This window comes from Argopecten irradians, chromosome 5, assembly GCF_041381155.1.
Source record: "Argopecten irradians isolate NY chromosome 5, Ai_NY, whole genome shotgun sequence".
In the NCBI taxonomy this organism is placed as follows: domain Eukaryota; kingdom Metazoa; phylum Mollusca; class Bivalvia; order Pectinida; family Pectinidae; genus Argopecten; species Argopecten irradians.
Window position 1 is genome coordinate 10,208,675 of NC_091138.1, and position 144,179 is coordinate 10,352,853.

A 144,179-nucleotide genomic window follows, 5' to 3' on the forward strand; every position below is an offset into this window, starting at 1 on the left:
TTGAATATAAAAGTAGCCTAATTAGCAAGTATCCCCTGCATATTATATGTGGGCATTGCAGATTTATGTATAAGAATATGTCTCTTGTCTAGCTTACCATATACAGTCCAACCTAGTTATTAGGAATTCTTGGGGACCATTGAAATCATTTCATATTATACAGGTTTCTTACTAAGTGGGTTAGCATTTGTACAACCAATACAGAAAACAAAACAAATATGAGACTTAAGTTAGGGATATACTATTATCTTTATATATATTATATAGGGATGATTTGAGTACATGTGTCAACACACGTCAGTGATCAATTATCACGATTAACGTGGATTTGTCACTTCTCAATATGTGGGTTTAACATAACACAAAATATATTCAGAGGACTCAAATATTGTTTCATATTTACACAGGTTTTCATATTAAGCGATTCCTGCTAAATGGGTAATGAAAAACAAGAGGCCCAGAGGGCCTGTATTGCTCACCTTATTTGTAATGCCAAACTATGTTCTAAATACAGGTTCAATGTTTCTTTTCTAAATGAATTTTTGAAAATATTTACCTCCCTTTCCCATAACATTCGCATAAAATGGGATTTTGTACTATCCAAGCGGGTTGGGCTCTATGTATTAAGAATGGTAACTCTTACAGAATGTATTAAATGTATTAATGTAATTAATTTAAATGTAACTCAAATTCCTTCAAAAATATTGGAAAATGCAACATCAAGAATTAAATTTATATGTATGATCCAGATTTTAACAGAGAAAAATTTGAATTTTTCCATTAACGGATGTGATTTAATGTTTCAAAGCAATAATCTAATTATAAAGTTTGATGGGTTGTTACCTATAACCTCTGACGGGTCACTGGCATGACTAATACCAATCCAGTTAAATGCTCTGATCCTAAATTGACATCCATCATCTGAGCACACAGGTGGGAAGGAAAAGCGAGCCTCGGTACTATTTGTTGTTGTCTGGTACACAGGTGCTGCCTCCCAAGAACGCTTCTCTACAAGGAATTTAATCATTTTGTTGGTATTAAATAACATCAACATAATCATGACAATGGTATGAGAAAGCAAATGCTTGTTGAAAATAAAATGAAATATATAAACTTGAATCAGTTCTCACATTACTGGTTCCAAAATCCTGTCATAAATAACAACTTACTTGTACTTTTAGCCTCCACACGATACCCAATGATATTGGAGTCCCCACGTGTACCTCCTATCCAATTGAGTTTGACTGTACCATCACTGGTCATTTCTACAGAGGGACGATAGGGACGGCCTGGAGAACCTGAAAAAGAAAAGATATTTTACAACTAATTGTAATGAACGTTATTTATATCATGTGTCAATGTACACTTTTTTAATCATCTATGAATAGAAACGGGTAACTATTTGTTTTTTAAAACATAGCTTATCAAGTTTTTCTTTTTTCTTCACATTTTCTTTTCACTGCTTACTACCTATCAATCACATTTGGTTAACTGAGATTGCCTTATAGTACACACAAGACATGAGCTGACTGTATGTATGGGCTCACCAAAACGAATGTTATGACACTAAGATGGTCGTAGTAGAAAAACAATACCTGGCTGTGGACCCATGGTCACCTTGCCAACCCTTTCTGGTCCAAATCCCACAGAAGTCCTCGCCTTTACACTGAAGAAATATGTACCATTCTCCTCTACCTTGTCGATGACTACATAATGTCTTGAGCCACTCACAGTCAACTTCACCAGTCGACTCTCTAAGAAATGAAATATATATCAACTTTTAATAGACTTTTAAGTTAAAAATGAAGATTATATAAGAATCACAAAATTTTTTGTTTATGGGGAGACATGAAAAATTGAAAAGGTAAACTTTTTATGGGTGGCAGGGTCAAATCAAGTTTTGTTGGTCACATGCTAGTTTTAAGTTCTTATACATATTAATTCTAAAAGTTATCACAGAATGATCATTACATGGATACGGGTCATTCATTATCAGCTTGAATTTTGTGAAACTGCGACCAGTTCTAATTTCAGAGCTAGTAGGTGGGTAGATCTTATTCTAGTTGCAATGCTAGTAGGAGGGAAGATCTTGTTCTAGTTGCAATGCTAGTAGGAGGGAAGATCTTGTTCTAGTTACAATGCCAGTAGGAGGGACTGGGTAGATCTTGTTCTAGTTACAATGCTAGTAGGAGAGTAGATCTTGTTCTAGTTACAATGCAGTAAGAGGGTAGATCTTGTTCTAGTTACAATGCTGGGGGGTGGGGTGGGGTTAGATCTTGTTCTAGTTACAATGCTGGGGGGTGCGGTGGGGTTAGATCTTGTTCTAGTTACAATACTAATAGGAGGGAAGATCTTGTTCTAGTTACAATGCAAGTAGGAGAGTAGATCTTGTTCTAGTTACACTGCCAGTAGGAGGGTAGATCTTGTTCTAGTTACAATGCTTAGTAGGAGGGAAGATCTTTGTTCTGTACAAGTGCTTGTACGTAGGAGGGAGGGTAGATCTTGTTCTAGTTACAATGCTGGGGGGTGGGGTGGGGTTAGATCTTGTTCTAGTTACAATGCTAATAGGAGGGAAGATCTTGTTCTAGTTACAATGCCAGTAGGAGGGAAGATCTTGTTCTAGTTAAAATGCTAGTAGGAGGGACTGGGTAGATCTTGTTCTAGTTACAATGCTGGGGGGGTTAGATCTTGTTCTAGTTACAATGCTAGTAGGAGGGTAGATCTTGTGCTAGTTACAATGCTAGCAGGAGGGAAGATCTTGTTCTTGTTACAATGCCAGAAGGAGGGACTGGGTAGATCTTGTTCTAGTTACAATGCTAGGGGGGTAGATCTTGTGCTAGTTACAATGCTAATAGGAGGGAAGATCTTGTTCTAGTTACAATGCTGGGGGGTGGGGTGGGGTTAGATCTTGTTCTAGTTACAATGGTAATAGGAGGGAAGATCTTGTTCTAGTTACAATGCCAGTAGGAGGGAAGATCTTGTTCTAGTTACAATGCTAGTAGGAGGGTAGATCTTGTTCTAGTTACAATGCTAGTAGAGGGAAGATCTTGTTCTTGTTACAATGCCAGTAGGAGGGATGGGAGATCTTGTTCTAGTTACAATGCTAGGGGGTAGATCTTGTTCTAGTTACAATGCTAATAGGAGGGAAGATCTTGTTCTAGTTACAATGCCAGTAGGAGAGTAGATCTTGTTCTAGTTACAATGCTAGTAGGAGGGTAGATCTTGTTCTAGTTACAATGCTAGTAGGGAGGGTAGATCTTGTTCTAGTTACAATGCTGGGGGGGGGGGTTAGATCTTGTTCTAGTTACAATGCTAGTAGGAGGGTAGATCTTGTTCTAGTTACAATGCTAGCAGGAGGGAAGATCTTGTTCTTGTTACAATGCCAGAAGGAGGGACTGGGTAGATCTTGTTCTAGTTACAATGCTAGGGGGGTTAGATCTTGTGCTAGTTACAATGCTAATAGGAGGGAAGATCTTGTTCTAGTTACAATGCCAGTAGGAGGGAAGATCTTGTTCTAGTTAAAATGCTAGTAGGAGGGACTGGGTAGATCTTGTTCTAGTTACAATGCTGGGGGGGTTAGATCTTGTTCTAGTTACAATGCTAATAGGAGGGAAGATCTTGTTCTAGTTACAATGCAGAAGGAGGAGGGAAATCTTGTTCTAGTTACAATGCTAGGGGGGTTAGATCTTGTTCTAGTTACAATGCTAATAGGGGGAAGATCTTGTTCTAGTTACAATGCTAGCAGGAGGGAAGATCTTGTTCTAGTTACACTGCCAGTAAGAGGGAAGATCTTGTTCTAGTTACAATGCTGGGGGGTAGATCTTGTTCTAGTTACAATGCTAATAGGAGGGAAGATCTTGTTCTAGTTACACTGCCAGTAGGAGGGAAGATCTTGTTCTAGTTACAATGCCAGGGGGGGTTAGATCTTGTTCTAGTTACAATGCTAATAAGGAGAAGATCTTGTTCTAGTTACAATGCTAGTAGGAGAGTACATCTTGTTCTAGTTACACTGCCAGTAAGAGGGAAGATCTTGTTCTAATTACAATGCTGGGGGGTAGATCTTGTTCTAGTTACAATGCTAATAGGAGGGAAGATCTTGTTCTAGTTACACTGCCAGTAGGAGGGAAGATCTTGTTCTAGTTGATCTTGTTCTAGTTACAATGCTAGTAGGAGGGTAGATCTTGTTCTAGTTACAATGCTAGTAGGTGGGAAGATCTTGTTCTAGTTACAATGCTAGTAGGAGTAGATCTTGTTCTAGTTACAATGCTAGTGGGAGAGAAGATCTTGTTCTAGTTACAATGCTAGTAGGAGGGTAGATCTTGTTCTAGTTACAATGCTAGTAGGAGGGAAGATCTTGTTCTAATTACAATGCTAGTAGAAGGGAAGATCTTGTTCTAGTTACAATGCTAGTAGGAGGGTAGATCTTGTTCTAGTTACAATGCTGGGGGGGGGGGGTTAGATCTTGTTCTAGTTACAATGCTAATAGGAGGGAAGATCTTGTTCTAGTTACACTGCCAGTAGGAGGGAAGATCTTGTTCTAGTTACAATGCCAGAAGGAGAGTAGATCTTGTTCTAGTTACAATGCTAGTAGGAGGGTAGATCTTGTTCTAGTTACAATGCTAGTAGGAGGGTAGATCTTGTGCTAGTTACAATGCTAGTAGGAGGGTAGATCTTGTGCTAGTTACAATGCTAGTAGGAGGGAAGATCTTGTTCTAGTTACAATGCTAGTAGGAGAGTAGATCTTGTGCTAGTTACAATGCTAGTAGGAGGGTAGATCTTGTTCTAGTTACAATGTTATAATGGGAGGATATCATACCACAGTACTGCAAATGAGAGTTATGCCTAAAGTCGTAAAATTGGTAAGAATATATATACCTTCACTAGAATGCTGAAGTGAGTAAGTTAACTCATAGCCAATGATGACGCCATTAGGTTCAGTTGGCGGTGCCCAGGAGACATTCAGAGAAGTCAGTGTGATGTTGGTGAATAATATGTATTCAGGAATCTCAGGGACTGAAAATAAAATTGTTACATAAATTAAACATCAATAAGATCATCAACATCAATCATTATCATATGCCAATAGTACAAAAGCTTGTTATTTTACTTGCGTCAATTTTGGACTTCCATCTCTTATCAGTTAAATCTATACATACATCCCTCCAGGGTGCGTCCGTAGAAGATGTTACTCTTCGGTCCCTCTCCTGCCAGATTGTAGGCCTGCACGGTTACAGAGTAGTTAGCAAAGATTTGTAGTCCCTGGAGTAAGGCCTGTTTCTCTCTCACAATTATCTGTACCCCTGTGCCAGAACCGTCTGCTGTCATCCAGTACTGAATCTAATTGGGAAATAAAATAGGTATCAATGGAAATCTGATAAAGAATATCTTAAATCTTAAGTTTTAAAACACCTCTCTTTAATGTATGGAATAATTTGAGAGTGCAAGGATAATTAAATTTTAAGTATAATAAGTAAGATTCCATTTGCAGCAGACCAACCTTGTAGCCTGATAAATCTCCATTCTGTTTGTCAGGAGGTGGTGGCTGCCAAGAGACCATCAGTTCTGTGGAGTTCTCAGCCTGGATTACAATATTGGTAGGAGCCGCAGCAGGTGCTGAATAAAATAAGATAAAATTATTATATTATTACTTGATATTCACATAAACTCAAGACTTAATACAATTCTCATTGGAAACATTAATAACATATATTTAGTTATAATAACAGAAATGACAACAAACAACAATGCATAAAGTTAATGTGTAATCTTTTTATCACAAACTGAGAGAAGCCCAAATTCAGGTATCTGCTTTCAATGAAGAAGTTGTTAAAACTGTTGACTTTAAGTAAGTCCAGATATAGTGAGAGACAATGGAAGCAGAACCACAGCACAAAACATTCATTTTATCTAATATTAACATGTGAAAAATTATATCACAATAAAAGTTACATTAAAGATGCTCCACGCCGATAGAGCATAAATGATATTAATCATTTGAACAATAATTGATGTTTAATCGTGTATGTGTATATATATGCCTAATTAACACAAAAAATAATATGAAATAATTTATTTCGCCTTTGGTGCATGCGCAATCAGTACTTCATTCCATATAGGATATAGTGTCACGGAATTTTTTCGGGATGCAATTAATTATTTTTCATATTTTTAACTTGAAATTAAATTAGAAGCTCAAACTTTTAAATGGTGGTAATGGTGTAAAGTAAGTAACTTTTGTAAATAGAGAAAAATACTAAATCGTCTGCTCCCGTTTTTTTTAAAGTGAAAAAATACCATTTGTCAGCGGTGGAGCATCTTTAAACACTGACTGCTCTATATAAACACTACATTTACGATATACCCGTTGTGCTAGGCTTTCCACATCTCCTTCCACTACCAATAGCTTGCCTAAGTTAGTTACCCAATTTACAGAAGATTAAAATAGTTAGAACCAAAATCTTACATACCTGCTTCCCCCACATATACAATAGTCGGAGTACTAGGTGGACCATTGCCTTTGCTGTTGAAAGCAATAATGCGGATCTCATAGTTAACACCTATCGTTAGCTGCTCCAGAATTTTGCTGTACTGACGAAAGTCCGCTGGGGTTTCCTGATAGCTGTTCATGTCCACCTGCTTATATTGGACAACATAACCTAGAAGGGCACCATTCCATGTCTGTGTTGGAGGTTGCTGAAAACAAAATGTTTGGATTTGTATTTATTCAATTCAGATTTATTGCCATTTATGGTGTTAAAGGTTTATTGATTGCACAAAATAATGAACAGTTTTCAAACAATTACTCTTGATAGAAAGAACATGTGAAACACTATGTGCCTTCCTCACCCTTTTTAGTTCTCGCAGGTGTGTTAAAATTGAGTTGATTACTTAACTCTCAGGCATAAAACAAGGTCACTTGACATACCTGCCACGAAACTCTCAGACATAAAACAAGGTCACTTGACATACCTGCCACGAAACTCTCAGGCATAAAACAAGGTCACTTGACATACCTGCCACGAAACTCTCAGGCATAAAACAAGGTCACTTGACATACCTGCCACGAAACTCTCAGGCATAAAACAAGGTCACTTGACATACCTGCCACGAAACTCTCAGGCATAAAACAAGGTCACTTGACATACCTGCCACGAAACTCTCAGGAATAAAACAAGGTCACTTGACATACCTGCCACGAAACTCTCAGGCATAAAACAAGGTCACTTGACATACCTGCCACGAAACTCTCAGGCATAAAACAAGGTCACTTGACATACCTGCCACGAAACTCTCAGGCATAAAACAAGGTCACTTGACATACCTGCCACGAAACTCTCAGGCATAAAACAAGGTCACTTGACATACCTGCCACGAAACTCTCAGGCATAAAACAAGGTCACTTGACATACCTGCCACGAAACTCTCACTGAAGTTGTTGTTAAAGGTACTACAACCAGATTCTGAGGAGCGCCTTCTGGTACTGAAAAATTCAACGACAATCCATGTATAATTCATAATAATTTTTAAATAGTTCGCAATTTTTAAACTTAATATAGCTAATCATTGATTTCAAAAATAAATTGCTTTCATCAATTGTTTGATTTTTATTTTTTTCTATAATACAGTAAAACACGGTTAGAATGAACCTCTGGGGACCAACAAAATCACTTTGTTATAAACATAGTTCGTTATATACATATTGCAGATATCGTATATGAGACATGAATGGGAATGAAAATTACTATGTTATAACCATAAATTCATTGTAAGTGTGTTCCCTTTACCCATGTTTTACTGCACTGTAAATCAGCCTAAACATTCCCTGGTCATTTCCTTCCAGAGGACTGGTGATGTTGAAAATAATTAACTTAAAACTTAAGGCAAACACTTACAAGCCTCCAAGGTCATAACTGGTGAGGATTCATCACTGAATGGACTCCTGCCTACATCATTAGTGGCAGCTACTTGGAACCAATACCGGGTGTTGGGATGTAGACTATAATATAGCAATGGTTAAAACATAAAATAACAAAGTTCTTCATGTGTAGACAAACAGTGAAGTTTTTTGGTATCTTACAAAAACCCTAAAAGCACATAGGTGTGTATGAATGAACATATCAACATATAAAAGTTACTTGCATAAAGATGACAGCATTTACTTTTTAAAATGAAGTTTCGCTCTCAATCTTTTCTAATTTTACCTTCATGCCCTTTTAAAATAAGTGTTAGACAAACATTGAAACATTGCTGAAAGGAATAAATATCATTAAATGCATCATTTTCTGACACACTGACATATTGAGAGGGGTAGATTCAATATCAATGAGTGGATATTATATTTTGAGGACCTACCCTGTAACCTTATAGGAGTTCAGTTCCGGGGGTACAGTTTCAGGTGTTGTACTCCAGTCACCGTTTTCACTACGGTACTGTATGGTATAATTCCTCAGGGGTCCATAGCCATCAAAAGCAGGCTGCCAGCTAATCACCACTGACCGCGGCCCAACTTCTGATGTTATTGACGGCAATGATGGGCGGTCAGGGATAGCTAAACATAAATAGAATGAAAAAAAGATGACAAAAAAGGTAAAAGAGATGTCTCAAAATGGTTTTTTCCAGTCTAAAAATTTTGTGTGTGTATGATTTCCTAATGTGCTAAAATGTTTCAAATATAATAGTGGCATACTACTTTGATAAACATTTCCTTATTAACAGTCATCTTCAATTTGCTTCTTTTTGTCATCACAATTACATCTTTATGTCTCCATTCTAAAAGTTTTAAAAAATCTATATTTCGTAATTTCACCAACTTACTGCGATTGATCATGGTGTAAACAAGAACTTCAGCAGGTGTTCCCCAGCCCAAGTGTGTGCGAGCAGTCACACTGAACACATAGTAGGTCTCCCGTTGGAGAGTGGCCACTGTGAACTCGTATTGTGTGGAAGGAAGTTCAGAGCTGTTGGTGATAGTGTTCATGTTTTTGATACGATAGGACACCATGTACCCACTGACAATACCGTTAGGTTCTAGTGGAGGACTCCATAGCACCTTGGCGGTAGTGTAGGTGACTTGGGGAAACCACACAAGCACAGGTGGGCCAGGTTCTGAAAGAGAGTTAAAAATGTCTTTATAGTTCTAATTGAGCAATTATCTATCCCAAATGACCTTGATAGATGTTTAAGATGTTAAAGAGCATAAAACTACACAATTATTGCAATTATCTGTATACAGTTCTTTTAATTAAGATATATACATTACCTATGATCATAATTCTATATGTTTATTAATATATTTTTGATTTATTACTGAAAAATCATTTTCATCTTAGTTTTGAGAAATTAGTAAATCTAAAACTTTTAATAAATATTCAGAAAATTTTAAAATAAATATTCAGTAATAAATTTCTCAGAATTATATAAAAAAAAAATCATGTTCATGTTAAAAATGAAAATGAACGTACTATCTTCAAATGTTTTGACAGTCCTGGGAGGTTTGCTGAGTACTCCGTCTCCCATACGTGTGTAAGCCAGCACCTGGACCTGATAGGACACAAACTTGCGTAGACCCTGGATTACGACACTGTAAGTCTGATTCCCTGGCACATCTTGCATTACAGGTAGGATGTTCTCAACAAATGATTCATACTGGACCTACAGATAAAACAGGCTATCAATTAGGAGACAATTCTGTAGATTTTATTTTTACATTTTTACAATATTGATAAATCACATGGGGTTAAAAGATACAGTTTAATATCATTTTGTGGTGATACAATGATGAAATATCAAGCTCTGCATATATATAATACTCAATAATAATTAAAGGATTATTAAGCTTTGTTGTATACTTATCTACGCTCAGACAAGAGAATTTCCACAATCTGTAATATTTTAGCATATAACTTTTTTTAGAATTTTCATTAATTAGAATAAACAATTTCAGCTATTAGTTTTTGATTCAGAAAAATATGACCATTACAACAAAACTAATGTAGGCAAGCAAAACAATGTTACTTTGCTTACATCTTTATGATTATCTTTTTTAGAAAAATTTCCATGATGTATTATTGTTATAAAATTTTAGTCCTGAATCTCCTAAAATAACTAAAAACAAAAAAATTGTCGATAAATAAATATGAAATATGTTCCACTAGTTAACAATATTAACAAAACTAATATTTTTACCTGATCATAAGAAATAAATAAGCTGCTTACCTTGTAACCAGAGATAAGCCCATTCTGGGCGAGAGCAGGAACGTCAGACCAGGAAACATTGATGGAGGTTGAGGAGGCTGGTATAGCTCTAACATTCTGTGGACCATCTGATGGTGCTGTAGAGAAAACGTAACGGAATGTCATCTTAACTTCAGCAGCAAATTAACAACACAGTTACTGTACAGTGTAACAGAACTTAGGTAACTCAAACCCTTACCGCTATGTAGAAAACAATACTAACTTACAGAATATTGTTGGGAATTGGTCTCAATTACTTACATATAACTATTTCTGATCACTAATAGTTTTTAATAGTTTTGAACTTGAATATTCAGATATGTTGTAAGCAGAGTTTAGAAATGGACATCCAATAATTTCAATATTACTTGGTAAGAATTATTTACCCTTCTAGGCACTGTGGGAGCCAAATAAATAAAAACATAAAAATGACAATAGCTCACTTGATTCCCTTGTGCGTTCTGTGGTGATTGGACTAAAACCACTACTACCAACATCATTATAGGCCTTCATCCTGACCTGGTACTCCATCCATTCCTCTAGACCATTCAGAAAGTGGTTGTCACGGTCCATATTAAGATCAATCTGTGCATATACTGAACTCTGTTTGAGCTTATAGAACAGTTGGTAGCCTCTAGGGGCCCCATTCCACTCACTCTTAGACAGTGGCTGTAAAAATAGAAGACACTTTACATCACCTGATATGTATCATTTTATATCCAACTTAATCTTTCAAATAAGAAAATAGACATTCAGCTATGGTGCCAAGGTACGGCAGTATATTTCATATTTTTCTCCATCATATGAATTCAATAAAGCTTTGATGGGCTCTAAAGCACAAAATGTGTTTTAAAGCAACTATAAGACAGTATGATTCAACCAACTGCCACAAATATAGGAATACTTTTCTGAAATCTTTTAGCCAAGACGAGTTCACAACTTACAGCCCAGCTGATCCTGAGAGCTGTGGCATTCTGTGCTCTGACAGTAACATTATCAGGTGGGACACTAGGGGCGGACTGTAGTGTCTGAAACTTGCGTGTCGGCTGACTGGGTAAACTAGGGCCGACAATGTTAACAGCAATCATTCGTAGGCGATACTCCGTGAAGGGCCGGAGATTAAGAACCGTGAGAGAGGTAGCTCCTGGATTAGAGATCCTGTATACTTCACCCCAGGTTGTGTTGTCATTCTGTTGTCCCTGTACAATCCAGGTGGTGATCGACGTCTTCCCATCATAGCCTGGTATAAATTGTAGCAGGACAGATGTTGCCTCTATGTTTGATACGCCAAGGTTGATTGGAGCAGTTGGTTGTTCTGTGTATCATCAAAATATTTTACCATAAACACATTCTACATACAATTATCTCAATCGAATAATGGGTAGTTACAATTTGTATTAATGATAATGATTAAATATGTGGCAAAGCAAAAGCATTCGGTTCACTGTAACTTATCACCCGAATAAGGCCAAGGACAGATCTAGCATATATATAGATATGATATGCATTCAAGTCAAGTCTTATAATTATCATATCAATTATAACATTATTTTTAAAATGACAACTTTGTTGTTTATGAAAATTTATTACATGGTATCAATGAACCATTTTACTATTAAACATGTATTAATAAGAAAGGCCAGTGATACCTATGTTGAAATTAGCTTACCTGGAGGAACACCAGACTGAATGTCTGCTGATCTTGGAGGACCATAACCTTTAGCTGTTTTGGCCCGGACACTTATAGTGTAGTTGGTACTCGGGGACAGTCCTCTTATCGTGTAATCATTAAATATCTTCTGTAGATCTATAAAGTCTGCTGTCTCTGTTGAGTTCCGTTTCACCCACTCAAGTTTATATTCTGGATTAACAGTAAGTGTATAATACTCATCAAAAACTTCAAAAATGTTTGTGGTGTAGGCAAAAAGTTAGATAATTGAAATATCTTCCTTCAAAGTATTTTGATGATTATTTAAATTAAACTAGATTTGATATCTATATTGATATACCACAGAATACTTTAACATCATGAAACATATCATTCCCTGAACCTTCTGATTTTGCAATTTGCTTACCTAGAAGGATACCATTGATCTCAGTAGGTGGAGTCCAAATCACTTTCAAAGAAATATCCAAAATGTTGGCAAATGAGAGACTTCCAACTTGGCCAGGAACTGGAAGATTAAGGAAATAATAATAAACAGAGTTTGAAAAAACATTTCTTTTAGATTAAAAATTATAACAGTGGATCCGTGATAATCCAGATGTTGATAATCTAGAAAACTTACAATCCAGATGGAAATAGCAAAAAACAGATTAGATTATGAACTGAATAAATAAATTCTAGGGAGTAGTCTGAAAAATTCTCAGTCTGGATGATATAGCTGGGGACATAAGTTTTCAGAATTTAGGAAACTGTGTTTTAACTGTACACACAAAAACTACTTTGAAGACATGTGAGGAATTAAAACCTTGAAATGAATGGTACATGAACGGAAATGGTGTTTTAACTGGGATTTACGGGAATATCACTGTTAAATTTGCAGTTATTTTTACTAAGAGATATATATATGATATATGCAACAATTCAATGTCTAGCACATGTCAAATTGTGGTAGGAAAACTCACCATCTTCCTCAGTCATCACGGCTACAATGGAGCTGAAGGGTCCATTTCCTTTACTGGTGTAGCATGTGACCTTTACAGTGTAGTTTGTGTATTTCTTCAGGTCGTGAATGTATGCGGTCTGTGTTCCGACAGGGTTGTTTGGGTCTGGCGCCACTCTAAGCCTTAAGCTTGGCTCAGCATCTGTCATACCCTGCATGAAAACTTTGTATCCAAGATTAACTCCATTGAAGTAGGCGGCATCTGGTGGAAGCCATGACACCTCCACTGATGTAGAATTCACAGTGGTGGCTCTCACGTCTCTGGGTGGGGCATCAGGTGTTCCTTCCATCGTTGCTACCCTGATGGAGGAGGTGTAAACCCCGACTCCCTGACTGTTAAATGCAGCTATCTGTATCTCATATTCCTGGAAGATAATCAGGTTTGTCAACTCATATGACGTTAGGGGCCAGATGGTGGCATTTCTCAGCTGGTATGAGGCACTGGGGTAATCTGCCAGTTTAAATCGGATGGTGTAGCCGAGGAGATCTCCGTTCCATTTGTCCTCATCTGGAGCCTGCCACTGCAGCATAATGGACGAGTTGGATCTCGCACTGCCAAAAAATCCTTTTGGAGGACCACTTGGAGCTGAAATTTTAGAGAAATAAAATGTTGGCAGATTTCTTAATCAAATCATGTAAACTTCTAAAAACAAATACTGGTAGGTTTCTTAAAGTTAGGAGATTCTGAAGTGTTTTATTGAATTTGTTTTAATATATAATTTTCATCTCATATTTTGAAATGTCTATTCCTGGACAAGCAAATTCAAAACCTTTTGACAACTTTGTGTTTAAACACATTATATTGCAAAAAGCATATTTTTGTTATTTAAAATGTTACTGCCAAAATGCAATATTTCGGTAAGTATTACACGAATAGTAAAAGATTACAAAGAAGTAGAAAATATACATACCTTGTTCTGGCATACTTATCGGTGGTACTGGTTTGGCCTGGCTCTTTGCACCCTCCCCCATACTGTTCACAGCACTGACACGGAACTGGTAGCTACGTGCAGGTCGCAGGCCAGACACAACATACCAGTTGTTGTCAGATGGAGCTGACTCTGGGTACGTGATCCAACCCTCTTCAGGACCGTCCTTTATACCTGAAGAAAAAATCATTTTAGTACATGAAGTCACAAGTTGTTCGAGATTTTGATAATTTTTGATATGCATCATCTTGTTTGTCATTTATTAATATTTATGAACAGTAATGTCCTAATAAGACAGATGAGAATAAGTCTGATATTTAATTCTAAAACATATGACTCAATAGACAAAACAATAGTTCTCCTGGACTTATTAAATTGTACAATATAATACAAATATCTACAAAAAAAGAAATATGAATTCTTAAAATGATTTGAAGCAATCAGTTATTCCATGTGTTACTTTTTGTATAATTAGCCAAATTTTGTTGGATCACACTTTAAACATGAATTAGATGGCAATATATTATATACCTTCTCCTGGCACATAGCGAACTTGTCTGTACTGTATTATAAATCTAATGATTGGTGCATAGCCATTAAATCCTGGCTGCCATGTCAGATTAACAGCCCTCAAATCTGATTGTAGCACCTCAACAGTCTGTAGCACTGGTTGGTGAGGGATTTCTAGAACATAAAATTGCATCAGAATGTCAGTATAAATGGACTTCTGAGTCATTGTATTGCTGGTGTGATATAAATATCTGATGGCAATATTATATTTCTATGAGATGATATGCATTGTAATGTGTTATTTAATAATTCCTTACTTGTAACTATTAAACCTCCATACTTCTACTAAAACCATTGTTTTAGTGATTTAATTGACAGATACTTATTTAATATTTTTGTATTGTACAGCTTAATATGACAAAATTCGTAATTAAGACCTTTTAAATTACTTTCTACATCCGAAGTTGGCTATTCTTAGTCTGTAATAAATGTAAAAATATTGCATTCACTTTTTAATTGCAGCAGCAGATTTTATTCCTTTATGCTGATTTTTATTCACTGTAAAAGTCTTATCAGTTTAAAGTTGTACTTGTAGTCAGTGGGATTCAGCTGTTTTTGAAAAATGACAAAATCTGTCTATTAGTAGTAATAAGCAGTGCTGTCATAATAAATTGTTTAGTGTAATAGTCTTCCCAAAATAAGCTTACCTAAGACAGAGAGATAAGCCCGGCGACTGTCATTGCCTCCCAGGGAGATGACCTCACACTGGTAGTAGCCTATGTCGATGTTATACACGCCCATGATCTGGAGAGTGCCAGCTCCACTGATACTGATCCGACTACTGTTACTCAACAGCTTCTTCTCGTTGGTGATGCGGTCAAACTTGTACCAGCTCAGCTGGACCTGTATATGTGGATCGTGCGAGACACTGCAGGGCATGACGGCATTCTCTCCCTTTCCCTTGGACACATTCTGTGGTGGAGCAGTGATCTGTGTTCTCACTGTCCATGACAAAATGGTAAAATTCAGCATTATTTTTTTTTATTTTGCATGACACTACTGACATTGAAATAACCAGATAGAACTATTAATAAAACCAAAGAATAAGCCAATTTTTAATAGCAAAATATACTTTATTATTCAAAGCTTTAATCTATATGAAAGAATTGATGCTTTTCATTTCCCACTTTTAATTCCAATTTTCTTTTTATTATTAAAAGTACAAATTTTGAAAATATGAAATGAGAAGTTTAAATATTCTCATTGAAGGTCTATGAGAGTATACATACCTAGAACAGCCAGATGAGCCTCAGCCTCCAGACTGCCTCGACTATTGGTGGCGTTACATCGGTACAGACCAGAATCTGAGGCTTGTGTTGTGGTGATTAACAGGTCTGATCCGTCCATGATCTGGAAACGTCCGCCTATCACTATAGACTGTGGAACTCCATCAACAACTAAACAGAAAACAGTAATTGTGTTATTTGCTTTTATTATTAAAATTTCACCTCAAACCAGAAATTAAAAACATGTCTGTTTAAGTCCAATAAGCAAGGTTAATTCATGACAACAAAGTTAAAAGTTAACAAATTGTCCATCACTTACAATTTCAATAAATTCATATATATCAGCTTTGATGCCTACTCACTTTTGACCCAATAGATAGATGGCTTTGGTGCACCTGTTGCCTGGCAGGAAAATCTAGCATCTGATCCTTCTACAACTGTCAGATTCACCGGAGGCAAAACTAACTCGGGTGGCAAGCCTGCAAATACAGTCATCATATTACATTGATTCTGGTGTCTAGAATGTTGTAATGATGAAATTTCAATGTTGGCACATTAACGATAGATGTCACTAATGAGGATACAGTTAGACATAAATAGTCAGTTAGCTGAGTTAGTCAAGTTTTAAACCCTCATAATATTGCTCTTTCCTCTAATCCATTCCCGACAAACAATAATGTCATATCAATTTCCTTCGTAAAGTATTGATCTTATAAACAGTCCTAGATATGTTTAGGCCAAACAAAATTAATTGTTAGTTTCTCAGGCCATTTTTTTAAAAAGTCAGTGCGGGCGGCGGGAATATTTTTTTTATTTCTCTGAAAACAAATGCGGCAGATAACATTTATTTTTTTTCTCACTTGAAGGACATGAAAATCAATGAAAACACGTGTAGAAAATGTAAATTCTTACTCAGTCTTTAAGAACAGCTTTTAAATATCTCAATCGTCACTATATCCAAAGAAAACCAGTTGAAAATACATAATCCTGGGAGGAAACATTCCGTTTTGAGCAAATGCTGACATCGGCAGCCATTTTTTACCGGAAATGAAAGGTGCATACTAAAATTGGAGCCAATTTCTGGGTGCATTTTCGAATGGATATTTCGGGCGAGTTCGAATGGAAATTTGGGGTGCATTCGATGCGGCGGTCCCGATTTTAATTTTTAAGTTATGGCGCATAAAAACGTTGGTGCAGGGGGTAAATGTTGATGCGGCGGGGCCTGAGAAACTAAGAATTAATTTTTTTTGGCCTTACTGTTTTTGTTTATGTTTACATGATTACTGTAAACTATTTGTTTTCGCGTATACAATATATCGTATCTTAATTCAACATATTCACTTACAGTTACACATAAATTTGTGGTCAGGGAAGGGCTCTTTATTTGACCAACAACCATGCATTTAATATATGTATGTCTTGTTTATTCTCAACATTTGAATTTGCATTTGAGTTCTCTCACACAAAATTACATTTCACAAAAATAAGATGGGGTACAATATTTTATAAGACCATGGTTATTCTAAGATTACATAAGACTCTTAAAACTCAAAATTGCTTAATTATGACATTAAAACAAATGTACATTATGATAAAACACTTACTGTTGACTTTGATCCAGGTAGATTTCACCATTTCTCCTGCTGCATTTTTAGCAAAGCATTGATATATCCCAGAATCCTCTAGATCTAAAGCCGTGATGACAATAGTTCCATCTGATTGTACTGTATGTCTGGTATAACACAAATTATTTGTCATTGATATTCCATTACTGGTGAATGATGAACAGGTTAAATTTATTTGTTTTCTAACTAGGGTTAGAATTGGCTGATAAACCCAATGAATCCAAACTGTTAACTTGCATGTCTGCAGCGCAGGATTTTATCAAGAAAGGCAATTACATCAATCATAACTGACTAAAAGAACATAACATGCTTGAGTGTGATACAAATTTAAAATACATTTTAAACTTGATAGCAATTCCACAATACATTAATGCTAACATTTCTATCTATAACCTAAGTTTAGTGACAGAAATCCTCAACTTACTTGTTGCTACCAAGGGAGGTAACTTCTACTCCATTGAAGTACCAGTGTATTGTGGGTGTGGGATCCCCAGTGGCTGTACATGGCACCCTCACAGTCTCAGCATAGTCTTTACTATAGTCACTCGAAATCTGGGCATCAATGAACGGCTTTTCTGTGGATGTCATACAACCAAAAACATTCATAATTCTACGTAAACAATATCAAGTCATTAAAACAAGGTTACATTGATGTCAGTCCTATCGAAAACGACCAATCAAAATTGCCCAATCAAGGAGCCGAAAAAACCACTTAGGCAGTTGAATATTTATGACAACAAGAGGCCCATGGGCCTTAACGGTCACCTGAGTTAGAATATATAATGAAACAAATAATGAAACAAATTAAAGACATATAAACACTATATGCTGGGCCTTGAAGTTGGTCAGTGATTTATAAATTTGACTTTTTAGACTATGAAGAGTATTTGCTTCCATCAAACCTGTGAACTTAGAGGTATTTTTGAAATTTTAATCAATTTGACCCTGTTTGGTTCTGCCCCTCTGGTCCCCCAGGGGGTCATCGAGGACAGATATGGATGTTAAAATGCTATATCTTCGGTTAATAATTCTAATCAAATTTGACTAATTTCCTACGAAAATTGGGCAAATAATGTTCACAAATATGTTTTTCCTATATAAACTAAAGTAAACTTGACCCCTCACCAGGGGGTAACGTGAGACCCCAAGATCATATAATTCACAGTTTTTATAAAACACCTGAAGACCTTTCCATCTATAATTATTTGATTCTACTATATCCAGAATTTTAGAAGATTTTTGAAGTTTTAGCCTATTTGACCCTTTTTTAGCCCCCCCCCCCCCCCCCCCCTGCCCCCAGGGGGTCGGCCGGGACCAATGTGGATATGATATTAAAATGCTATCTCAGGCTAATAATTCTAACCAAGTTTGACTCATTTCCTATGAAAATTGAGAAAAAATGTTCATTAATGTGTTTTTCCTATATAAACTATAGTAAACTTGACCCCCTCCCCAAGGGGAAACAGGAGACCCCAGGGTCATATAATTTACAATTTTTGTAAAGGACTTTAAGACCTTTCTATTTATGAAAAGTATTTGTTTCTACCATTTCCAGAATTTCAGAAGAAGATTTTTGAAGTTTTAGCCTATTTTACCCTTTTTTAGCACGCCCCTCTGCCCCCAGGGGGTCGGCCAGAACCAATGTGGATATGATATTAAAATGCTATCTCAGGCTAATAATTCTAACCAAGTTTGACTCGTTTCCAAAATAAAATTGAGCAAAAAATGCTCATAAATGTGTTTTCCCTATATAAACTATAGTAGACTTGACCCCCTCCCCAGGGGGAAACGTGAGACCCCAGGGTCATATAATTCACAATTTTTGTAAAGGACCTTAAGACCTTTCTATTTATGAAAAGTATTTGATTCTACCATATCCAGAATTTCAGAAGAAGATTTGTGAAGTTTTAGCCTATTTGACCCCTTTTGACCCCGCCTCTAAGGCCCCTGGGGGTCAGTTATAGAAAATTTGTTAATAGGATTAAATGGCCATCTCATACTGATAATTCTGACAACATTTGACTCATTTCCTATTACAAATGACCAAATAATGCGCAAAAATGTGTTTTCTCAATATAAAGTATAGTGAACTTAACCCCCTCCCCAGGTAAAGTATAGTGAACTTAACCCCCTCCCCAGGAGGAAACTAGAGACCCCAGGGTCATATAATTCACAATTTTTGTAGAGGACCTTAAGACATTTCTATCTGTGAAGAGTATTTGATTCTACCACATCTGTGAGTAGAGAAGAAGATTCTTGAAATTTTACTCAATTCTACCCCTTTTGGCCCCTCCCACAGCCCCCTGGGGGGTGGGGACCATATAATTCACAATTTTGATTGGCCTTATGCCTTAAAAGGTTTGTGCAAAATTTCATTGAAATTGCTTCAGCAGTTTTGGAGAAGAAGTCGAAAATGTAAATTGTTTACGGACATACGACGGGACGGACGACGCACGACGACGGACAAAAGGCGATTAGAATAGGTCACTTGAGACTTCGTCTCAGGTGACCTTAAAAGTGACTTACATATAGCAATTACTCCATTTAGTAAAGTGTCTTATATATGGTCAGAAAACCTCTCTCTCATTGAAAATTGCTGAAAACTCTTACCATATACTGTTAAATTAGCTTGAGCACTTTGCTTTGGATAAATGTTTCCATCAGGAGAGTTCTGCAATTCTGCCTCACACTCATAGATTCCTTCATCTACAGATGTTGGACTTCGTATCTGAAGCCTCCTGCGGTACCTCCCATCATCAAAGAAATATTTATTATTGTCTGCAATAATCTCTGTTCGTGTAGCTCCATCAACTCTGTACCATTTTGTTACCAAGGCACTGATAGGTCTGAAAAATAGATCCACAAATTAATTAATGTCAAGGACATTTTCCACCAAAAAATGTCAATATGTTCAATGTAAAATTTTTGTTTTAAAGTATAATTATTTATGTACATACACTCCACATTTAGGTATCATTATTCTATAAAGTGTTTCAAACTCTCTTTACATTGACAATTGTACAATTGCAATTAGTCCTCAAAAATGGAAATTGAAATACTAAGATCCATGGTGCCAGAAAGTGTCTTGATTTATCTATATTAATTAGTAATGAAGTAAATTTTAAAATTACCTCGCATTCACAACACATTCGAAGGATGCCACTGTGGTTAAAAAGTCTGCTACGACGGCCAGATCCTTCGGCGGCATTACTATTGTAGGGGCTTTTGCCACTGCATTGCTTGCTGCAATTTTTATATTTAATAATATGTTCAATCTTTTTCCCAAAATAAGAAAGTTGGTTAATGAGCTATATCTTTGAAATGAAAAGTGTGGAAAGCAAATGTACACCTTGGCACCTATGTAGATGTATGCAGATAATTCTTTTTATAGAAAGCTAAGAAATTAATTGGTCTCTGCTACTGTGCAGACTCCCAAGATCTGGAAAATATTGTGCTATATATATTGTGTTGATAGGTAATAACAGTGCTTGCACTTGGTGTTGCAGAAATGGGGTCCTTTTTAGATAAAGCGGGGTTCCTCTGTAAAATTAAAATACACTTTCAGAGAAAATGGATACTTTTCATTTTCTGTGCTTAAAAAGGATATGGGGATGGCATAAATGCAAAACCTAAACAATTTAACCTCAATACTCTCTAGCTTTTCATCACACAGTTCATCCAACAAACAGGTAATTTCAACATTAGCCAGACCCTATAAAACATTGATAATTACCTTGTACTTTTAGCGTAAATCTTCCACTTTGAGCACTATCACCAGACTGTCCATTCAAAGCTTCAGCATGATACACATTGTCATTGGACAAACTACCAATATCCAACAGAGCCAGATTGTTATCTAGGGAGACATAATGGTTAGGACCATTTACATCCATAAAGTTTTGATTGAGGTACCAATACATGGTGGGAGTAGGCACAGAGGCAATGTCTGGTAGCTGTAAGACCACAGCATCTCCAGCCTCAACAGGAATATCCTGGTCTGTTGTTGATGAAAAGACATCCATATCTGTAACAGAAATATCAGACTGTGTATATGTGTATTAATGCTAACATTTGAGTTCATTTACTGAAAAAATATTGTTCTATAAGGCTATGAGCCATTATTTAAAATTATGTATCATTTTTGAGACTTTCATTGAGAAAAATATTTTCATTGTCAAAGCAATTTTTTTTGTGTGATCTGTAGTGATAGTGATAATCAACGGATGGTGGAACTAACCGATTGTGCTCTACAGTTTCTAAAAGTAAAATTATAAATATAGTCCAATAATCTATATCATTTTCATGTTTAGTACAAGTATATACTGCTATTTCATTGTCCCTCAGTGCAGTCACCCATAATACAATTCCATCAGGTACTAGAAGGTATTTGCGAATTGGAATAAACGAAAATGTTCTTACAAGCAACAACAACTTGACAGCTTTCTGATAGTAAGGTGCCTAGATCGTTGTATGCCACACACTGATAAAACCCGGCGTCTTGTCGCTGTATGCTCTGGATTCGGAGCTGAGACACGTTTTTACCAGGAATGTCTGTCCCGTTTTTCCTCCATTGGTACTTGGGACTTGGGACACTGCTCGCTCTACATGTGATGAGCTTGAACCCTCCTGTACCAACAATACTACCACACTGGGGTGGGTTGGTAAAATATTTTGGTGGATATTGATCTGTAAGTATGAGAAAAAAACCAAAAACATGAATTCGCAGACTGAAAGTTAATCCTTTAAATTTATTTTGACACATATAAATGTAGGACTTTTTGTAAGTGTTGATGAAAAATGCAAATAAATGTGGACAGCTATCATATAAGCAGCTACCTCCATATCAAATTGAGAGGGACACGATAGAATGGGAAAGATATGGGATGGGTAATAAGGGGGTTTAAATTTTGAGATACCAAAAGACGAGAGGTGGCCCAGGTGGGTAAAGTACAATTTAACATTAATTAGTCCCACCTTCCGATGATACTGACATCATGAAACTCGCATCAAATGATAACGTCATAATCACTGGACGGTAAACTGTACTTTACCCAGTTTACCCATGTCGTTTTGGTATCTCAAACCCTCTGTATTGCCACACCACCACCCCTTTCAGCTTGTAAACATATATTCCGTCTTTGCATATTATTTAAGAATTGAACATCTTTCAGTTGGCATTCATATGGGTTTATATGTTTATATTTACATTTGGTTACAATTTTATGATGAAATCCCAAGGGATTTTGCATCTATGATCAGAATAAATCATTATCATCAATTACAAGGATGGAACCGTCATTTTAACAGCCATTTTCCGTCATCACGGGCACGATAATTGTGACGTCACAATGATCATGAAGTAAAAATAAGCAACTGTAGTTCATAGACTACATAAATGCAAACTGTGCTTGGTAAGATAAACATAGTGAGACTGCAGTGAAAATGTAAATATTATAGAATCAGCTCCCTTGTACGTGGGTAGGTATCAATTGCTATGTCATTATTTTGTGAGCGCAACTCACATCGTTTTCTCTGAAAAGCATGATGTTACGCTCACAAACACATGACATCACAATCAATACCTACCCGCAAGGGCAGATAAGTCTGTAATATGCAAATATGAAATAGAGAATACACAAGGTCAGTGTCTTTAAATAAAAGTTGTATTTTTTGGAAGGTTATGAAAAATAAAGTGGCGCGCCACTTTTTCTTTCTGTCTGAGCTGAAATTTTAAGACGTTTGCTGGAGAACAAAATGTTGAATTGTTATATAGAAACTATAATTATACCCAGTACATGAGTTAGTCAAATATTAATTAGTTTACCAGCGATGTATCCTCAGTGAGAAAAGAGAAATGGACCCTCCATAAAAAGTATTTTAGGCTCAAGAACATGTTATATTAAACTACAGTAGTAGAGGAAAAAAAATTCACTGCGACAAGTTTGAACCTAGGGGTCAGCCCTTGAGCTTGTGTTTTTTTTAACTCTTTTTCAACAACAGCCTGTGCCTTTTTGATTGGGAAAATATGATCGGCATATGGGGGAAATTGGGAAAATATGAAACATTACAAAATCACAGAAAAAACACACAAAATCAACAATTCAGTTTTATTATGATGTACCAGCCTTTGCTTTGACTTTACAAAGGTACAATACAGTACTGTATGGCTGCGAAATGAAAATTACAGACAATTTTGTTTTCGTAAAGATTTGTGAAAAATCACAGTCTGAAATGTCTCTAAATCTCAGGTTTGAGACTATTGTTTACATCAAATCGGTGTTATTTATCAACAATACATATTCAATCGTCTTTTAGACAGTAAATTTGTATAGAATTCACATGTCCCGTTTTCTTTTTTTCAGTCCTTTGAAGTCATCAACCAACTTCTCCAGATCTGTAGATTGAAGTTTTACTTCAGTGTGGCAGATCCTCATCACACCCTCCAGCTGCCGTTGTGAAAGTCGGTTTCTCTTTGGTGTCAGAATATTGTTCATCAGAGAGAAACCTCTTTCCACAACAGCAGTGGATGGTGGGATGAGCATTGCTAGCTCATATAGTTGCTTGACAGAGGGGAAACATTGTTGTAAAACTTGGTCCGTCATGAAGCGGTGTTGTATGTCTTGAAGTTTCAACTTCTCATTCTTCCTGCAAAGACAAAAATAAAAATGGACATCAGCACAATCTGTCAGTGTGTTAATAACTATTAAGAAAATCAGAGAATTATAATGATTGAATTTATCACTACTCAACTGCCAAGTGATCTATTTTTCCTAACTAATAGTTTGATATCATAGTTATCTAGCTAAAGTTTATCTCAATCTGAAATAAACTAGTAGGTAAACACAAAGATTCATTTTTTAAGTTAGTAATTTATTTAGAACACTTAACTTAAGGATTATTTTTAAATAAAATAACTGAATAAATTACTAGTCTATTAGTGCAATTGGCAGTAGATTACCAACAGGAAAATTGAAAACAAAAGGTATCAGATATGGACTACTCTACTAACCTGTTATTGAGCTCATTCCCAACACTGGACTGGTCAGCCTGTTGAACAGGAGATGGAGATTCTTCTACTAGTAATTCAGTTTGTTGTGTCGAATTTTTCAAATTCCAAAGGTCATTTATCCTTGTCAGACCCCTGGCATCTTTTTTGTTGAGCCGTTTGTTGTAATATTTTGAATTATGCGACATTTTCACCCTTGACTCGTACCTGCGTTCACAATCCTATAGACGCTTGACAAATACGTTTACAGATAATGCGATTCAAACTCAAGAGTGACCCTGAACGAAATACCGGAAGTAAAACGCATTGGCGATAACGATCAATCATCAGCGCGCTTTGCAGTCAGATAACAGTAAACACGGAAGTTCTACGATGTTTTCTGAATTTATTACGGCATCTTTTGAGACAAAAAACACTGGGACAAGACAACTGCTATCAATAAACGACAGACAACTCAATTGGGAAAATACGATTTTATTTTGGGAAAATACGATTTTATTTTGGGAAAATATGCTACTTTTGAGCTAGGGGAAACAGCCGAAGTTCGGCGGTAGATTCGGCCTAAAAAAAACACTGCACTAGCTCTGTTAGCCCGAGATGACACCAGACTTAGACATCATGACAGAAAGATGTCTGGTTTAGGGCCAGAGCGCATTGCTATATCAAAACTGTGAATTAGCCGACACCATTTGGTTTCGGGTCAGGTCATCTCTGAGTCAGACTGACCACTGAGAAGCACCACTAACCTTTGCCTTTTCAACAAATGAATATTATATCTACCCAAATATAGCAATCCGTTGAGATTAAAGGTGATTTGCATACTACGAGAAAATGGTGGCGACGACGCAGGAAATTTAAAGTTGCGTAAAAAGAAACTACTGTGTTGACACAATAGAACATGCATGCGTGATGAAATGGATGGCTATGAGTAAATAAATTATTCCACGTTTTGATATAGCACTGCGCTCTGGCCCTAAACCAGACATCTAACATTATCTGTCATAATATCTAAGTCTGGTGCCAGGGCCAGAGTATCTCGGGCTATTAAGCTCTGTAGGCTCTGCATGAACACTAGTTAGCCTACATGTATGATTGGATGTGTTAGACGGGTAAGTTTGATTCATGGTGGGGAAGGGAGGGGGCTCTTATTGATGTTCAATATTTTTTTCTTCTTCAGGTTAAAAAGTAGGATATGATGGTCTGTGAAATGTCCTTGACTGACCGATGAAGAGTAAGGTATAAACTAAAGGTAGGCGTATATGTACACGAAAAGTACTTATAATATCGAATCTAATTACTGCTTAATATTAGATTCAGAGTAACATTCCACATAAGGGTCATTAAAGCCGTAACAGTTAACCTACAGTAAACCTAACCATGCCGGTATCACATTCCATTGCAATGTAGAAGATAACGCGAAATTCGTGCCTTTGCAACTTTTTTGTATTATCTTACCTTGACAATTAACACAATACAGATGTTCTTGTATCACTCCTAACATAAATATAAGCATATGTAGCACTGAAACAGGACTGTTCCAGCCCTTGTTGATAAAATTTCTTCTCGCCGCTCTCGATCCCATTTTGAATAACGCGACATCAATGAGTTGGATTCACCTGTGGAATTTTGTATCCGACATGTCTTAATGTTAGATCTAGGCTAACTTAAAGTGTGAAATAATATGCACCAATAAAATGGCACTTCTATAAAGTTATCCGAAATGTGTGGTTTATCTTCAAAGTGATTCCGTTGTAGTGGATTCTAAAATCGGAAGTGACCAAACGCCATATTGGATGCAGACGGACTGTCCCAAAATGAAATTAGTTTTACACCTGGATGAAGTAATCCATTTTTATGACACAGATGTCTTCTGTAAATCCTTCCTGAATAACCGAGAATACGAAAAAGTTGTTTTTTGTTCACGAATACAGTCACAACATAGTATTTTCTTCACATCAACCTGTCGCATACAGGTACAAAGCTGTCGGACTAATTCCGTTCACGTGACGAAAACAAATGTTCTGATTGGCTGAAAGTAGAAAGTCGATGACACATCAATGTGTGGGTACCCATTGACACAGGTATTTCACACAGGTAAATTACAATCTCACACAGCGTTTGTGTGTCTTGTGTGGGAAAATGAAATAAAGACCACTCATGAGGGAGTGTTGTACGATACGATTGTAAAATAAATAAGTCATCCCGATGGAAATGTATAACTGGGTAAGACTAGTGGAGAGATCAACAGGTCACGTAACAGACGGATTATGATTAGGCCTATGACATAATCCGTCATTATGCCTTTAGCACTCTAGATAGCCTAAAATACCGACGTGAAATATACATAAAAATTACGATAACATTATTATTTATAAATAAACGTGTAATTCGGACAGACGTACGTTTGTTTCCTTACTTCTATCAATTAATGTAACAAATTAACACAGTTTTTTAAACAAGAAAATGTCGTGATCATCAGACCGTGACGTGTAACAGTTAGTCTACAACATATTGTATGTCTGGAGACTAATATAACTCACATCTGGCGAACGGTGTCATGCATTTGCATGTATGCGCCTTCAGGTGTACGTTAATCCATGCATGCATACCCGGTATGTCTACAGATAAAAAAATAGCTCTACATACATTAATTGTACACGTATACATGTTGAGGTGTGTATGCACACATTAATTTTACATATTTATAAAATAACACTAAGATTAAAGTTAAGATGTCATACAAATTTTGTATTTTACATGTACCTGTAAGTTGGTCAACATTATAAAGATACGAGGTGTGTGACAATGTCACATAATTTTTGTATCTTTATACTGTAAATTAGTCAATCCTCTTGCAGCTAACAGAATGTGTATTGCACGTACACATACATGTATTCATTAGTAGTTTGTTAAAGGCAAAAGTTACTTACAGTCGGTTAATAAAAGGCAAAAGTTACTTGCAGTCGGTTAATAAAAGGCAAAAGTTACTTACAGTCGGTTAATAAAAGGCAAAAGTTACTTACAGTCGGTTAATAAAAGGCGCAAAAGTTACTTACAGTCGGTTAATAAAAGCAAATTACTTACAGTCGGTTAATAAAAGGCAAAAAGTTACTTACAGTCGGTTAATAAAAGGCAAAATACTTACACTTAAAAGCAAGTTACTTAAGTCGGTTAATAAAAGGCAAAAGTTACTTACAGTCGGTTAATAAAAGGCAAAAGTTACTTACAGTCGGTTAAAAAAATTACACGGTTAATAAAGGCAAAAAAGTAAAAAGTTACTTACAGTCGGTTAATAAAAGGCAAAAGTTACTTACAGTCGGTTAATAAAAGCAAAAGTTACTTACAGTCGGTTAATAAAAGGCAAAAGTTACTTACAGTCGGTTAATAAAAGGCAAAAGTTACTTACAGTCGGTTAATAAAAGGCAAAAGTTACTTACAGTCGGTTAATAAAAGGCAAAAGTTACTTACAGTCGGTTAATAAAAGGCAAAAGTTACTTACAGTCGGTTAATAAAAGGCAAAAGTTACTTACAGTCGGTTAATAAAAGGCAAAAGTTACTTACAGTCGGTTAATAAAAGGCAAAAGTTACTTACAGTCGGTTAATAAAAGGCAAAAGTTACTTACAGTCGGTTAATAAAAGGCAAAAGTTACTTACAGTCGGTTAATAAAAGGCAAAAGTTACTTACAGTCGGTTAATAAAAGGCAAAAGTTACTTACAGTCGGTTAATAAAAGGCAAAAGTTACTTACAGTCGGTTAATAAAAGGCAAAAGTTACTTACAGTCGGTTAATAAAAGGCAAAAGTTACTTACAGTCGGTTAATAAAAGGCAAAAGTTACTTACAGTCGGTTAATAAAAGGCAAAAGTTACTTACAGTCGGTTAATAAAAGGCAAAAGTTACTTACAGTCGGTTAATAAAAGGCAAAAGTTACTTACAGTCGTTAATAAAAGGCAAAAGTTACTTACAGTCGGTTAATAAAAGGCAAAAGTTACTACAGTCGGTTAATAAAAGGCAAAAGTTACTTACAGTCGGTTAATAAAAGGCAAAAGTTACTTACAGTCGGTTAATAAAAGGCAAAAGTTACTTACAGTCGGTTAATAAAAGGCAAAAGTTACTTACAGTCGGTTAATAAAAGGCAAAAGTTACTTACAGTCGGTTAATAAAAGGCAAAAGTTACTTACAGTCGGTTAATAAAAGGCAAAAGTTACTTACAGTCGGTTAATAAAAGGCAAAAGTTACTTACAGTCGGTTAATAAAAGGCAAAAGTTACTTACAGTCGGTTAATAAAAGGCAAAAGTTACTTACAGTCGGTTAATAAAAGGCAAAAGTTACTTACAGTCGGTTAATAAAAGGCAAAAGTTACTTACAGTCGGTTAATAAAAGGCAAAAGTTACTTACAGTCGGTTAATAAAAGGCAAAAGTTACTTACAGTCGGTTAATAAAAGGCAAAAGTTACTTACAGTCGGTTAATAAAAGGCAAAAGTTACTTACAGTCGGTTAATAAAAGGCAAAAGTTACTTACAGTCGGTTAATAAAAGGCAAAAGTTACTTACAGTCGGTTAATAAAAGGCAAAAGTTACTTACAGTCGGTTAATAAAAGGCAAAAGTTACTTACAGTCGGTTAATAAAAGGCAAAAGTTACTTACAGTCGGTTAATAAAAGGCAAAAGTTACTTACAGTCGGTTAATAAAAGGCAAAAGTTACTTGCAGTCGGTTAATAAAAGGCAAAAAGTTTGCAGTCGGTTAATAAAAGGCAAAAGTTACTTACAGTCGGTTAATAAAAGGCAAAAGTTACTTACAGTCGGTTAATAAAAGGCAAAAGTTACTTACAGTCGGTTAATAAAAGGCAAAAGTTACTTACAGTCGGTTAATAAAAGGCAAAAGTTACTTACAGTCGGTTAATAAAAGGCAAAAGTTACTTACAGTCGGTTAATAAAAGGCAAAAGTTACTTACAGTCGGTTAATAAAAGGCAAAAGTTACTTACAGTCGGTTAATAAAAGGCAAATAACAAGTTACTTACAGTCGGTTAATAAAAGGCAAAAGTTACTTACAGTCGGTTATAAAAGGCAAAAGTTACTTACAGTCGGTTAATAAAAGGCAAAGTATTACTACAGTCGGTTAATAAAGGCAAAAGTTACTTAATAGTCGGTTAATAAAAGGCAAAAGTTACTTACAGTCGGTTAATAAAAGGCAAAAGTTACTTGCAGTCGGTTAATAAAAGGCAAAAGTTACTTCAGTCGGTTAATAAAAGGCAAAAGTTACTTACAGTCGGTTAATAAAAGGCAAAAGTTACTTACAGTCGGTTAATAAGAGGCAAAAGTTACTTACAGTCGGTTAATAAAAGGCAAAAGTTACTTACAGTCGGTTAATAAAAGGCAAAAGTTACTTATGTACAGTCGGTTAATAAAAGGCAAAAGTTACTTGCAGTCGGTTAATAAAAGTGAATATATACATTATATGTGTCCCTTAAAATAAAATTTAAAAACTTTTTACACTTTTGATGCATTTCAGGTATTACAACAGTAACTGCTCCTAATTATTTTCAGATTTGATATTTGTATCAAATAAGTACTGTGATATACTTGTTAGTAATTATAATGGGGGAGTATTCATTATAGACGGAATGTTGCTAAGTTATAATGCTAATACTGTTGCTGACGGCGACAACTACGATGATAGTTCCGAATATTACTGACGAAATACCATTTGACCCCAAACGGGAGACACTATAGTCACCGGTAGGGGACTAATAGGGGCTTATATACAAATGATGAGAACTTGAAAATGCTTTTAAAATTCTTGCTCTTGATAAAAGTAGCATAGTATCACTCGACATATCGAAGTTTTGAAAAGTTCATATGAGGTTGAACTCCCCTATATATGCGATTGGATTTTTAAATGGACGAACTAAGATGAAGGCGAGATAACTCAAACGTGAGGACAATAAAAGGATTTTGTGACGCTCATGGCACTTCAAAGGAAACAAAGAAATGAGATAGGCCTGTTAGACACTGGTCATTGTGTGTGTGTAAGGGTTATACCTATTATACTGGACGACAGGTGTAGCTCACAGGTGTAAAATGTTTGACATGATTTTGTAAATATTGACGTTCCATGTGACGTCATTTTATATACCGGAATAAAATGTTCATTGTATCAGTATAAATACCTACTTTGAATTAAATGCCATAAAAGTATTTGGACGATAACATTCCAACTATTCGATTGATTTTAATCCTTGAGTTAAAATAACATTAAACAACAATTTGTTGTTCTAGACCAGAGTAAGTAATTTCATAATATATTTTAGATTGATTCGATTATTTGAGCCCATTTTACCTGAGTTTGTTCACATATTTTTAAGCAAAATAAATCAAGTAAATAGACTAATTATATAAAGCGAAAATTTTATTTGAAAACAGTTGTAAATTTTGGGGAAAAAAAGTTTTATATCCACATTGATTTCGCTATCCTCGACTACGCAAAATGAAACAAAATTTTGTGCCACTTGAGAGATATCGAAAGCGTACAGCACGGATAATTATGTATGAGTGCACGTGGCTATCTGGATGTGGACAGTGAAAATGATAACTTCATATAGACTTTTTAATAATTCTGACATAATCTTTATATTCAAACAGAAACTTCGTAAATGAAGTTTTTTTTTTCAATGGCATGGGGAATCGTACTTAATTTCTCACGTACATATACGTTAGTATACGTATGTAAAAGAATGAGTATTTATTATAAATTCTTTAATTCTTAGTGTACCGTCAGTTTTATTCCACGTTTCTCAAACGGTAATTTAGGAGTTAGTATCGCGAGAACGAATCGACCACTTGCAGTGAGTCGATAAACCTGCGCTTTAAAAGCCCATAAATCTTGAACAGCCTGTATAAGTGTGTCTAGGAGCAAGATCGTACACATACACAGCGTATGTACATGTCGCAGTACACTATTTATGGGTTGTAAATACTCCTAAACACATTGCCTTAGGATAAACATTTGTATACTGTCCTGAGCCCGGACCAGCGGATTAAAGTTTTATTGTAAATCCTTTTAAACTACCGTTGTTTTTTTTAAATTTAGTACTGCATTGAATATGTATTAGCAGATTTTTTTTCACGATGAATTTTTAACATTATAAGTAAACGTCGACTCACAAAGTGTTGTCCATTTTATCTTCCTTGGCTTACATGCAAGTTATTTTTATGAAGTTTTAAACGTTTTGCGTTACATCATAAATAATCTATTTGTGTGATGAGTGATTGACTCAATAACTATAGATAATTTAGTTTCAAAGGAATGCATGAAATACATTTTGAATGCATGAAATACATTTTGAATGCATAAAATACATTGCACAACGTGCATTTTATGCATAACAGAACATTTTGATTATCAAAGCCGGTGGGCGACTAGATATAGACGAGTTATTTCCCTTTAGTAGACTTTCCCCGTCATGATGCTGCTAGTTCTACTAAATAGATGCACTAAGGATACCTGATCAGAATTGGGTGCAATTATTCTACTGATCCCCGAAAAGTTCGAACGATTACTCAGATAAATATGATAAAGATATAATGAGGACACATTTGAAAGAGAAAAGCGAGAAAATATTTAGATATTAAAGATGCTCCACCGCTGACAAATGGTATTTTCTCTCTCTCAGAAACAGGAGAGGACGATTTAGTATTTTTCTTCGGTTGCAAAAGTTAGCTACTTTACATCATTACCACCGTTGAAAAGTTTGAGCTTCTTATTTTACTTCAAGATAAAAATATTAGAAATAATTAATTGCATCCCGAAAAAAATCCCTGGCACTATGTCCTATAAGGAATGATTGCGCATGCACCAACAGTAAAATAAATTATTTTATATTATTTTTTTGTATGTTAAGTAGACATAAATATACCTGATTAAACACCAATTAACATTCAAATGATGGGTATCGTTTATGCCCTGTCAGTGGTGGAGCATCTTTAAGAATAATTTTTGGCAGTCACGGATATGACACGAGGCCTAACTTACTCACTTACCGGAAAATATATACCTGTCTGGGATAAGTCTCGTTCAACAGGTTCAATTAATTACTTGAAATGTTAACAATGGTACGATTAACAATCCGTTTTTTATGTTTTAAAAATAAATTTAAAAAGAAATAATAATAATAATAATAAGAATTAAAAATATGAGTAAAGAGTTAGCGCGATTGTTCAGACCTAGGTCCTCGATCCCAACAGACGTCTAGGATAATTTGAGTTATTTCCCTTTATTTGAAAAAGTTTGATCGAAATACATTTTTCTCTATCAAAAACAGGAACAGACGCATTAGTATTTTTTCTTCAGTTACAAAAGTTACTTACTTTACACCATTACCACCATTGAAAAGTTTGAGCTTCTAATTTTACTTTTAGATAAAAATATTAAAAAATATGTCCGAATAAAATGTCCAATATGGAATGAAATACTGATTGCGTAAGCACCAAAAGCAAAATAAATTAATTAAAATTATTTTTTATGTTAATTAGACGTATATACGTGATTAAAAACCAACCATTGTTCAAATGATGAGTATCGTTTATGCTCTGTCGGCTCTGTCTGGAGCATCTTTAAGCGCCATCAAATTAAAACTTCTACATGGACAGTATTAGGAATATCAGAAATTGAAAGATTAAAGCTAGACTTTATAAAACTAAATGGATGTAACATAAACATTTGTCAAGCGGGGTCGTCGATGACCAAGCTGGTTCCTACTCTTCCGGATCGTCTGGTTCAGATCAAGGCGTCATATACAGGTGTCATACTTTCGTATGACTTCAGTATCGGAATGTTACTCTTCTCTAGGAAACGAGGGGGGGAATTGAATCAATAGAAGTTTCCCAACAAGTGACTGCTGTTTATCATGTTTATTAAACTCAAGTTTGTTAATTTATAAATATTGAAAAGACACGAGCTTAGCGAGTGTCATTTCACTTTGAAAATTAACAAACTAGAAACCTGCTATATGATTAATGCATTGATGAACAGTAATCTGAAGTTGAAAGCCAAATGGAATCAAGGGAAACATACAAATAAAATGTCCTCTGCGATTCTGGCATGTTTCTTCAGAAGCGGTTCGTTGTATTTTATTCCATCTAATGTAATTTTATCCTAGAAGGATGTCCGGACGTATTACCACAGGTCATCCATCTGTGGGTCGCAAGTTCGAATCCCATGTTGGACAGTTGCTAGGTAGGCCTACTGGCCGGTGTTGGATGGTTTTTCTCCGGTTACTCCGGCTTTCCTCTACCAACAAACTTGGCACGTCCGTAAATGACCCTGACTGTTAATATGACATTACACTAATAAAACCAAATCCTAAACTATTGGCCTATAGCTGCTGCCGGATAACGTCATTCAGTCCCGCCAAAATGTGACGTCACATACACGGGATCGACGTCATTTTCACGATCTCGAATCACCTTTTTCTTAGCGTATGGTAAAGGTATGTATTGTAGTTAACTCTGTTGCAAATCTATTGTTTTGTATTGTAGTTGACATTGACATTGTTACGATATTTATCGCATGAACACTATATCGGTTACACACTTAGAGAAGAGGGTTGTAAGGTAGAGTTAAGAATGTAAAAAGTGGAGAGCCTGTGACTGGTCACTTTTTCTTCCTGACAAGAGTCAATATGTAAAAGGCGGAAGGTCAGTCGATCCTTCGCACGTGCGAAATTTCGGAAATACCACTGTTTTCCGTCAGTGACGAATAAACCTACAGTATCTGTGGTAGATGTATTCCAACAACCCTAAGGTTGGTTCTGGGATAAAACGAATATATAACATATAAGCTGTGATTTGGCAAGGGTTCAGAAAGACAAAAAAGAAAAGCTGTCGACGACACACTTTATTCTTTATGACCCGATCCAAACATACAGCTTTTTGAAGGCACTGACCATGTATCTTACAACATTCTTTGAAAAAACTTTTAAAATGCTAACAATGTGTCTTCCAAACAAGGATTGGCCTCGGAAGTAGGTCGGTCGAATATCGGCGCACATACTATTTTATAATACAACTGTTTTTGTCAGTGCCGAAAATAAAGCAAAATTACACTTTGTATGTGGTAGTAGGTGTATTACATTTTATGCTGCTTGCAAAATAAACAGAGGGTATTCCTCGTTTCAACCGGATATAAACTTGTTACAGGATTTTGCGCAATAGGCTACCATGATGACGCGTTCATTTAAAAAAGGTTTTGATTTAAAACAAAATCGCAACAACAAAACATAACGGCTAATAGTATTAATTGGTGTAATTTCTGGTCCCAGACTAACGAGCCATCTTCTATTGTTGGCTTTGCCAGTGTCTTACGTGTTCTGGTGCTGCGTCGGAGGAATCCAATATGCCGTTCTTTAATAGGCCTACAACATTCAGTCTGTTTAGTCATGTGACTTTCATCACCACGTGACTTTATTTAGGGCACATTTGAAGCAAAATGGCGGCATATGCAATTATTGTACACGTGTGGAAAGTTATATATTATGACAGAAAACTTAAAATTAATTATCAAAGCATATTGTATCAAATATAATTTAAATATGCACGAAAATTGAATTTAGACACTTCACAAGGAAATGACATGTAAATTACGGCATCAAATGGAGTTGTCGCCTAGCAGTTGGAAATCAACGTATCTGACGTCTTACTCACAAATATTTCATAACTTACCTGGGTACTTTTTTTTCCAAAAATCAATAACAAATAGAAAACACAAAATATAACAATTTATCTTAGTTCCTTTATCGAGCAAGTATTATCGAAAATGACCTTTACTCGGACATTGGTATACTCTGCCTATAAGTGTCACCGCCATGACGGAAAAAATGTGCCCGAAAGTTTTCGAGGTCACATGACCAAATCAACGTTTTCTACCTCCTATCCAAAAGATTTCCTTGTATCCCGGAATCGGCGTTGACTCGAAAGCAAACATGTTCACATGTCTGTTCCAATTAGGTCTCTGCAGACTGTAACTACAATTGTACTAACTGGATTCTGTTTTCTCTAGAACATGACAGTGAAAGTGTAATTGGTCTGATCTGGTATCCTCTTCTGAATAATGCTCAACACCACGCATTTGTCTGCGTTGAAAACCATCTGCCAGTCCTTTGCCCAACGCAATAAATATAGCAGGTCCTGCGTCTGCCTTCAAACTGATACCTCCATAGGAGGAGACCGTCATCTCCGAAAGGTTTACTTTGGAACCTATATCTCTGGAAAGTGTTTGATGCAGCTAGAAACAACACAGGTCCAAGAACGGTGGTGCTGTTGTTGACGTATGACCGTAGAGAAGTACTTGCTGTGTTCGGTTCCTAAGGACGTCTTGTAGCCATCCAGTATCATGCCTCATATTAGGTTTAGCAAAGTCTAACATGACAATGTCTTTATGTCCTTTTTCATCTGTAGAGCTGGCGATGTAATGACAAGATGAGTCTCACACGATTGTCTGGATTAGAATCCATGTGGAGAGCCAAACAGTAAGACATTATTTTTCAAAGTAGTCCAGCCTCTGGCTATGGACGAGATGCTTACAGGGTAACGATGATAGTGATACTGTCAGATAGTTGGATGCTTTCTGTTTCTCACCCTTCTTGCAAAATATGAACGATAGACGCATCTGGAGTGGTATTACTGTTTAGGGACCTCTGCTAAAGGAATGTCAGGATCAGGGAAATGTGGATGGCATGGCATGGTCATTCAGTAATCGAACTGGTATGGCATTTGATCCTGATACATTGTGAATATTGATGGTTTGAAGCAGTTTACAGGCTCCATTTTCGCTCAACGTGAACTCTTGCATGCACGAGGGCTGGGCCCCTTCTCTGGTGTTGATGTAATGTCCTTTTTGGTGAATACCTATTTGAATTATCCAGTATTGTTGGATTGTTCTCTATGTCGCTTAAGAGTAACTGATCTGCTTTCCTAAGTGGTTGTTCTGCCTTCCATTTAGACAGAACCAGAAGCGCTTTGAATTGGCCTGAGCAATTCCTGTGATTACCTCATTTAATATGTATCACGTGCTTTCCTCGACTTCCTCGTTCACAATGGTGTAGTAAAGCATTGTCTTATTATCTAGGTACAGGAACTTCCTTTCTACGTCTGTTTTGTCTGCTCTATCCCATGTATATTTCTACCTGTCTTTAAAACACTGTGCCATGGATATTTCTTATGTTCTCTTTTCCCCAGTGGTGGTAAGGATTTACATTTGTGAACCAATGTAGATTAGAATGTACAGATAAGGTCGAGGGCCTTATCTTCTCGTGTAGGAAAGTCAACGACGTGTACCAGTTCAAAGTCTTTGTTGACTCCTTACACCACCCAACTATTCTCCGTGATGACCTCTCAATATCAGAGAAAGGTTGATGTCCCCTCCATAAAATAATTTATAGTTTTTTCTTCCTGATTGGATGGTGACAATATCATTGATAAGGTCACGTATACAGTCCTTGACTCCTCTTTGGTATATCTTTGATGTATGGGCTAGTAGTTTTGTATGTTCAAAATAAGAGACCTTGTTTTTGATGCATTGAAATTTGATAATCACAATGTGTAGGTTTTTATGAAGTGAATTTCTAATAGTTGTTTAGGTGATACCTCTGATATTGGAGAGTCAATAAAATGAATTGAGAGATGTGATGACAAATCTGCCTTGGTTTATCGGGATGTTGACAGGTATGACTATGTATTTGATGTAGATAGTAACAATAATAACATTTATCCAGGTTAAGTAGCAAATAGACATACATGTGGCGGTTTGGTTGGACATAAAATATCCTTACATAGATACATCACAAACGTACAGTTAGATAGTTCACCGTTAAGTTTCAAATAATGTAATTCTTTACCTAGGAGAAGCCATCAAAGCCAAAAAGACTCATTTCCAATGGGGTCCAAATATAATAAGTTTATGAATAAATATAAAATGAACTTATCACACATTTATAACATAGTTCATAAAATGTTTTATATGACAGTGAACAATTAAAAAATGCTTTGCCTTTTCTCTATAGGATATTAGATAGATTAAAACCGCACATTTTCACTTCGATCTGATCTTTAGACACTTTCTGAGAATGTTTATTATTTTCTCGTTCTATAATGTCAAGGAGATTATTCCAGTCTTTTGTTGCACTAAAAAAGAAAGTGAGGGATTCTGGGCCTTTGATCGGACTTAACCCAAGTCCACATTTGTATAGTTGGTCCGCATTTATCCCGACACAATACCACAATCACCCCTTCTCTGGGTTGCGAATCTCATTTGGAGCAGTTGCCAGATTATGATCACTGGTCGGGTCTTTAATTGGACGTTAAACTTATAAAACCAAACCAAATTATAGCTGGGAATATCACATTTTGTGTAAATCCATGGGACTGGTGTGTTAGAAAATGATCGAATAAATTTATGCCGATATGCTCATACATTAATTATGAAACAATCACATGCTACTGATTTCTGGTTAATTGCATATACTGCATCTATATTTGGTGGGGCCAAGGTTGATTTCAATACCAGCTGTAATGAGTAGTATGAAAGGCGCTTGAATGTTCATTATTGGTGTGTGAAATAATCAGCATTTTTGTTTCCAGTAATAAAAGATGTTATGGTTTATAGTAGATGGGACAAAGGTTATCATTGCGAGAGCCAACTGACCTCCAGACACAAATGTGGATTAACACAACAAGTACATTACTGATGTTGGACATCGTGAAACGTCATGGCATTTGGAATCAATTAATTGAGTTCAATATGATCTGTCATGGATATCATATTATCATCAGCTCTACAGTCTGGATATTTAGAGGGGTCAATGTAGGCAACTATACAAATGTCATTCGCTTTGACCAAATCAATTTTTGTCCACATTCGATATTGTGAAAACGGACTGTTGCTATTTCTCATATGTTCTCTCGCAAATGGCAATTTCATAATGAAAATGTGTTACCGAGGCATTTCTGATGAAAGGTTCACTCAAATGCACTTTTATCGATAATATGGCATTACACCTCTACAATTGCTTTTTTGTCAAAATGTAATATTGTCAAAGCAAAAACGATGATCGTGGTTTTTTTTATCAAAGATAACATCCAACAAATTGGTATATGCTTAAAGTGATAAACAGTAAAATACATTTTACGTTGACATCACGTTCTAGAGAATAAGAACACACGCACCTCTATCTAAAATCAGAGGCCCGTGTCAGATCCTCATCCGTGTCAACACGCTGCTGTTCACATACAAATCGACTATAAGATACATGATATTGTCGAACTTAAGCACCAGAAAAGATACTCCATATGAAACTTCAAAACAAGAATAAAATATAATGATCTCACTACAAGGAATCCCAAGTACATCCTTGCTATTTGCACCGAAGGAGTAGTACTAGTATAGTATTCTGGTCCCTACGCCACCATATTTCATTTTTTCATTTCAGAATATTTTATTGTCTGATGTTAAAGACAATCGGAATTGGGCGATAAGCAACATGCCTATACACGCCCTCTCCTTATTTACGCCACCTTAGTAATTAATACTATGATTTGTGTTAGTAGTTGCATCTACATATCAACGACGTGTTTTGTTAGTGGTATGAACATAAGGAAATAGCTACTAAAGTTATCTATAAGATATACTTTTGTATATAAAGAGACTCTATTCGTGAGCAGTGTAGCGTTGTTATCATGAGAAGATAACCATTGACAGAGCAGGTAGATAAATCGGAATATGTAAATCTAAAAACATCAAGTACGAATCACAGCACCACGTCAGGACACAGGTCTGGGCCTAATTAATCCTAATGGGGTGGTAAACCCGATAAAGAAAACGATATCAACAAAGTATATAAATGTACCCTAACTAGGTCAGACTGGGTACTGATGTGAAAGCTTATAGGCAAATGAGAAACTAGATTCAAATAAATCAGAGATATTTGCATAAATCATGAATTATATCGTACACATAATATCTAAAACACAAATATGCAGATATATAATTATGCATGCATTCATAATGATACTGGATCGATACCAATGGTCGCGCAGTATGATGGACCCGCACGACTAAGTATTAATTTTCAGCATCAGGTGTTCCATATTTTCTTTGCTTGGTCATTTTAATCTCAGAAACAAAATAATTTTTTCAGTCATTTCGATTAGTTTCCTGTATGTTTTTGTTTGTATTGTTGTAGAACAATATGATAACGAGTTATCCCAACAAAGATTAAAAGTATTGGAAATTACCGTATATAAGCAGTGGCTTGGAAATAAGAATTAGTGATCCCCTAAAGCTAACATATCTTTTCGCAGCAGAACCACAATAAACTGAAGCATTATCTTACATGATGCATTATGTTGTTATATGGTCCTATTTCCTTTCCATGGATTGGTGTGCAAACGCTACAAAAGACGGTTTTTTAATGCAGTAAGTTTGTATGGTAAGGCATGCAATTAGAAACAAACAAAAACAGCAGTATTTTAAAGATAAATTTAGTTAAAGTTGACAAATCTACCAGCGAGCAGAAAGCCATTGTGTATTGATGGTGGTGGCTATATACCTAGCACTGTGACATATCAAGTGTATCAGTCCATATCGAGGAGAGGAATACAGAAGGATGGACTTCATTACAATGTATAGGACAGTATTCATCTGGTACATTTAAGTCTTGCTCAGTGTCAACAAGACAAAATATACATAAGAATCGGCAAGGAGTTACATCATATTACCTCACCACGGCCGCAGAATTCGGCGTACAAATCTACATTGTTTGCGGTGAGTGTCATTATTACAATTTCCTTTTTATTTTTTTCTGAATTGGTTATCTTTAGGGTTTTACTTATTGTGCAATTCAGGAATTCGTTCATTTACAAAAGCATTTCATGTTCATTTGATGGTTTACTACTCCTAGTTTTTATATTCAAAGTAAAGGATACCGACTTATCAGCAGAAGTAACTATAACTAGTGCACAGTTGTATAACATCTTATTACATCACCAATACAGTCATCCGGTGATGAATCCGAAAAACGTTTGTATAATGACGTCTAGTATAAATGATTGGAATAGTAGAATATACAAATGCATGGAACATTTTACCCTAAATCAGAATCAGAATGCAGTTGCATTAATGTTTTGCTGAAATATATTTTAAACCAAAATTATTATTAAGGATGGAATGAAATCCTATAAATTCAAAAATCTTCCTTAATTATCAATCAATGATTTTTCAAATCATCAACGTATCCGCGGTTAAGATGACCTGACATATCACCGTAAGCCCTCAACCTCTGGGTCATTTAAAATGCAATATTAGGAAGTTGCCGATGGTAGGTGGTTATCTCCGAGTATTCCGGCATTTATCCACTGTCTAAACCTGGCACGTTCAAAAATGTCCGCGGCTGTTTATATGACGTTATACTAATGAAATCAATTGACCATCAATGCGTCCATTGTATGAAAGCCCCAACTTTTATATTGTGATAAAATAGCCGATGCATATATGTTTGACACTGCTTTTATTTCGAACTAGAGTCTGATTACATGCTGCCGACACAAAAATAGAGTTCTGAGTTCCCTTGGTATAAGCTAAAACACTTCACGGCGGCTGTGTCATAAACAATTCACTGCCGTTTTTTTACGCCAGAGAATCTCGTATCGAGGTGTTTTACGAACAAAGGCTTTAAGCTATATGACCTGAATGAAGAATAGGCGGTACATAGATGGGGTATTCATTCTAATATTTTTTTACTTCTGCATTTTTAAACAATAGTACAAAGCATTGAGATCAGTCCAGTTGTTACTACCGATGGTAAACTATAGATTACGCTTGATAGACATTTTGTTTTCTTTTCAACCAGTTGATATGAGTTAAAAGCGGGAGTCATTGTTTTTGTTTTGTTTTGTTTCGCATTATCATTCAGAGACGTTATCCTATTTGTAAGAGAGGTAGTGATGTTCGTCACCTTATAATGCGGGCATGTAACCGTCTTCATAATATTCTGTCGTAATATATACGTCACTGATTGAATAGTTAACAACACGGTGTTATCTCACTATGTACGAAAAGCGTGAAAGTCATATAAAGACATGCCGTGTTGTTGCCTCTGCCAATCCTGTCAAAGCCAATCTACCTTCACCATCTCTATGATTAAGTGCTTAGCAGGTTTATACTCTAAACAGACTTGGTACTAGACGAAAAAGATGTTTAACAGTCGACTCATGTTTTGGAGAGAGATACGTTTTCTCTATATGCGACGACAAAGTTGTATGTTTTAACCTGTTACATGTCCTTTTGTCGCTACACATGTTGTTTTTGATTGAATGACCTAGGCCGGGTTAAGTCGCGGATTTGTAAGACAGTCGAAAGGCTTTTCTGCAGTGTTCATTTCTATTCCTTGACACAGTTATCCAGTGCGATGATAATAATTTTTAAACATAGCGTATTTGCCTGCTATGCATAGAATTTAAAGTTTACGTCAAATACTAGTTTCCAGGAGGTTTTTATCACCCGGAAAAGTCTTTCCAGCTCAGCGAATTTAATTTCTAAATTTGGTATAATAAACTCTGAATATCAGTCTTTGGGTTTTGATATAAGTGAACATGGTATCAAGAGGGTTAAAAAGCAAATAAGGACATTGATAGAGGGGGTATAAGTAATGGTATAATTGGTTGTAACTGAATAGGTCCATAATACAATGAACCAGAGCAGAACGAAGCCGTGTTGACAGAAGACACCCATCATTCCTCGTGTAAACTTATTTACATTTCAAAACAGACTTCGCTATTAAAGAGACGATGTTTAAGAATAAGTCAAGTCTAGCTATGTAAATCATGGAGAGCCACTAAAATGTTCTCGCGGTTAAAAACGCGATAAGGTTGACATTTAGTGCTGAAAGCACCTCAAGACAGCATATCACAATTTAGACACACTTGTACCGTACCTGGTTATTGCATAACCATTAATAGAGAAAAAGTTATCGAAGGTCCGACCCTCCCATTGATACTAATTTCATATTTCACCTTATTTACGCACTCAATCTCAAATATTCACTCTTGGTAATTAAATTGTTCTTATGCCCTTTGAACTTTCATAACCAACAGGCCTACATTAGATACATCGCGACTACACATTATACAGAGCATATCGAAAGGAGATTCAGCTATCACAACGAGACACCATCTACATCAATCTTGGAATAAACATGCGAAAAGACTTCTCAAAAATGCAAGTGTCCCACAGGTAGACTATCCTTACATAATTGCATTTCACATATTCGAAATGCACATAATTTCTAGTCTGTGTGTTTCAAATTTAAATACATTACCATGTACGATCGGTCGATAAGAAGCTGTTAAATTTATCGAATTTCCGTAATTTTATATTGACAGTTTTTTGGCAAAATTACTTAATTATCAATAGGGTGGATGGTTGGCAAATTGGCGGACATTGACTAGGTGATTAGAACATCAGTTTACTAGTTAAAGAAGTACAAAAGTATATAGATATACCTATGATAAGTGTATGTATTGGGCTTATTATGGCGATAAAATTGAAATATCAGCCTGCATATATACATGTATATGCTATACGTACATACATAACACACTTATCATATTGATTAAATATTTTAAATGTAATTCAAGACAGCTTGAATTAAACATCCTTCATCTATACGTCGATCTAAGAATTAAAAATCAAAACATACAACACTCCTTGGGGATAAATGACAAAAAAGTTTAGCACCCACCTTGGTTTTGTGACTAACTGCTGACCATGTATTGTATATTGTATTAATATACTACTTTTTGGACTGTATTCCTTTACATTGCTATAACTGCCATCTTAAAATTTCAAACCTATCCGAAAGATAACACTTGGTCAGGATCATTCTAGCTCAACCGTATTTGTAGAACTTTGTAGAAATATTTCTTGTGCTTGCGCAAACCTTTTACAAAACGATAGCCATATCAGCCAAGGAAACGCTTGTCCCAACGCCGATAAAAACACATTATGGGCTGCCATTACTTTAACTCCTTACTATTAGTTTTATGTCAATCACACCAATCTCCAGAGGAACTAGAGAAGTTTAAAACAAATTTTTGTTGTTCAAAATAGCTGCTGTGGAAACCATTTTGGATTGCGGACCAACTTGAAATAAAAACACTTAGTCCGACAGGACAACATAAAAATTACTAGAGGGAACTTGGAACCAGCGAACGGACATCGCACAATCTAAGCTATAAATTATCCTGGCCCTTGAGTCAAATGACCAAATATTATAAGACTCTTTCATATGTGGATATGAAGGGTAGAATATCCCTATCCTTCATATCCACTTATGAAAGAGTATTTTTCTTTCATACCTCGACGTTTTATTGCAATTTTACAACCATAATATCACGCCATTTTGAAATGAATTTGAAGAAATCCACGACTGGAAGTTAATTTTCCATACATAAAAATTACGTGATATTTTCAACACAAGTCATATTTTTGTGAAAAAAAAATGTTTAAATTTTTACCGAGGAAATATATATTTTGTTGACGCCGTGACGTCACGATACTTTATTGCATGGGTAGCCATGCAATACAGCCTCAGGCGACATGAGTGTATTGCCCTGGACCAGCCAGTATTACACCTAGGTATGAAGTATGAAAGGAAATATATATTATATAAATAAATCACATCTTTTTTTTTTCACAAATTTGACTGGTTTTACTATAAAAGATGCAAACAACGGAATTTTTGTTGAAAATATCACGTAATTTTTGTGTGAAAAATTGACTTTCAGCCGTGGATTTCTTCGAATTTATTTCAAAATGGCGGGATATTATAGTTGTAAAATTGCAATAAAACGTCGAGGTATGAAAGAAAAATACTCTTTAATAAGTGGATATGAAGGATAGGGATATTCTACCCTCGGGATCACAAAATGTTGCAAAACCCTCGGCAAGCCTCGGGTTTTACTACATTTTGTGACCCTCGAGTAGAATATCCCTATCCTTCATATCCACATATGAAATAGTCTTATAATATATATATATTGGTTAGAAAAATACCATACACCATTATATATATATATTTGTATTTTCATTTTTTTGGACGCCATCAATTTCAATACGCTGACTTCATACTTACCATGTTACACATGAGTAATAAAGATTATAACACTTTTTAATAATCTTTATATACGAAAGTTCACCATCTGTTTATATAGTTCAGTTGGTTCATTTGTCCATAGACCATATTAGCTAATCGATAATTGGTTTGGGGAATAGCCTTCTCACAACAGCCGATGTATTGCATTACATGATCTATATAGCCCATTAATCAGTAGAATATTGTAATACACATGTAAAATATTTTATTGTGGAGAGTTTCACGCACGTAATGGACACTGCGGATATTATCTTCCGATAGGAAGTATCAATATTACACGTCTGATCTTTATTAACTGATTTTATAACGACTTCTGTATATACACACCGTGTAAATTGAATATTTCTGTATCGTATTCTAAATATGCTATGGTTGTTATTATTCCACAGCTTGTGATGGAATTTGAAATTAATGGCATAAAGCTGCTGCTTTAGCATAAATTATAGATACTATTCAATTTTAATATCTTTAGTAAAGGCGGGACGATTGCGTATAGGCATCAGATGACAGAAGCATTTTCTGCGTATGTACATTAATTACGTGCAAATAATGCATTTGGAACCTTTAAAGAGTTGGCAAGGATATATAAAGATTGATTATTTGAAAAATTAAAACTAAGATAACAAACAAAAATTAAATGTATTATGGCCACTGACATGGAATAGCATCAACATATTTGACACATGGTCTCGACGTTTTACTTAATAAATGTCATTTATATTACAGCGTGAACATATGCATGGGCCCCCGTTCTCTGATGTCACATGATATATGAGACAAGATGAAACCATACGAATGTGAGTTATTGATTATTATCTATACTTCAATGCATGGTGAAAAGCACGGTTTAAATTAATTGGATATTGCAAAATCATTCGTTGTTTTACAGGTTCCTTTGTGCATGTCTTTAAATAGTAATATTTGGTTAGAAATATACCATATAGCCGGTTTTTCCGCGGTTTTGGACATTGTTATGATACCAAAACTTTGATCCGCAAAATATTGCAAATTGTTAAATCAATTATATTCTGAAAGCCAAATCGTGAAAAAATTGAACGGCTAGAATAAACTTTTCTGGTCGTTGTATGAATGTCTGTTTGTCATCTATTAACAGCCAGGGTCGTCCAGGGACGGACTCCTCTTCATGAAACGTGTTAATGTCTGTATATTTACATCCATTGTGCTGTTGAATATTTGTCTAATTTCATTGTCCCGTATTACCGTTCGCACCATATTATATAATCGGGTTCATTTTGTGTGTTTTGATAAAGGGGCAGATCGCCTCGGAAATTTGACAATTGTTTTATCCACACGGTTGGAATTACTTCATTGTCCATGATCTCAAAAATTTGAAGTAATTCGTATCCTACAGACTTACGTTTGATGGGATCCCGTGTCGTCTGGAAAATCCTGTTGATATTACTTCTTTGACCCCTATTTATCTCCTATTAACAGCCAGGGTCGTCAAAGGACGGACTCCTCTTCATGCATTGTATTAATTGAATGTCTGTATGTCTTCCCAGGACGGCTTGCCCTTCATATATTGTGTCTGTATGAATATCTTGAAAATATTGAATATTTACGTCTTATCAACAGTCAGGGTCGTTCAAGGACAGCCTTTCCTTCATGCCTTGTGTTTGTATGAATATCTGTAAATTTAATATATTGTCCTATTAACAGCCAGGGTTGTACAGAGACGGCAATCCCTTCATGCATTGTGTTTGTATGAATGTTTGTATATTTACTTCGTCCTATTAACAGCCAGGGTCGTCTAGAGACGGCTTCATATGCATGCATTTACGTCCTATTAACAGCCAGGGTCGTCTAGAGACGGCTTCATATGCATGCATTTACGTCCTATTAAAAGCCAGGGTCGTCTAGAGACGGTCTCCCCTTCATGCATTGTGTTTGTATGAATGTCTGTATATTTACGTCCTATCAACAGCCAGGGTCGTCTAGAGACGGCTTCATATGCATGCATTTACGTCCTATTAAAAGCCAGGGTCGTCTAGAGACGGTCTCCCCTTCATGCATTGTGTTTGTATGAATGTCTGTATATTTACGTCCTAATAACAGCCAGGGTCGTCTAGAGACGGTCTCCCCTTCATGCATTGTGTTTGTATGAATGTTTGTATATTTACGTCCTAATAACAGCCAGGGTCGTCTACAGACGGTCTCCCCTTCATGCATTGTGTTTGTATGAATGTTTGTATATTTACGTCCTAATAACAGCCAGGGTCGTCTAGAGAGGTCTCCCCTTCATGCATTGTGTTTGTATGAATGTCTGTATATTTACGTCCTATTAACCGCCAGGGTCGTCTAGAGACGGTCTCCTCTTCATGCATTGTGTTTGTGTGAATGTCTGTATATTTACGTCCTATTAACAGCCAGGGTCGTCTAGAGACGGTCCCCCCTTCATGCATTGTGTTTGTGTGAATGTCTGTATATTTACGTCCTATTAACAGCCAGGGTCGTCTAGAGACGGTCTCCTCTTCATGCATTGTGTTTGTGTGAATGTCTGTATATTTACGTCCTATTAACAGCCAGGGTCGTCTAGAGACGGTCCTCCCTTCATGCATTGTGTTTGTGTGAATGTCTGTATATTTACGTCCTATTAACAGCCAGGGTCGTCTAGAGACGGTCTCCTCTTCATGCATTGTGTTTGTGTGAATGTCTGTATATTTTGGGAGGCTGTGGTACATGTATGTTGTGTTGTGTCAGCTCTCATTCCAATGATCTTACTTAACAATAACGACAGAGATACCGGATAGCTGACCCCACCCAGTCAAATCATACTAATAAAGTGCGAACAAGTCATCCCACTTTTATAGACCATGGTGAGATTTTCATAGGGTGGATTTTAACACTACACCAAAATCTTGTTAATAGCTAATCCCTCATTTGCAAAAGCGTTGGCCTCTTCGTTTTAAAAATAATCTTATCAAATATACTTCCTCGTGGTCTTTATTCATTTTTTAGATTTAATATGGTGGAAATAAACATTTATAATTTATTTGTACTGCTGTATAAAATTCCATTCTCGTGAAGGTAAAGTGATCATAGTCACACAGGTGTTTATTTACATGAATTCGAAATAACCAAACAGGCCGAAACACTCATCTCATTTGATCACACATACCTCGTTGTACTGGAAATGCATAAATTATCTTACAGCAGATACATTTTTACTATGAACAATCTAAGGATATTGTTCGTGCTTTTTTGTCGGTATGGTAGACACTTTTTTAAAGGTGTACAGTTTGATTTTCCTTATGATTGCAATCATATGAAGTATGAAGTAAAGGAGTACTTGAATCAGTATATCAGTTAAGACCTAGAATAGAAAAACAAAAAATAATATAACAAATAGAATATTCGTTGTTTCTTGATGATTAACAGTTATATTACGTTTCGTGATTTGTTTACTTTTATATTGTTCACTTCATTCGATGAAATATAACTGTCATTATTATACCTTACTTTCATTTAGAATGTTCTAATTGGATTTATCACATGACATTGCATAAGTTAGATATCTCCCCGGAAATTGACGTCGTCTGCATCGTTAACCAACAGTCCGACAATTATGCAACATTGTTGGGAAACATTTTTGAGTTCTTAAACCAGACTAATAACAAATAAATGGATTTATTAGAATTTTGTTCGGTATAATAAAATAATTATGTCCCTATGGCTATGACTTCACCCTCGAGAAAATAACTATTTCCAGGGAGACAATTCTCGATGTATCCCTCCACAGAGGGCTATAACGTATATTATTATACCTCACCGATGAGTCACAGTCGCTGATTTGTCGAGAGACGTCACGTGTGCGGGCGACAAAACATCGTGTATCCCGCTGAACGTCATGTTCAAAAATCATGTTTCCCCCATGCGAAACCTCTCTTACGTTTAGCAAGAGTTGTCGTTCGTGTAACGGAACTCTCCGAGGTATTCCAATAACAAAAAAAAAAAAAAATGGATGGCAGACGACGCTTCCGTCTGCCTTTGACCGACGAATTTAGTAATATTTTTATGATAAAAGATACAGATAACACAATTACACTCGATGTAATGTTTATATGATGTAACATGCTAAAGGGAATTGATTTGGGCTGAAAGATACGGTATGTTTATCTTATTAATGAACAATACCTGTAACATTAGCCCAACACGTCAACAGTGTTTTGGGCAAAAAACTTAAGTCTAGCCATTAAGTTGGACTTGTATTCTAGCGCGAGAAAAACTTTGTTCGGTATAATAAACAATTCAATGCCCTAGCGGTAGGGAGACATGACGCTTTGTTTACCCAAGACGCTCCACCGGTGACGAATCATAGTTATTCTCTATCAAAAACAGGAGCAGGCGATTTAGTATTTTTCTTCAGTTAAAGAAGTTTCTTACTTTACACCAATACCACCATTAAAAAGTTTGATCTTCTTTAATTTCCAGATAAAAATATAAAAAAAATATAGTTAATTGCCTTCAAAAAGAATCCACGGCACTATGCCCTTTATTATGGAATGGAGTACTGATTACGATTAAACGTAAGATATTGTTCAAAAGATGCGTTTCGTGACCAATGGGCAATATCCAACATATATAAGTACATTTGTATGTAAAATGAGATTCACAGTTTATATATATTATATCGACGACCAGCTGTTGTATAGACGTAAACTTCACAGGTGTACCGTTATCTTGTCAAAATGAGTAATAAACGCTATGAGATCAATATCTGCAGCAGGTGTACGTATGATATGTTCCTATAATAATGATCAACATGTGGTATTAAATTATAAATGATACTTCTAATTATTCTTTTGACCCTCTAAACGTCTGATCTCCCCTTAGTGAACTTCATTTCCAAACAAACGCTACAATGATATATTTTGAATCGTTTTCTAACGAAAAATGTATTAAAATAAGATATACAAAACTTTCTAGGACATTCTAATTATGCTAAGAACACAATGAATTCATAAACAAACACTTTAGGATAGATACACATAGTAAATTATTCGCTAGACATTGCTTATAACAAAAATATAAGCACTTTCAACGTGTCAAATGCGCCTACATATAACTCTTCTTGGATTTGTCCGTGATACGTACGGCAGTTCCTTTAATACTGATTTAGTGACTTTCACAAGATCTTGCTAAAAGATTAATGATTCCCGATATATTAGTAAGGCCGAGAGTCGTTATAAATCGATGGTAATTAGTTTGCTTTGATTTTATATTGCAAATCAATAGTTAAGGTTATAAATAAATTAAAGCTAAAACGGAAAACAATCGATTTGTTTATCGTTCTTTTTCTATTATAATAGCTTCTGCAGTATTCGTTAAGTAAGCATTGTTATCTGAGCCGGTGTTAATTTTCGTATGACTAGGACAAGGCATTGGAATGATGTCAACCAAGGAATCACAAAAATCCATAACATAAAAGCCAATATTTACCGAATAATAATGATCATATCATGACTTTACAACAGCAAGAAACGTAAGTTATCAACCTCCTGAAATATTGAATACATTGAGAAGAATTCAGACTACGTACTTACAGTACCATTATACGTATCCGCAGGAATTCTGAAAAAATAAATATTGATACATAATACAGACATAAGACTAAATAGAAGTCAAGATGGGCGGTAAGGTTTAGGAAACTTTTAATACAAAATCAAATATATACCGTATATATTGAACATATCGGAAGTGGTCCCATTTTGGTCCTACTCAGCAACAATCATTACTCCTATGACGACAAGTTTCAAATGGAGGCAAGCTCACAAGCGTCGACTTTCATCAATTGCTGTACCGAAGTCACAATAATTACAAATATTATTGATATAACTTAACTAAATCTACAAATACTAACACTATCGAGGTCAAATCTAACTTAAAATTACCTTTTAATCAGATAGTATTGTAACTTTAATGCTATTACCAGCTATTGAACGGCTTTACTGTCTCAACTTATGTTTAACTCTATCTACAACAAGAATGGTATCAAAAGCATATTAGTAAAATTATACAATAACATATTTATGTATATGATTATGCAGGATTCTTATTCTCATATTATTTTTATTTGAGATTTATGAAACGAGTCTCTTTGCGATCCTTTGAAATAAAAAAAAAAACAAAACTTCGAGACGAGTTTTATAAAAAAAATCATATGAACTGAATAGAAATTCAAGATATTTTTTCACTTAACAACAGCAACCTTAAACTCGGAGAATTTCAACGTCTTCCTCGTATCGCGATGCCACGTCAATTCCTTGATTCTGTCATGACTTCACGATGAATGGTTTATTGTCAAGCAAAATGACTAGTTATTTTGCAGATTATGTGATAAAATTTATATTGAATTGCTACATCGGGAAACAATGTGATTTCACAACAATTTCAAGTCACATATCTATATGATTTTGTTAATATTCCCTGTACCAAAAATAGTTAGTTATAATACAGGCCAACACTTTTATCTGTTATAGGGAAATGGCGTTACGCCATTTTGTTTTGCGACTGTGTATTGGTGTTTGGAGTATATTTCTGTGTAGACATGCCGAGTTCATTACAAGTGGATTTCGTGTCCGGAGAGGTAAGTGAAACTTTGATTCTTATTTTATCTATTAGAACATTCTTTTTGAAAGCAGGCTCTTGTTATTTAAACTACAATACCTAATATTATCAGAACTAAACTAACTTTCATTCTTAACACAGGTTTTGTCATCATATTTGCTTATATTTACAGCACAGAGAATAAATAATTGACTGGAAATATGTTGTCAGAATCCAAACCTCTATCTATTTCTTTGTTTGTAGGAGATGCATTGTCAGTCTAACGAAAGCATGATAACTGGAGGCTGTTGTGACACCTGTCTGGGACTCGGACCCACGCACTATAACTTACTTCATTCTTTTCTCTACTGGACGTATGTATTACCAACAGGGATATCTAATATTTGTAAGAGGAGAAATGGGTAATGCAAGGTCATGAAAGCTGTCGGAGAAATGTAGTTATCACAGGAAAGTTGCCAGCAATGGGCATTGACGTCTTCGCATACGGTTAAGGTTATTTAAGGATGGTCATCCCTGTATGAGACGTGTCGCGTGTGATATATGGGTCAGTGTTGGGAAACCGTGGTATGTCAAGATGTGTATTCTTGAAAAAGTGAAACTCTTTCCCATTTTACAATTCTATATCACCGAAGCACACAACCAAAGACAGCAAATAGCACATCCCAACTGGATATATTATACTGACAACGGGAAAACTATCTCCATTTTGGCTGATCCTTTACAACGCCAACACTTTTAAACCCTTATATCTTACATCTTTTATGTTAATGTGATGGACACAGGGGACAAACCTCTATCCACTTCTGGTTTAATCCTTAATCTTTATACTTCAAATAAACGCAAAAATGCCAATTTCTTCAGTCGATCATCACGTGTATGAACTTGAATGTAATACCCAATGCAATGTTGATGATATCGAGGTTATCGATATTCCATGAAATGACTGATTGTTTTGTTTTCCAGATCATCGGTGCTGTCACTTTTATCAGGATATGTAATAGATAGAATGGGAAATAGAGGTATGTGTTGCGATTGAAGGCTATTCTATATACTATTAGATTTAAAACATGCTACAGAAAACTTTTACCATTGATATATTTGCATAGAACGACTTTTGGTTTTAAATATTTTGCAGTTTTCTCTAAATCCATAACATTTATCTTAGATTACCATGTAATGACAAAAAAGTTGTCGGTTAGTAAATATATTTCCTGGACTTGGAAATAGTTGATGTAAAAACTAACGGCATGGTGAAACAATCAGTAAAATTGAGAATAGTACACAAACCAGGTTCTCCTGAACAGTGAGCGCCCTTCCCGTCATCGTCATGCAAATTTTGTAAAGTCATATGCATTCTATTGAAGTCGCAATCATAAACGACTATCAGTTGTCATAATGACACCAAAATATTAATTAATGAATTAATGTTAGAATTAGAAAAGACAAACTATTGTTTACACTAATTTATCTTGCTGTGTCATGTGTTTCAGTATCTGCTGTGTTGATAATCATTCTGACATCCCTAGGATCAAACCTATTTGCTATTGCTGGAACTGAGGTACTCCGGAATACCTCAGCTATGTTCCCGCTAATGATATTGGGAAGAATGCTTCTTGGATTTGGAGATGGTCCGATGAGAAGTGAGGCTTTATGTGACATTGAAAGTTAGATTATTAATACTGAAGTCATAATTCATAAATATATTACTGCAATTAAACATGTAACAAACAGGCAATATTTGCTTTTTAATTTAGATTTACACATTTATAATACAGCTTGCTTGAAGTTTTTTTCTCACTCGTTTCGTTTTTATTGGGCAAACTAGCTGAACGGATAGTGGTAGTGGGATACCATTTTAGGCAGTTCTATCACTGGTAGTGGGATACTATTTTAGGTAGATCTATCACTGTAGTGGATGCATTTAGTGTTCTATCAGTGTAGATACCATTTTAGGTAGTTCTATCAGTGATAGTCGGATACCATTTTAGGTAGTTCTATCAGTGATAGTGGGATACCATTTTAGGTAGTTCTATCAGTGGTAGTGGGATCCATTTTAGGTAGTTCTATCAGTGGTAGTGGGATACCATTTTATGTTCTATCAGTGGTAGTGGGATACCATTTAGGTTCTATCAGTGGTAGTGGGATACCATTTTAGGTAGTTCTATCAGTGGTAGTGGGATACCATTTTAGGTAGTTATCAGTGTAGTGGGATACCATTTTAGTTTTAGTGGTAGTGGATACCTTTAGTTCTATCAGTGGTAGTGGGATACCATTTTAGGTAGTTCTATCAGTGGTAGTGGGATACCATTTTAGGTAGTTCTATCAGTGGTAGTGGGATACCATTTTAGGTAGTTCTATCAGTGGTAGTGGGATACCATTTTAGGTAGTTCTATCAGTGGTAGTGGGATACCATTTTAGGTGTTCTATCAGTGGTAGTGGGATACCATTTTAGGTAGTTCTATCAGTGATAGTGGGATACCATTTTAGGTAGTTCTATCAGTGGTAGTGGGATACCATTTTAGGTAGTTCTATCAGTGGTAGTGGGATACCATTTTAGGTAGTTCTATCAGTGGTAGTGGGATACCATTTTAGGTAGTTCTATCAGTGGTAGTGGGATACCATTTTAGGTAGTTCTATCAGTGGTAGTGGGATACCATTTTAGGTAAGTCTATCAGTGGTAGTGGGATACCATTTTAGGTAGTTCTATCAGTGGTAGTGGGATACCATTTTAGGTAGTTCTATCAGTGATAGTGGGATACCATTTTAGGAGTTCTATCAGTGTAGTGGGATACCATTTTAGGTAGGTAGTTCTATCAGTGGTAGTGGGATACCATTTTGGTATTCTATCAGTGTAGTGGATCCATTTTAGGTGTTCTATCAGTGGTAGTGGGATACCATTTTTAGGTAGTAGTCTATCAGTGATAGTGGGATACCATTTTAGTGTTTATTAGTGGGATACCATTTTAGGTGTTCTATCAGTGATAGTGGGATACCATTTTAGGTGTTCTATCAGTGGTAGTGGGATACCATTTTAGGTGTTCTATCAGTGATAGTGGGATACCATTTTAGGTAGTTCTTCTGGGATACCAGTCAGTATATGTGGGATACCATTTTAGGTAGTTCTATCTATCAGTGAGTGGGATACCATTTTAGGTATTTATCAGTGTAGTGGGATACCATTTTAGGTAGTTCTATCAGTGGTAGTGGGATACCATTTTAGGTAGTTCTAATCAGTGATAGTGGGATACCATTTTAGGTAGTTCTATCAGTGATAGTGGGATACCATTTTAGGTAGTTCTATCAGTGGTAGTGGGATACCATTTTAGGTAGTTCTATCAGTGGTAGTGGGATACCATTTTAGTGGGTAGTCTATCTATCAGTGATAGTGGGATACCATTTTAGGTAGTTCTATCAGTGATAGTGGGATACCATTTTAGGTAGTTCTATCAGTGGTAGTGGGATACCATTTTAGGTAGTTCTATCAGTGGTAGTGGGATACCATTTTAGGTAGTTCTATCAGTGGTAGTGGGATACCATTTTAGGTAGTTCTATCAGTGGTAGTGGGATACCATTTTAGGTAAGTCTATCAGTGGTAGTGGGATACCATTTTAGGTAGTTCTATCAGTGGTAGTGGGATACCATTTTAGGTAGTTCTATCAGTGGTAGTGGGATACCATTTTAGGTAGTTCTATCAGTGGTAGTGGGATACCATTTTAGGGTTTATAGTTCTATCAGTGATCAGTGATAGTGGGATACCATTTTAGGTAGTTCTATCAGTGATAGTGGGATACCATTTTAGGTAGTTCTATCAGTTAGTTACCATTTTAGGTGTTCTATCAGTGTATGGGATACCATTTTAGGTATTCTATCAGTGTAGTGGGATAGTAGTCTTCAATTTAGGTAGTTCATCAGTGATAGTGGATAGTGGGATACCATTTTAGGTAGTTCTATCAGGTAGTGGGATACCATTTTAGGTAGTTCTATCAGTGATAGTGGGATACCATTTTAGGTAGTTCTATCAGTGTAGTGGGATACCATTTTAGGTAGTTCTATCAGTGTAGTGGGATACCATTTTAGGTAGTTCTATCAGTGTAGTGGGATACCATTTTAGTGTTCTATCAGTGGAGTGGATACCATTTTAGGTAGTTCTATCAGTGTAGTGGGATACCATTTTAGGTAGTTCTATCAGTGGTAGTGGGATCCATTTTAGGTAGTTCTATCATACCATTTTAGGTGTTCTAGTGGGATACCATTTATCAGTGGTAGTGGATACCATTTGTAGTCATTTTATTTTAGGTAGTTCTATCAGTTACCATTTATAGTCAGTGGTAGTGGGATACCATTTAGGTAGTTCTATCAGTGGTATGTGGATCCATTTTAGGTAGTTCTATCAGATGTATTAGTGGTAGGGATACCATTTTAGGTAGTCTATCATGGGTGGGTACCATTTAGGTAGTCTATCAGTGTAGTGGGATACCATTTTAGGTAGTTCTATCAGTGGTAGTGGGATACCATTTTAGGTAGTCTATACATGGTAGTGGGATACCATTTTAGGTAGTCTATCAGTGTAGTGGGATACCATTTTAGGTAAGTTCTATCAGTGGTAGTGGGATACCATTTTAGGTAGTTCTATCAGTGGTAGTGGGATACCATTTTAGGTAGTTCTATCAGTGGTAGTGGGATACCATTTTAGGTAGTTCTATCAGTGGTAGTGGGATACCATTTTAGGTAAGTCTATCACTGGTAGTGGGATGCCATTTTAGGTAGTTCTATCAGTGGTAGTGGGATACCATTTTAGGTAGTTCTATCAGTGGTAGTGGGATACCATTTTAGGTAGTTCTATCAGTGGTAGTGGGATACCATTTTAGTAGTCTATCAGGTGGGATACCATTTTAGTAGTCTATATGTTATCAGTGGTAGTGGGATACCATTTTAGGTAGTTCTATCAGTGATAGTGGGATACCATTTTAGGTGTTCTATCAGTGGTAGTGGGATACCATTTTAGGAAGTTCTATCAGTGGTAGTGGGATACCATTTTAGGTAGTTTATCAGTGGTAGTGGATACCATTTAAGTTCTATCAGTGGTAGTGGGATACCATTTTAGGTAAGTCTATCAGTGGTAGTGGGATACCATTTTAGGTAGTTCTATCAGTGATAGTGGGATACCATTTTAGGTAGTTCTATCAGTGGTAGTGGGATACCATTTTAGGATCGTTCGTGTTTGAATCTCTATCTGAATCTGACAGTCACAATGCTTGTCCTCACTGTCCCGTTTCTTTGTAGTCGTACAGGACCGTGTAGTCGCTCACTGGTTCGCCGAGGATTCTGTTCTAGCGGTCAGTTTGGTCATTCTAACACGTCGGGGTGGTACATTACTTAACTTCTTAGTGACAGCTAATATCGCCGTCCAGTTCGGCTTTGTGTGGTCTCTCTGGATTGGTAAGTAACACGAAATATTTATGTGGAAATACATACATGTAAAACATTGTCAACACTAATCTCCTAATAAGGAGGAAATAAAGATTGCCTGACTGCAATATGTATATATAGACCAATACATGATTTATATGTATTAAAGATGGAAAATTTAAGAAAACAATAGTTCACACTAGTCAAAATTCATTAAAATGAAGACATTCTATGAAAAAAGAATGAATAGGAATAAGTCCCTGTGATCAAAATATGATTTGTAACAGATATATAGCGAGAATTTGCCTAATCAGTGAACTTTTACTCTCTTGAACGATGTATGTGATAATCAAATTAAAACACCGAACTAAAAATGAAATTGGCAATTGGTTTGATAGAAAAGGGAGCTAACTCGTATGCTATTATATTACATACTTATATTTCTTACGTTAGTATGGTTTGGGATAAATTATTACAAGATAAACTGTTTACTTTTACTAATCGGTTTCCTATAACATTCGACACCCTAATTTGTTCTTTCCGCCGCAATTATGTGACATGCAAATCTCAAAATTGATAAAAGAATGAAACGTTACCCGTTATGGCTTTTGGAATCACTATAATATCTCGCTGAATAAAACCATGTCGTCCTCATGGCGTTTCACTCATAATTTTTATTTAATTCTAGGAGCAATAATCTGTTCCATGGGTATCCTCGCTGCATTCTGGATGGCTTATCTTGACGCTCGAGGAACCAAAAAACTAGACGCAGAGTCCCAAAAACAGATGGCTAGTAGACCTATTGTAAGTTACCATTGATTGAGGCACGTGAAGAAAACAAACTGTAAAATAAAAACCTCATAGCAAATCAAGAGAAACGGGCACATGTAGTTTACAATGTTAGTAAGAGGGAAATACAGTGTACTTCCTTTGCATGCAATATTACACCATAGCCAAAATGTCAACATAAGTTCATATGTTTCAGAAAATTACTGACATTACTAGTATACCCAAGACGTTTTGGATACACGTGTCCATGATTGGATTTCACTTCTGCTCATTCTTCTCTTTCGTAGCCAATGCATCGTAAGTATGGCGGGTAGTGATACGGTCTAGGTAAGAATACAATTATGTAAATCTATAAATAGTCTTCATTATGTTTTAGTTAAGTATTTTTAATTACAATAGAAATGTATGGAATTGCATGTGTGTAAGCTTTTAAAAGCCGTGGTCAAAGATCAATTATCTAAAAGAAATACAGAATTAAAATGAAATGTGTACTGCAACATGCAGTTTAACCTCTATCAAAAGACACAAAAATAGAAAGGAACACCTCATATCCTTATAAAGACTCAACTTGATAAATCGAAAAAGTAACATAAAAAACTAATGAAGATACGATACTTGACATACACTTTGGTCGTTTTATTGAAGATACGATACTTATCATACACTTTGGTCGTTTTATTTATTCTTCGTGGATTACTCGAATAGAATAATTTAATAGAGACTATGTTTTATCTGTGTCACCATCTGAATTTATGATAACACAAACATTACAGTCTTTCCAAATGTTATTCAGCATTTTTCCTATCAAATAAGATATTTATATTATACCAGTAGTTCAATTATGATGATTTACATTATGTAAATTGTGGATTAGTTAATTATTGTTTAGCTATTAAATATGTTTTATATGTGATGCCTATCCCCGTTCTCAGTTTTTTGTTTTGTTTTGTTTTGTATTCTATGCTGGTTTGCTATGGCTGTAAATTACCGATTAAAACTATTAAGAACCAAGTTTTTTTTATTATGGAGATATTTTTTTTCTTCAGACAGTACATTCAGCTGAGGCATGGCTACTCTAAAGTTATGGCGTCCTATGTGACCGGGGCGGCTTACATTGGGCCGGTGTTCCTAGCTCCTTTAGTCGCACTATTACTGGTATGTTTATCTGAACGTTTAACGTCTTCTCTTTTAGACGGGTCATCACAATGAAATAATGTTATAGTTTTTTTTTAAATTTATTTTTTATTCATTTTCAAAAGTTTTGTACATACAAATACTATACAACATATATGAATGATGTATATTGGAGTTAATTTAGTTAATACAAAAGTAGTCATGTATACTCATAATATACATCAATCAATGGACAACACATTTACACTAACAAACTCACTGATAATTTATAGAGGATACGTTCTCAAACATTGAAATTTTAAGGTAATATACATTGTAAAGTATCAGAGAGATGCAGGACACACATACATACATACAAGGTACCTCTGACAAACCTAGGTCTAATATTTATTTTAAGTTTTTATTGGTTTTTGTGTATGTTTTTAATGTTTTAAAATTTAAAATTGGAGCCAAAGTTGTATTTCTGTTGTGACCTGTTGTTTATTTTTTTTATGTTACTATTAATTATTAAAATTTTATGAGCTTTCAGTTTAAATTTGATGTGGTTTTTTAAACCAATTAGGCAAAGATCTGCTTCAAGACATTTACAGTTATAAATATATTGTTTTGTTAAAAGTAAGATTAAGTTGTCTAAATTAAAATGTGAATGTTTATTGTTAACTTTCTTGCCAAATATAAATTCCTGTTTACTGAATCTAAGTCCTAGATTTTTTGTAATAATTGCTATTCTCAGTTGTTCTACCAGCTTTGATGTTTTATCACAGTCCCATAGTATGTGTGTTATGGTTTCTGGAGAAGTTCTACAAAATATACATATGTTATTATCCGCTTTACCTTTTCTAGGTAAAAATATCTTCGTAGTCAGGATTCTATGATTTATTCTATATTGTAGCCACTGAAGTTTTGAACTTGTACATGTGTTAAAAGGGTGTTTATAAATCTTTTTCCAATCTTCTTCATTTAGATTAAAAGTTTGATTCCATTTATTTTGAGCTGTAGGTTATATATATATAGTATGCATTTTTTTTACAAATTTGAAAGATAGTTTATATAGTCTAATAAATTTCAGAGGAAAAGTTTGTGAATTTTTGAGTTTAGATAAAGGATTTGTTTGTGTAATGATAGAACACAGTCGTTTCCTCTGTGAACAAAATCGTGCGTTTATGATTCAGGTACGATCATCAGTACACATGGCATTTCAGTGTCAAATGAATTAAACAAACCATGCAGAAAATAAATTGTAATGTCGTTTCCTATTTTAGAAAAGGATAGATTGTAATGGTTTGGTAGCGACCTGCGCCACTGTGTTTAGTATACCCATTTATCTACTGTTGGCCTACTGTCCGTCTATACCACCGGCTGTACTGACAATAGCCATCGGCGCTGTATATACATTTGATGTTGTAAGTATTCATGTACTACCAATATATATCATTATTGTCAAATCTAGAATAACAGACGGATTATTATTTTGTAATTGTATTTATACTTCTTGATATTTGCTAAAATTGCGGTTTTACAGGTCTGCGTCAAAGTAGTTTCATGTTATGTACTTCAAATGTTTTAAACAATTCTATATAATTTTGCAGTTCATGACATAATGAATGAACATAAATAATCATTTAGTCGTTAATGCCATAGAAAGAAAGAGCGTATCATTTACTCATCTGCCATTGCAATAAAGTGCACAAGTAAACTAGTTTGTTATACTTTAAATGACAGATTATAATGTGGCAAGTGACAATCAATCTGCTACCTCCTGCTGTGTTTGGGACGGGTGCAGGTATAGGAGTATTTATAATGAGATTTTCCATTGGTCTCATGAATTTGGCAGTGGGAACAATAGTCGAGGATAAGAATGGGTAAGTATTTGTATGGATTTCTGAGCTTGTAATCAATTGGTCACCAGCTTGCGCGCAGCGTGTTTATCAGGCTGTTCCAAATGTAAATCAAATACATAAGAGTCATAGATATCATACCATAATCGAGATTATTAAGAGGGAATCCCACTTAATCTGAGTCGCTGAGTGCTGAATTAAACGACATTATTAGGAAATATATGTTCATGTGTATACCTTTTTCATTGCAATGAAAAGTTGAATTCATATACAAATGTATATTTACTTATATAGATGAATTGAAATGTTCACAAGGAACTTGATTAAATGTATTGAAAAAGCGACGAAGCGCCTTAATTAGTCTCGCTCATTATCGCCCAATTTCAATCACCTTTCGACACTGAGCATGTAACTGCAAACCACGTGATTTTGGCGAGAGACAAGTCTACTCCTAACGATTATATAAACTCCAGAATTATATTATGAACCTGTTTTCAGTATTACCTATGTCTTGACTACATACTTTCAATTTTAAAGTGTTTAAACTATTTTTCAGCCGTGATTATGAGCAACAGATACATGCATACCAAAATGCTCTTTTATTGATGACAGCTGTTTCAATCATGTCTGTTGCCTCTGGTATTTTGTTAAATATATTGGATATACGAAACGTAAGTCACGAATTAAACCAATAGTAATACCAAACATGTGTCAAATTTATTTAAATTAGTAATACTTTACTGATTTTTCATTTTGCTTTAATGATTGCAGTGTTTGTTAGAAGAAGAAAAATGATTTTTTCGTCATAATATCATTGATTTTTGTAATGATCAAATGTAGTATATAACAGACTAATCCTAAACCGAAAAGTTTTAGTATTGGCGTATTGTGGCTATGAAACGCAATGTGGGTGATTTTGATGCTGTGATTGCAGGATTTTGTATCAATTTGGTTCTATTTCTAGGGTGATGGAGTCAATAAACGATTTATTAAGATCAAAGAAGTGGAAATGTCTGACACTACAGAACTCGTCATGGCTGACAAACTAAATAAACAGTACACCAGTAACGGCATCGAGGACGGGAAATTTGAGGAACATTGATACGGATGTTGGCAAAACCTCCTTCACAAACAGTTACATTTAAAAATAGCTGCGCAAATCGTGTGATAATTTATGTACTACTGCTATTATTAGGCATTTTACGCTAAATCATCGAAACGAGATAAAGTAGAAGAACATCAATGGGATATTTGAGACACAATTTTTAAAGGGCAGCATATTTCATTATTGGCGTGTTTTTCAGCTCGCTCTAAACGAAAGGGAGGGAACTCGTGAAATCACCAACACTTAATCTAAAGGCTGCTGTTTAAGAAAGGAATGGATCATAACCTGCTGAATCTGCTACGACATACCTACATATTTCTTAAAACTTTTCAGAACCTGATAAAATTAAAACTTTTAAACTACACATCTTTCGTCTTCTAATTTTTCAAGCACATTAATTTTCAGGAGCGAGGAGGATATATTATCATAATGCAAAATTATATAAAAGCAGTAGAGATCATGTTTGAATGATTAGTACATGATTTGGCGTATAAAGGATAAACATGTAAAAAAAAAAGAAAAACAATCTAAATGTTTCAATAAGTTTACGTTTCGTTCATCATTAGTAAAAGTAATGTAAGTATGAGGCATTTTATACATAAATATTTACAAGTGGGCGCTGTAGCAGATGTAGGAACGAAAGAGTAGATTATCGACATAGAAATATTGTCTAACAAGTTCGATAAATTCTGAACACTTCCTGCCAGTTGCCTGTACAATTAACAACTTTGCGAAAGGATTGAACTTTTCCGTCAATGATAAAATGGAGTGATAGCAGGTACCATTAAAACTTGTTTTATTTTTTAAGAAAAAAGCAATATAATTAAGTCTATGTTTGGGATCATGATATGGAGTAAAGTTGAAATCACTCAAACCATTACCTATTGGCTGATTTGAGACATTTGAGAGAAGAAAGTATTCGAGTAAGTATCTATTACAAGATTTCAGTTTAAGTAATCGCACCAGATACAGAAAGAACGAATGGGATTTTGACATTCATTTTTAACACATTTGTACTGAAAATAATATTGTTTGGATAAAAGTCTTTTTAGACAAATATGAAGAGCAATAAATCCAGTTCGCATCATTTCATATGAATCTGAACTTCAAAAATATGTTGTAGGCCTGTCACTGTAAACTATCCTAGGCACGTTCTTAACAGAGAATAGTTCTTAAAGCTGACAATGCAAGTTAAAATTATTAAATGATTTTTTTTTAAATAAGTATACTCGAATTTCAAGAATCGTTTATGAGACATTCCCCGGTTGAAGACAGCCATTTTTGTTTTACATTCCGACGACTCACCGACCCCTATATAAAGCGCGTGAATAGACACACGTGCGCTCATTCATGTATATATACACCTAGCAGACCACAGTATATATCACCTACAAATAGGTAAACAAAACCCTCACCTGTAAAACTATATGGGACTTGTTTTAGCAAGAAAACATGTCAACTCTTCTAAGTTGTCATTTAGATGTTTCTCAAAATAAAATTTCAACGCAAATGAATAGAAATCCAAACAATAATCCGTCCACATATCTCCACGTATATCATCGTACCCGATGTACTCAACTGACCATATACACGTGATTATAGTACCTGACTCGAACGAGCGACAACTATCAAGGACACACGTGTCGATGTACATGTACGTGTAAAACCTAGTGTATATTGAAGTGTTTTATTAGTTCGTATTGGACATATGTTGGGGCAACCGTTCGCCCATTACTTCAATGAAATATTGTCAGGTGATTGCAGCGTTTATTTTCAATTTGACATTGTTATTTGCAATATCGGGGCATGTGTATCTGAGACAAGACATGTTTAGAATGACACACGTGTGTCAAGTGTCCCGTGCTTTATATAGGGGGTTGGCCAGTGAAGGTTACTAAGCAGAGTAAAAGAAAAATGGCTGCCACTTCCTTAGATACCGCACTGTCATAACTAGGGGATGTATCAGAAACAATTTTGGAAAAAAAATATTTCGTTATCTTTTTTTTTAATTTCAAATGCATTTTTTTAAATTGCATTGTCAGCTTTAACATTTCATTGCTTGTGAGAAAGGTAATGTTTGTACAAGGGGCAGACAGAGAGTGGTATAATGGATAATATTTTTACGTACCCCACCAGGTTTAGAGTAACTACTGCATTGGATCATCACTTAATTATGGAAACTTATACTTCAATTGATCAGCTTCGATCGCCTAGCTATCATCACGATGCCTTGTTTTTGCCTTGGGTGTGCTAGGCATGCTCGCCCCGCCAGTAAACCTTGCGCTGCAGTTGTTGCAGCGATTGGCAACACTTAACCTGTACCCCTGGCTAGTCAAATTAAAAGAAGTAATTGTCAATCCGCAAGGATAAATAGATCTCAATGTATCGTTTAAGGTGTAAGTTGTTTACATAATTATATATACATATTGCGGACCTAATTAAAGGCCCACTACCTATCTTAAACGAGTTTTTTTCTTATTTTTTTAAATGGAAATGTAAAACAGGATTGAAAATTTTTGTAGAGTCGCAAAAGTTATTAGCTTACACTCAAACACATCTTCTGAACAAGTAAATTAATAAATATCATTCATTTGGTTTTGTAACCTTATCTTTGGCCACCATTACACATTGTCCTATGTACTTGTTGATTAAGAAGAAAACTAGTTTTGTTTTGTTTCGGAAAGGTAGTTATTGCCTTTAAGGATGAGTATATATGGTAACATACTTCATGCAAACATATTTGTAACTTTCTAAACATTTCATCATTATAAAATAAAATCTTTAAAATTGTTTTGAAAGTTATTTGATAATCCCTTTTATGCTAATTAACGAATCTACTCTTATGATAATAAATGAATAGTATTCAGAATTTGAATTAGTTCTAACAAAACTTGTTACCTTCCGTAGTAAAATAGTTTGTACTGTAATTCTAATCAATAAATAGTATCATAAAAGGTTCTTAAGTGACAATAACGTGAAAAATAATGGCCTGAATGCATAATGCCCTATAAAAATTAAAAGCATTTGCATTAGGGTAACATCTGAGTGAACGAATTGTTAGTTGACAACATTTCTTTCATAATCAGTTTCGCTGGTCGATTTGTGGACAAGTGATAAATCTGCAGTCTGACCAAGATGAAATACAGGGGACCTTCACAATAGGTTTCAATGTTACCATACTCATACAACAACATGTTCAGAACACCACTTTGTATTTGATGAACACAATTTAGTTCATTGTATTTCATAACTTTTAAAATTGATATACATGTTGTAATTTTGTATAACATAAATATGTCTATATAGTGGCTATATAAGATGAAATTCATCAAATAGTTAAATAGTTTGACATCAAATTATTTAAAGAGTTTGAGTTTCATATAACATGATCACGAGCGTGCGATTTTATGTATCACATAACATTTATTAATAGAAAAGTAGGTGAAACTTTTATAAATTTCGTCGTTATATAAAACAGTAGACATTCAAATGTGACGTTTCCGTCTACCGAGTTAATCATGTTATGTCATATAAAACTTATGACGTAAATATTCATGTGACGTCATAATAGTGTTATTACACATCTAATTTAATTTCATATGTGAATATGTGGATTTCATACTCATTTCTATTGGTTAGATCTTTGGGGTTATATTTCCATAGACCGAAAGAATTATGATGTCATATAAAACGGTTTCGCGAGGAATTTTAAAAGCGGCACAGTCAGTGGCCAAACTGAATTATTGGATAAGATATCACTGCGCCACAACTCAATTTGTTTTATTTTAAAAGTAAGTTAAATCTTGGAAATTTATGTCTAATTAGTACCTGAGTGAGTTATATGAATTAAATTATAAGCATTAATGTTAATATCTTTTGGGATTATGAAGTCATAGACAAAAAACGGACGGACATTCTTTTTCGTAGACGCTTTCAATAAAAAATATTTAAATCTTATAGTTCACAATTGTAACTGTAACAGATGTTGAACTTTAAAATCTTGCTGCAATTGCTGGGAGCCTTTTACAATATATACGGTCATAATATAGATCAAATGTTTCGACGACAGCATCAAACATTTGGAAACACAATTTTTTATCAGATAAACTGCACGTAATTGTCCTATTCGTAATTAAAAAAACACCTTTGTCAATTGTAGCAAATATTTAAATGTAACTGATTTTTATCATCGAAGTCAATATTTTTCAATATTTGTACGCAGCATCTAATATTGAACCCGATATATTTTGTATTACAACATCGATAGATACGTACTGATAGTGCATCTATAAAACTCATAGTTTCATATGTACATGTATGTGGCATATACTCATTAATCATACTTAAGTCGACAACAAAATGTCCATATATAGTTACCAAACAGTTACATTTATAGAACACCATATATCCTTCATCAGACTGTATGAAATCAGGTCCACTTTGTTAGATCCAATATTTAGTCGTGTTTTACCATCTATGGAATGGTAGCTGTATGTGTAATTCTAACACCCTGACTGCTGTTGAAATAATGAAAATTAACAACATACATGTACATGGAAACGAAAATAAGAAAGGTACAATAAACAGTATTAATCAGACACATTATCTATTTCTTCAAGTAATAAGTAAATTAATGGGCACAGTTAAGCATATTCCTCTATATCCATATCATAAATTCCTCCAATTGGTCTAATATTATTAAGTGTTTTTTGTTTTAATTATCATATTATGATATTGTGTCCAAAAACAACACATGAAAACTTCCTTATTCTTCAATTAGTTATTATTCTAGGAAAGCGTGTGCTTTTCCTTTTCCATGGCGGTCCCTGAATACGGTAGATATATTCTTCTGTTTCCATTGATTTTGCATTCTCTACTCAGCTATTTTTCCCTGTCTATTTCGCATTTAGTTAGATCATTCCATGTCTGTACAGCGGAAGACTTATGATGGCCCTTCAGATTTTTAATGTTTCTGAAAACTGTTTTCTTCGTATCTGGGCAGTCTAGACACAAAAGAACCGGTCATTCGCCTCTGGTGTCGACTAACTTTCTTATTCCTTTTCACTGGTTGACTTTGATGTTATATATCTATAGTTACCTGTTAATACAAAAACTTATCAAATAAGTTATTTATTGAAATACACCTATGAACGAGATAACAAAGAGAGCACAACGATAAGTGTCATTTGGACACTAATCGGGTCTTCGGCGGCACCATTCTGTGGGACAGCACTATAGAAAGGTGACACAACAAGAATATACCACAGAATCTCAAAACTGACCTCCAAATACCGCATCACGTCGAACACAAGAGAGGCCGTCCTTAAATGAACATGACTGTTAACAGGACATCGGCCTAATACACCAAATGAAACTTAACTAAACTAACTTGTTTTGCTTTTGGGATGTGTGCGATCAGTAACGAGTTTACCGCAGCCTCTCAAAATATAGATATTCATACACCGCGACACATTGTACACATTATTCTGGCTGTCGACAGGACGTTTAATCTTATATACCAAGCACCTAACAAAGAGACAGCTGTCAAATGATTAGTTATATATATGTATAGCAAATCACTACTATCTGTTTTCATCATTTTACAACATATATGTCTACATTGTAATGAATAGCATATCCTTCCCCACAGCATCGCCTAACAGCATGTAGTTTTGATTAGAGGGATATGTTTAACCTACAAAATATGCTGATAAAACCATTCAATCTAATGTCGATTTACAATTTTGTTGTAGGACCAATTTTGATTAAATATGTGTTTTCACGTTTTCACAACATCAACAAATATATCACGTTATGTAGATGCAGTTGTGTAAAGAACCATGGACCAGTCACGCATGATCGATCTTGTCACCACAGAGAAGTGCCATGTCTAATGTATACAGAACACTTTTTTTATCACCAACGAAGTCCTCATGATCATGTAAACAGTGACAATTATCGCACAAATTCTTGAGATTCTTACATAGTATTTTACTTCACAACTGTATTTATAATAGCCAAATTCCATCATAGGCAGTGTTCCGGTCAATGCATATACATATTTCATGAGGATTTTATTGCAGAATTTCCATTGAAATATATAATTTGAAGAAAAAAAATAAAAACTTAAAACTTGTAAGTGATAACATCAACAAAACCACAACTGTGCACTGTCTAGACCAAGAAGGTAGCCAGATCTGCGGAAAGTTCGTCGTTTATTCTCTGCAATTGATAAGCCGAAGCCCAGATGGGTAGAACATTTTATGATGGTCTCTCCAACTTCGAATCATCGAGGATTTACAGTCATTTTCAGGAAATGTATCTAGGTGAAAAAATGTATTTGAATTGAAGAGTGAGAAAGATATTTGATTTCTTTCTCTGTCCGGCCTCTGTTGAACTCGCAGGTATGTGTTGTTGATTTGTGTTTTACGTGTATATGTACATTTAATTTGTTTTATTAACATTATATCAAATATACATACGTTTAAATTATACATAATTCTGTATTGGCAAATGAAGTATTTAATGGCCGTGTTATTTTTTTAGGCTATTTTGTCTGCACAATTAGGCATTATGCTTTTAATTTTCCATTGACTATAAATATATAAAGCTATGATTTACAATTATATTTGTGATGTATCAACAGATTTTTTAATTGGTTGCTGAAGTGATATTTCCCTCAACCTAAGACCTGTCGATACCAGCGGAACAAATGCACATGCGTACAACTGACTAGACGAATTGTTGGCTGGATTTCAACCGTAAGCATATATGGTTTAGAGCACACTGGGACTAGTGGACGCTAGAAGATTAGGTGAGTGATGTTGACAAGAATTTTGATTGATGTATTGTTTGTAATATCTATTCAAGTGTCAAGACTTAAAAATGACTAAGTAACTCACCCGATGTAATATATTTTAACGGATGCTCTATACTCTATGGATTTGGTTGTCTTGATGATACAAACATGAAACAATGATAAAGTTTTTTTTTATATTTTATGTTTAATTAAATGTTAATAAACACTTACATGTAACCTCTCTGGCGTCTGGTAATGTAAACTAATGTGATAGGCCGGGATCTGGGGGGGGGGGGGGGGGGGGGGGGTCCACGTGCATCCCCCCAACAACTTAACGAACCAATGTTTTTCTGCCATCTCGAATTTTAATGAAAATTGAAAAATAGTCATAACATTGACATTTTACAACCGAAGAAGACAAATGAGACATCAAAATGACCACAATAGAACAATAAATACTTATCAGGACCATGTAATCCAATATATGAAGTTATTTCTACGCAGGAAATAAAAAAAAATCGGATTTTAAGCTCAAATATGGTCATTTTAAAGCAATTTTTTCATATTTGTCTGGACGCAGCAAAAATGTTTGCCAACAGCAAACTATTATTTCTAATCAGTTATTTGACCTCTTATCAATCAGTAAAAATAACATCAACAAAAAAAAAACAATGTTAATATTGTATAAGCTCCGGTTGTGACGTCATCAAGATGGCCGCCATCTCGAATTTCACTAGCAATGGAAAGATAGTCATAACATTAACATTTTTCAACCGAAGTAGACAAATGAGGTATCAAAATGATCATAATAGAACAACAAATTCATATTGCGACCACGTAATTCAATATATGTAGTGATTACTAGGTAGGAAATAAAAAAATCGAATTTTAAGCTCAAAAATGATAATTTTTTTTAGCAAATTTTTCATACTTGGCTTGACGCAGCAAAAATGTTTACCAACAGCAAACTATTATTCGTAAACAGTTATTTGACCTCTTATCACTCAGTAAAACAGTTAAATATATAGAGATACAAAAAAGAATTATTGTTATACCATCATTAAGTTTACCAAACATCACCGGGTGCGTATACCGGGTATATGCTATTTTTCTAACTCCAAACCGCTGACACTACAGTTTTCTGGTGTATTATAAGTTCCTAAAATAAGTTTTACTATTGGCGATTTATAAGTAGAAAACATGAATGTAAAGTTGACAGAATATCTAGGTAGGACAAGTCACAGTTTCGTTTATTTCCTATGCATAGTATAAGCAAAATGTCAGATGGTTACCACAATGTCACATATTTCTTTCACTGGTTCTCAATTATAACCATTATCATTGTGCGTGCTTTCCCGCCTCACTGCACTATCCTCTGACGTGACTCGGCATGTCTGGTAGCTGGTACATGCAGTCCGAATCGGAGTAATCGAGATATCAGTATCCAATTCGAAAGCAAGAGCGTCGTCTTCGATGTCGATGAGCTGATGTGACACTACATTACCAGTAGTGTTCTAGCCTGTCATCTTTCATGACCCATCCATGGCCAGACATTATATCAGGAACAACAGGTTCAGGGATGTGGGATCTTCTTCAGATTCTAACATATCGTATCCAGGAAAAAGTTTTCTACAGTGCTCTCCAGACTTGGCAAAGAGAGGAACTTCACTGTAGACCTCATTTATGATCTCAAAGAATTCACCTGTGTCATCTATGGTCACTGAGGGTTCACAAGAATGAGGAATTGTGCTTCATACGAATTAAGGAGAAGCAACTCAACCCTTCGCAGAATGTGGCTCTGGTGTCTTTTCCATCCTACCGGAGAGGTCTGGACCGGAACATCATATACGATATGTGAATCACTAGGTTGAAAACAGGATGAGCTCCCACATCCGCGAACCCGATGTTCTTGATGTTACCTCTGGCCATGGACGGTTGACAAGTTAGAACTACGATGGTAAACCGGTAATATGATGTCACATCAGCTCATCGACACTCTGACGAGAAAGCACGCACATCGATAATGCTATGTGATACTGCAGTATCCATCTGACGTTTCCTTACATTATACACAGAAAAATAAAGTTAACAGTGGATGCGCTATTTCTAAAAGAAACAAATTTCGGAAAGTGTCGTGGTATTAACGGAAACAAATGCTTTCTTCAGTTTTAATTTGATGCCATATTAGTTGGCGTTGTGCTGTAAAAATTCATTTTGAGACGCTACTAGTCTAAAAACTTGGATATTAAGCCAACTTAAAATTCAAATGTGTTAAGATATGAATCGTCAATTGCCAATGTTATCTTCAGAAATTTCTAAGACATCCGGAAACTGTAGTGTCAGCGGTTTGGAAAAAACAGCAATCATATACCCTGTATACGCACCCGGTGATGTTTTGTAAACCAAATGATGGTATAACAATAATTCTCTTTTGCATTTCTATATGTTTTTGTTGTTGTTGTTTATACTTATTGATAAGAGGTCAAAAACTAATTACGTATAATAGTTTCTTGTTGGAAAACAATTATAGATGCGTCAAGCCAAATATGAAAAATTTGCTAAAATATTACCATTTTTGAGCTTAAAATCTTGTTTTTTTTTTCATTTACTGCGTACACATCACTATTTTACATAGGATTATTTGGTCATTATATGTATTTGTTGTTCGATTGTGGTAATTTTGATACCTCATTTGTCTACTTTGGTTGAAAAATGTCTCTGACTATCTTTATCTTTTCCGTGAAATTCGAGATAGCGGCCATCTTGATGACGTCATAACCGGAGCTTATACAATGTTTACATTGTTTTTTTTTGTTGGTGTTGTTTTTACTGATTGATAAGAGGTCAAATAACTGATTAGAAATACAAGTTTGCTGTTGGCAAACATTTTTGCTGCGTCAAGCCAAATATGAATTTTTTTCTTTAAAATGACCATTTTTGAGCTTAAAATCCGATTTTTCTTCATTTCCTGTGTAGAAATAACTACATATATTGGATTATATGGTCCTGATATGTATTTGTTGTTCTATTGTCTATCAGTCTTTAGTGAAATTCGAGATAGTGGGTCATAAGGCTTCAGAAAAACATTGGTTCGTTAAGATTTGGGGGGGGGGGGTGGTGTGCACGTGGACCTCACCCCTCTAGATCCCGGCCTATGACTAGCTGACTGAACTTACCAGTAGCCTTTTTAAACCGTTCATTTACTTTTCAGCTACGCGGTATGCCGAATGTTGAATAATTATATCCAACATGAGACCTAATGAATGCAAGTATTCTTAAATCCATAATTATTAAGCTGGGTTATTGTACTTCCATCAGCTTATTGTTTACTCAGATTTGTTTGTGAATGTCATTTGACTTCTGCTTTTAGTGATTTTTATGAGAATTGGTTCACTAGTAACTATTTAGCGTTTTTCCTTGATTTATTGGGTAATATCTACTATCTTACATCTATTATTTTTTTCCAAAAATAAAATGATCACCAGGAACAGTATCAATAATTAATTCATTGCAATCTACACAACTTAAATATTCAGGCATATAATATAAACACTCAATAACTATAAAAAATAAGACGAATTTAAAGATTATATTTTTAACGTCATTGATACGATAAATGCAATATATTTATTTAGAGTATGGTCCCATATTGCTAATTTGACAGACTAACAGTTGCTTGAAAATAGTTTATTACATATTCATTACAACAACTGCTGTAAAACTGATAAGTACTTGGTATATTTATTTCTAGTTTTCAGTTTAAAGTATGATGTGACCGGTTGTGCTGTTCTCTGTTCATGGTGGTTTGCTTCAATGAGAACACTATAAAAATGGGAAATACCCCATGACAAGCAGACAACACGTCGAATACCCCAACATTCTATAAAACATTCAGCCGATTTTTAAATATTGCTTTCTTCATTATCAATTTTGCGATAGCCTAACGATGATACAGATAATCTGTTGAAAGCACACTGTGAACTGTTTCAATTTGCTTAGTGTGGGGAATTTCTACCCAAAGGTTTGGCAGAAAATAAGAAATGAAGTGCGTTTTTTTAATTTTTCTAAAAAGGTGTGTAACTGGGTTATTTTATCTCCGGATAAGATATAGCACACATAACACTTACAATTAAAGAAGTTTCTAATGCAAAAGAAGCAAGGGTGCTACTAGGCAAACAATCTGAACGGATAGTAACAAGTAAGGGATAAATACCCCGTCTTCTAAGCTCATTGACAGGAGTGTGAAGTTATGTTATTTAGCTATATATAGAAAAGTAAGCTATATACTATCAACATTTCTGGAGGTGTAACGTATCGTCCATATGGAAACACCCATATTCGCACCCGATTCAACTATTACAAATATGAACGTCAATACTTGTGCATTGCTGAAACAATAATGCGTCACAATTTTAGTGGTTTCACTCACATTCATTCACATACCTAACGCTTAGGACTTTAAACCTAAAATCACAAACAAGCCCATACAGACATCTACAAACTGCATCACATTGCATAAATGGACACCCGTCCTTGAATTGTCTTGGCTAACAACAGTTTTTAATGGCACTGGCTATTAATGTGACGCTAAAATGTATATGTATGTGTAATAAATTGCATAATAAATAAGGAAAGCATTTGTATACGTTTTGATGTTCAACGGATATTTAATCGGAATACAGTATCCATGTCTCACGTGTGTTTCCTTCAGTGTCGTTATGTTAGAAATCCCCAATATTACTTCTAATAGTCAATATATATAAAAAGTAGTACCAAGACTGTATGTGTTTTTTAATGTTACAATGATAAAAAGAAAATACTATGTTATACATATCCTTTCTGTGCATGGATTTGAGGATAGACAGTTTGACATGAACTCTTAATAATTGTTAAAGTGTCCTTGCGTTACTGGTAGTGTATGCAGTGGTGTTCGTTTAAACGATGCGGTGATAATGGCTATGACGCTGTCATCTGGCCAAGAAAAACTATAAAACTGCTTAGCGCTCAGCAAAAAAAAAAAAAAAAAAAAAAAAAGAAGAAGTGTATTTGGTTTGCCTGTTCTCGGTATAACTCGACTGTTGGGATGTGGCGTATTCGGTGGCATGGTTCAATGAGATAACACTTTAAAAACGGAAACAAGGCACAACACGAATATAGCGCAGTCTCTCAGACCACGCACCTCACACGCAACACACATGAGATTCTGTCTTTCAATGAACCTGGCAATTAAAAGGAAGTTGATTTAATCAAACAATAATTAAATAAAATAATGTCAAGAGATGCATTTTATTTTTTGTGTTTTTCCAGTATGTATGGGTATTTTGATTACAGAGCATGAAGCACCTCTGTCAATTTTAGCTGCAGCATATTTCCACGTGACTATTTTTTTTCAAATGAAAAAATATCTTTTCAAATGACACCTATTTTCTTATTACCTTCCACAGGGAAATGGCGTTACGCCATTTTGTTCTGTGACTGTACCTTTGTTTTTGGGGCTTACTATTATGTCGACCTGCCAAGCTCCTTACAAGTGGATTTTGTATCTGGCGAAGTAAGTAGTACTATAACCCACCTATCGCTTTTTATGGCTGCTTTAAAATTGTTCAATCGTCAGGATGTCAAGTACTGTTGCAATCGTTGGTTACATTATGCTGATACCATACGTGATATAGACTAAACGCGATTTGATTAGTTGACAGTGTCTTTGACCGAGACGTTTGATCACGTGTTTATATGCAGTCTCTTATTGGTTGGCTCTTGCAGACCGATTCTCTTACACACTTATGTTGTTTTGTGTCTTCAGCAGCATGCTTCAGTGATATAGCACTATACACGGGACATAAGTTCCACTATACCAGAAGACACAACATGAACATACCGCATTCTCCCAAAACACGAACATCGCACTACACACATGTTACACACCACATACATGGGAGGCCCCGTCCTTACATGATCCTGGTTGTTAATAAGACTTTAATTAATCAAACAAACAAAAAACAAATGACTATGAATGCAATTACTGCCGTGAAGCAGTCGATAAAATATTTTAAAGGGTTTTGATCCCTACACACATTTGTACACGAATCTCGATGAAGGAATAGAATGATCTACTACTCCAATATTCCTGTGTAATTTGAGACATCTAAAAGCCCTCGTTTACATCCACTTATCCATGGTTGTATGTACGTTGTGGCGTCTTTTTCTATTCCTGCTTGCATCTACTAGTGCAAAATTTCCTTGTTATTCAAAGTATCTTTAAACCCTTGTTAACGTCCGTTATTTTGTTTGAAAGTATTTACCTGTTGTACTTTTCGTGTTTTGACATTTTAGGCCATGAGTTGTAATGCCAATTATAGCATGCTAACTAGTGCTTGCTGCGACACATGTCTCGGTTTGGGACCCGAACGATACAGCCTGCTCTACGCTTTTCTGTTTTGGACGTAAGTTATTTTAAGCGATAGTAACGGAGACCACAGTATATATGTTAATAATGGATTACGGGTCTCTTGGAAACTCCATATGCACCACACTGTTGGTCATGAGAAATGTTTCCTCGTGAGAGCTTGATCCTAGATACGTATTTGAAACACTTTTCTTAGAATTGTTATAATCATGTATCTTGCATATCCATGTACTGTAAATATGATAATGTTGTTGTCTTTAATTAGAACAGGGAAAGGAAAACAGTTTTCATTTTTTCCAGATCCGCCATTTTATCTCTCTTGTCCGGATGGGTGGTCGACAGAATTGGAAATCGCGGTATGTCAGTACGTTAAAATTTGTCATGTTAAAGAGCAAAGAATGGTTAGAGAAATCGTTTGGCAGCAGTGTTGTTAATTAATAGCAAACAACAATTATTCCAGTTAGACTGAACTAAAACTGTTTATGGAAAAAGTTTCACAGCGCATTCGTCCCTCGTCATTATAGTTGAAATATGATTTGTTCTAATAATAAATTATAGTATAATATAGAATATAAGTATAAATCGTAGGTAACGCAAAACAAATTCATAAACATTTAAACTCTACAAGGATTGACATCACATACGAAGGCCGTTGTATGTACAATCACAACTGTTGAGACTGCACATATAATCAGTTGTATAAACGCAAAAAACTGATACTTCTACTACTGTTATCGTTCATTTGTTTCAGTATCCGCAATAGCTTTTATCATCCTGACATCTGTAGGGTGCAATCTATTCGCTCTTGCTGTAACGCCACCCTTTCGAAACACATCTGTTATGTTTCCGTTAATGGTGACTGGGAGAATGCTGCTTGGATTTACAAATGGACCGTTGAGAAGTAGGTTACGTTATCATTGAAATTCATAGTATTTTAAGTTTTCATATGAAAATTGAATTTAAAAGCTTTCCTGAGTGCAGCATATCAATGAGCCTCAAAGCCATTGTCTTTGGAAGTGTATTATCAATGTTTCAGAACTGATTCAAAATACACTAAAATCTCGATAATAAGCCTGAATCGAAAATAGGCCGTTCTTACAATTAAGCCTTGTATACCTTACAATCAAATACATCTGGGAAATATGTCTGCTTTGAAACTAGGCCACACTTGAATGTCGGGCGCAGTGAAATTATTTTTTGACTAAGCCGACTTTTTTTTAGACGTGTGATCAATTTAAAATTGTCATATTTTTTGTGTTGTTGCTTTTATGTTATGTGATAAAGAAAACCGGTATCGTAAGTAAGCCTATCATTTCATGTCTGTACAGGATAAATGACTTCGGATATAAGACGGGCTTGAAAATAATGGCTTGTTATCGAAATTTTGAGTATTGATTTGATTAAGTATAGATTTAAAACGAAAACGTTCTGTAACACCTTTCTCTTTGATCGTTTTCATTTCTGGTAGCAAACATTTGCAAAAATGATATTTTCTAAAAAATGCTTATTTGCTTTTGTAAAATTGCTTTAAAGTTCATTTTAAATAGTTCTTTCTCCATGTTGCCTTGTAGTAGTCCAAGACCGACTGGTATCCTATTGGTTTGGTGGAGATTCCTTCGTAGCTATTAGTTTTATTACACTAACACGCAGGGGCGGAACATTTCTGAATTTCTTAATAACAGCCAACTTATCCGTTCATTTTAGCTTCACATGGGCGATTTGGTTTGGTGAGTATGAAAATAAAACATATGATTATTTATTTTAGGTTATCTTAAACACATAGAGGCTGTGCTAATAGGACGCCAAAGCTAATACGCCAAACCACATATATCCTTTACATTAATTAAATGTCACAGTCTTCTTATATAAAACACTTTAACCAATATTTCTTTAAGATAAACATAAACCCAAACCATCTGATTGTAGGAGCAACTTTGTGTTCGTCCGGTATCATCATAGCATCTGTGATGGTCTTATTGGATGTTCATGGTGTCAAAAAACTCGACGCTGAATCGCAACAACCCTCAAGGCGTGCTATTGTAAGTAGAATAAGCCTGTCGTAGATAAAAGACGAGTGGCATATCAAATTATTTACCGAGTTTGATAAAGAGGTATAGTCACTTTCCGCTTGCCACGACCTAGGCCGCGTACAGCTCTTTCTCGAGCTAAAATTACTCTACAGGTAAAATGTCACATGATGTATTATAAATTTTCCATGACTGAAATAGATTGCCACCACCAGTCTTTTTCATTTTTCGCATAATAAACGGCGAAATTATTCCCTACAACAGATGTGATCCCTGCGAAAATTAAATTGTATTAATTATCATAACCAATCCATATGGACTCTTTCCCTACATGTACCAAATTTGATGTGACACAATGTATGCAATTTACACGAGATATGAAATCAAAATGTGTATAGATTTTTATATGGACATTTATTCCAATTAATTTTTTCATCATCCGTATTTGTGATTTTTTTATTTGGTGTCATATGACAAAATAAAGGATATATGTTGCTTGTTAAAATAAAATAAAACATCTGACCAATTCGAACAATGAACTTTCAGAACTCGGTGCCACGTCTCAACCATCTGACATTCACGAACTTGTTTCTTTAATGTTCTGACAATAATTCAAAGACACATTTTTCTCATTTTTTGGCACGAGCAGAACGGAGGACCACTTGTCGGAAATGGGATTAAAGGTGTATTTTACAATGCTGAATAGATCATCAGCTATAGTAAATGTTGGCCCTATGATGTTATAAATGAATTTAAGTACGGGGAAACCCCAACCAAAAGTCACAAATCGCACGATGATGCAAATTTGGTCATTTAATGAATTATCTACTTTTTCCCAAAACAAAAAGAAAAGATCATATATTTTAGTTCTTTACCTCTTTCATATCCCATAGTCACGAGTATAAGATTCTATTTATGACATATCTTTAGAAATTTACAAAAAATATATATATAACACAGTAATAATCCAGCTCTTATCTGACGTTTCTGTCTACTTAAATCATGACCTCAAAACTACATGTGACGTCATGAAAGTGTTATTACACATGCGTCTTACAATATTTATAATATGGCTGGACGGACCATGTATTTGATAAATACAATGGAAATGTTAATTTATTTTCGACAAAATGAAATAGAATCATTAAAATCAAATGAATTAAAATCAGGCATCTAGTCACTACAGTGACAAAGGTAAGTCATGTGTTTACATTTGGTCGAAAATAAAGAAATGAAGATGAATAACAATACTGACAAAACATCTTTTATTGTGTAATACACATTAATTATGGTGTTACACCAATCTGGTAGAATTAAATAATGTAAAGAATATATATTGATGAATAATGGATCATAATATATATTTGAAATATAATAATTCGAAATAATGACCAAAGGTTAATATAATATATCATGCTTATTACTTTTGTCATAGAATATTACCGAAATCACTAACATCCCCAAGACATTTTGGATCCATGTAGCAATGATATCTTTCGAAACAAGTGCATTCACCAGTTTCGTTGCGTATGGCCCGTAAGTATATACATATCCCAATAGATTTAAACGTATAGACTATGAATTATCCATGTAATACGTCGGAAATGTATCAAATCAAACAACTCAAGAATGCTTGAGGATGTGATGAGGGAGTTTCGTAGTTCACTCATACATGTGTAAGATAATGTAAAGACTTGTTCTGGCTAAGAATTCAAAAATATCATTTTAGTTGCCAGGATGATAAAACCAATGCCTTTTGATGTATGTCATTACTGAATATGCATATAGTTGTATGATAGTCGTGCAATAGTTTGTTTAGATATTTGAATTACGGATACGATCAGGAGAAATATATTGTTACTACACTATGATAAACTTGTAATAAATAAATCTGTTACTTAGTGTATCTAACAAAAATATTAAACTCCAATATTAAATAATGGTTGCTACAGGGAATACATCCAGTTGAGATACGGTTATACGAAGGTGTTGGCTTCCTATGTGATCGGTGCTACATACATAGGACCCGTCTTTCTGGGACCATTCGTTGCTTTGACACTGGTAACTATTTCCAATAATATAAATTTACGTAAATTGCCTTGTAATCACATCCTTTCTACTTGTAATGGAATCTTGAAGTAATCACATATAGCCATATCTAATTCATATTATATATATTATTTTGTTGTAGAAAAAGATAGATTGTAATGGATTAGTGGCAACTGGCATCACCATCTTGTGTGTACCTGCATATCTATTACTGGCCTACTGTCTAACGATACCACCCGTGGTTATCACGTTGCTACTTGGTATTATCTACTCTTTTGATGTGGTAAGTATACATGGGTCCCACACTTTGTAGACACTTTTAAATATTTTATAAATAGTGTTTTGTAGAACTCGATACATTGATGTTAAATAGGCGGTTTTCCTTCACTATTGAATTGTCCAAAAATGTTTCATTATCAATTAGATTTTGAATGTTTAAATGTTTTCACGGTTTGTTAAGATAGTATTTTAATTTCGCAAGATGTTTGCCAAAACTGACGAATAAACACCGTACCTTATGAAGCACATATGCTGTATATTGCCAATAGGAACATGCAGTTTGCTTGTCGATCATAGTAAGGTCTCACGTCTTTAACACAAATATATGGCAAACACTCCTTGTCAAGATTCAATACAACCATTTATATATATACTACAGCATTATTCTGTCAAATGGGTAAATAATTCCATGACCTGATATTGGTCTATGATAATCACACTGTTTGTATTCCATTGTGTAGATTATTATGTGGAAGGTCACAATAGACATGATACCCCAGGCTGTTTTCGGCACTGCAGCAGGGGTAGCCATTTTTGTGTCACGGCTATTACTGGGCATAACGAACTTTGTCGTGGGCGCCATTGTAGAGAATACACGTCAGTAAGTATACCTTCAGTGAGTAAAAGTGTCTGGATTAAACATTTATCTTATCAAAATCGTTTGGTTGTTAGCGCAGGTGAATAAGAATGTCATGGATATTATATAAGCATTTAGCTAAATAAAATAATGCAAGCATTGCTTTATTTTAACAACTTCAAACGTTATGTCTTCCAGTTCTTTTTATTGCTTAACTATTATACTGCATTTTATGTTTTGATGTTTTTTTGTCTAGATATAATCACCAGAAAGACATTGCCGCTTACCAAAATGCCCTGTTGTGTTTGACAGCTCTCTCTGTCTTCTCCGTATCCTGTGGTATATTTCTAAATGTACTGGATATTCGCAACGTAAGATACACTACAACAATACATTCCCTCAATTTTCAAATTGTGATATTATTTGTGTAATTCATTTTGAAAGCGATACATTTAATCGTTAAGTATAACTTCTCAACACCGACGTCCTTGTCTAATCAACATCTCTCTGTATTCCGGCAGAATTGTATGGGAATTCCTTCTTAATGTATATCATTCAACCTGTTTAATTCTGAAACCTTGCTAAACCGTATAAATTACTGGTCCTGTTGAGATCCGGCTTAGTCAGGTTACACTGTATATGATCTTTGTTATCTATAGCTCTGGATATCATAAATTCAAACACATAGAAAATTCTTTTAATATCCCAGTGTAAGCATGCTGCATCATTTCAAATTTACCTATCAAATTAAAAACGGTTAATGAGATTATGATTCTGTATAGGGTGATGGTGTCAACAAACGTTTCGCCAAGAATACAGACACTGACGTAACAGATACAACAGAGTTGATTGCCAACGACAAGCTAAATAAGGAGTATAAATGTATCGCATCAAACGGTACATAGCCAGGCACAGACGAATCGGATAACCACCATATATGACCGAATTACAAGAACACAGATCACTCGCCCACACAACGCTTCACATTATATTAAGTAATAATCTGTACCGTTCTAAGTGCAATATATGCATATTCTTGATGATATAATGATATCGTTTTACGTCACATCCAGTCAGTAAGCCGCCATCTCGCTAAGTTGTTCACTTTAATACTTTGTAAAGGCGTAGCACTGTCCAAAACAATGGGCACGAAATGACAATAGAACTTTGACGTTTTGTGAAAATATTGAACCGTTACTATTTAAGAACAGTAAATCTCGAATCGTTTAAATTATATTTATTATTTATATCAGACAAACATGTACATGTATACCTGCATAGACTCGTAAAATACAACATATTGTCCTTAACCATTTATTATACAATTCAGATTATCGAATTCTACCTAATGCCACTTTGTTTGACCAACCCTTTTAAGTCAAACGTGTCGAGGCAAAAACACCACGCGGAAGAAATATAATTGGGCATGCTGTAGTGATGGAATTATCGCTAAAGATATAAAATGATTTTTTTTTATTAAAATAGCTCCAGCGTTTGCTTTAAGTTAAACGTCTTCCATATCTCACACGGTAAGAACATACATATTTTACGGAATGAAAAGGTATATTTATGACAACAGTTGTAAATTGTAAGTATAAACAAGAAAAGGTATGCAGAATGATTGTAAAACATCATGATTACATAAGTAACTTTACTTTATTACACACCGCTGTAAAATGTCGGTAATGTCCACTTATATTTGTACATTTTATGATATTATTTTATATAATTTTGTACTTAAGTGCATATAATAACTTGTCAATAAAGGTTCAAACTTTGATTCTAATCATTCTATGTCCTTTTCTGTTCCTCACAAACCGACGGACACGTCTCCTGCCTTCACGGCCAAACAGAAATCAACACCTAAATAAAATCAACAAACCAGACGTTCAAATTGATATAGTAAATGTTATAAACCGTAACCTTTTATACCAAGATTTGTTTATTTGCGTTATTGAATTAACGTCCAATTATCAATTAAGAACATGGTAAGGACGTGTTGTATCTTCTACGCAAATAAGACGCTATAACATAGACAAGTCTCCCACAAAGCATTTGTCAAATACGATGGACAACATTGTATAAATATTTATTCAATAATGATTAACAGGTAACTTTTGAGTAATGAGAGAAATACAATAAAATCGAGTCGTTTCGTTATCATACTATTAGGGATCATAGCAGTGATTAATAACGCTATTCAGACAATAGCAGATATACATGGTTTAATACTTTGATGTGCAAGTTTCACTATTTGAGCATTATTTGTACATGACGCGTTTTAGGTTTTACGTGCTCTCTGATTATGCAATGTTAAAATTTGTCATTGCAATTCATAGAACATTAGTAGCATTCACTTACAAATAAATCTAGATATGTATATGACAATTATAATCAACGCGAAGAAAATATAGATTTCTCAACCATAAATTAAGTATGTAATCGATAGGTAGCCCGCCGAGGCGTGTTGGTGTACAGCCACAGTACGGGTCCGGCTTGTCATGCACGGGCCGCAAACCATACTTATTATATTTTGTAACAAATTTTATTTTAAAGACTTTTTACCGTGAACGATTGGTATTCCCATATATATGTTTTCATTGATTACTTTCGTTACTTCCTTGAGTCTGACATATGTAGATTAAATAGACATAATGATGCGTCATGTAGCTGTGTATTAGAAGGAAGTAACGATTTTAAATGAAATATGACCTTATATTATATAGACCTACAGTCAGGAAAAGCGATATTGTATTCCGGAAGTAAACATTGTACGAGAGGACGAAACTAGATTGGTATTGTATATCATTCATAGATTTGAACTGAGTGTATCTACGTAGCTTAGATGTGTAGTCTTTTACATGGACATGAGGTATGTTTCAAAGTTTTTTTGGTATTTTTGTGACATATTCTAACTGTTCTATCATTAGATTTGCCTGTCACTCGCCCTGCAAAATTTTGACTTTTTTGTTTCACCATGATAATACACACATGTAATATAATATAGATGTTTGATAAACTAAAACCACAATAATCGTATATGTTACTTTGTGCTTTAAACAGCTCTCAGTGCCACTTTCTTGTTCCCTACGGTTTCATGAAATGTATCAAATTACAAATAAGATTTCCAATCAAAAGGTTTTTTTCTCATTACATATTCAAAGAAACGTCTCGCAGTCTAATACCATTATCTATATTGTTTATTGCAGATAAAATCAACGATAATAACGAATTATGAAACGAATAATTGAGGGGAGCAATTAACATTTAGATTGAAGAAAAAAACATTGATTTTCACCCACAGGATTGAACCACTGAAATATCGTAATGGACAACTTCGGTACTGATGGAGATTCCGATATATATCTACAAGGAATCAATATCTCGGCCTTCAATATGACAACACAATTATCATCAGGATCAAATACAACAGATTCGGCACCTTTCGCCGAACCGCGACCATTATATGGCTTCATCATATGGTTCTCGTTCGGCATTATTGGAAACTGCACTGCCGTTGCTATTCTTCTTCAGAACAGGAATAAACATAAATGGAAAGTATTTTACAAACTTGTACTGTTGTTGGCATTGTCAGACTTCACAGCACAGATGGTAACCCTTCCAATCATGTTTTCAGCATATCGAAACAGTAACATCTTAGAGAAAGAAAGACTCCTCTGTATCATTATGTCAACTACAACGATAGTGACGTCATTAATGTCGGTGTTATTCGTCTGTCTAATGTCAATAGATCGAGTGGTTGCAAGCTGGTGTCCTATTTTCTACAGAAACAAATTAACATCCTGCCATGTTGTCATTGCTGTAACACTAGTTATTGTCATGTCATTTTGCGTAGGAATTCTGCCGTTACTAGGAATAAACAAGCACCAAGTGCAAAGAGAGAGGACATGGTGTTTCGTTGATATCCAGCCAAAAGAAAAACATGATCGTGCTTTCCTAATACTAAGCGCATCCATTGGAATATCAGCTGTGCTTTCGATGCTGATCCTCAATGGAATGGTAATATACCGACTTTGTCAAAGATATAGGAAGGCACAACAACCGCAAAACCGCCGTATCTCCAGAATACCCAGAGTTAGTTCAGGTGTTAAAAACATTCAGAACATAGTATTCTTAATGATGATTATGACTATATTTATATCATCATGGATTCCTGTTATTGTAAGTAGTTTTCCCAAAATGTACCATATTAAGTCGGAACATAAAAGTAATTCATCCAAGCAGATACTCACCACAATCTTGTGTGTATGGCTTAAGCGATTGATAATCCGTAAGGCAGACAAAAACCATTTATTGTTAGAGTTAATACTGATAATCTAATGTATTTTTCATTGGTAGAAAGGTTTTAGAGTATACATGTAAAGAGTACATATTTATGTTGAGATATTTCTCTCTGAGAAATCCAGGCGTTAACTTACAAAATGGAGAAATTTGATTGTGAAATTAAGAGTTTTGCTATTTGCCTTTAATGTCATATCAAGCAATAAACCCGCCTGATGTTTGAACTGTAAAAACCTAGGTAGGGTATATTTCACGTTTAATGATAAATGCATGCTGGTGATGTTAAATCCCCATACAACCTGAAGCTAATTTAGTACCCCAGCAGTTTTTTTGAAAGCTGGCAGGGTTGTAGCCCTGGAGTCAGTTCTAACACTACCTAGCTGTTAGGTGATGGAAACATATGTTCAAGATATTCGAAATTACTAAAACTCGGTGATTCAAGATACTGAAACTAAGCTTATACAGTAGTAGATCTAACGCATTTTTGAACATTCTCATTGTAGATACGATTCCTATATAACGCTATAGATGGGTCCGAAGTTGACCATGAACTGGACACGAACGCCGTTGCAATGACGGTGATGCACCAAGTGCTTAATCCATGGATATACATCATCATGCAGGATTGTCTCTTTTCCCGGTGCCTTGAGTATGCACGGAAGCACAGCAAACGCGGAAGTATATTTCATAGGATTCTGGAGGATTCGGAAACAAAACGTATGGATACTGGTTTTGAATTTGATACAGAGCAGAGGGAAATTGCTTCTCGGAAATGACAAATATATTAATTAAATTATTATATTTCGTCATATTTGAGAAAGACCCAAAAAACAAGTGTGTGCGTGTGTGTGTGTGCGTGTGTGTGTGTGTGTGTGTGTGTGTGTGTGTGTGTGTGTGTGTGTGTGTGTGTGTGTGTGTGTGTGTGTGTGTGTGTGTGTGTGTGGTGTGTGTGTGTGTGTGTGTGTGTGTGTGTGTGTGTGTGTGTGTGTGTGTGTGGTGTGTGTGTGTGTGTGTGTGTGTGTGTGTGTGGTGTGTGTGTGTGTGTGATTCTCCTGTCTCATTTTCTTATTATTCTATATCACGTTCTACTTCATGACCTCACGGATAATTCAGTTTGACTGTTAGTACGGATAGATTACTGAGAATAAACTACTACTCAAAGTAAGTGTTACCTATGTGGTAATGTATTTCTATAGAGCTCGTTTCATCTAAGTGATGTGATCGTCCTACCCATAATCCTCCAAGACCAAACCATTTAGTGGAATTTATTTGCAATTAATGAAGCAGTATAATTGAAATGTAAATATTTATCTGAAAAAGAACCATGATAAAACACATAGGTTGACCTAAAGACGTTCGCAATCAAATGAGGTATTCAAAATTAAGGTTGAGGTTATCAAAATGGGATAAGACCTCCTCTGATACCGGTCGTAAGGCTGAATTTGGAGCTTATTTTACATAACAATCATACCTATTGCATCAAGGATGTACTCGATATTTGAAATTCACATATAATCACTAGATAACAGGTTTGGAAATTTGGGGACCATTTTTATGTAGTTTTTTTTGTGGATTGTTGTTCGTTTGTAGTTGGTCTATATAGCTGTAGTTGGTTCTGTAATAATAGTCAAGCCATCAATAAGGTTCAGAGGTTTTTTGGTAATGATGTTTAATAATTCAAAACATACAATCGAAATTAATAAATCATAATTTACATTGTAGTAGTTCGAATACAAGTTATTTTCTAAATAATAAACTGATTACAATATTGAATAAACAATTCTTTTGTTTTGGGGAAATACTTATAAAATGGGGGTAATAATGATTTTACGGTAGAGTACATAATATACGCTTTGCTTGAAAGGAGCCGACGGGAAAATTAACGATATTAAAATCATAATTATAAATAATTCAATAAATTGACCAACTACAGATTTTAGCAAAACAAGATAATTTCTTAATATGAAATAATCAAAGCAATAGCAATGAGCATGTAATGACATTACTTCCGAAGATGACAACATCACCGATGCTCTAAATTATAATAAAATACAGAAAGATTTATGAGTAAATATGGTTATTCTAAAGAAAATAATCTAGTTATGGCTAACAAATCCATGACTACAACATTAAATAATTTCATATTTACAACAAGTGTTAAAAGTAAATAGTACAAGACTAGAAGTCTCAAAATAACATGTCTGTTCAAGGAGATTTTTTATTTAAATCCTAATGATCTATATTCCTACAATAATCAACATATGCCGATATTATTATAATACAAAGATAAACCATTATAATTAATCTGTAAAGTTAATGTTACACAGCGTAATGTATAGAGACTTAGCTCAATAGGTTAAGACACAATATGGCGGTCTCCGCTTTGCGGAACCTTATCAAAGATGGTTAATTACAATTATATTATCGACTTCCATAATTAAGATAGATTTCTAGCATATAAGTAACTTTGGCCGATAATGAAATTAATCAACATCAATTCCAATTATTAACTTATTGTATTTATAAACTACATACCGAGTTTGAATCGATGAACAATTAACAATTTGAAGATACATAATTAATAAGTAATCATAATAGTAAAAATAGGTTACAAACAAATATATACAATAACACAGGTCTTACCTGTAATAATAGTCAAGCCATCAATAAGGTTCAGAGGTTTATTGGTATTGACCATTTAAGCCTCTACTCTTATATAGACACTGGATGGCTGATTGGCTACAGGTGATACTCATAAGCAAACCGGCTTTCTCGGCTAAATTTTTGGACAGCCGACACGAATACAATTGTGACCAGCCGTACGGTGCCAAAGGGTAAAAACATATTCTAGGACAATACGATAGCTTCCGCTATCACTTAAGTAATCTATCTATTACGTGTGATTTCCTTTGATTGACATTTTCAAGATGACCGAAACATCCGGAAGTTAATCTCCCTTTTGAATTCATACGTGCCGGTCAGAACGATTTATTAACTCCCAATATATTGCAGAATAATTGATAAGCCGACACATTTTTCTCATATCAATACTAAATGAAATGTGTTACAAACACTGATAAAAATGTATATAATATGCCTTTAGCTATAAAAGTATACTTTTGAAAGTTCAATGTATTTACAAATAATCATAAGTTTCATAAGGGTAAAATATTCCTTATGATACACAGGATGACAAAAACCTAGGGGGAATCGCGGACAGACATTTTCAATTAGAATGTACATTAATGGCAACCAGGATGTTTATAGAAATAGGTCAAAATATGAACCTCATTAATTAACTTATGATACAGGAAATAGCCAAGGACCCTGTTATATGTAGGATAGTCATTCGGGTATTCATTAAATGTAAATCAATGTTTACGGCTATTTCATACCTGTACCTGTTTTTATCATGATAGTATGTGTATTACATGTCTTTTATACTGTACAGGTCTACCTTTCGATCATCACATCCTACCCAGTGATACTGCAGAACACGTGGTGAATTGTGCCATTCACCAACTGTTTAAAACTGGAATTAAAAATGATCGATTGCCTTCATCTTATCATTGAATGTTACAATGAAAGTCAAAAGAGATTGTCGAGGAAAAAGAACTGAGGTAGTCAGCGCAAAAATGATAACTCGTGTATCATTATCACGTAATGAAATTCATAGTCTTTATCTTCAATAAGAAGCGTGTCTGTTGTTAGATATACAATTAGTCTGGTCATTTAATGTCCAAGTAAGATAACTCAATGTTCAGGAACTCATTAACAATGAGTAGATGTTGTTGTCGCGGTAAGGGAGGATGTGTCGGAAGAATAATACCTCTTTATTTGTTATCGATATGCTTATTACGGAAAACTAGAATCACGGTATCCAACATATTATAAAATAAACAAAAGAAAACATAAATAAATAAATTGAACTAATTTAATTCTCTCAACATAAGAGTCAGATATCCATTGCAAGAATTGTTGAGTGCTAAAACTTAGAGAGATTATCGTGATGTGAATGTAACGCAAAATGATTTAAATATATTTAGTCAGACAGAATGCTCACCAATATGTGTTAACTACATACCAACGAGTGTTGCATTCTCGGAATTGATCAAAAACAAAAACCAATATTATTTAAAGCAATGGTTACAATGGATACTGTTAAAACCCAGGAAATGGACGCTTGATTCATCTATTGAATACCAGGAAGCATTACTAAGGGCGACGAAACTGAGAAGTGCGCGTATTCATTTTTGTGATACTATACATATACGTATATATGTAGAGTATATTGTTAAGGCAAATACATGGTCATACCGACATACGAAAAATATTTAACCGAGGACTCACTCCGAAGAAGAAATTGTTTTGGTCAATATTACCACGTATTAACCGAAAATGAAATGGTATACATAAGATCTTAAAGATACTCCACCGCTGACGAATGATATTTTTTTCTATCAAAATCACGAGCAGAGGAATATGTATTTTTCTCCAGTTACAAAAGTTCCTTAAATTACACCATTACCACCAAAGAAAAGTTTGAGCGTCTAATTTTACTTCAAGATAAAAAATTTGAAAATAGTTAGTTGCATCCCGAAAAATTCCCTAGCACTAAGTCTTATATGGATTGAAGTACTGATTGTGCTTGCACTGAAGCAAAGTGAATTATCTTATATTATTTTTGTGTTAATTAGACATATATGCATATATATACACGATTAAACACCAACTATTTTTAAAATGATGAGTATCGTTTATGCTCTGTCGGCGGTGGAGCATCTTTAAATAAGGGTTTATTTTACATGAGATTTTATGAAATAAGTTCAGGAAGTTTTGGTGAGAAAAAGTTAAACCTTAGAGACGAGTTTCATAAAAGCTCATATGAAATGAATAGAAATGTGAGATACTTTTAACGACATAATAATGCAATGTCACGATATGTGTTCGAATCCTGACGTCATTGTCTACTGACGTCATAATTAATTTTCTGACATATAGGATCTTTAAAAATATGTGTTCGTTCCATACGAGATTTTAAGTTTTAAGGTTTTTTTTTGCTTTTGTGATCCTTAGCGAGCGAAAATTAAAACTTCGAGACGAGTTCCATAGAATCTCATTTTAAATAAACACAAAATTAAAATATTTTTTTTTATCAAATAATTAGAATACTCTACAAACATCTGACAACAGTCAGTAGACGCCTTATTTTGTCCAGACGTCTTAGAAATCCTGACGTCATTTTATAGTATCATTCTTGACGTCACAATCAATTCTCAGCCTATGAAAATAGCTCCAGGTCATATTAAAATAGTGACAAATGCAAAAATATTACAAAGGCGAAATCCCTGGATATCAGGCGGATTATGTGATAAAACAGTATATCATTTAGTTTAAACATATCACTTCATTATGTTTCATAATAAAAAAGTGACACAGATGGATTGTAAAAAAAACACTCGAATGGATGATATGTTGTGGTTAAGAAGGAAATATCATTATGTTGCCACAAAATGATGAACCTTGAAGATGTTAATCCGATGTTTGGGACTGCTTTTTTAAACTCACTTAGTCTCATTTTATCATATTTTGGTTCATTTCATTTCATTGTGTCGAAATGTTGCTACATCGTCATCAAAAATATATATTGTCTTATTTAAACAACAGTCAGTACTTAAACTTACCTATGGTTAAGATGTCCCGATATATTACCACAAGCCCTCCATCTCTGGAGTTGGTATTGGGCTTCTTATTTTAGAAATATTGAGTTAATATTCCTTTTGTGAACCGTATTGCCCAAATGTTGAGGTCTTTGGGGTGGTGTCCTGTGGCCATATTGTTTATTGTTATTAACATGTACGTCAAATATTACTGTTGATATTTGTCAAATACACTACACATTTAATATAGAAATTAAGGACCTTTGGTTCGGTCCATATAGTCCTTTCCCAAAACTAGGTTATTTATTAAATCTACCAGGGTGGTATAACACCATATGAACATCAACAAAGGCCCTGCAGGTATTTTAGGAAATTATCTTTTCTCTTCTTCCTAACTAACATCGTTTTCCCTAACGTCTCCATTGACACCGTCTCACTTTTGGCCTCCAATTGAACGCTCGCCCCTGTGAGGTAGGCGCGGGGTTAGTTCGCCCGTTGTCAGTATAATATGACTGAATAAGATGTGTTGCTTGATGTCTTCGGCGGTATGCTTCATTGATATAGAACTATAAAAAGGACAAGAGTTCCACTATACAAGAAGATACAACACGAATATAACGAATATACCACAGTCTCCCAAAACACGCACCTCGCACTTAGCTTATGCAAGACACCACATACTGTACATGGGAGGCCGACCTTACATGACTTTTAATAGGAAGTTCATTTAATCAAACGAACAAACAATCAAATAATTGATAATTAGTGAAGTATAAAAAACAATAAAAAATTACAATGATATTAAATCGTTTAAATCAGCGAGAAAGCTTAAAACATTTCACTGTATGCCCCACAGGTTGGTCCTTGTTTTGTATTGATATTTAGCTTAATATTCGTGAAATATATCATCAAAGAAGACTACAAACATAATTTGTAACAATGAAAAGTTCACAAACTTCAAACTGGGCGGTAAATTTGTTTTACTATTGTTTTTACCGAAATTATGCTAGGTGTCGCTGCTATGATGGCATTTGTTGATTTTCATTTTAGAAAAATTACATTTGGAATTAATCCGTCATAATTAGGATGAATAAAATAAAAGAATGGGCTGTTGTTACGTATCACGCCCCTCTAAGAGCATGTAAGTTTGGAATTTCATGTGATTTTCACGTGACGCGAAAAACATATTGGAGACAAACACGAATTAATGATTTATGGCTGTGTCAAACTACACTCAAGGAAGACGGAGTCCATATGGTGAAGGCTACTGATCGAAAGGCAAATACTGTAGGTGGACTCAGGGTAATATGTTTTCGACGGATGGACAACACGGTACCATAATAAATACTATAACAACATGATTCACCATTTTGGATTGGAGACAATATTGTGAATAAATGACATCTTTAACAGTAACAGTATAACGACACTTGAAGTTAGGAGGCTTAAAATGGAACCGTGTATAATTAACCGACTGCCTGTCGACTGAACTTCTTTTTGCGTGATTTAACGACACAGGTAGGTTTACTTGGTTAAGTTTTATTATGATAGTCCAGGGGTTGATATAACCACAATGAAAGTAACCCCTTGAGTATCGAGGACTGAAAAAGGATGTGCCGAGCCACTTTACGGAGAACAGTTCATGTTTTGCAGTTTTGTGACGCGTAAGGATTCTCACAATTTTAATTTAAGCAAGATGTTATTATTTTTAATAGCCGTTAGTTGTTGGTGTTATCGCCATTTGAAATTACAATATACTTTTTGGTTTACCAGAACAAATGTGAAATTGGAGAGAGAGATCTCTAAAGTAGCCTACCAAAACATACTCAACACATTACAACAATATCCTTAAAGGCGCACTACCTTACCGAAACGACTTTCAATTTTTTTAAATAGAAATGTAAAATGGGATGAACAGTTTTTGAAAGTCTCCAAAATTATTAGCTTACCGTTAACACTGTTTTTGAGAAACAATGCACGAACAGATAAAAGTATTCAAACAATAACTTAATTGTGTATATATATATGTCATTACATTATAATTGACAGGAAACAATTCCAACAGTATGTTACATCGGAAGTCAATCGATTGTTATCGAAAATAGGGAAGTTGCGAAGTATTTATTGATCATCCCAGTTCATGACTTTAATTGCAGTCAGACATTCTGATTTTCAGGTTGATTTAACCGATTGTTTTGGTGGCAGCAACGGAGGTAGGGTAAGATATGAACAAGTACATTATCAAATTAATGCTAAACTGATTTAAACTTTTGACAATCATTTTTGCGATCAAATAAGTACGTTTACAGTATAAGGAAACAGATTTATCAGTTTTAGAGCGTGCCATGATGGTCTCTTCTCTGTAGATACGTCAATTAAAACTGAGTTTCTTATTAATGTTGTTTACTATGCAATTGCAATTCTGACCGAATTGAAAGATATGAAAGAAATATATTATTTCTGTTTAATTTGTTTCCAACAGGACCTTTTGTCATCACGATTACCTGGTATAGAAGAATAAAAGGAGTTGTTTGGCGGCTATTAAATCGCCAAAAAGATCAGAAACAAGATACCACAGAATCGTGCTCTAGTCAGAGGAGGATCATTTATCATATAGAGAAACATCGACATAACAATGAATTCATCCATTATGAATGTAACTGAATACAACTTTACAGCTGGTCCAAACAACACAGTCGTTGAATTTCCTTTTCCTAGTTATCGAGTTCTGATTATTTTCATTCTGTGGGTTGCATGTGGCTTCATTGGAAATTCTTTAGCAATAGTTATTCTTTATCGTAATAGGTTGTCTCATAGATGGAAAATATTCTACAAATTAGTTTTTCTCCAATCTTTGTCTGATTTGATCGCTCAGACTCTTACACTTCCGATCATGACCAGCCAATACTTGTACCGAGATGTCCTTCATACAGGAGCAGCCTTGTGCGATTTAGTGTCTACAGGGATTATAGTGACGTCATTGATGTCGGTTTTATTCATCTGTCTGATGTCATTGGATCGGCTCATTGCCACCTGGTTCCCGGTATTCTATAAGATCCACTCCGTTTATTCTCGCTACATTTATATAGCGTCATTTTTGGCCACAATAATATCTGTATTAGTGGGTATTCTGCCTATCATCGGACTGAACACTCACAAGCTACAAAGAGAGAGGACATGGTGCTTCGTCGATATGCAACCAAAAGAAAGAAATGGTCAGGCTTTTTTTCTATATCTGTGCAACCATCGGTATTTCAGCAGTGCTGTTTATGCTAACCTCAAATGGACTAGTTGTATATAAAATATATCAGAAGTACAAGAAAGTGAGCACGGGCAGGAACAGCTACCGTGCCACCTTAAAGCAATTACAGGCCATGACGTTCCTGTTAATGGCCATGGTGGTGTTCATAGCGTCATGGATATACGTCATTGTGAGTGTATTTATTAACACTAATTAGATTCAATAAGTTTTATTATTTAAAGTGTTTTTCTGGGATGAAGTAAACGTATAGAACCGTTAGATCCTCTTATCTTAGCGAATAATAGTCGACAGCTTACAGTAATGTTCTGCTCTCTCTCTCCTCTCTCTCTCTCTCCCTCTCTCTCTCTCTCTCTATATATATATATATACATTGTATAGTAATTTTATATAACTATCAGTTTAAATGTAATATTAATGTATTGCACTTTATATTCGCAAGGTCAATATTTCATGGAGCATATTCGCGGAAATTAAATTCCGCGGTGCGGTAATTCTTAAAATTCTTTGAGCTGTTATCTTTCCGAATATTTCGCTGCTGATTATAATTCCTGGATTACAGTGGAAACGATATGGCGAAAATGAGCTACACACGATTTTTAACCGTTATACAGTAATGTAGAGGTTTGCTATGGTTAGTGTTTAATATGTTTCTGGTTTTGAGGTAATCCGTTTGGTGCTAAATATCTGGTAGAAAATAATTCTGTTTTAGGACGACACTAAAGCCTGTTACTTCGGTTTTGCTATGGTAATAAGACAAACGCATTCTGTTTCAGATAAGATTCTTGAACAGTGCGATCGGAGGAGTGGATGTGGACCACCAGAAGGATAAAATAGCTGTGTGTCTTACTGCCATACAACAAGTCTCAAACCCTTGGCTCTACATCGTACTGCGGGAGAGCCTATTTGCACGGTGCTTGAAGTTTGGAAGAAACCATACCAGAGAAGGCAGTGTATTCAATATGATTTCGAACATATCTTGAACGACATCAGTGCGTTGACTATTTTAAAAACGTAACTTGATGGAAAGGTAATTTGCAGCAACATTACAGCAAGTGAAGTGATGAGATTGTTTATATAGCTGTTAGAGCTTCACAATGGGTGGTAAAATGCTCATATTATTTGCTTAGTTAGATGGTCATTTCTAATACGATGTTGAGGTTAAACAAAGTACATATTGTTTGTCATTTCGACATTAGTGACGTCATACTGGTCATGTTTTGAACGTCATTTTAAAACTAAAATTCTCCCCTTTGTTTATATAGAGATGACGACAAGTGAATGTTTATATGTAGCAGACACATATGGTCATAATAAAACATGTTTGATACTAACACCAATTCCCAGGAAAAGGATACTTTTCACCTACTACTGAACTTGACCTACCACTGACCTTGACCTACTACTACGATTCAAATAATCAACCTGACCTATTGCAGGAAATATACTTATCATATACATAGCTTGTATAGGCGAATTTTATATGTATCGCATGCCATTCTTAAAAGTTTTTCAATATGTTTCACAACAAAAACCCTTATTTCCATGTCTATAAACTGATTCATATCACTTCGAACCTTTCCCGCGAGGCTCAGTTGCAACTTTTCTGAGTAAATAATATGGCATAACATTAATCCGACTTCAATTTTTAAGGCATAATTTGTTTTTTTATGTCATACATTTTCCTCCATTTTATGTGGTAATCACAGTCATAATATTTGTATAGTTAATAAGCTTTGTTTAAGGGTATGCTTTTGGTATCTATGTTTCTTTATTTTGAAGGCACTGATGACAAGAACTCTCGTAAGCATGCATTGTCACTTATAACTAATAACCGATGGTATTTAAGAGAGTTTGTAATTGCTTTGGTTTGATTGGTTCCATTAACATCTTAATTGTATTAATTGCATGTGTACATTAATATGAATCATTATTTTGGTTGAATTGTTCATCACCTTTTATTCTACTATATTGCAATATGCATTTACAAAGTTTATGTTATATGTAATTCCCTTGTGTTGTATCAAATTACGAGTTTGAATTGAAATTGAATCATTGTCAGGAGTTTAGTAAGAAAAACAATATCTGAGGTGAATAATAGGTACAATCAACGTTCGCTAAGACATATTTTTTTTTAATTTGATAAAAATAGCCTATAATTGGGAGTTGGAAAAGAAAATTTGTGAAAGGTAAATACAACAAAACGGATCTAACTACCGTCATTTGACACAGCCTTGTGCTTAGCAACGGAAACATATCATTTTAATTAGGTTAAAGAAATGTTAAAATAATACAAACGATTAAAACCTCAAGCACTGCACGTGATTGTTCGTACACAATGTATAACTTAACTGGCCTTGGTATTCGGTATACGTGTATATAATCATAATAAACATTTAAAGATAATCTACTTGTAATTTATATTCATTTTTTTAATTTCAATATGACAACTTATTAAAGTAATTGATTTTAAAAACTTTCAAATTCCATGATAGCGCAAAGCATCGTGTAGATTGAATTTCTGTTTATAATGTTAAATCATTCTACATACATTCATAGTGTTGCATTCCGTTTGTCGGGGAAAATCTTAGATAATTAAATGATGTTCCATTTCCTTGTCCTTAAAATAGTGTGAAAACAAACTAAATCATTTACTTTAATTAAGATACACGAAGGGAAACTTTTTGTCAGTGCTTTCTGCACATATTTCTTCATGTAATGTAATGCTGGTCAATAATATTGATACAGCAGGAAATTCTAACACTATAGTTCAAACAACAACAATACATGTATTCATCGCGAATTTAAATTGCGATAGAAGTGTTAAACACATTTCTTCAATGGCTAAATGAGTTACTCCCAATCTAATAATTCAGAACTGTTAAACTTCATTGTTCCGGTTCTATTGTCTGCATTCATAAACGGTTTTAATTCCAGCATTTCACTTTTCGTTAATGACAGTGTTCTAGATTTTGATTTTCCAACACTTGTGTTATTCTGGCGTACTCTAACAGCTTCTAATCTTTTCAGTAGTTCATATTTTTCTAACTGTTTTTTCATTTGTTCTTTCGTGTCTTTCCAGAGATATTTCGTATCGTTCAATATGTCAACCAGTTCCTCATTAAATGGCTGAAAGAACTCGTCTAGCAGCTGTCTCGTTCTGTTCAACATTGGGCCCATTTTCTTCTTTTTCCCGGTTTCGTAGACGCGTGCTCTTTTGGAGATCATTGTAATGTCCCTTCCTTTTAGATCAACTGAAAAATTGTTTATAAGAAGGTGGTAACCAGTTAAAATATTTAGAAATATGCATGAGTATATAAAACAATACCGCAACTCCGTCAGGAAAGATTTTATTATTATTCTGAGTATGCAAAAATATAATTAAGTGACATAAACCATCTTAATCGAGTGGATTTGGATAAAGCTGAAATCTTGATAGAAATAAACTTACCGACGTCAAGAAAATGGAATAGTTGTTTTAGATGGGACGTAATGTTATGTGAATAGTCCTCAGAACGAATGATAAAAATCTGTCTTCTGGGGAAAACTTTGAGCCACTCCCGTAGATAAACACTATATATACTGACGTGGATGCGTGCCTGTTAATATAGATACTTCGACGCTAGTCCATCCATGTAATTTAGTATACTGTGAATCAAACACTGAAAATGCTTGGCGTTATGAAGACGTTATTTACAAACTTTAAGGATTAAATACTGAATATATATGACAGGGGGATGTGTTTAATAAAATATATTACCAAGATTGGGTAATGTCGATGTTCTGGAGCCACGATGGTCGAGTGTTTAAGATATTACATTATTCATTTACCTACGTATTAGAAATGGTTCTTAAGATGACAATGATCAATTAAAAAATAAATTTTCTAATAGTAAAGTTGAAATAAATTATAGAATATACCTACCCGAACGCTGGTGTGGAGATCACGGTCAAATAAGCACTTTCGAACGGAGTGTCGCCTGGTGCAATTTCTAAAATAGCTTATTGACTGCGACACAGCATTATCAAAAGCTTCTGGGGTCTGGATTCCGGATTTCAGAAATACATAGTCAGAATACAACCTGTAAAAAACGAACAAAGGGAGATAATCGCAATTGGTGATTTCAGATTGTGCTTATCGTTAAATAAAAATAGGAATTTGCACCGAACCATATTTAATCAGATTGAACCATTTACACTTAAAAATAGACCTCGACTCGGATTATTATCTAATTAAAACATTCAAAAGGGAAGTAAAATTAAGGTGCCTAATCCTAGACGTTTTATTTATTATTTAATCTCAAATTTTGTTCCAATCGAAATTTTAAGTCTTTTAAAGTACAATTAATTATGTTTTTATGAATGCTCTACCAGCTAAACATTGATGATCCTTATGAATTTATATTTACTTCATTTTGTTCAAATATGTACACTTTTGACAAAAATGCATTTTAAAATATCTATAAATAAAACACGTAAATGTGTATGTCTGAAAATAGCCTATGTGACTGTACGTATCCAGATGGTCACAAGGTAAAACCCAGCGACACCACGGGGAAATTTAGAACATGTTTTAATTTATTCAATGTTCCTTATAGAACTGGTTCTTCTTTCCAAAATAAAAACACAATACTTCAGTAGAAGAGTATACTCCACCCTGACGACTTTAGGCACGCACTTATACGCCAAAACTACAAAATAGCGAAGCATTACAAAGTAAAGAATATCCCTCAGTTACCTCTTTATAGAGCGCGTGTACCCAATCTTCGCTCTTACCTGTGTAGAGTGCATTGTATGGTCTCGTGCAGAACTGTTTGTTCGCATATACTTACTTATTTCTAAGTAATTGACTTTCCATGGTTAACTCCCTAACTGTTTTCATATGACCAATTTCTGATAATAGTTTTCAAAGGATGTAACGATTTTAAGAAGGATTTTAATTAATGTTTAAAGAGACTCATTTTTAAAAACGACGAAAATAAGATGACAATGCATTAGCGTCTTCTGTCAATATCTATCAGTTGACAAACATAACTTGGGTCAAAGGTTATACACAAAGCGGTTCTCATATGTGATGTTTACCTACATGTGGACTGTGGCACCAACAGAGCGTAACAATGGAATCCCTCAACTTTTTTAATTAAGAAATATCGCAATAAGAAAATCAACTCTATCATTTGACGAAATTTGGTAATTTGTTTCGATTAGATATATTACGAAAACATAATGAGACTTTAAATATCCATGTATATTAGATTGAAATGTGTAATTGTAGGTGTGGTTTTATTATTGAAAGGACGTGTAACCCATTCCTATTTTCATATAACCCATGCCTTCTCGAGATATTAACATTTTCCCATAAACATATCATGAACATAATCATTTTTATACTATATTCTTCTCTCCGTCAAATCCACTAAATATCATAAACAATCGGTTGTTCATACTATCTTCACCTTTCCGTCGGATCTCTAAGAACCAGAATCAACTTCACGTTAGGGTTCAAATGCTTGATGAGGTGGGGCGTCAATACTTTCGGTAAGGTCTGATTTTTATTTTGAGGGATGAGTGGCCAACCAGAAAAATCCCAAAAATCCATTGGTGTTCCGTCCCCTGTAAATGTATGTATAATGAAATGTAGATTGTATTTCGTTAGTTTTTTTTATTTTATATATGTTATCTTTTTATATCAGTACGTCAGAAATGACATATCATTATCACAGATGAATACTATTCACAAGGCATATATTATTACTACACTGCTGACTCATAGATAAGTGCAGGTTCCGGTAGGCAGAAGAATGCTGATATCTATTGAACTCGTAAAGTTATACATCTTACAATGACTATTATAGAAACAGAAAATCCTGTAAATCAAACATAATGATTACGTTAACTAGAATCCCGGCGATGAAGCTATAATTTCGCTTTGATTGTTTTGAGGGACACATTTTAGGATTTCAATATTGCTCTTTTAATCATAACACTATGATTGGAAATTCCATGTATACGTTTATGAAGACTGTAACAACACCTGTGATAAGGGGATGCAAATCGCCGGTATCCGGAGTTGACATATTGTTCCTCTTGACTTGAATAGTCCTTTCAATATGTCCGGCCGCACTATCAAAATAGCCCAAATACTGATCAAATGTCTCTCTCCTGACCAGTTTCTTTAACCCATGTCCTGAATGGTAAAAGAAAACCTACATAGTATTGATTTTATTTTCATTCGTCATTAATAGGAAAAGTAGGGAAATCATATCAAAGTAAATTATCCCGTGTCTAAGATAACCTTCAAAGGTATTTTTACCCCTGTTACATTGCTCATGTTAAACCTATTTGGCATGCAATTCCTTCTTAATCTACTATGGGAAACTGTATATCAGAATAAAAAACTCCTCATTAAATATTTTCTGTTTTCCTACTTTACATAATCGTTTTATAGTATAGTTGCCCATTAATATATGAATAGGAGAAACACCGAAAACTGTAGATTAGTCAAGATAATGGATAGTGCGAGGCCTTAGTGTAATTAATCTACTGCTACAGGTAAGATCTTCAACCACCTTTGACACTAAACATTTCAACACAATTGTGTAATGTCTACTCTGGTCACACATGCATTGCATGACATTTTCATGAAATTCCATACCAATGTTATTACCAGATATTTTTTTATGATTTTGAATGTTAATTTCACTGCTGTTTATATCAGACCATTCACTTGGATATTACTTGTCGAAAATTCAAAAGATATAGAGGATAACCACGGAAATGTATTAATTTGGAATATACCGCTCTACGTTATAAAATGAAGCAATAACATCAGTTAAAGAATATGATTGGTCCTTTTAAAAACCATAATATCAAGATTTAGTGAATTCTAAAGGAAACTAAATTGAAATTCAGTGAAAACGGCAAAGTGGTGAAAAAACTTAAGCTTAATTTTTCAAATTTGTTCATTAGGCTTTGTGTGATTCTTGGATTAGGAATTATACCGAAATTATTCAATTCGGGAAACGTGGATTTATGTGTTACTTGTATGTATACAAGAAATGAAGCAATTTAACAGTGAAATTATTGGAACAAGGAATGAAAGCATTCAATTTTCAAAGAAAGAAAGAAAGTGCACGTTTATATTTAAAATCAAACCATCATTGCAGAAATGACTGTGCTGTCAAAATAAATGTACTAAATAGTGTGGACTTTTAACACAAGGAGTATTTGTGGTTGATCTAATAACAATAAATACTTCATCATAATACTTACTTTTTATATTTGTATGATAACTATGTGAGAATATTTAGTAGGCGGGGAAAATAGGGTCTTTCATAGATCTTCGTTAACACAACTTAGGATATTGTATCTACCATAACGTGTCCAAGGCCACCATGATGTTTCCTTGTTAAGGACTCCGAGGTTTGGCAGAATCTGTGGGTGTTTGGTGATCCTAGCAAAAAGGTCCGTCGAGCCACTCTTGTCAACCCCGATGAGATGGAAATATGGCAGACAGCGCAGTGATCGAACAGGTATAGGTCCCACTGATTTACACACATCATAGAAACAAGGGTTCTTATAACCTTTTGGAATGAAGGTAATGTTCTGTAAAAATGGGCATAACATACTGAGGACATGACAATAAAATCAGTGATAGCAAACGGGACATTGAACGTTTCAGCTCACACAAATGAAGATATCAAGCTTTTTCTATGGAAATGTTACTTATTGTTTTATGGTGCATGTTATATAATATATATACATATTCTACATAATGTCTCATTTAAAACCGCCTTACATTTGGTCTGGGGCTGAGCGTTCGCCCCTTTGAGAAAGGCTCAAGATTTTGTCCCCTCGTCGGGATAAAGATACATTGTCTATAAATATGATAGTTTCTGCCTCTGCTTGGAGCTCAGTATAAAGGGAATGGGACGACTGGTTTGCTCATCGTCAGTATAATATGACCGGGTGTGGTGTGCTTACCCGGTGTCTTTACTAGTATGCTTCAGTGATATAGCATGTATAAAAGGACAAAATGCCCTCTATTGTAAAGATACACGACACAAACATACTGCACTCTCCTAAATTATGCACTTACTAAATAACCCACAACAAACCGCATAAATGGAAGGCCGTCCATAAAGGATCCTGGCTGTTAATTGATAATAAATAGGACGTTAACCAACCAATACATATATATCAACAATAGCATTAGCCATTTTAGTATTATAAACGAATAATATTCAGGCGGCATAGATTATTACTACAATGCAGACCTATATGACCAGCATATGATTATGTTCTCATACCATCTACATATACGATGTATTGCTAAAAACTTATAATGAGTGAATGATTTAAAGTTCACTGTCGGGAATCACGTGGTTTGAAGTGGTGATCCCACGAACAGACAAAATGTCTGCAATGCAGAAAAACGAAGCGCTTCGGAAGAAACCAGACGGTAAGCTTCCGAACTCAATGGGTCTAATGTATCAAGAACTGGCCTTTAGACGTCGGACATTATTACCAAATATACCCATGTTTACATTTCTGCTGGATTTGTGTCATTGTTGCAAACATACAAATAATCGGACGGCGGGTGTAGAAAAAAAATCTCTTATCATTTCATCAATACGTCACGTGGTGAAACCCACGAACGAAGTACGTTTTACTGTTATACGACGAAATTAGTGATATAACCACTGAATTGTTATTCGGTCATATATGTTATACAATAATAGAACATTCTTAGACAATTGGAATGTCCGAAAGTCCATATTTGTCAATATCTATGCATGTTTTTGTAAATGGTGGGTGACACGAATAGGTCATCGTAGCAACAAAATGGTCGGTTACCACGCATGAGAATTGGTTCAAAATTAAATAACAGAGGTCTTAGTAATATTGTTTCCAAGGCTGCCACCTCGATTTGGTGGCTGACGACACTCCGCTGGACATTAATCGACTAACAAGCACATTTATTCTAAATACCATGTTACAAACTGTAATCGAATCGGTTATGTGAAATTAAAACGTTATAAGTCATGTTATTCTCAAAAATGTTGGTAACTTTTAGTAATCAATGACATTAAAAGTTCTTCTTGATTCACTCAATGAATTTCACGCAAATCATTTGGGTTGAGGGGGCGGTTATAGTATAACCTGTAGAATTAAAAAAAAAAATTCTTTACTTTTTTTTTCTAGATGCTGTGTCAATCGGTCCTCTCCTTCAGATGTTGAAATAAGCTATTGGATACATGTACGTGATGTTTTCAAAGTGTTGATCTTATTAATTTGCACCTTTGCTCTCAGAGACAATAACAGGCTATGTTTAGAGATACAATGTACTTTGGCTTAGTAGAAGTATATAAAAACATGTATATCATAATTGCACCCTTGATGACTAGTTTACAATCCATCTATAATTTCAATAAATTGATTGCCTTGGAAATGGGCATTTCAGTTATTTTTCAAATTTGACATGAGACAATTGAGACTGCAATACAAGAAGCAACCTAATACAACTATCAAATTGGCTTATGTGTTTATGCTTCCAAATAATAATGACAAATATGAGATCTATGTGATTATATTATAAAATTTATGTTATAATATTTACCCCATAAAGGCAATGCTTGCTCCACAATAAAACAACACATGTGATAAACTCAATCATAGCAGCTGATTATCGTTTATGTGTACATGTTTATGTTATGTGTATGTACATACAACCCCTCTTGATTCCGATTGGCTTTCAACTTCGGATTACTTTTTAAGGCGCATTTTCGTTCCATTGTATTTATAACAGGGCCCAGTTTCACGAAAGTGGAACTTTAACAGAGTTTAAGTTATAGGATGTTTATCAACTAACTCGAGTTTGATAAACATGTTTTGCATAGTCACTTATTGGGAACCTCTATTTTATTATTACATGATGATGATTACGAGAATCAAAACTAATTGACATCAGTCACTTATTTCATTCGCTTGGTGAAGACGTACACGTATAACTTAAGGCCCAACATTGTACCCAAATTGATACTGTACCCAAATTGATACCCTAATTGAAAAAATACCTAAAACATTTGTGTTGTTAAAGTTTACCTCATTTCTCAGTGGTGATACCAAAGATGCATCATTTATTGATAATTACACTTCGTTTCATGTAACTATATCTGTTATTTTCTCTGAAATATAACTTTGAAATTGATAACTCTGTCTGAAACATGTTAATCCCTAGAAATGTGGCCGTGCAACAATTACTATTTGTATTATAATAGTGATTTTTTTCAAAGTGTAAGGCCTCCTCAAGTAAAATTTTATCAAATAATGAAATTTAAGATATAAACACTTAATAGAAATAGATAAAATGTATATATAGTTGCCACACATTATATTTTTATTTAATCACGTGCAAATTGCTCTTTGTATAGCATTATTTCTCCATCTTGATTTTCACTAAAACTGTTACTAGATTCAAGTATCTTGTAACTTGATTGATGCATAATCATGTTTGTATTTTTTTTTACATTGAATATTTTTACAATCATTAAAATAATTGAAAGTGGTCTTTCAACATATAGATTCTACACCACATTGGAACTATAAAGGTTTAGGTGAATGCTGCAGAAAACAGAATTACAAGTACTAATTAGCAAGTATTTATTTAAATAGATTTCTAGATCAGGTCGTAAAACGTCGCTGAGAGTAGTATTCCGAGACGACCCCCGCGCTCACATATTTTAGATAGAGCAAACTGCTCCAGAAGCGATAAAGATCTCTCGGCTTCTTGACCGAGCGGTTTTTTTACAGTAAGAAAATAATTTTTGGGTAAATAAGGCTGCATCTATTTTCATATCTTCTCGTAATTCCTAGAACTTTACCGGCATGTTGCGGTACATGCATACTGAGCATCGTGTCCTTCGCCTCTATCACCCATGGCCAGCCAGTGAAACTACCATATAGCAACACAGGTGCACGTGCTGCATACAACTTTGCTGATAGTCCGACAATAACCGATGTCACTGAGCTGTCCACTCACGCATATGCTTTTGACTACAAATATAAATAGCGTTCTCTAAATACATGTATGTGTAATACTGTGTCAATGTCTATAACTCGGCCGACTAATAACACTACCGAAATCAAGAAAAAAGTATTAATATTAAAAAATTGTGAAAGATATGACAACAAGAATAGTCTCAATCGACAGACGGATAATTCATCTTTCATGCCATGTAACTGTCATTAAATATCTTGAATGATTGAAAAAGCCAGATTTCAACATCTCGGACAGCGCGACGTACTCCGATAATTACGCCAGGCTCTAATGGTCTGGCTACATTGTAGCTCAAAACCACTTAGCTTCATAAGGATGAAAGCTAGGCAGAAAACAAACTTCACTGGACTGACACTATAACCTTACCATACAAAAAGGGAATTCATGAGATCATAATTCTTCCAATCTCCCGTTGGTGACGTCGTTCTGGGCTATTTACGCACAGGGATATGATAATTAGTTACAGATTATATAATCATGAACCCACCAGAGTGCCCTTAGACTATTTTTAAACGTTTTAGTGGTCTAGATAAAAAAATCCATGAAAATTCTACTCTACATAAATACTACATACGATATTGTGCCATATAGATAATGATTTTTATCGTTTTTTATCCCCCGCTTTCTCCGAAACGGGGAATATTAATTTGTGTTTGTCCGTCTGTCTGTCCATCTGTCTGTAACACTTAGTTTCCGTGCAATAACTGTAACAAATGAAAACCAATTTTCTATAAACTTGGTGACAAAGTTAAATGCCTTAAGGGCTCGGCCAAGTTCGATCGCGACTGTCGGTGGACCTTATTTAGCGGAGTTATGGCCCTTTGAATTTCTATAAACGTCATTTCCGTGCAATAAGTGTAACAAATGTAAATCGATTTTCTTTAAACTTAGTAAACAAGGTTAAATGCCTTAAGGACTCGGCCAAGTTCGATCGCGACTTTCAACGGACCTTTTTTAGCGAAATAATGGCCCTTTGATTAAATAAAAAAGTCAGTTTCTGCCACTTTCGTACAATAACTGTAATACATGTTAACCGATTTTCTTCAAACTTGGTAACAAGGTTGTATGCCTTAAGTGCCTGGCCAGGTTCGATCAACTCTTTCAGCGGATGTTATTTATCAGAGTTATGGCCCTTTAATTTACTACAAATGTCAGTTTTTGAGTTTCTGTGTAATAACTAACAAATGTTAAACAAATATTGTTAAAACTTGGTAACAAAGTTAAATGCTTTAAGGGCTTAGCCAAGTTCGATCGCCACTTTTGGCAGATCTTAATTAGCAGGGTTATGGCCCTTTGATTAAAAAAAAAGTCATTTTTATGCCATTTCCGTAAAATAACTGTTATAAATATTAACCGATTTTCTTCAAACTTGGTAACAAAGTTACTTCCGAATAAGACTTCAGTTTATTTTTTCATGTTTCAACCAAGGTTAAACCTAACCTCAATATTGTTTACCTACAATATGTCCTCAAAGTGACGGATGGAAATTTCACAAATTTGCTTGTTTGATCTAGACCTCTAAAACGTCTAAAATTGTCTTAGAGCACTCTGGTGGGTCCATAATTATAAAATCTGTAACTAATTCTCAGATCCCTGTGGGCAGAACGTCATCTATGCAATGACCCCGGCATGTTAAATTTAATATTAACGGAGTCATCAAAGTTCCTTGATAGGCCCTAAAAGACAGGTAGAACCGAATTATATGAGTTTCACATTTGTCTTTCATTAAGTGTCACATTACAAATGCACCAAGTTTATACTTCTCTGCTAAAGACAGCTGAAAGAATTGTAGCCTACTGCACAGGGACCAGGCATGAAATTTTTCAACCAACAGTAAACATATATCTATCTTAGACTATGATATATATAAATGTTTGCAACAATGACACAAAATTCAGCAGAAATGTAAACATGGGTATATTTCATAATAAAGTCCGACGTCTATAGGCCAGTTCTGGTTTCTCCCGAAGCGCCTCGGTTTTCTGCATGGCAGACATTTTGTCTGTTCGTGGGATCACCACTTCAAACCACGTACATGTAATTCCCGACAGTGAAGTTATAACTGGGCATAATGGTGACATGCTATATTTTCTTCGGCAGTCTATTGACGAATTAAGATGTAAAATATATTCAAATGACCAGAGAAAAACCTATGATGCCTTTTAAACATTAGTTACAACACAGACGTTTGGCACTGTAAAAGTTCTTGAGTTTATGCTTTATGTATGTTTAGATGAAAAATCTATTTGTTTGTTTGTTTGATTGATTAACGTCCTATTAACAGCTGTGGTCATGTAAGGACGGCCTTCCATGTTTGCGTTGAGGTGCGCGTTTTGGGAGACTGTGGTATGTTCGTGTTGTGTCTTCTTGTAAAGTGGAACTGTTGCCCTTTTATAGTGCTATATCACCGATGCATGCCGCCGAAGACACCAAGCAACACACCCCACCCGGTCACATTATACTGACGACGGGCGAACCAGTCGTCCCACTCCCTGTATGCTGAGCGCCAAACAGGAGCAGGAACTACCACTTTTATAGACTTTGGTGTGTCTCGGCCAGGGGACAGAATCCAGAGCCTTCCTCACAGGGCGAACGCTCAACTCAAGGCCAAAAGTGAGGCGGTGCCAATGGAGGCATTAGGAAAGATAAAGTTAGTTCGGAAGAAGGGAAAAATAAGATCCTAAATTTAGTCGCCGTTTACGATCATGCAATAGGGGCAGCAGGTACAATTCTAACGCCCTACCTGCAGGGCAGATAAAACATCCACATAAGTCACTTCATAATTACTTATTATACTGAATAATGATATGCGATATAGCTTTATACCGTTTTTCCTCATTACGATTGTAGACAACAACGTGGCTTCATGGTCAGACTAGAACTTCAACTTGCCGACAAAATATGACTTTAACACATAACCCGAACTACATAATGGTAAGTTATTTTGATAATCTTATCAATATAATAGTACAAAATATGTCACCACAGAGGTTTCAAGAAATGTTAATCAGGCAATAACAGAACGTCCCTTCTACCACATGGATGTCATTATGATATGGTTTGCATGAACAAAGCAAAGACGTTAATATTCAGATGATGGAGGGTCCTGAAAATTGTTTATGAAAGTTTAATGGTGGACGTGTCCGAAAACTGTTTCTGAAAGTTAACAGATCGTTACGAGAATTTTTCTAAAATCCATATTCTTATCTCAAGGCATTGATAACCAATATAACACCGATATGACGTTGCCTATACCGACAGCACATTCGGTATATAATCAACAAACGGGTTTGGGGATTAGTCAGAGCATTACGATCATGAAATGTATCTTTCACATCTACATTTTTCCACAGAGATCCCCCTTACTGTCATGACAATCATGACCTGCAATATGAGTCAACAAATGCAGACTACACTTGGTGTAGTAATATTTAATATATACATGAATGGAAGTTCTGTTCACTGGAACCAAGTTAGTCCACACGGAGAAATTGACAATGTAGTTGGATGAAAATATAAAAATCTTTTAAATGCTTGGATTATTATTAGGAAACAGAAAAGCTATTGAATTGAAAACCAGCGAGTTTTGTTGTCTTTTTATTTTATAGCGACTATTTTTTTATCACATTGACCTTGACTGTTCAGATAAAATGGTGAAGCGTTAAATTCAAAAGGTCACTCTCACCTTATTATGTTTTACTCTGAAATAGTGAACAAAATGTAAATATAATAATTAAAGGATTATTAGATTGCATTTATTGGAGATATAAATGCAATCTGGGTGGGAGATAAAAATTACAGTGCCCGTTAGGGCGTTATAATTCTATTAATATACCACCTAGAGATTGCATTTATATTTCCAATAAATGCAATCTAACAATCCTTTAATTGTTAATTAATCTGTGATTTTCGCTGGAACGACTATTCCTGCCATTAAGGTTTTTTGTGTTATCACGTACGACAATTGGAATCAAAACGATAATAGCTCAAACTTATTACTTAACTCATTACTGAAGAATACTAGTTCGACCAATACCGTCATAACAACTGTCAGGATGTTGACAATGAAATGAAAAAAAAAAAAAACTGGCAATGGACAGACAAAAAATATAAAATAAATGCTAAAATAAGATTCCCTATTTCGACACATTTTATGGTCACAGCGTTGAAACTCTTATAACTTGTTTAATATGTTAATCAAACTTCGGTCTTTAAAATTGAAACAAACATTTTATATATGATTTGTTTATTTTGTATGAAGGATATTTTAAGTTCTTTTAATGTTATGTATGAGATTATAATGACGGATCGCCATCTGTCAATCAAAACCGAACCGTTCGGGTTCCGCATGGTACATGTACGACATTGAGTAGGAGCAAATGAGTTTGCGAGCATGAGACGTAGCTATTACATACTGGCGATTGGTCAATTATATGCAATATATTAATCAGTGCATCTCTGAAATTGTCGTTAGACCAACAATTGTACTTACATAACTCAGTATGTCCTCCACATAGGGACTTTTGTATGGGTAACTAGATGATTCCTTTGAACACCATTCATACCGCTTCAGCTTAGAAAACGACGTATCGTTGTGTGACACTTTCACAAAAGTAATGTTTGTGGGGGATAGTTCTTCTGACTCACTGTCATTTTTATACAGATGTTTGAATAAGTTCTTTTTAAAAACTAATAGATTCGAGTTCACAGATATTTCCGTCTCCTTCGTTAGTATGCCATCTGTATGGTGATGAATATATCCTATAAAAACACCCACAGATAAAAATCCTAAAAGAATAGAGGCTACGTGACTTCTTCGACAACAACCTAGCTGCCGTAAACGCATTTTTGTTCGCATTTTCAGCAGTTTATACTTATGAGTACGTTGATAGCAGCACACGGTAAACCTAAAACAAAAATGAAATCATTTACGTAAGTAATTAAAAAATGATTCGTCAGACGTTGTAATGGTTTGTTTTCAGATGTGCGGAATATCAGTTATAATAACAAGCTGTATATATTAAAAACCGTGATAAAACGGCAGTAACTCAGGGGCTATTGTACGACACAACCACTATTAACAAACAAACAATTAACTGCACAGTCAGTATGCTCTCATATTTTTCTCACTTCGTAACAAATACATATATAAACGTTGAAACTCCACATTAATGAAAAAGGTTTCTTTTAAACAACAAAAATCTTACTTTTGTCGGTGTTCAGAACTGTTTGAAATTCATCATAATAATGCATATTCGTAAACAAGAACACTTCCATATATGTTCAGTGATCATGTGGTTTCACGCATTTACTGAGTTTTGTTTACATTTTCGCCTGTTTAAGTTATATGCTAGTTAAACTTTCGGACACATTTGCCATACACACAAGCAATGTGGGACGGAACACGTGGCTGGATGAAAAACCTTAATACCACAATCATATCAAAGGCTGACTTGTTGCCGATAACAAATAACGTAAATACCTTGCAATAAACACATGACAGCATCCACAATTACGTATCTATCGTTGGAATGTTTTTTACATTATTTTTTCTCGGCATCTTGTCGTTTATGTCAATCAAAAATACTAAGCCACGGCGGAGTCTTCGATGGGAAATATCTAGTGAAATGATTAATTATAGCAACATCTTTATTTAATCATATTTTATTACGAATCTAGCGTCAAATGTCAACTCAATATGACTTTATCGATAACACATCGATTTTATTTTTGCCATGGTCTATTGGGCAGCCATTTCCAGTTTACGTACTTTCGGTTTTAATTCCTATACAAATTGTGTTTTTTGGACCAACGGATTTTAATGGCGAGACATAATGTAACGTGACAATAGACTTATAAGTATATGTTTCTCATGCAAACAATCACATGCCATATTACCCAACACTCATGATATCTTAAGTTCATCCTCAACATGACAGAAATGTGAGAGTTGCGTCGTTGTTGACATTCTCCAGGGTGTACCATGTAGGGAGCAGTATTTTCGTGTTTTGTAACGTATATTTATCCAATAAAGATAATAATACTATCTTCGTGTTTAGTTTTGCAAATAGGATTATTGTTATTTGTTATGATTTCTTCATGCAATTTACACTAAATGGCCCTCATACGACCTACTCTTATGGAAACAACATGTCTGCCTCTTGAAGCCATTTTCGACTTATATTGGGCTCAAGTTTAGGTCTGTTATTTAAGTATATAATATTATCATTCTGAAAGTAAATACGCATAGATTGAAGATATGATAGGATAATTATTGACATTTTAGACCATAACATACAGCGGTGATTTAATGGATATGATGTGCTAAAAGTTTGAATTCTTAAGTTAAAAGTCTCATTTAATGTATTGTGTATATAACCATATAATTTTATTTAATATTATGTTACACTCATTTCTATTTGTTAGACCTTTGAGGTTATTTTTCCATAGACCGAAAGAATTGTACGTCAAGTACGTCATATATACAAAACAGTTTCGCGGGGAAATTTAAAAGCGGCACAGTAATTGGCTGAACTGAATTATTGGATAAGATATCACTGCGCCTCAACTCAATTTGTTTTAAGGCAAGTAAAATCAGGGAGATTGACGCCTAATTAGTACCTGGATGAGTCATTTTAATTAAATTATAAGCATTATTCTCAATATCTTGGGGTTAGGAAGTCAACGACAAAACACGGACGGACATCGTTTTCTATGAATAATGTCCTTCCTTTTTTTGTCTATGACTTCATAACCCCAAAAGATATTGAGAATAATACTTAAATACAACCGACAGAGTTAAGTTCAAAAGCCCTTAAGGAAGTCGCCTCCGTCTGCCTGTCTTTTGATTAGCACACACTATTCTATAAATAATGTTGGACAAAGGACAACTGACATCTGATGAATTACTGCACATACTGTTCTTTCCCAAGTTAGTCATCGCCTACAAATCGGAGCATCTACTGTTAAACAGTTTACATAGACATAAGTGGGGAGTATATAATGTAAAGGGTGTGATAACAGGTTAAAGATGCTCCACCGCTGACACATGGTATTTTTTCACTATCAAAAAAAGGAGCAGACGATTTGCTATTTTTCTTCAGTTACAAAAGTTACTCACTTCACACCATTACTACCATTGAAAAGTTTGAGCTTCTAATTTTACTTAAAGTTTAAAATATAAAAAATAATTAATTGCATCCCGAAAAAATGCCCTGGCACTATATCCTATATGGAATGAATTACTGATTGCGCATACACCAAAAGCAAAACAAATTATTTTATATTATGTTTTGTGTTAATTAGACATACATATACACGATTAAACACCAATTATTGTTCAAATGATGAGTATCATTTATGCTCTGTCGGCGGTGGAGTATCTTTAAGATAAAATGTAATCATGATATTAGAAATAATTCTCTGTCATATACAATATAAAAAAATCCATTTTCCCCTAGTAAGGTGGATCAAAGTCCAAATATCCGTATCTGTCTTACTTGTTTCATGATTTAAAAAAGGGGAAAATAATCCTGTTGTAAATTATGGAGAGACCGGAGTAAATGGAAGTCAAGATGAGTGATAATGAGAAAAAAATCAAATAAATATTAAACATCGCTTTTGGGTCCCATTTGGTCAAACAAGCCGGAGTTAACCGATACTGTAACGTCGTTGCCGAGAACATCATGTGACTAACGTAACTACGTAACGTCTCGACTTCCGTTCGGCAATAATTGAAATTTCTATGGCGACCAGTTTAAAATGAAGGCATGTTTACAAGTATCGACTTTCAACAACTGCTGTACCAAAGTTATTAAAAATCATTATAAATATTCTTCGATATAACTTAATTTCAAATACATCTACAAATACGAACAATATCGGGGTCGAATCTAACTTAACCTTTTGTTGATAGTTCATATAGTGTGACTTTAACTTGTAGCAGGTTTGAATTGTACATAGTGATACGGTCGCCTTCTAGCTTCGCGCTAGAAGTAATTTTCCAGCTGCATCATCATAATATGAAATAATGAAAATATGTATGAAAATGAATAAGATTGTTGTAGTATTGCGTCAAAGGGAAGTAAGAAGGCAACGATAAAACATACCTGGATTTTTGTGGTATCATACCGAAGTCAATATAAGTTTTATATTACATTCGTCAAATATTACCTCTGTAGCGGAATGGTCCCAAGGCGTTTGGCACACTTTAGTCATACCTGCCCTTGTGATGAACAGAATTCTGTTTTCTCACTAACATCGTTCATATGTTTGATGACATAATCATACTGTGACATTACTGCGTGTCATAGGTCCTTATCTCTATGGGAATCGACCTTACGGTACCTTTCGATCAAGGAGGGTTATATCACTAGTAACCGCAATATTCGGATCCATGGTTTCTCGATAAGATTTATCACGTGACCCGTGGTTTCCTGATACATGTATTTTTTTTTTCTTTTTTTTTTGTGGTTGGGGTAAACTGCACACAGAGGAAAACGGTGATCAATAAATATTTGACTAAACGTAGCACACAGAAATTAGAACACCATGCTTGTGTGAAAATGTGATTGGATAAGGCCTGGTATTTTGTTCGGTACCTGTATCGTAATCCTGATTGATATCACTATAATTTCTAAAATGTTTCTGGCATCACAGGGAGACACAACGATAACCTAATCAGAGATTCACGTCCATGCAACAAAATACTGAAGAGCACGCTTGTTTTTTTTTTATAATTTCTGTAATTTAAAACAAAAATCAAACAATACTACTGCAATACCTAATTATGATATATTATTTGCTATTTTTACATTTTTTCGAAAAATTATAATTGAATTGGAATTAGAAAATGATAATAGTAATTAACGAAAAAAATTGTTTGACAAACATATAACCGTGACGTTGATGTAGCTTTTAGTGTAACGCCAATCGTCAGATAACTCGATGAAAGACGGAGAGCTGGTGTTTGAAAGTCCCGGGCTGGAGCACGGTTTATCGCACTTACATATGTACTACGCTAATGATGACGATTGTCCAAAACTGAACCTACGACGGTTTGAGAGTTTTGGATGGAATATAATACAAACTGATAAAGTTTGTCGATGTTTTAAAATTGATTATGGAACTGAATAAATAGAAAAGGAGAGACGCGTGATTTCCAACTGCATCAAAAGAACATTGGAAATCAATTAAGTATATATTGAATACTTTTTCTTAAGACATAAATGGAAATGCGACGGTTAACTGGCTACCAAATCGAGAATCTGCGAACCGGTCACTAAATCCATAACTGAATAAGCGGGGCTAATTACTCCTAAGTGAGTCCCCTGTTTACCTAAGTCGGCCAGAGTATATCAGAAATAACTTTAAGGAAGCATGCTCGCGTGCATTAACACAGTTTCCGGTTAATTGACTGAACGCCTTGCGATAGCCTATATAAAATCAAGATGTTACCCAGTGCCATGGTATACATGCTATAGATATATAATCATATATCATATATAATTTCCAATACTGTGGTGTTGATACAATCAATAACTGTGCAAATGGTAGATACAGAACGCAGCGAATAACCATCAGGGTAGAGAACAGTTTATCTAACAAATATGTTATATGCATGAAATGTACCTTAATTAATTCAATGTTGTACAGCCACTGCGTCATCCTTATAATTAATTGATTTAAATTTCTCTTCTCCAGTAATGCTTTTGAGAGTTTGGAATTTGTGAAAGTAATTGCCATGAACATTTTTCAGTTGGTATGGTTCTATGGTGTGATTAGGATTAAGATAAATCCTGGAATATCAAATAACTGGTTTGGACTGGGGTAAATTGTGTCAAAACAACACAATTAATCTATATACCAAAATTCAGGATAAAATTACGCCGAAAATTATAGAAATGATCGACATCTTGTTGTCTCATTACCGACATCTAACAATAACGTGGAATTAATTATTAATTCATACGATATGTGTATATGTCAACGAATATTATCATCAAATAGGTATGAGGATTATTGTTTTCGATTGTATAGAGTATTTCTACTTTGTTCTCGAGTTATATATAACGTCATTCAAAGTTCAAAGGTTGCAATGAAGCACTCGTTAGCTTAACTGTCGTGTCACGAATCCTGGCATTATTTCATTATTAGACCACGTAGATGACTGTGTATGAAGATACATGGAACCATATGTATCACCCCAAGAATAACATACAAAAATATTTGTCTGATAAGAAAGGTCATCCTGATTAAATCAACCGTAATTATTCAAATGTATGTTGTCCATACCAATTATTATGCATTATGATGCTGATCATGTGCTTTATTTAGAGGATTGTGGACTGCCTATATCAAAATATAAGTCCGCCTCCACAAAGAATCATTGACGTTTAAAAGTCAATAATCCAAGCTGATTAACCAGGTGTCAAATGCTCTCCAGGGAAACAATTTCAACTACATTCAGTTTAAAAAAGCTAGTTGTAATTGGGTTTAAAGTGTAGAAAACAGCAACCTATATTAAATATTCAGATGTCAGTACTCAGACCCATTACCATATTAGAGTCCCAGGTATCGATCCTACCTGACTTTCTATTATATATAAGGCGTGTAGCAGTTTGTTACGGGATATAGGTGTCCTGTCAGCAGTGGAGGACAGACAAACGTTTTCTCTACGACAGGTAAGACATTTGGTCTATTGAGTAGGTTGGGTCATAGAACATTTAGCATCTATAACCTATCTTGAACCTAAATTTAAACCATACTATCCGGAACTCACTTTATTTTCAAAATCATACAGGTGACATGAAGTTGTTACATTTACAGTATTTGGAGTTTCAATGCTTAATCCTAACTGATAGTCGTATGTTATTTTACCTTTTATGATATTATATCAGTGTATAACGTCAGTGACATAACGATCTCTTAATTGATTCTAAAAGATGTTCAGATGACCGATGGATATAACTCACTCTTAATTAATGGATTCTTAAAGATGTTCAGATGACCGATGAATATAACGAACTCTTAATTAATGGATTCTTAAAGATGTTCAGATGACCGATGGATATAACAATCTCTGTAGGCAAACATTACCATGTAAGAAGGAGATGATAAATACAAAGTTTTTATCAGACACTCTTTATTGTTGTTTCTGACAGTCCAATTGCTAGTGAACAGATCTATAATAAAGGAAGAAAGATATTTTATCTTTTTACCATATGTTATATGAAAAGAAAGGAACCTTTTTAGTATCTTGCTTTTTATCTTACCATATCGTCTTGATAGAGGAACCTTGCATCGTATCACCCGTACAATCATACGGCTTCGTGACATTCCATTTGACAAGGCAACAAATATATAATTTTATCAATTTGTACTTTATATAGTATAATGTTGAGGATAATGCTATTGCAAGTAGCCTTGCCACTCCTGTACGGCACTATCTTTAAATTCTAAAGATATCATCGAGAGCAAAATCAGATTTTGATTTCGAAAGCGATTTGTAATTGATTTATTATTTACATATTTGTTGCAATAGTTATAAAATCTGTTACATTCAACATTATCAAATTGAATGAAAAGTTTGAAAATATCGGTTATTTATGAATATCTAACTATGATAAAAAATAAAGATCTGCTCCTTTATCATGTAATAGTTCTGGGATTGAAGATAACTTTGATTTTTCCACGACTGCTCTTTCGGTTTCGGTGTTGCCATGGTAATAAAAAGACATAAACAAGATATAAGAAGGTTTCTTAAAATGAAAAATAAAAAAAGACTATTTATGTTAGTAATAATGACTAAACAGGTAGACAATGTTTCTCATATACTTTATGTCATACAACGACTACTTGCCCATATATACTATATATACTACATATATACTAAGGAAAACTGAACTCCCATTCATCCCAGACCCATATCCACCCTTTAGTGAAATGCGACGTGACATGACGGGAAGAGACAGACATGGGTTTGACAATATGCCCATATTGTATGGCAGTCCATAAAAATACATCAAAAACATGATAAGTTATGGTTATCAGGGACAATAACCAGCATGGAATTTAAAATGATAATGACGCGGACATAATAGGGATAATTAGACGTGCTGATGAAGCTGTTATTACTACCTGTAACAATAGACTAACAACTTCCAGCTTTCTTAATAATGCTAATATATAATACCAAAGGGAGTAACATTTGCATGCTTATAGGTATTATATTGTGACTAATTTTCATGTATTTATAACATAATATGAATAATGTGAGTCTCGTAAATTGATTTTACTTCGACTAATTGACCAAAATGGATTCAGTTAATAAACTTAACCTTGTAATGAAAATGTCATGTCCCGTTGGAATATCCTGTTTTTAGTCCGCTGGAAATACATCGATCTTTCTTATTTGCATTATTTCTGCGTAATTTGGAATCGATTGAAAATAAAATTACATAGCTTAATCCTGCACTTTCTGTATATATCCCGGGGAATCAATACAAATCATTGAACACATGTTTCCTTATTTTTTTTAGCCAGGCTATCTTCACTTCATTCCACGTATTAATTTACGTTAGCTTTATTCATGGATCGATCGGCATTAAATGACTTTTCAGAAATCTGTGATGTTCTTCGTTACTTTGTTTTAGGAGATGAGAGTGCGGTCTCTTGTATCCTAATTCACACAACGTAAGGACATTTATCGACTTTCCTCCATGTCGGTTTCTACACAATATTACGTTTCGTGATTGTAAAAAGTAATGATATCAACCGTAGTAATGAAAACAACATCAAAGGAATATGTAACATACTTTTTAAATTAGCACGCGTAATGCATAAAACTTCAAACGGAGCCTGACCTGGCAGTTAACATTAAAACAAATTATGCGTGATTGTCATGGAAGGTTATCGTGGTATCGTGCAAAATTACTGACATGTCAAGGTATTGCGCATTTCCATGCAATGTTATGTGTTGATGCTCTTTCATTTATACCTACGTAAGGTCACTACCCGGATTTAGCAGGCATTGATAACATTTAAAGACCAGTATCGCGCAACTATAGGCTTAACTTAGCAATGTGTATCATATAATTCTTCAGCCTTCGGACCTTCATTTCAGAGTGGATTTTGGATGAGGAGGTTATAGAATAAGAATGGGAATCAATGTTTAGAACAGATCTAATCGATTGAAAATGAAAATATTGGATTTTTATGGCGAATGACAGTTGTATGTCCTTAAGTGGGTGAAACTTTCGCAAAGTATTAAAGTTTCTACCTCACGAGAAGAAATATAAATGCTATTTATTTTGTTAATAACGTTTACTCACTTTAAAACATACTTATGCACGTGTTTCAATATGCTGCGATACCTGTGTATTTTGCCTTTATTTTTTGTTTTTATTTAGTTCCATGCATGTGCGGGTTCACAATGGCCGAGTTATTAAGTTGTCCCGAGATATTACAACAAACACCCCATCTCTTGGTTGCGAGTTCGAACCTTCATGTGGGACAGTTGCCAAATACTGACTGTTGGTCGGTGATTTTTCTCCAAGTATTTCGGTTTTTCTCCACCAATAAACCTGACATGTTCTTAAATGATCCTGGCTGTTAATAGGGCGCTAAAATCAAACCCTCCACACATGGAGCGCAATGTAAAAGAAAATAAACATATACAACAAACAACCCCCAACAAGTAAAGATGATTTTTATTTTCAAAAAGTTATTCCCGCCTAAACGATATTTGTATTGTAAATGTTGTATTCGAATTGGTCATTATTGAGTGAAAATATCAAAACAGATAATTTCGCTAGAATGAAAAAATTTGCAACACAAAATCGTAGATTTCACTCTGGTAAATGTAATAAAGTCTAACAAATAATGTACAGAACCCAAAGTTGTATATGGTTGCTTATTCCTGAACAGTTGGGATCGTTGTCATTCTAATATACGGAGTACATAAATGTATGCCATTGAAATTAAACCCAATATACACGTGGTACCGGGTACATAGGCCATCACAATACCATTTCATTCGCATTTGGAAATGACCTTTGATGACTCATCAGCATTACCGTGAAATATTGATTCCATTGTTTGTATGCTGTAGGGCGAAATAGAACCCATAGGGATTATGGGATAAGAAAACATGGTGATTATAAGTGCATGCAAATGCTACGAATAAACGCCATTTTCTAACTCACGTTTTCTAATTCTATTGCAATTATCGTTTCTACATTGATTTATTATTAGCTCTGCCTCTGATGGCATCAGTGGAGAATTTTTAACCTAAAAAATCGCTTTAATCAATCATTATTGTAAATAGAAACTGTTATCGTATATGTGATAGAGAATTAAAGGCAGACTCGACACTTAAAATATATCTTAGAAATGACATCTTTATTTGTATTTAAAAGAATGGCATTGAAATGTTCGTTATTCCATGGATAAATTCTCGGTCATTAGTTCGAGCGTTTGGAACGTACCTTCGTCAGGAAAAACGTCAACAACTCTAAGGTCAAACAAGTAGGCTGATGTTTCTCCATATTGCAACCTATTTTCTAAAAACAAACGAACAGTTTTTGATCTACACACAGTTGTCACGTTATTAAAAACTTTTCTGTCAAATAATGGAACTGTGGAATACCGCCTATTGACGTTTGTTTCCTTAGTATTATCTCAACGCTAGAGATTTTTGAATAAATGCAACGTGATGTTAGATATCAAGCAATATCACACCATCGGAAGTTTCCGTTTTTTATCATCCTATTTTACGATTATAAAAATATGGTATGTATATAAATACATAACCCAGACTACGGTCTTATTACTTACCGATACGTAACTTTGGTCTAGGACACATTTTAACCAATGTAAACAAGGACAATATAACTAAAATCATTCATACTTGAGCTAAGTGCGTTTTAAAAGTGTCTTTAAACACAATGGCCGAAAGCTTGCCTGAGATTAATACTAATTTATAAACATTTATTATTTTGCAGATAGCTTCATGCCCCACTATGAACATGTTGGTTCTGTTACCATGGAGACATAAAGTAAGGATATTCAAACGTGTTGGCTTTCTTTTCCTTGGATCTTCCATTATGCTCCTGATTTATCACGGGTTCTTGGATACATCTTTACTAGAGTCTGAAAGAGAAGATGAGTATTTTTTAACCAAAAAGTGGTCCTATATTTCACCATCTCCAAAAATCCCGACCGTCAAATATCAATATGCAGGAAAACTGTTACAATATAAACACGGAGTTTGGACCAAGCAGCCACAGAATTGTTACTTAAAACACGGAGAGGATCACAAGGGCAAGTTAAAGTATTCATCTAATGCTTCACTTTTTGTCCATGATCCAAACGATGACCAGTGGATCTCAAAAAGTATTTTATCAACAAATCAATGGAAAGGAAACTTGTCTGCACAGATTAATGAACTTTTAATGAAAGATAAAGAACGTGTTTTCATTGATATCGGTGCTCACGTTGGAGTCTTTTCAATTCCAGCTGCTTTTCTTGGAAACCATGTGATAGCAATCGACTGTGTGAAAGACACTCTTAAGAAACTGTGCTCGTCTGTGAGAAAGAACAAATTGTTAGATCGAGTAACTCTTATACATAATGCTGTATGGCGAGATAATAGGTATGCGACATTAAAATTAAGTCCGAAAAATATAGGTGGGGTGAAAGTCGAGTCTGTTCACGAAGTGCCTGAACCTAGCAGTAAAAACAGGGACGTAGTACCAACAGTGACATTGAACAATTTATTGGACTTGTTTCAGCTTTCAAAGGTTGTTATTAAAATGTCAGTAGAAGGCGATGAATTGACGATAATGCAGGGCGCCGATAGATTCTTCAAAGAAGTACAAGTGGATTATGTGATAATGGAGTTTACAAATCATCGCCGGGAATTAAGCGCCCTTCATATGCGGTCTATGTTGCGTACCTATAACATGGTGCCAATGGTTTCAGACGCAATGCTTAAAGAGAAGACATACGTCCGGTGGCCGTCTACTGTTATTTGGAGGCGGATGTAACATTTAGTAAAGAGACTGCCAATAATTGATATCTTAACTGAGTAATACAACTGTTGATGAGAGCGTGCAGAGGTGTCATGTAGCTTTAATTTATTTCAGGGGTGAGATTTTTTTCCTATACTTGACAGAGTTATCCCGCGGTTGCTAGGGAAAAGATAATTCTGTCTTTTACCGGAATAGGGAAAAGACAGCTCACACGCGCTAGATGTGACGTCATCATTACATGCGGGGACTATTGTCGGCGACGTCATTAATTTTGACGCATTGCGACGTTCCATGATGGCGGCGCTTTTGAAATGCATGGGACCGAGGATGGGAAATATTAAAAAATAGTGACATCAATACTTATAATTAATTTTATACTCTATTTGATAAAATGAAGTATGTTTAAATGTAACATTATAGTGGTTTTTCAAGGGATTCTTTTTTCCGAATCAATACGCAACGTCAATGTCTCTATTGTGACGTCACGATAACGTCGGGGTTTCGTGCCATTTTCGGATTTTTTTTCCATAGTGGTATGCAAAAAAATATTGGCCAATCAGAAAGCCAGATTTGGTATGAAAACAAAGAAAAATTAATTATTTCTTTATGACTGCATTTTAATCACGTTTCATTAAAACATGGGAGAAAAAGAATCAAACATGGGTCTGTCTGATGGAAAGGGAAATTTCAACCCCCGTGAAAGATTTTGGCCGTCAACTCTCGGCATGTCTAGGGTTGACTAGCCAAAATCTTTCATTCTAGTTGAGATACTCCTGTCCACCTAACAAACCCATGTAAGATTGTATTAATCTCCAGATAAATAGCGAGTACCACCGTCCAGGTTGAAAGAAAATAAAAAATCTCTAACCGAAAAAATGACGATATCTCTGCCAGATGTTAGAACAGCATTATTCCACTTGTCTTTGTCTGTCGAGTCTAAAGTATTGTTATCACAAGATACACTTCAAACATAGTGAAGTCGGCCATTAATTAATGATGTTAGAATATTATCAGGTAATGAGGAAGATGTATCAATTTGGATATTTTTCACTTGGATATATATGTAACCCCATGTAATATGTCTCTTTTGTTTTTTTCTTGTTGTTATTTGATTTCGTTTTAATAAGGACAGCAGCATTTGCTTCGTGAAAATGTAAAAAATAAACTATTTTGAAGTTAATATTGTTACTGTTACTACACAAAGGCTACACTTTTTGGGAATTGAGCTTGTCGGGTCACTACATTACAAAAAAGTTACAACTGAGTTTCTTCATCAGTTCTGAAACCATTGTTAACTGAAAACAAGAGGCCCAAGGGCCTTAACGGTCATCTGACTACCTTGGCAATAACCATATAGGAAATAAATTAGATAGAGTGTCATGGTAGCCATCTTCGATTTGGAATCAACCAGAGATGTAACAACACTTTGTCGGGACCATGTCAGGATCATCTCATGCAAGTTTCAGCGAAATCGCACTGGTAGAACTTGAGAAGAAGTTCAAAATGTATTTTCAAGATGGTGGTTGTGTCGGCCATCTTGGATTTCCGATCAACCCGAAAAATAAGAACACTTTTTTGGGACCATGTCAGGATCATTTCATGCAAGTTTCAGCCAAATCGCACCAGCAGAACTTGAGAAGAAGTTCAAAATGTGTTTTCAAGATGGCGGCTGTGGCGGCCATCTTGGATTTCGGATCTACTCGAAAAATAAGAACACTTTGTCGGGACCATGTCGGGATCATTTCATGCAAGTTTCAGCCAAATCGCACCGGTAGAACTTGAGAAGAAAGTTCAAAATGTGTTTTAAAGATGGCGGCTGTGGCGGCTATCTTGGATTGAGGAACTACCCGAAAAATAAGAACACTTTGTCGGGACCATGTCGGGATCATTTCATGCAAGTTTCAGCCAAATCGCACCGGTAGAACTTGAGAAGAAAGTTCAAAATGTGTTTTAAAGATGGCGGCTGTGGCGGCTATCTTGGATTGAGGAACTACCCGAAAAATAAGGACACTTTGTCGGGATCATGTCGGGATCATTTCATGCAAGTTTCAACCAAATCGCACCGGTAGAACTTGAGAAGAAGTTAAAAATGTGTTTTCAAGATGGATTTCGGAACGACCCGAAAAATAAGAACACTTTGTCGGGACCATGTCGGGATCATTTCATGCAAGTTTTAGCCAAATCGCACCGGTAGAACTTGAGAAGAAATTCAAAAAGTTAACGCACGGCGCACGGCGGACGACGGCGGACGAAACATGACAACTATAGGTCATCCTGACCCTTCGGGTGAGATGACCTAAAAATACCAATATAAATTATAGTATTTAGAAACAAGTTCGAATCTAAATGAACAATATTCTTTTGCGTTCATTCAAACATAAAATGCAAAATGGGATAGAATAACAAATTGTCTTAAATGTGACACTTAAAGCTGTAAATATGTACTATGTAATTCGCCGTATTTCTGCTTTGAATCCAATGAGATATAATGATATTTTATCAGATATTGATTTGTGATTTTACATTATACAAAACATCTATTGTTTTCCGTCGAACATAATGAACATTACTGGGTTTTAATTATGAGAGAATTTGTAAATGTGTCCGAGGCAAAATCTTACATTATATGCAAATTAATATTTCAATAATGTAAAACACATTGTTTAGAAACATATTAATTAAATATTTAAAAGAATTGCCGGGAACATACGGGTGTAATACTGGATTGACACAAGCGATACCCTCATGTCGCATGAGGATGTATTACATGGCTTCTCATGCATAATACAACTTCATGACGTTACTTCGTCAACATAGTTACTATTTTCACTATGAACTTTAATGTTATTTTCAGAAACAGACATATAGCTATTATATGAAAAACTCTAAGGGTGATGTATAAGAGTAAAACACTCTTTTATGTGTTGATATGAAGGATGGGGACATTCTACCCTCGGGATCACAAAATCTAGTAAAACTATTGTTTATGACCCCCGAGTATAATATCCATATATTTTAAATACACATATGAAAGAGGCTTATATTCTTTATAATTTGTTTGAGGCCAAGCTCAATGAAGAGAACCACAGGTACAGAATACATGAAAAGGTCAAATAAAATAAGAACAAAAATAATCATCAACATATTATTTGCTATGTAAATGTTGGGATGAAATTACTTATGCTCCATCAAGGTCCACATTGTACTACATTTTATTGCAAGAGTGAACCTGTTTATTACCAGTGCTAAATCGTTTTCCCTCTGCAAGACAACAGAAATGTTAAAAAAAAAAAAACTAAAAAAACCCTTTTGTAAATATTTTGCATAAAATTTAAAAAAAAAATGGTTTTAAAAATAATTTGAATATTATCCGATGGCTGATCCTTCCACTGAGGTATAGGAGAATATATATGTTTATGAAATATTTAGACAAACATCCCTAGAAAAAGTGTTTTAGATGTTTTAGAAATAAGAAATTGTTGTAATTTGACCAGCGAATGAATCTTATTACACATCCTATTCACTAAACCTGTGTAGAAGTCTACATTTTATTGATTGTGTACATTACTTCAAGCACACCGTCTCAATTATCTTAGCGTTGTTTATATTTGTATATTAATTATAAATATTCGCAACAAGCCGCCCATGTCTTTCCTATTCCCTTGCGAATACGGAGCTGTCATTTCTGTTTTAAAACAAGTCATTTTACCTTATCTATCGTCTTTATGCACTAAGAATAAGAATACCCTAGGAAAAGACTGGCGAGAGAGAGAGCTTTCACAAACACTCGGATAAAAATAAACAAAACGTTTGTCAGTCTTAAAGATGGTTGGATAACAATCTATCTGGTATTTTTACTGTTGTTGAAATACGATGGTATTCGCAAAATTAAATGGATTTTTTCTGATATGCTTTTGTTATTTTTGTTTATGCTATTCATATAGGTAATATAACAATTAATATAAATAATATATATAGAATTATTATTGTATTGATTTGCGCAAACATTACTCTTGAGTGATGTATAAGGAGAAATAAGTATTACCACACTGTCTACCATGGAGTGCATTTGTCGATAGTGGTACCGTAATCTGTCCTGGCCGGTCCTGGGCAGTTCCATCCGTCTTATGAAGATATTGGAATCATTTTGAGTCATTATCTTTTACGAAGATGCATTATCTAACCAAGGGAAATTATAAATCCCCTTTTCACAGAGACAAAAGTTTAATACTGTCTATGATCAAGCTATAAAAAAGCTATAATTACCGAGATGATGAGAAGAGAAAATAAAATCTTTACGTATACGAGAAAACTGAAAATCTCATCAGATGACCGTTGGTCTTATCAAATAGATGTATGGATTCTATAATCTAGGACTCCAAAAGACTTTACATGCCTCTCTTAAATATTAATTGAAAACATCGATTTGATAAGCTTTCGTTGTCGGGATGGACATAATTTACTGTAATACACCCGGCTCCAGTATACACAAACGGCTAACTATTGATTTATCATGTCTTGTCACAAAGCAACCACTAGATTTATCGGGTACAACGTTTGAATGAAGACTTTCCTTCTTTAAATGTCTTTTATGATATACTTTGATCTTTTGTATGCGGAATACTGGTAGAATATTTAGATTGGTAAAAGTTAAATTATTTTAAATGTTGCAATGGAAGTGATTAACACGATATCACAGTAATTCGCAGTGATAAATAACATTGAAAATGGGAACAATGCATCATGATAATAGATTGTTTGTGATTTATGATATCTTCACTAAATAAACTTTTAGTGGTGTAACTAACAGTTAAAGGATTCCTTGCTTCAATAATTAATATGGCGAGAGTTGCGTATTTATGGAATGAGAGATCTTGAAAGAATAGTGTGATACAAGAAGTCACACAAATGTTACTTCGATAATATGTTTTTTTCTTTGTTTTGTACTAAATCTAATTTACCCCTTCAAACAATAATTATTGTTTCTCCATATTCGTAACCAAATAATAAACTATCTTAACTATTTTTAACTAATAATAAAATGTATTGGTAGGCGTTAGAAACAATCAAGTTTTAGTATTTCTTCCCAAACCATTTCAATAATTTATTTGAATTGTAATGAGTATATCATGAATTGAAATAACATCATTCCCGAAGGTATGTATAGAATGAACTTAGTAAATTGATTTATAAAATTCATGAGTGTGTTGAGGATAACAAATCCATTGCCGCATCATGCTCCATACTCTAGAGGTTAGTATTACTGTCGTTATATTCACACCTAAAATAGTTCATAGCAAAACTTAAAGATGCTCTACCGCCGACACAGCATAAATATTTACATTTTCACTTCGCTCCGCCTCAATGAAACTAGTAAACTCCGATCACTTCATTTCCCAATGAAGATGCTTGGTCACGTGCTGACCTCTGACCGGCGTGAGAATACATTTTGACATTGTTTACATTTTACCTAGTTTTACGCCGCTTCAGTTTTGAATGAACTTTCTGGGATGTGGCCTATCGCTGTACATTTAGAAACACAGACAGAAATGTTTGATAAAGTGATATTAGAAATTGTTAGTAATATGATATTACAGATATTTTACACGTGTTTTGAAGAAACGATGACTTAGGCTCAAGCCCCGGAAAATGCTGAACATAGGCTACTGAGCGCAGCGATGTTCATCACTCATCGAAGTAAGCATAATCGAACGCAAATAGTTAGGATAATGTGTACAATATATAGATCTATATGTGAAACGGTGACATACATGTAAGCTTAGAAACGATAGATTCCATAAAAATACGCTCAAATACCAAACAGGCTGATTTCAGTGACATAAGCCTAACGAAACGATTCTGCAAGTGTCAAAACCCACGGCATTCCAGGGTCGTTGGAAACCACCAACATTTCAAATCAATGTTTCTCTATTTACTTTATACAGAATTTTAATCCTAAAACTCCAGTTGACAAAGAAGTTATCACATTTTAAGAATAACACACAAGTCTTCCAGTGATCTGCGACTAAATCCCACATTTTAACACGTTTTATTGAGCCCCTGAAGCATAGACACAGGGGTTGGATTTCACAACAGGTTTAGTTAATAAACATTTAACTGCCAGCTACAAACAATTACCAGACGGAAATACAACATTCAGGTACATTCCATAACAATCGCAATTGATTTTTAAAAGATTTGATTATGTTTAGATACCAACTATTCAGCATTTTCACCACAATCGTCATTTTCTTCAAAACCGGACCCCTGCTAAATCGAGCAACCGGATTACACGTTGACTGCACTGCTAGTACTGCGCAGAATTTTTTATTTGAAGCTACATGATCATGTTTTTATGATACAATTTAAGCCATTAATTCCTGTACATAAAAACAATATTTCAAAATCGCCGTTTTTAATTGTAACAACGCGCAAAGAATGAAGTTATTTTCGGAACTACATTTTATGTTGCCTTGGTGACGAAAAGAACTGACTGGCGGCTGTTCCGTAGCTGTACATACATGTACGATAACTGGTACAATGTTGCAAATTGTATAATAATCTTATACCGAATACATATAATTTGACTTTTTTCAAAAGCGGGATATTTAAATTGGTTAACGTAAATATAAGGATTGATTATCAATTTTGTTGCTTGCATTGACTGATGAAGAAAGTTAATCTCGTGCAAATGTTACATGAACTGCTTCGCAGTTCACTTCATTTGCACGAGATTAACTTTCTTCATCAGTCAATGCAAGCAACATTATTGACAATCAATCCTTAAATGATATTCATGATTTGAGCAATAATTGATGTTAAATTCGTGTATATATATGCCTAATTAACACAAAACACAACATAACATAAAATAATTTATTTCGCCTTTGGTGCATGCGCAATCATTACTTCATTCCATATAAGATATAGTGCCACGGAATTTTTTCGGGATGCAATTAATTATTTTTCATATTTTCAGTGGTAGTTATGGTGTAAAAGAAAAGTACTAAATCGTTTGCTGCTAGTGAATAAAATACCGTTTGTCAGCGTTGGAGCATCTTTAAGGCAGTCCAAGAGAAATACAAATTGGCCAATGGCAGGCCTACAGAAACTTCCTTTGGATATTACAGAGACAGAGATGTCCAACTTGTAAACCACACTGTCAATAGATGTACCGTTATTCAATTATTCTGATGTAAATTAAACGACTATTTGAAATGACCTCATTAGGTTCAGGTTTGCTTGGATGGATATAACGACAATAATAGTAACCTTTAGGCGATGGTTCATGATATTTTACGTCCAAAATTGTTGAAATTCTTACGCTTGCCGAGATTACTAATAACGATATAAATTTTATGCTATTATAACTGAATACCTAGTGTCAGTACTCATTCATTACTATAAGTACTTGGTTCTGTTCGAATATTTCTGGTTATAATGTAAAACTTACATAATTAACATAAGTTACATTTAGTATAATTGTAACATTGCCATGCTAGTATCTCTAAAAAGGGAATTACTACATTGTACTTATATTTGACAAACAACAATGACTTTGATGTTGCGTAATGTCTGGGGCAGAATGTTGCAGTAAGCAAGCACTGCAAATGGGACTAGTGGATGTGGCTATTGTCAGTAAGTACTACAAATGTATGAGTGCAGAGGCGAGTGTCCTCAAGCGAATAATGGAATAACCAAAGCCAAAACAGTCACACAGTAGCTTGACAGTATGACAGCACCGGTGAAATATCTTGTTGGTGTTGTTTATTATACATTATTGCAAAATCTATCATAAATGACGTATATATAATCAGAAGTAGGATAAAGAATGTATATATATTAATGCAACAAAACACAACATTATATTATATTGGGCGAAGTTTCAACGGATATTTATATTTTTTACTTTTAGTTTTTACTAATTGATCAAACCAACCTTAAAAGAGTCAGTCCATTAACTGATATAGCACTACTGTTTTCATCGTGTTACAGTGAGATAGTATGATATAAACCTATTAATGAGGCTGTGGTATTCATTTCATGGGCCCTTTGATGATTTAGTTTTTGCTGTTTTATTTTACATTCAAACAAGTCAGTTCGTATAGATAAGAAACTGTGTTTTTGTGACATATATCTTTATTGTCTTGCCTTTGGGATGTTGAAACGACTTATGTTTAATAATTTAATAAGCATCAGGACTTTTGTCTTCCATATTTGAATAACTAATTAACCGTAGCCTATAAAAAGTTACCCAAGGTGAAACGGAAACTATCAAAACCTACATTTGTTAGAAATATTGATGTCCAAAAGCCACAATAGCTGATGCGTAACGTACCAATGCTGCTGCCTGTGTTGTGATATGAAGATAGAGACCTGAATAATTTTGTCCGGTGATAAGGTACTTTAGCAGAACTATAAATAATAGACAATGTTAGCGTATGTATCAGCTAACTCATATCTAACATGTCATACAATGATGATGTAAGTGAGTTGTAACACATTCTCTCCAATTCAGTACAAAGCAATGGTACAGACACGCACACCTGATCTGGTGGGCAGATTGGTTTTATCTCATGGAGACACAGCAAGTGTTACCATTAAACGTATATATGAAAATGACAATGAAACACTGCTACATTTATCTTCTATACAATAGAAGCAAAGTGACCCGCAAATAAATGTCAATGATCCCGTCCTTAAATAGTTTGTTGGTAGACACAAAGATCAAGGTAACAATGCCATTATCACGAATAGTTCGTATTTTATTATTTGACGGTTTACTTTTTCCTAGTGAATGAGTTGAAAATCAAATAAATAGTAAATAAGTTTCAGGCCGTGTGGAATGTGATAAATGAGTACAAACCCCATGCATTTTCGTATATAAAGGTTTAAAAACCAGTATGAATATATCACAGAAATGGGATTAGTTCGCAACAAAGCAGCTGTTTAATATGATAAAATTGTTTATTTCAAGATTAATGGATTCCCAAACAAGATTAAAATGCAAATTCTTTGAATAATAAACCAAGCGTGCAGGGAAGGTCGTTCTTTTTATTTCTTTTACGACATTTTATAATTTTTAAGTTAATTTTGTCTACAACATAATCACGAAAAGATAATGGATTGGATTTGTTATACCCGAAGGAAAAGGTGAGTTGACTGGGTACACTCGTATGATGTTTGTAGATATGTAAATTTCTAGGATTTCAATTGCAACAAGAAGCTCATGGGTCTTAGCGGTCACCTGAGTTTGGATACAGAATGAAACAAAGACACAAAAACACTATATATTGGCCCACCAGGCCCTTGAAACCAGTCAGTGATTTTATAACTGACTTTTCAATCTATGAAGAGTATCTGGTTCCATCAAATATGTGAATTCAGAAGATTTTTTTCTTATTTTAGTCATTTTGACCCCTTTTGGTCCCGCCCATCTACCCCTGGAGGTTGGCAAGGACCAATATGGATATGATGCTAAAATGCTATCACAGGGTAATAATTCTAACCAAGTTTAACCTATTGAAAATTAAGCAAATAATGCTCATAAATGTGTTTTTCCAATATCAATTAAAATAGATTTTCCCCTAATCAGGGGAAATTCTGAGATGCCAGGGCCATGAAATTCACAATATTTGGAAAAGGCCTTAAAAAGACCTTCCAATCTATGAAGAGTATTTGGTTCCATCAAATTTGTAAATTCAGAAGGAGAAATTTTAGCCATTTGGACCAATTTTGGCTCCACCCTCTGACCCCTGGGGTCGACCAGGACCAATATGGATATGATGTTAAAATACTATCTCAGGCTAATATTTCTAACAAAGTTTGACTCATTTCCTATTACACATGACCAAATAATGCTCAAAAATGTCTTTTCCCTATCTAAACTATAGTAAACTTGACCCCCCTCCCCAGGGAGGAACGTGAGACCCCAGGGTCATATTATTCACAATTTTTGTAAAGGACCTCAAGACCTTTCAATCTATGAAGAGTATTTGATCCTGCCATTTCTGGAATTTCAGAAGAAGATTTTTGAAGTTTTAGCCTATTTGACCCCTTTTGGCCCCACCTCTCAGGCTCCTTGGGGTCAGTCATGGAAAAATTGGTAATAGGATTCAATGGCCTTCTCATACTGATAATTCTGACAACATTTGACTTATTTCCTATTACACATGCCCAAATAATGCTCAAAAATGTCTTTTCCGTGTATAAACTATAGTAAACTTGACCCCCTCCCCAGGGGGGAACGTGAGACCCCAGGGTCATATAATTCATAATTTTAGTAAAGGACCTCAAGACTTTTTAATCTATGAAGAGTATTTGATTCTACCATTTCTGGAATTTCAGAAGAAGATTTTTGACGTTTTAGCCTATTTGACCCCTTTTGGCCCCGCCCTTCAGGCCCCTGGGGGGCTGGGATCATATAATTCACAATTTTGGTTGACCTTCGACTATGGAAGGTTTCTGCAAAATTTCAACAAATTTGGTTCAGTAGTTTTGGAGAAGAAGTCGAAAAAGTAAATTGTTTATCGCCATACGACGCACGACGACGGACAAAAGGCGATAAGAATAGGTCACTTGAGACTTCGTCTCATGTGACCTAAAAAAGCCTGCAAACACAAATTTCTTATAAACAAAAATAGGTATTCTTAGCAACGATTTTCGCAAAGTGTGGCAAAAACAACGTTATCCTTGATACTAGAACACAGTTTTACACATGGTAAAGATCTTCTTGAAAATTGTCATAATCATTGAGTATATATATGTATGTTACGGACAGCTAACGATCATATATGTACAGTTTGTGATTAAATAGCGTTATAGTGAAACTAAATTCATTAGAATAGAAAAGGAACAGAAAACGGTACGGGTGATAAATCCGGATTCTTGTGGTCATGTTAATGCTGGCACAAGTCTAAATCTACACAATTTAGGCTATCAAATAAGTATATTGATATGCCAGGATTCTGTTCCGTCATTATTTATTAAAAGATTTCGTACAATTAAAGTATATCCAAGATGAATACTGATATTCCAACAGGCATATCATATAATAGCTATTGCTGGGTACGGCGCTGTTTCTCCACATAAAGCGGTATGGTAAAACATGATTTGTCTTTTATTTATTTGTGTTTTTACGTAATTTTGTTTTATTTATTGGTTCTTCCTACCTAAAACAGATGAACACATATTTATACTCTTTCACCTTACATCATCATGCATAACGTTTAGTTTAGTTTTTTAATTTTACATAAATGGATATGCGTGTACAATTCTGATACAATTTCACCAGTTTCTTGGTGTAACGGAGAGTTGCTTCCCTTTAACCAATGCTTAGCCGGTGTATACGTTTAGTGTGATGATGGTGCCCCAGTGTGGGCCCTCCTGTTGGGGCTAGCATCAAAGTGTATAAACATTTGTTTTATGGATTAATATATCTTGATACAAGTCATATCGTATTGATCCCAATTAAGGATCTATGATATATAATAGAGTGAACAACTCAATTGAATATGCCTTAAATAGTTTCACGTAAAATGTTAGTTGATTAGTTTTATACAACTTAAAATCTAATTTTCTCCGAATTACAAAACGAAACGATTTTTCATGTCCTTTAACATAGCTTTTTAAAGATTAGTTATTCCTTTACCTCTATTGATGCATATCGGTTTTATACGTTTTATATATTCCTTATAGGCCATTTGAGATCACGATAAGGTATTTTGTAGTAGTGTTTTAACATACAACTGTAAGTTATATGTGACATAACTGTGAAAATCATTCAAATGGACAGACAAACATGTATAATGCCCTATCAGTATGAGTTACAACACCGAGTTTTTGCAGTGTGTCTATGCCATGTGCATGTGTAGATGAAAAATTACCAACATAACTAACTTGGCAATTACTAATAACACTGTAAAAACGTGAAATCAAATAGTAGACCACACCTCGGCTTCATGGTCAAACCGTTTGTACTCATTTTACTTTACTATAGATGTAGATAGAATGAATAGATTAGAATGGCTTTAGTGTCAAAAATATTTCAGCTCTTATATGTACTTGTAAAATTAAAACATATGCATAGCAAGTACTATAATTCTCAAAGTATTGGTAATTTATTTCTGGTGTTGAATATTGAATAACATATGAAAAGCTCATCTTGATCCATAAGTATGAAACATACGGCACACATAACTTTAAGGGGATTAGATTAGAAAAGACTTAATTACATGGGCGAATCCTCCCTGTGACGATGTCTGTATTGACAACATGTAAAATGTGTATTTTATAAAAGTCTCCGACTTAATATTAACATTATAACTTGCTATGCTACTTATATGGAAGGCAGATGACATAATAATGCACTGTCTCGTGTATAGTTGATAATTCATTTTTATAAGTTTATCAAACTAGTCTGCGAATATTCCGGGGATAACTCTCAGATTGGCATAAACATACCATATTCGCCGTGATAAGAGCCCAGGGCAGGGGGGGGGGGGGGGGGGGGGGGGGGCGCTTATTAATGCACCAAAATGTAAGTTGTGAACGAAAAACGTCAGTCAGATTTTAAATCTTTCTGAACTCATGGTACACACTAAACATACTTACGCTTTATCCTGTGAGACGCATTATTGTGTCGTAATTCACATGAAAAAGTTCATGTAATAAGGTATCACATGTTGTAGAAATTGTTAAATCAATGAAATGAGGCGTTCACACAAGTTCAGCTCTTGTTCGGAAAAGGGAAGGGGCGCGCTAATTACGGCGAATGCGGTTATAAATCTGAATCCGAACACATATCTTTCCTATAACAAACGTCTGTTGTATTTTTATTGATTATTTAACGTCCTATTAACAGCCAGGGACATGTAAGGACGGCCTCTTATGTATGAGTTGTGCAGCATACATGCAGTGTGCGGTGTGTATTTTGGGAGACAGTGGTATATTCGTGTTTTGTCTTTTTATACCGCTATATCACTGGAGCATGCCGCCGAAGACACCAAGCAACACAACTCATCCGTTACAATATCAGGTCGACTGAATTACCATATATGGAACAGACAAAATTCCTGTGAGAGTTACTCCCCTTGTAGTCATGCACGTGACTTATACGGAAATTGATCCATTGAAAGTGTGATTTATGAATGGGATTCGTTTACTACGCATAGCAACGCGTAGTATTTTCTGGGGACACTGTCTTTAATTTCCCCTGCGAACCAAAATTTTGATGATGAAATCCATCGTGTGGATTAATAAAATATAAACATTTTCACCGCACGCCGATTTCGGGAAATTCGGCGTTTTTTATCAATAATGATTTAAATCTACTGTTTTATATAACAGCTAATGCAAACTAAACAATCAGTACGTTATCAGACCTTTCATTTTAACTATAAACAAACTCCATAAACAAATGTTGAAGTAATATACAAAATACATTACAAAATTTATTTGTCAGAAATTATTTTTGATTTGCTCTTAGTTTATTTTTATGGTATTTTGTTTCATTTTTACGATACATTCACCGCGTATCGTTCCAGAAATATGACGATTTGAATTCAGAGTTTGTAATAATCAGAAACATATTTTATTAATCCACACGGTGGATTTCATTTAAAAATTAAATCATCAAAATTGTGGTTCGCAGAGGAAATTAAAGACAATGCCCCCTGAAAATACTACGCGTTGCTAGTAAACGAATCCCATTCATAAATTACACTTTCAATTGGTCAATATCGGTACAAATCACGTGCTACAAGGGGAATAACTCTCACAGGAATTTTGTCTGTTCCATATATGGTAATTCAGTCGACCTGTATATCGTTAAACTTGATAGATGGGAGGTAACTCTTATTAAATAGTTATGGAGTTTCAAATGTTCCAACAAAATCTGACTATCGCCCTACTTCACTACTTGTGACTGTTACAGAATTAATTCGCGTTAGAATTGACTTATTTATCATGTTTATCAAATTCGAGTTCATTACTTTTACACTTTTGAAGAGGAACACGTACTTTAGAGAGTGGGTTTTCAAAATTTGAAAAAAATTACTAAGGGAAATTTGTCAATCTTGATACAAAATATCTAATGAATTCAACTATTGGTTTGTCAGGCAAATCCTAATTTAATATAAAATACGGAATATGGAACACAATACGGAGACATTAAGATCATAGCATTTCCACTCTAACGGTTATTTGAAAAGACGCCATTTATTCATCTAAATTACATTAACGCGCTCCATATTAAATTAAGTTACATTTTTATTACGTATTGTAAAGGGCTGATTTGTACACGTGTTCCGTCCCCTCAAACGTGTTAAATAATAAACACCGACGTGTTGGCTGTAATCGCTTACTTTACTGAGGAACAAAGTGTAATGATATAAGTGGAGCACCCTCCGATCACCATTAGACCCACGGACACGTCTAGACAAAAACGTACATGACAGATTGCTTGTTGGGATGAGATTACCAAAAAAAAAAAAAAAAAAAAAAAAAAAATGCGTTCATCGATATATTGATTTTTATAAGCACGGACGGTAAGCTCAAAAAACTAACAGCGCTCGGTTTCTGGTTTAATACAAAATCCATCTGTCCATCACCTTCACATGTACGTTGAAATCGCTAAAGAGATTTATTGTCGATTTGAAATTCCACCGAAATGTGAAATACTTTGAGTCTGTGGGTAAAGCATAACTAATTTGGACCTTGGTTTTCTTTCTCTTCATTGTTAAATGTTGTATTCTTAAGACAACCTTAAAATGACATATATAGTAAATGAAAAAAACAACAACATAACCCTAACACAAAAACCTTATTAATGAATGTATAATGTAATTTCTGTAAACCAACTTTCTTTCATCGCAACTAAATTTGGCGATTTCCTTTTTAAAACAAGTTCGCGATTTCCATGTTAAAACAAGTTATCAATTTCGCAAAGATAACCTTTCGTGAAATAACTTGAATCGCGAAATTATATCGGAAAGAAGGTGCTTTACAGTATTAAGTTCCGCATAAAATGAACGCATCTTAATATTATAATACAGTTCGAATTGTACCCAATGATAAATGGTATGGTATTTATCGCTGCTGTTCATTGGATATTTGTTCTGCAGCTGAGATTTGTTGACAATTTTCACAATATGGATAAGAAAAGATTAATTTGTATCCTTAAAAAAAACCCCATCGTTTATATATCTATTCATATTATTGGAACAAATATTTGAGTTCGAGAAGTATTAATATCAATTCCTATATCTAACCTTTAGTTGAAATTAAACTAATATAATTTGTTAACGTTAATTGATGGTTGGTACGGGAAAACGTATTTTGAAACACTCCTTTGTTTAAAGGCAAATTAATTTAAAGGGCCACTACCTTTCCGAAACGGCTTTTAATTTTTAAAATAGGAATGTAAAACGAGATCAATAATTTTGTAGAGTCGCAGAAGTTATTAACTATACGTTTACTAGCACACTTATCATCACCTTCAGAACTGTTTAATTAGAATAAATCAAATGTTAATTTTCATAACGCGGGTCGTTTTATGTTTCCCGCCGTCGTCCTAAATGCCGCGCGGTAGTTGACTATCACTGCGCCAGACGGCAAAACAGCGAAATGAATCTCCACTTTTATCGTACATTAGACAGGAAATCTTGCATATGTTTGGTGTTGTAACCTCATCTTAAGCCATCTATATATATTTTCTTTTGTTATTAATGTTTTTAAGAAACCTTTAAATTTTGCTCCGGAAAGGTAGTGGACCTTTAACGGGACACATATAATTTTAACGATCTAAGTTTACGCGCATTTTTCTGTTGTCACAGTAAATATAACAGTATGGTCTCACAGCGACCAGGAACACTTCTTTACAGTAACAATGGCGACTGTTGGAAAAGATAACGCGTTTTAATTGCCGTCATTACAGCTTAAATCACAATGAAACGGCTTCTATTGGTATACACTGTTTCTAAAAGTAAGGCGTTAGGTCTCCCAAGGTTGCGAATAACCTTGAATTAGAGAAAAAAAACCAGCAAATGTCACAATGCGAAGCCATATAAACCAGTTTTATATCGACGCCGCACTTCGTGAATATGCTGGTTGGAAGGTCCGGGTTTGGCAATACATGGTACTGCATATGACGTAACTTCAATAACATAAATCGACATATAGGCCTACAGGGGATGTGCCCAAATACTCAGCATGCATTAACAAATCATCGCTAGCGTGATGATCTTGTTGATTCACATACATTATAACTTGTATCTTATGTCATAATTCCTTTATATTATTGTTTCTAACAAAATGGATATCAAATAAATATATTTTTATCGAACTCAATCTTCGATAATCCTTTACTCACAAAACAAAGCTTGCAAATTGCTAGGCAATTGTTGAAGTATTTCATCCATGTACATACATCTGTTTGTACACAAGGATATAAACGGATTACGCCAACAGTGTAGTCATTACGTAACGAATAGTAAATTGTAAAAATACAAGGAACTGTGATACTTCTTATGCAACCATTATTTCTATGGAAAATGTTTAATCAATTTTACGACTCATTGTCTCGTTTCCAGAACACTTTTGAAATGTCACTACATGATCTCATGTGAGGCGTAAAGTCCTTGGCAGTTGTTTAGATCGCAATGCAGTCACACAATTATGTGAAACGATTCGTGAGACTATAATGAAATGACTTTTCTTTAAATGTGAGTTGGTGTATGCTGGATGTGCTTGTTGTCCCATGGCTCGTGAGGTATATGTAGTTGTAAAGTTGAAAGATGAAGGACTCCAGTATTTAGTCGACGTTTTATTCTGATGTATTTACATCAAATATACATATGGTGCAAAGGAGTACAATTTACGCTGCCAGGTATTATGGACCCAATGGGCCCACACACAAGTGTGCGTCCCCGTCTGTATCTCACTGGCCAGCTCCCTATATATACTGATCAGATGTTGCATACATGTACAAATGACAGGTATTACATGTAAGTACAAGATAACATTATGACAGTAACAGCTAGGGGAAGCTATGTTAGACTGACCGGTCTGACTGTTACATATATTAGGTCTAGTTTTAGACAATGGCAATATTTTTATGAATCTCTAAAAAATGATTATATTATAAGACGAAGCCGAAAGTATTCAATAGGTTTAACTCCATTGGTTTATACTAAAACTTATTGCAACGGCATACAACTAGAACGAATATACTTACCCGGCCTACTATACCTTTCGGCCGACAACATTTTCTGTCTAAAAGTCTTTTGAGCTACAATATTGCAGCTAGCAGACAACCAGAAATCTACTCGGCCCAATTGTTATTATATGGTGTGACGTTTATTAATTATCTTAACCAATTCAACATAAAGACAAGCAATATCTATATAAAGACAGATTTTGTAATGATTATACTAATATATTAATAGTTTCAAAGGAAGCTTAACGGTATTTGCGCTTGTGAAAGTCAAGATAACCCCACCTCCACTATTCCGGTTGATATGTTATTGTAAGCTTGATCTCGACAATAATTAAAATCATATCAGGATTAACCTATTACTTTGCTTAGTTTATTAGCTGACTAACTCAATTGAGCACGAGGTAAATTGTGTAAACGCGAAGCGTTTTCGTACAATTTATCGACAATAGTCTAAATAAAGCATTGGTGACTACAAAATATTACGTCATAGCCATGTTTTAATTTGCGAAAAGAACCCCCGCGTACATGTTCAAAAAAGTATAAATCAACGTCCTATTAACAACTATGGTCATGTGAAAATTAGCTAATGTACACTATACACTGTATACAGTAGTTAATCTTAAAGATGCTTCACCGATGACAAATGGTATTTTTACACTCAAAAACAGGAGCAGACGATTTAGAAATTTTCTTCAGTTACAAAAGTTATTTACTTTACACTATTACCACCATTGAAAAGTTTGAGCTTCTAATTTTACTTCAAGTTGAAAAATCTAAAAAATAATTAATTGCATCCCGAAAAAAAATCCGTGGCACTATATCCTATATGGAAAGAAGTGCTGATTGCGCATGCACTAAAGGCAAAATAAATTATTTTATATTATTTTCTGTGTTAATTAGACTTATATATACAAGATTACACACCAATTACTGTTCTAATGATGAATTATTAATGCTCTGTCGGCGGTGGAGCATCTTTAACAGGTATATGAGCTTGTTACGTTGTTTTTTTGCGATTTTTTTTCTGCTTTGAACTCTAGCATGGATATTTCTTCCTTGCCACTCATTAAAGGCCCACTTCATTTCCGAAGCAAAAACATAAAGGTTTCTTAAAAAAACATTAATAACAACAGAAAAGAAGTACTGGTGGCCTAAGATGAGGTTACAACACCAAACATATGCATAAAACAGTAGAGAGTCAATCGATGTTTTGCCGTATAACGCAGTGATAGTCAACTAACGCGCAGTATTTAGGACGACGGGGAAAAACATAAGACGACCCGCATTATGAAAGTTATATGTAACATTTTATTTATGTTAATCAAATTGTTCAGAGGGTATTATACGTGTAGTATTAACGCTAAGTTAATAACTTCTGCGACTCTAAAAAATTATCGATCTCGTTTTACATTACCATTTTAAAAATTTAAAGCCATTTCGGAAAGGTAGTTAACCTTTAACATATTTTTTGTTGATCGATTTTTGCTACTTATACTTAGTATGTTTATCTAAAATGCATTTTTTTAAATGTTACTGTTTCCTTATTTAAACTATAAAATCAACTTGTTTTTGTTGGTTTGTGTGATTATTTTAACGTCCTATAAAAAGCCAGGGGCATGTAAGGACGGCCTCCCATGTATGCAGTGTGTAGCGTGTGAAGTCCGAGGTGCGTGTTTTGGAAGACTGTGATATGTTCGTGTTGTGTCTTCTTGTAAGTGGAACTGTTGCCCTTTTTACTGTGCTTTATCACAGAGGCAAGCCGCCGAAGACGCCAAGCAACACATTCCACCCGGCAACAATATACTGACAACGGGCGAACCAGTCGTCCTACTCGGTGAGCTGAGCACTAAGCAGGAGCAGAAACAGCATACTATGATCATCAACTATATACTCAATATTGAACATTATGGTGATAATCCAGCAGGTTTGTTTGTTTGATTATTTTGACGTCCTATTAACAGACAGGGTCACGTAAGGACGGCCTCCAACGTTTGCAGTGTGTAGCGTGAGTGAAGTGGGTAAAAGGCGACTAAATTTAGGATTTCATCTTTTATCTTCTTTCTAACTGACTTTATCTGTGCTCCTACTTAGCGCTCAGCATACAGGTAGTGGGACGACTGGTTCGACCGTTGTCAGTTTAATGTGACCGGATGGGGTTAATTACTCACCATTCAGGTGACCGCCTTATATCCCTACGGCCCAATAGTCCTAAGGCCCGTTAGTCCGAAGGCCCAATAGTCCGAAGGCCCGTTAGTCCGAAGGCCCAATTATCCGAAGGCCCGTTAGTCCGAATACCCAATAGTCCGACCACTCCTAAGTCCGAAAACAGATAATATAACTGGAATTTATATGCGAACATATAAGGTATACTTACATATATGCGAATATAGAATTGACACGGAAAATTATATGAAACAACGAAATGTAGCGAATTTTCAAAAAGAGCATAATCTCGAAATACGTAAACGTATATGATATTAAAGAGTATATTTTTTTATATGTACAATGCAATCCTGTTTAATATTTCCCCCAAAAAATATCATTATGTGTATATCGTTAAATACATGTATATATTGTACAATATAACGACATTTACAGGTATAATACAAGTCATTTTTTCGGTAAGATTTGATTATATACATAATTTATTCATGGAGCAATGTTAATCATAATGCAATACAGTGTACAAAAGGCTAACAATCAGACATCTTAAAGCTTGCATGTTTGTAAATAAGCCATAGAATGTATGCTTGTTTTTATTTTGTTGTAATGATGACAACTTGCCGTCAATAGAAATTGTCAGATCAGCAGTGCCGAAAAATATGTTCGTCTAAACACGTTGATAATTACATTTCTATATCTAGCAATATTTACTAATTTTCGGACTAACGGGCCTTCGGACTATTGGGCCTTCTGACTAACGGGCCTTCGGACTATTTGGCCTTCGGATTATATGACCTTCGGACTATTGGGCCGTAGGGATATAAGGGTGTCAATTACTTGGTGTCTCCGGCGGCATGTTTCAGTAATATAGCACTATAAAAAAGGACAACAGTTCCACTATACAAAAAGACACAACATAAATATACCTCAGTCTTCCAAAACACGCAACACACCGCATACATGGGAGGCAGTGCTTACATGAGCATAGCTGTTAATAGGACGTTAATTTATCAAGCAAACATGAAGTGTTCCTCGATCAATTCCGTAACGCAAGTGTCCAAAACAATATACAGCCGCTATTCATTCTTTAGTCGTTAACACAGGTCATATTAATGAAGAGGAGAGCTTTAAGGTAATCAGTGACTGTCAGTGGAACAAGGTATAACCGTCATTAATTTAAATAAGAAGACACTCAGACGAGGGTCATGTGACATTGACAGGAAAGAGGACATCATGTTGTTTTACGGGCCACTGTCGTTAACCGGATTTTCATTAAAACATGTAATAATGAAACTTTGTGTCTGGGTTTATCTTCCTCCTCTTCCTTGTCCTGAAGGCCGTTCTATATATGTATACCATTATATCACGCGTCATCAATGCGCCAATTACAGCATCAGGCTGTGGACAAATTGATTCGTGAAAGTATCTAAAGAACAACTTTGCCCAAGGCTCAATGTACTTTAAATGTCTATTTCATTCCAGAACAAAAATATGGGATGTAATTTGAATCTTCTTTGTAAACATGTTGTGCAATGATTCGAATGATTTTTTTTTACTGATTTGGACGAAATAGTTGTGGCATGTTTTCGCTGCCCTTTAAAGACATTAGTTTACGCGGCGTATAGGCAATGGTCATGCGCTGAAAGCAGACCCAGTGTCCATCATGTTTGTGTAAATTGCAACGATCCGATTTTGGATTGGTTTTAGTTTGCTCTACACCCTCCGGACAGCTACTTAGGATCGACGCCGTGATATGAGGCGTGAGTCAGTGTGATGTGAAGACAGTGATACGTTTGTGTTCTGGCGATAACGGGAACGATTCTCTACCAATACACCAAGAGTTTGATGTTACATTTATGTTTTAAATATTGCATTACCACTTTTAAAAATCTGCCGTTAAAGCATCATAAACATTATAGTATAGAAACAAAAGTTTTGTTAACCTAGACAAGTGCACAATGAGGTAAGAACATTGTATTTTTCTCTTGCTACCATTGTTTCCAAAACTACGCCTTATAAGTGTCCTAGAGCCCAATTTTAGTGGGTAGACAAGCTTAATAACAATCGCTAAATATTCGGGTCAACGAGTAGCGAGAAAAAAAATACTGATTTTTTAACTGTTTGTCAAAAACTTCTAAAAATTGATTCAACAATACTGTTCATATGTTACATTTATGAATTCTTGACCAACTTTTACCCAGGTTGTTGGTTTGGTTTTCTCAATTCACGTCTATTTTGATAGCTTCATATCCTATCACATACCTGGTATGATACAGTTGTGTAGTTTTACCCCCCTCCACTACACACAAAAACTTCGGAGGTTCGATTGTGCTACAGTAATACCGAAATCATTAGCGATGATATCACTAAGAAAGTGACATACATTTCCTGACCGCCACTCTGATCTGTGATATGATTTTGGATATGTCACTTTAGTGTTAGATCACTTGGCTTGATTTCCATTGGCTGTGTCGAACTGGAAAGTCGTCAGGAAGTATCTTAAATCTGTATATGAACTATGAAATTTTGTTCTCGCCAGGATATCAGCAACTCTTTACCAGTAGTTTCATAGCAAACTAATGTCTACTCGACAACGCTGAAATATCTTGAATGGGGCGAATCATATATCGGCATACTGCATAATGCATGAGTCGTAAAAAATATAAAAAAAGAAATAAAAAAAACCACCAAGAAACAAAATTCTATATGTAAATGTGCACTGCATTTCCTTTGCTGAACAATTTTGCTTATGCTTAAAGCTTATCATTTGAACATTGTTGCAATACGTGACATTAACCGCGTGTTTCCTCGTGCGCCCATTTCATCAATACACACTTTGCTTAATAACCATTCATATATCAAAAGAACACAATCTAGTTGGGATATCCGTATCTATCTTTCAGATACTTCAAATATATAATATCCGTTATGGTTAGTGTATAGAGAAGGCGTACAGATTTGGGTTATTGGGATGTAGATCCCATAATAGAAATGAACAAAGGTCGAAGGGTTAAAAGCTTTTGGATGTCGACGATCCACGTTTGCCATGTAGCGTAGAATAACATGTGCGTAAGGTGAGGGTGTCTTTAATTGTTTTATCTATTTTTAGCCCATTTCCAGCTACTAAGAGATAAATGACTTACCCTCCAATTTACGAATCGCTCTCTTCTCAGTGCCGGGGCATGGATTAACCATTGCTGGATATCCTAACAATTGCATGCATTGTTGAATAGCTATACCACGGGTGTGAGTCAATGAATATAACTTATAACAATTAAATTATAAAATATTTTGATAAAAATTTGCTCTCTGCCCCAGGTTCATAGTTTTCACCTTTTAAACATGATCTCCATGTTGAAATAGAAAATTATGAAATATCAATCAAAGCGATAACCAGTTATCTGATGTTTATCTCCGTCAATTCTTTGTATTTTGATATCAAAATGACTAAACAGCCATTAAATCTTCTACTCGTTTTGTTCACATGACTGAAACGATTCTAGCGAACGCTATACTATTTTACACAGTACGTAAATAAAATAAAAATAAGTTTTAGTCAAGATAAAAATATACGAACATGGTCTGGTAACGGTTTTGAAGTGAATATTTATAACGATTTACATGCACAACGTTACTAATACAGCCTGCTTCCATAACGCAATGATTCCAAAAAATTACGAACTGTGTCCATTTCTGCTGGGATATCCTTCCCCATCCAACCTTAGATGCATACAAGAACCGACTGGCTATACATTCTTGTTAGATTTCCTGTTATCGCAATTGAAAGGCATTTCTTACCAAGCACCACGATATACTAGTGGTTCGGAAATTGAAGGCTGTAATTTGAATTTTGAAATTACCTGGTCGACATAATATATAAGGGTAGGTTTAGATGTTGATGGCGCGTGTCTTTTGTGAAACATAGTGTACTGACTCCACTGGAGCACCATCAGGTGTCTGATCGCTTTTGGTGTTACCTGATGTTAACATTTTGCCATTATGTATATTGTATATTTTCTTTGATTCATTATCATTCTCGTTTTGTTTTTATCTTATTTTCAACAGTCTCCTTCTTTTTCAAAACGAAAATCAAGCATTCTAAGCAATTTATTACTGTCACCTGATCCTTGATCTACCAATAATGAAACGCCAACTAGCCCACGATCCTCTGTGGCTATATCAGATATGCCGTTGAAAACAATAAAGAAATGAACATGACAAAATGCTGTAGTAATACCCTATTAATAGAAACAGTGACTTTGTCCTTGACCTATCAACCTTGAAATCATTTCTTGCACAGTGAAGTTATGTCTTTGGTTGACGTCAGTGAGATAGGTCATTAAAATGATTGTCTACACCAAAAGATTCAACACTATAATTCAGAACAAGGGTAAACTGTAATAATACTGTAATACTGCAATAATACTGTACTGTAATAATAGAAGATGCATAACGTGATATTCGGAGGACTGCTTAGATTATGTGGTTTCTCCTTCAACGTTGAATTATTTCGCAATTTTTAGGTCACCTGAGACGAAGTCTCAAGTGACCTATTCTAATCGCCTTTTGTCCGTCGTCGTGCGTCGTGCGTCGTATGTCCGTAAACAATTTACATTTTCGACTTCTTCTCCAAAACTGCTGAAGCAATTTCAATGAAATTTTGCACAAACCTTCTTAGGTATAAGGCCAATCAAAATTGTGAATTATATGGTCCCCACCCCTCAGGGGGCTGTAAGAGGAGCCAAAAGGGGTAAAATTGAGTAAAATTTCAAAAATCTTCTTCTCTACTCACAGATGTGGTAGAATCAAATACTCTACATCGATAGAAAGGTCTTAAGGTCCTTTACAAAAATTGTGAATTATATGACCCTGGGGTCTCTAGTTTCCCCCCTTGGGGGAGGGGGTTAAGTTTAATATAGTTTATATTGGGAAAACACATTTTTGCGCATAATTTGGTAATTTGTAATAGGAAATGAGTCAAATGTTTTCAGAATTATCAGTATGAGAAGGCCATTTCATCCTATTAACAAATT

The 144,179-nt window shown here is 34.9% G+C and overlaps 6 protein-coding genes across 7 annotated transcripts in view; 4 read left to right on the forward strand and 2 right to left on the reverse strand.

Moving 5' to 3' along the window:
- LOC138322819 (uncharacterized) overlaps window positions 1-15,331 on the forward strand; it is a 63,513-nt gene extending 48,182 nt beyond the window's left edge. For both annotated transcript variants that reach the window (XM_069266943.1, XM_069266944.1), the window contains exons 3-4: window positions 9,483-9,582; window positions 15,194-15,331. The gene's annotated coding sequence lies outside the window, so the exon portion shown is untranslated. The remainder of the gene's footprint in view (window positions 1-9,482; window positions 9,583-15,193) is intronic.
- LOC138322818 (protein sidekick-like) overlaps window positions 1-26,284 on the reverse strand; it is a 32,051-nt gene extending 5,767 nt beyond the window's left edge. Inside the window, exons 1-30 of the mRNA XM_069266942.1 lie at window positions 25,711-26,284; window positions 21,669-21,935; window positions 20,983-21,273; window positions 20,381-20,492; window positions 19,860-20,095; window positions 17,674-17,824; window positions 17,229-17,356; window positions 15,987-16,103; window positions 15,628-15,795; window positions 15,046-15,339; window positions 14,360-14,512; window positions 13,811-14,002; window positions 12,862-13,485; window positions 12,309-12,407; window positions 11,903-12,094; window positions 11,178-11,548; window positions 10,677-10,902; window positions 10,216-10,331; window positions 9,462-9,651; window positions 8,815-9,105; window positions 8,353-8,548; window positions 7,893-7,996; window positions 7,410-7,480; window positions 6,468-6,693; window positions 5,498-5,613; window positions 5,157-5,337; window positions 4,876-5,013; window positions 1,596-1,754; window positions 1,170-1,298; window positions 844-1,008 (exon numbers count right to left, since the gene is read on the reverse strand). Coding sequence (XP_069123043.1) covers window positions 844-1,008; window positions 1,170-1,298; window positions 1,596-1,754; window positions 4,876-5,013; window positions 5,157-5,337; window positions 5,498-5,613; window positions 6,468-6,693; window positions 7,410-7,480; window positions 7,893-7,996; window positions 8,353-8,548; window positions 8,815-9,105; window positions 9,462-9,651; window positions 10,216-10,331; window positions 10,677-10,902; window positions 11,178-11,548; window positions 11,903-12,094; window positions 12,309-12,407; window positions 12,862-13,485; window positions 13,811-14,002; window positions 14,360-14,512; window positions 15,046-15,339; window positions 15,628-15,795; window positions 15,987-16,103; window positions 17,229-17,356; window positions 17,674-17,824; window positions 19,860-20,095; window positions 20,381-20,492; window positions 20,983-21,273; window positions 21,669-21,935; window positions 25,711-25,837 — 5,830 coding nt within the window. The 5' untranslated portion in view covers window positions 25,838-26,284. The remainder of the gene's footprint in view (window positions 1-843; window positions 1,009-1,169; window positions 1,299-1,595; window positions 1,755-4,875; window positions 5,014-5,156; window positions 5,338-5,497; window positions 5,614-6,467; window positions 6,694-7,409; window positions 7,481-7,892; window positions 7,997-8,352; window positions 8,549-8,814; window positions 9,106-9,461; window positions 9,652-10,215; window positions 10,332-10,676; window positions 10,903-11,177; window positions 11,549-11,902; window positions 12,095-12,308; window positions 12,408-12,861; window positions 13,486-13,810; window positions 14,003-14,359; window positions 14,513-15,045; window positions 15,340-15,627; window positions 15,796-15,986; window positions 16,104-17,228; window positions 17,357-17,673; window positions 17,825-19,859; window positions 20,096-20,380; window positions 20,493-20,982; window positions 21,274-21,668; window positions 21,936-25,710) is intronic.
- Window positions 26,285-39,760: 13,476 nt separating this feature from the next.
- Window positions 39,761-61,684, forward strand: LOC138322820 (lysosomal dipeptide transporter MFSD1-like). Its single transcript, XM_069266945.1, has 14 exons — window positions 39,761-40,070; window positions 45,184-45,254; window positions 50,958-51,064; window positions 51,289-51,398; window positions 52,009-52,064; window positions 52,536-52,685; window positions 56,329-56,484; window positions 57,143-57,258; window positions 57,440-57,540; window positions 58,290-58,398; window positions 59,640-59,780; window positions 60,100-60,239; window positions 60,772-60,886; window positions 61,180-61,684. The coding sequence occupies exons 2-14, from the start codon at window positions 45,239-45,241 to the stop codon at window positions 61,315-61,317; spliced, it is 1,455 nt and encodes a 484-aa protein (XP_069123046.1). The 5' UTR covers window positions 39,761-40,070; window positions 45,184-45,238; the 3' UTR covers window positions 61,318-61,684.
- A 9,684-nt stretch (window positions 61,685-71,368) lies between these two features.
- Window positions 71,369-81,278, forward strand: LOC138324502 (lysosomal dipeptide transporter MFSD1-like). Its single transcript, XM_069269562.1, has 13 exons — window positions 71,369-71,384; window positions 73,564-73,670; window positions 74,453-74,562; window positions 74,826-74,881; window positions 75,277-75,426; window positions 76,097-76,252; window positions 76,452-76,564; window positions 77,988-78,088; window positions 78,505-78,613; window positions 78,744-78,884; window positions 79,342-79,481; window positions 79,714-79,828; window positions 80,240-81,278. The coding sequence occupies exons 1-13, from the start codon at window positions 71,369-71,371 to the stop codon at window positions 80,360-80,362; spliced, it is 1,437 nt and encodes a 478-aa protein (XP_069125663.1). The 3' UTR covers window positions 80,363-81,278.
- A 789-nt stretch (window positions 81,279-82,067) lies between these two features.
- Window positions 82,068-84,675, forward strand: LOC138322821 (prostaglandin F2-alpha receptor-like). Its single transcript, XM_069266946.1, has 3 exons — window positions 82,068-82,329; window positions 82,667-83,639; window positions 84,263-84,675. The coding sequence occupies exons 2-3, from the start codon at window positions 82,785-82,787 to the stop codon at window positions 84,533-84,535; spliced, it is 1,128 nt and encodes a 375-aa protein (XP_069123047.1). The 5' UTR covers window positions 82,068-82,329; window positions 82,667-82,784; the 3' UTR covers window positions 84,536-84,675.
- Window positions 84,676-95,466: 10,791 nt separating this feature from the next.
- LOC138322822 (carbohydrate sulfotransferase 15-like) lies at window positions 95,467-112,649 on the reverse strand. Its single transcript, XM_069266947.1, has 8 exons — window positions 111,910-112,649; window positions 108,230-108,644; window positions 100,052-100,283; window positions 98,713-98,865; window positions 98,135-98,291; window positions 96,604-96,760; window positions 96,130-96,277; window positions 95,467-95,932 (listed from the first exon to the last, which is right to left on the reverse strand). Exons 2-8 carry the CDS (start codon window positions 108,593-108,595, stop codon window positions 95,532-95,534), a joined length of 1,614 nt encoding a protein of 537 aa, XP_069123048.1. The 5' UTR covers window positions 108,596-108,644; window positions 111,910-112,649; the 3' UTR covers window positions 95,467-95,531.
- Window positions 112,650-144,179: the final 31,530 nt, after the last annotated feature.

Excerpts from the sequence above, each read along its gene's own strand:
- LOC138322820 (XM_069266945.1), top strand. Across the intron at positions 51,065-51,288 it reads TGGATTTCGTGTCCGGAGAG|GAGATGCATTGTCAGTCTAA; the intron begins GTAAGTGAAACT and ends CTTTGTTTGTAG. Across the intron at positions 51,399-52,008 it reads CATTCTTTTCTCTACTGGAC|ATCATCGGTGCTGTCACTTT; the intron begins GTATGTATTACC and ends TTTGTTTTCCAG.
- LOC138324502 (XM_069269562.1), top strand. Across the intron at positions 73,671-74,452 it reads TGGATTTTGTATCTGGCGAA|GCCATGAGTTGTAATGCCAA; the intron begins GTAAGTAGTACT and ends TTGACATTTTAG. Across the intron at positions 78,885-79,341 it reads TTATCTACTCTTTTGATGTG|ATTATTATGTGGAAGGTCAC; the intron begins GTAAGTATACAT and ends TCCATTGTGTAG.
- LOC138322821 (XM_069266946.1), top strand. The coding sequence starts at position 82,785 with ATGGACAACTTCGGTACTGATGGAGATTCCGATATATATCTACAAGGA. Across the intron at positions 83,640-84,262 it reads CATCATGGATTCCTGTTATT|ATACGATTCCTATATAACGC; the intron begins GTAAGTAGTTTT and ends TTCTCATTGTAG.
- LOC138322822 (XM_069266947.1), bottom strand. The coding sequence starts at position 108,595 with ATGCGAACAAAAATGCGTTTACGGCAGCTAGGTTGTTGTCGAAGAAGT. Across the intron at positions 98,866-100,051 it reads GTGGCCTTGGACACGTTATG|GACATGGGTTAAAGAAACTG; the intron begins GTAGATACAATA and ends TTTACCATTCAG. Across the intron at positions 98,292-98,712 it reads TTTGCATCCCCTTATCACAG|GGGACGGAACACCAATGGAT; the intron begins GTGTTGTTACAG and ends ATACATTTACAG.